The 144,179-nt window shown below is 39.8% G+C and overlaps 3 protein-coding genes across 6 annotated transcripts; 1 reads left to right on the forward strand and 2 right to left on the reverse strand.

The window, feature by feature from the left end:
* The first annotated feature begins 1,572 nt into the window (after window positions 1-1,572).
* LOC124863480 (brain protein I3-like) lies at window positions 1,573-8,431 on the forward strand. 2 transcript variants are annotated; one of them, XM_047357866.1, is made up of 3 exons: window positions 1,582-2,166; window positions 4,288-4,396; window positions 7,334-8,431. In XM_047357866.1, exons 1-3 carry the CDS (start codon window positions 2,019-2,021, stop codon window positions 7,464-7,466), a joined length of 390 nt encoding a protein of 129 aa, XP_047213822.1. In that variant the 5' UTR covers window positions 1,582-2,018; the 3' UTR covers window positions 7,467-8,431. The 2 variants fall into 2 exon arrangements, with proteins under 2 accessions (XP_047213823.1, XP_047213822.1); XM_047357867.1 differs by lacking the exon at window positions 4,288-4,396 and having other exon boundaries at window positions 1,573-2,166.
* A 1,231-nt stretch (window positions 8,432-9,662) lies between these two features.
* Window positions 9,663-60,660, reverse strand: LOC124862339 (brain-specific angiogenesis inhibitor 1-associated protein 2-like protein 1). 2 transcript variants are annotated; one of them, XM_047356197.1, is made up of 14 exons: window positions 60,304-60,660; window positions 56,943-57,018; window positions 56,604-56,690; window positions 44,151-44,212; window positions 36,028-36,099; window positions 34,080-34,214; window positions 27,922-28,074; window positions 27,133-27,288; window positions 25,686-25,809; window positions 24,885-25,101; window positions 17,775-17,837; window positions 16,683-16,890; window positions 10,575-10,621; window positions 9,663-10,492 (listed from the first exon to the last, which is right to left on the reverse strand). In XM_047356197.1, the coding sequence occupies exons 1-14, from the start codon at window positions 60,352-60,354 to the stop codon at window positions 10,420-10,422; spliced, it is 1,524 nt and encodes a 507-aa protein (XP_047212153.1). In that variant the 5' UTR covers window positions 60,355-60,660; the 3' UTR covers window positions 9,663-10,419. The 2 variants fall into 2 exon arrangements, with proteins under 2 accessions (XP_047212153.1, XP_047212154.1); XM_047356198.1 differs by lacking the exons at window positions 9,663-10,492; window positions 10,575-10,621 and adding an exon at window positions 16,341-16,445.
* Window positions 60,661-118,102: 57,442 nt separating this feature from the next.
* Window positions 118,103-138,989, reverse strand: LOC124862703 (neuronal pentraxin-2-like). Of its 2 annotated transcripts, none has more exons than XM_047356771.1 (6): window positions 138,719-138,989; window positions 137,902-138,352; window positions 131,761-132,004; window positions 128,573-128,817; window positions 122,305-122,484; window positions 118,103-120,583 (listed from the first exon to the last, which is right to left on the reverse strand). In XM_047356771.1, the coding sequence occupies exons 1-6, from the start codon at window positions 138,850-138,852 to the stop codon at window positions 120,356-120,358; spliced, it is 1,482 nt and encodes a 493-aa protein (XP_047212727.1). In that variant the 5' UTR covers window positions 138,853-138,989; the 3' UTR covers window positions 118,103-120,355. The 2 variants fall into 2 exon arrangements, with proteins under 2 accessions (XP_047212727.1, XP_047212726.1); XM_047356770.1 differs by having other exon boundaries at window positions 131,761-132,007; window positions 138,719-138,987.
* Between the last annotated feature and the right edge of the window lie 5,190 nt (window positions 138,990-144,179).

The raw sequence follows: 144,179 nt of genomic DNA on the forward strand, positions 1-144,179 counted from the left end.
AGCTCATGAAAACCCAAAATTCCTATCTCACAAAATTAGCATATTTCATCTGACCAATAAAAGAAAAGTGTTTTTAATACAAAAAACGTCAACCTTCAAATAATCATGTACAGTTATGCACTCAATACTTGGTCGGGAATCCTTTTGCAGAAATGACTGCTTCAATGCGGCGTGGCATGGAGGCAATCAGCCTGTGGCACTGCTGAGGTCTAATGGAGGCCCAGGATGCTTCGATAGCGGCCTTTAGCTCATCCAGAGTGTTGGGTCTTGAGTCTCTCAACGTTCTCTTCACAATATCCCACAGATTCTCTATGGGGTTCAAGTCAGGAGAGTTGGCAGGCCAATTGAGCACAGTGATACCATGGTCAGTAAACCATTTACCAGTGGTTTTGGCACTGTGAGCAGGTGCCAGGTCGTGCTGAAAAATGAAATCTTCATCTCCATAAAGCTTTTCAGCAGATGGAAGCATGAAGTGCTCCAAAATATCCTGATAGCTAGCTGCATTGACCCTGCCCTTGATAAAACACAGTGGACCAACACCAGCAGCTGACACGGCACCCCAGACCATCACTGACTGTGGGTACTTGACACTGGACTTCTGGCATTTAGGCATTTCCTTCTCCCCAGTCTTCCTCCAGACTCTGGCACCTTGATTTCTGAATGACATGCAGAATTTGCTTTCATCCGAAAAAAGTACTTTGGACCACTGAGCAACAGTCCAGTGCTGCTACTCTGTAGCCCAGGTCAGGCGCTTCTGCCGCTGTTTCTGGTTCAAAAGTGGCTTGACCTGGGGAATGCAGCACCTGTAGCCCATTTCCTGCACACGCCTGTGCACGGTGGCTCTGGATGTTTCTACTCCAGACTCAGTCCACTGCTTCCGCAGGTCCCCCAAGGTCTGGAATCGGCCCTTCTCCACAATCTTCCTCAGGGTCCGGTCACCTCTTCTCGTTGTGCAGCGTTTTCTGCCACACTTTTTCCTTCCTACAGACTTCCCACTGAGGTGCCTTGATACAGCACTCTGGGAACAGCCTATTTGTACAGAAATTTCTTTCTGTGTCTTACCCTCTTGCTTGAGGGTGTCAATAGTGGCCTTCTGGACAGCAGTCAGGTCGGCAGTCTTACCCATGATTGGGGTTTTGAGTGATGAACCAGGCTGGGAGTTTTAAAGGCCTCAGGAATCTTTTGCAGGTGTTTAGAGTTAACTCGTTGATTCAGATGATTAGGTTCATAGCTCGTTTAGAGACCCTTTTAATGATATGCTAATTTTGTGAGATAGGAATTTTGGGTTTTCATGAGCTGTATGCCAAAATCATCCGTATTAAGACAATAAAAGACCTGAAATATTTCAGTTAGTGTGCAATGAATCTAAAATATATGAATGTTAAATTTTCATCAGGACATTATGGAAAATAATGAACTTTATCACAATATGCTAATATTTTGAGAAGGACCTGTATTTTGAAGCCGCAACGAATATGAATATATACATAACTGGCTTACCATAAGATGTGACTACAGCGCTTTGTTTTTGTGTGCTGTCCCTTTAAGAAGCCTTTCAATGCGCAGAGGCGCAACAGCAGCCCGTCACATGATTCTTCTCCTGTGACAATCCAGACAGAAAGAAAAACCTTTCTGACTTCCAGCTGAGTTTTTAGGTGCTACGATGGTGCATGGCTACTGTTTGGACACAGAAGGACCAACTTCAAACAGGGAAATGGAATTAAGTTAACCGATACCAAAACAACTCTGATCATTCCTGCCGTAACGGAGGACATTCAGTGAAGGTTTGGGGTTGTTGCGTCGCTTGGAACAAAGTTGGCGCATGGAGAGGGACGAAGTTTCATTTTTGCGCTGCGTATCTTCTCTGTTTTTCCCGCTAATAAGCCTCAGCCAGCGTCGCGCAGCATTTCGGTTGACAGAAACCAAGTAGTCGAAACGATTATTTTTTTTTTCATTCCTATTTTGTTCACTCGAGGGACAAGATAAAAGACGAGTTAAGGACACGCTTCTTCGGTGAGATGGTGGACAGCAAGCCTCTCCTTCAAGACAGACCCCCCGCCTACAACGCCGTTCCCGGGGCTCATGAGTACGGCCCGTCGCAGCAGCACGGGTACGGGGCCATCCCCGCTGCGGCCCCGCCGCCATACCACTACCCGGATGGCCCAGGCAAGTAGCGCTGCTTGTTTCACACATTGACCGGAAAGTTAAATCACCAGGCGGGACAAGGGCTCCGACTCCCAGCTGCTTTCACAGGGAAACGTTAGGGTTTAACCCCCTTATTTAACCCTCACTCAGGGTTTAAATCCAGCCCTTAAAGATTATTTTGTTACCAGGCGCTTGAAAGTTTCGCATGCGCAGTATGTTAACAGAAATGATTGTTATGCTAATTTTTATAGAACAAATTGAAATATAGGTCAACTGTATAACAAAAACAGCTGTACTCCTAAATTATACATTTATTAACCGTTACTTGTCTTTAAAAAAAACATGTATATTTGTGGTGCAGTTGTTATTTTCAAAATTTGTCAGTTTAATGTGAGACAGGAAGCCATCACCTGACCGTGATTGTATAAGTGCTGCTTTTATACAGGAAGTCAGTCATTACAAATAAACAAAACCCAACTCCCGTTACTTTTATTCACATGACATTTCCTGTTTTTTTTTTTTGTTGCTGAGCCGCTTCCTTTTTAGCGGATTAAACCAGTCTGCGCCAACTTGGCATGAAACAGAGCAGGTGTGTGTGCAGCTGGAAGTCTGATTAAAGTGTCAAAGTTCCCAATGTTACACAATCTGAACTGCAGATGTGTACAAATGGCCAAAAACAGTGGACATGACGTTGAAATGAGCCTGATAATTATTTAGATGTCCAGCTGACACACTCCAGGGTTTGCCATGTTTTGTTTATAGTAACTTGATTAGCAGATCCCTTTTTGACGCAAAAGAGAACATGTGGTTCAGGTTCATTGATATACAGGTAGATGGTTCATGTGAATCCAACATAAAACGAGGTTATCTCCAGTTATGCATTTAGATGCAGCCCAGCAACGGTTAATGCGTTTATAGATTGGAAATGGTGTTTAAAGCATTTCATGAACAGCAAAGAAAAACAAAGAATCCAAGATGTTAGTATTTTACCTGATCAGAAATGATCAAGGGAAGTTTTTCTGGTTGCAATTTCTGGCCAAACAATTAATGTATGCCCAAGGTTTGACATGAGATTATTGGAGATTCTAAACACTTGGTGTTGAATATGTGAAGATCACAAATGCCTTCTTTATACAAAAAAATCTATGTGAATTTGAGCTCGCTATACCTTAGGCAGAGCCGGCCCAAAGCAGAAGCAAATTAAGCCACCACTCAGTGGCCCCAGACCAGCAAGGGCCCAATAGTTCTCGACTCTTCATGCAGAATAAACAGTTACAAGCAAAATTATTCATATCCCTGGCAGATTTAGATTTCATATTATTTTCATTAAAACAAAACTTTCTTTTTGTTAAGAAATTAGACAACAATTTCTCAAAAAATCAATTAAAAAACTACATTTATTTTTATAAAAAAAAAAACTGGGATATCAAAAAGGATTTATACCCTTCTCAATAATCAGTGGAAAAGTCTTCGTTAACATTACAGCAATTCTCTCTTATAATTGCTGACCAGTTTTTTGCATGTTTCCAGTGATACCTTTAATGGTTAATCTTTTGCGATGAGCTCCCAAGTATTTAAGGTCGGAAGGCCTTCCTACAATCACCCTAATCATTGGCTCCCATCACAGGTTCTTTATAGGATTCAGTAGAAATGGTTTGCTGAGCCACTTCAAATATTACTTCCAGTAAGGAGAAACATGTTGGTCAAATTCAAATATTATTTTAAGGACTTTAAATTTGCCAAAGGTATAAAAACAAAGAACTGCTACAATTTTTAGTCCATGAGCGCATCAGCCGATTGTAGCACTTATTAATGATTTAATAAGAATCAGATTAAGATAAAAGAGATATGCTGTGCTGCAAAAATGGGGCTTTCATATAATTTGATCATTTTGTTGGAATCAATACTACTACCTCTATCAAATAAATTGAGGTTTTATAGTTCTTAGAATAATAAAAAAAAAAAATCACAGTCTGCTATTTATGGTATCATAATTAAATATCAAGTTATTTGTGCTGTGTAGATATATACTTCAATCTGTTTATTGCCAAAAGTTCTCTAATTTTATCCTATTTTAATCCGTGTTGGCATAAAAATGAAAGGGCCGAATTATAACAAGCCACATTTCTGGGGATCTTCCAGGATACCCGGCGGCTCAGATGGGCCCCGCCGTTTCCCAGCAGCCCTACACATCGACTTACGCCATCATCCAACCTTCTGTAGTGGTGGTGGGAGGCTGCCCGGCTTGCAGGTGAGGACGCACAAATGGCGCAATGTCTGAAACTCGTAACCAGGAAAAGTTACCCTTCATACAGGAAAATCTGGAGTGTCATGTGCTCACTCTGAGTTCTGTGTTTATTATTGTTGCTGCTACACGTATCAGGAAGCTGACAGTATTGATAAGATGAGCGAGTGACTTTCAGTTTTGGGAGTTTCTCATTGGTTTCTCTGTGGTGAGTCAACGGCCGGTCAGTCAGCTGAGTTCACGCTTCAGACATGTGATGGGGCCAAAGGTGGCTACAGGACCCGGGTCACATGGATCGTTGTTCATGTTTTCTGGAACAAACTGAACAGGTTTTAATTTAGATTCTTTGCTGTGGGATGAAGGATAAATGATGCCTTTGATGGTTCACATCAGCATGATCAGTTAAACGTTCAGCATTTATAGGAAATTTAATCGATAACCGTCCTATCTGGCCGCCTGGGAAACCTGTGAAATCACATGCTTGGAATGAGTCAAATGACTCAATAATATGAGTAAAACTGGGGTGGAGCTTCAGTTTTCTATAAATGTACCACAGAAAAAGGCACAAATACGATACTGGTGACTTAATAATCGTGAACGCACAAGTCAATAAAACATATTAACATATTTCCAGTCATTCATCATTTTAACTGTTGAAACCAGAAAGCTGTGTAGCTGGGGTTGAGGTGGAAGGTTTTTGGCTCCCCTCACTATCCTGACGGCCATGTCTGCATAAACGACTTTTTAGATGACCCAAAAAGTCTAAATAATTCCGCTTATTGATCCCTGGAGGAGCTGCTGCATCCTTGCACACTGTTATATATATTTATATATATATATGTATATACAGAAAAAAATGTTCATTTACCCATTTTTATTTTTATTTGGGGAGTTTGGAAATGCGTCCGTTCTAACTTGCATGATGGGTAAGTTTGTGGCTGTTCCTGGCATCAGCATTGCTGATATCTTGTGCAAACACTTTTTTGCATTGCAGGAAATGGAGTGGTGCAATGATGGACCAAACATACAACACTTTCTTGGAAATAATGACACTTTGGTTTAAAACTAGTCAAAGCAGAAACTTAATCTGAGGATATAATATGGGTTTATCGGGAGGACCTTTTTTTTTTTTTTAAATCTAGTTTTTCCACTTCTGTTGGTGTGGTCCAGTCTTAAAACCCAGTTCCCACTTTATTTGTACATCACCCTGAGCACACTATCCCTCCTTGAAGCATGGTGGTGGCAGAATAATGCTGTGGAAATGCCTTTCTTCTGCTCGGAGCAGGAAGTTGATCAAAGTTGATGGAGGAAAAACTGTTGGCAACACAAACAGTTTAGATGAAAACATTTTTTTTTTAAATGGACCGGTCAAAGCTTGGATGTGAATCCAACGAAGAATCAATGGCAGATGTTCAGAGATGCAATCTGACTGAGATTGAGTTATTGTGCAAAGCAGAGTTGGCATATATTTGTCTTCAAAGTAGGACATTTTTAAAGTCAGCCTTTCACTTCCTGTATCTTCTGAAGGTTCATTCCCTCCAAAGGCCTCAGGCCACACTGGGTGTTGTGTTAAAGTCATAAGACCCAGTTAGCACTTTGTTTACGGTTAAAGCTGATTAGCAACAGCTATTTTAAGAGTTTCAACATTTTGTTTGATCGTCTGCTATCCCCCCACCCCAACAGCTGATTCAGTGGTACTTTTTTGATCAAGATTACTGGGTGTGAAGAGAACTTCTCTCCTTGATCAATAAAAACATCTTTGTAATGCTTGAGTGGTGAAGGTAGAGTTCAGGTTGGAGACGACTGAGAAACAGCAGGTGAGAATTTATTGAGGTGTTTTCAGTGTGATGTGAAACTGGAAATGAAGTGGCCATTTTAGATCTGTTGTTAGTGGGAAAGAACACCTTCTGCAATGGTGGTTTCTCAGCCTTTTTTAGCTTCCGACCCAGAAAATAACTGGAAGATACTCGTGACCCTGGCCATCAGCACAGTATACTACTAAGACAGTTAAACGGGTGGAATAGAAGCTTAAACAGCATCAACAGTCAACGTACTGTTAACTATGTAAAAAAAAAAGCTTCTATCATGTTCTAACAACACGTCACCTAAAACACAAAGCTTCATCCTTTGGGTAAGGGTAGCGTACGTCTTTCTTAAATATTTCTTTACTGAGAACTTGCTAATAATTTGGCAAGTATCAATATTCCAATGTGGTTCCAGTTAAGCATGTGTGGACAAAGATTACCGGAACAGTGGTTCTCCGGCGTCTTGAAGCTGGCGCTTTGCTTTGAGCAGCAGACATATTAATCTTCTTATCAATTAGCCGTGTTTCAGCTGCTCTCTGCACTGATCTCCTATAAACTGACAGCTGCATGGGGATATCTGAGGGCAGCAGGTCACATGACACAGACTGAAAGCAGCAGCAGCCAATACAGTCTCTCTTTCACTGTGAATATATTGTAAAGGGTGAATAGCATGGTTTTTGTTAAGCAAATAAGACTCATTAGATCAGTAAAACTAAGTTTTGAATCCAGTTCTAGATCAAAGTCTGCAGGCTGTGGAGCGGCACGTTGCTTTTTATGCTCTCAACTGTAGCCAAAAAAACAAAACAAAAATGTAAACAAGATGTTTCTTATTTTTTTGGATTTGGCAAGTTTTTAAAATGGGCAACCCAGATATTCGATCCACACATAAACTCCTTTACAAATTTGGCATTTATTTATTTTATTTTGTATTTAGGTAGAATGTTTTTTTTCTTTTACATTTCCGTAAGTATCAAATTCAACGAAATCTAATCTCATTTTGTCAATGTTTCTTGTTTTTCTATATTCTAAAAGTTGAAAGAATGGCTCTCTGGGTTTGTAACGTTTGCTGCCTCCTGTCCCAGATGAAACTTGCTTCCTTTCTAAATACCTAAATCCATCAATCTGTCCTTTTCCACAGAGTGGGTGTCCTGGAGGATGACTTCACCTGCCTCGGGATCCTGTGTGCCATCTTCTTCTTCCCTTTGGGCATCCTCTTCTGCTTTGCGCTGCGTCAGAGGAGGTGTCCCAACTGTGGCGCCACCTTCGGCTAGAGGGACCAAACAGCAGCTCCTTCACGCTCTTCTCTCATTCACACGCATACATAACGATAAATGATAAAAGATTGCAAAATGAATTATAGTCTGAGATCTATTTTTCATCTGCAGGTTTAGGATGTATTTTATCAAACGAGTGTCCATATGTTGTTAGTGCCTTCGCTACGTACCGAGTGATCAGATTCCATCAGTTTTTTGGTTTTTTTTCTTGATATTGTTCAGGTGATCTGAGCAGATGGTTTATGTTTTTTTAGTCAGAGGCCATTAAATAAATTTTTTTGTCTTAATTTTTCTTTATATTTGCTTGCAGCTGCCACCGTTTAGCGAACATTGTACTCAGCTTTTTGGTTTTAAATGTTTCAGTGTTTGACTCGGTGTGTTCCACGTTTGCATTGAGATAATGCTGTGATTTAAAGGAAATGAAAAGGATTATCTGTGGACATTACCTGCTCCGGCTGAAACAGTGGACTTATGCCTGATGAAGCATTTTGCCTGTTTTATTATTTCTTGGGGCCATATTTTGCACTGACAGTTTGTACAATGATGATTCAGCTGGATGTACACACAATCCGACATGCCCTCGACTTTTACAACCTCATCGTTTGATTTTGGATTTCCTTTGAGAGGACTGTTTATGTCAAAGCGCAGCCTCCTTTTAACCTCTGGAGGACTGAGTAAAAATTGAAATATCTTATATTGTCAGATTTTTGCCTCCATATTTCAGTCTGTGACAAATCAACTTCCTCCCAGCCAGACAATCAATTGAGAATGTCTCTGTCCCTGTTTTTGTCTTCCTTCACCGCAGGATACTGAAAAATTTGTTCATGGCAGAATAAAAGGATGGATATAATTATTTGGAGAGAGTGAAAGAATTGGAGTTAAAAACACACTAAACATGCTCTTATGATTGAGGTTCTTACTTTTTATATGAGTTACTGTAATTAAAAGGGTAATGCTACTCATGTCTGTCTCCTGATTTTTTTCCCATATGGATATTTAAAAATTCCAACGCAGGATGAGCTTGCAAAAATCATTCAAATCCCTCAAACTTTAACAATTTTTCACATTAGATAAAGAAATGTATGTTTTATTTGAATGCATTCAGATAAAAAGTGCAAAATTGTGGCATGCATATGTATTCAGACCCTTATATGTTGATGCCCTTCAAATCCAGAGCTTTCAGAAGTCACATAATCGGTAAATAGTGTACCAGTTTGTAATTTTCTCTTGGTATAAATCTGTCCCTGTGAAGGGCCCCAGAAGTTAATGAACAAACAGCAGCATGTAGGCCAAGGATAAAGTTGTGGATAAATTTAGAGCAGGGTTAGGTTATAAAATATTCTGGCCTTTCAACGTTCCACAGAGCTCTGTTCAGTCCATCATCTGAAGAGTATGGCTCAGTAGCAAAGCTCCCAAGACATGAACGTCCCACCTAAACTAACAGGCCATAGAGGAGAGCATTAATCCGAGCATAGATGGGAGAAGATGCCGACAGGACGACTCCCTGTTCTCCACTCTACAGATCCTGGCCTTTATGGAAGTGCGGCATAAAGAAAGACATAAGTCACGTGTGCCACAAGCCATGCAGGAGACACAGCAAACCGGTAAGAAGGTTATCTGGTCAGCTGAGCCAAAGAGGTACATTTTAGTGTAACATGGAAAGTTAGCACTGCACATATTAGATGAAGTATCTGAATCTTGTAAACATGGCAGTGGCAGCATCATGCTGTGGGGGTGAGTTTCTTCAACAGGTAAAAGGAAACCATAAGCATCATAATTGGAGTGATTTAAATCAAGGTATACAAATGGACCAGAAAAAAAGATCAGAATTAAATCTCATTGTAAATATCTGGCAAGACAAGAAAACATGTTCAGATGCTCTTCATCCAATCTGACCAAGCTGGAACAATGTTCCAAAGAAACACAAAAAGACATTCAGCTGTAAATGCAGCTAAAGGTAGTTCTACAATGTACTGATTCTGGGGAATTGGATACAAATACATGCCACACTCTCCTTTTTTATTTGTAAAAAAACTTTTTAAAACCTCTTCATCCTTTAGCTTCCACCTAAGTCAGTACTATGTTGGTGTGTCACATTAAATTAATTAATGGCTGTAATGTGACTAAATATAGAAAACACTCAACTTCGAGTACTTCAGAAAGCCTCTGCATGTGTGAATTAAAACACCAAACTGAAGAAATAACTCTTTATTCGTTACATAGCAAATTATTAGAAGAATGTGATGAGTGATGGAAAAGCATACATGTAGTTTTACCATCTGTGAGGGTTATCAGAGTTCCACAGCTGGAATTAAGTACAGATAAAATATACTTTACAGTATGTATGCATTATTAAGGCACAAGTGTCCACATTACAAAAAAACCCATTAATTTAGATGGCAATGGACAAAGAATCAGTTAAGTGTTTATACAAGAGGACCAAGGAAAATATCCCTGTGCTTTTTAGGACAGATTTGTTTAAATCATCTTTCTCCTCACAACAGTATGTCTGTAGTGACTTTCCACAGCGAGTTTATACATTAGGACCTAAAGGTGAAATGTAGGATTCCTCCACAGTATTGTCATATGACCACAGCATGGTTTCTAACAGTCAAACAAGCAACATCAACAGCAAAAATACATCGCATGATTCTCTTGGACCACCTTTTAATTCATCCATGTCTCAAGTGCAAGTTAGAATGTGGTAATTTAAATCTCACCACCACACACAGACAGACAAAACTATTGACATAGAAAAAATATCATAAATAGATGAACTTCTGTTTAGTTACTAAAATGGTCCCAAAATACTTGGTTTATCAAATCAGTTTGTAGCAGATTCAAATGGCCATTTTCTCCTCCGCCCTGACCCAGGGGAAGCTGTTGGACCATATGAGCAGAGGCCAAACTATGAGCAGATGAGCTCGATGACGGATGGAAATGTTGGAAATCAGATGTTGGGAGCAGAGCGATCATTAGTCACAGTTGGTCGTAGCCTGACTGTTGCAAATGGGTTCCCTCCACTGTGAAAAGCAGACAAGATGCGTGGTCAACACATGTCTAAGTGTAACCAAAAGCAAATGTTGATGAAATTTTGTAACCTACGCAAGGAAGGCAGGCGGAGGTCTCGAGGTGCCGTTAGACTGTGGAGCCTGTGGACAAAACAGACACACACCCGTCAGATCTGCATCCTAGCAGGGCCTGATGTAAAAGCTTGCGGTGAAGCACGAAACCATGGTAGATTTTTAAAATGCACACGTCAAGCCATCAATGCTGATGTCGCAGTTACACTGATCTAACGTGTACATGTTTCCAATCTGAAACAGTGTAATGGACTGCACAGGAATGGAACAATGGATGAATGGGTTTGACATCAGCATGCAAAAACAGTTTGTTACGTCACGTCACAAGGAATCACAAGGAATCTGGACCTTCCACAAATTCAAGTCTGGTACACAGTGAGCCATGCAAATGTTTCCTGTAACAAGTAAGGTTTTACTATGAATTGCAAAAGCATTTATACCTCTTAAACCCACCCACCCACTTTCTGCCAGATTACAACCACAATGTCCAGAGTAACTTAATGGGATTTTAGGCACACCAACACAGTGCATAACCATGATGTGTAAAGTAAAAGATAAATGACTTTTAAAAATGTTTGAGAAAACAAAATCTGAAAAGTGTGGAGTGCATATGCAGGAAGCCACCTTCAGCCTGACAACCCTAAATAAACTCCAGTAAGAAAGTGCTGCCTGTGTGGAATCTAATCTCAGGCTAGTCCATGAAGGCCCCAGAGGTTAGTTTGAGAACATTAGTGAAACAGCATCATGAAAAAGGCTATGGGTGGTGGAAAACTGTTTTGATGCATTCAGTGAGAATCTACGTACAATGTAAATAGTCATAAACGTAGATAAAACCATTAAATGAGAAAGGCATTCTAAAACGTTTGACCGGTAATGTACAACTGAAGCTACAATAGAGTGGTTAAGTCAGGTTTAAAAGGTATAGTTACGTGATAGAATGGCCCAGACATAAATTCACTTGAGAATCAGTGGCAAAAACTGAACATTTGGATTTAAAGATTCCCTCCATTCAATTTAACTAAGCTTGAGCTATTTTGCAAAGAAGAATGAGAAACAATTTTACTTTTAGATGTGCAAAACTGGTAAAGACATAATGCAAAACACTTACAGCTCTAACTGTGGTGAATGTGGTTCCAAAAAGGTATTGATTCAGGGATCTTGAATACAAGTGAGTGCTGAACCTTTCTGCTTTTTTTTCTTTAACCGTGCATCCTTTTCCTTCCACTTGGCAATTATGTGCTACTTTGTATTTGATTATTGCAGAACATCTAATCAAACACATTAAAGGTCGTCATTATTTTTGGCACAAAGGTGAAAAACTTTTAAGGGGTAGGAATACTTTCCATTATTGCTAAACCTCTGATGTCACATTAACTAGGGTTTCCGTGTATGACTTTATAATCCCAAACACACTCACGGACTACCTGGAACACTGGGTGAATAGGTCCCAACACGTTTTTTTGCGTCATAAGGCAACACATGGAAACTAGAGCTACTGGAAATTCTACTTTTCTTCATAATGTGCCACATACTTGTTTTATGCAATTCTGCATGAACAAGTGAGGTTAAGAGGGTGTCAAAATGTTCCCTGTAGATCAGTTAAGGCATTAGCAACACCTAACAAGAAACAACTTTTACAATTTCAGCAAGTTATTTGAATGTTTTTCCATAACATATGTATTTATCTTTATTAGCTGTTTTCAATGCAGTACTTGTGTACCCTAATGAGAAGTATCATTTTAAACTTAAAATAAACCCCTAACTGAAGCCACAAGGCTGGCACAGAAAAGTGCTAATGATTTGCCAGATTCTTAAAAACATCCGTATCATTTGTGATTCCCAATGCGAAGTTCAGAGTTGAAATTCAAATGTTCGTTTTTGAGACATTTCCTTCACCAGCCTACTTCACTGACCTCATTCAGTCCACCAGGAGCTTTGAGATCAGCTGACCAGCTGCTTCTCGCTGATTCAGCTATGCTTTTGAAGTTAAAAGGTGATCAGGCCTTTTTTGGCGGCAGGGCCAAAATAATGAAGCACATTCCATCTCCACGTGAGCTCTGCCTCAGATAACACTCTTTAATAATCAAAAAATGTATGCTCCATTTTATATGGTTACCTTACTTTGTTTTGTATTCAGTATGTGTCACATATAAAAAACATTTATTTTATTTGTGTGAAAGCACACATACTTGTACTACTTCAAATACTAATAGCTGTATTAGATAATAACAAAAAAAACAAAATAATAAAAATGGTTAATTGACTTGTCAAGAGTGATAAAATATGACTGAAACCAGGTACTGCAATCATAAGAAATTAAAGGTATTTTTGAAAAAAAATAAACAATTTACAAAAGAACCTGTCTTTAAAACATCCAATGTTCAAAATGACAAAGATTTTGAGAAAAGTCCAATTCAGTAGTCTTGACAGGACCTGGATGACTGAGCATCTATAGCCTGCCACAACATCGTTCTCTTCTGACAATATATACAGACTAAAATTAGGGCTGTATGAAACAAGTAATATGTGATAATGTCACATTTCCCGATGACAATACAACACGAGACGGATAAAAAAAAAAAAATTAACTAAACAGTGTTAATGTCTTTCTGGTCTGGGTTCATTGCAAACATAGACATCATATATAGTGTGTAGTATGTCGAGCTGGTGGAAATAAAATAGCATGTATTTTTCCATCTAAATAATATTGTTTATTGAAAAAAGCATCTGGCTACATTTGCTGTTTTGGAAATAAGACAAGTTAGTTGTTGTTTCTTAATGTAACATCTTAATGTCCTCCTAAAAGCATTTCTGCTGCATTAAACGGCAAGCCTCACAAACTATATTACTGCCATAGAGAACCTAAATGCATTGTACTAAAATGATTGGACTGCAATAAATATTAGCCTAACAGTCTTTTGCAATATATTGTGCAGCCCTAATTGATAGTATTTGAAACTGTGAGGTACTAGTGAAACCAACCATCTTCCTTTCTAAATCATTATTTAAAAATATTCCAACCTGCAGTACCTCAGAGTCCACAAGAGGGCAGCAGTGGATAGATATTCCTATGGTTGAGTTTAGAAACAATGTTTTTTTTTTGCACAGGATTTTGACTGTTCCAAACAATTTAATCTAATTATCAAATGTTTTCTCTAAATAACGTAAGACTTTAAATATTCAGCAGATAACAGACATGGGCTGGATTCCCTTTTATCTCTAAAACACAATTTGAACATCAAAAAATTGTCAGCCTCTAGTTTTATCTCTTAAGTACTTTTCTCTCTCGCTATGTATCAATTACTATGAGTTACACTAAGCACCAAAACCAGTGAGGGTGCATTTTTCTGTCATGCTGAAATAGCATTCCAGCGTTTCCCCACCCCTACACACACTTTGCTTTGGCCTATCATTCTTCTCACCTTATCTAGACAAACCATCATCTGAAAAAAATGAAAGACTGATACAGATTGTAATCACTTTAATGTCTAAAAGCAGTTGAAAACTGTGGGAAAAATAAGCCCTGCTGTTATGGCCTCTATACAAACAAAGGCAGATTTATCAGCTATCAGAGAAAAACAAATACTTTACACCTACAGATGGTGAAAACATGCACACATCCGTGATTGTTAAAAAATAACAATATGAAAGTGAAGAAACTTCATGATCGCGGCAGCTACAGGTTTTCAACCAACATAACAGCCTCCCACTTGGACACTTTGCTAAACATAAACCAGCGTTTTATAATCTAATCTCTGTTTAGAAACCCTTCCCACACCAGTCTGTTCTGTAATCAGTCTGCTTGTATGGTATGGCAGAGGTTTGTGATTGAAAAGGGATGCAAGTATGAAGATGAATGAACAAGTGAGTCAGATGTTGAAATGACTGTGAGAAAAACTGAAAGAGGAATAAGTGGCAGAGATAGAAGAAAGGTATCGGGTTCATCCAAGTGGAACTTCCAAATAACTCCCAGCTAGTGACAGAAATTATGTGGGCAGGACGTGGACCAACAAACCCACCCAACGAAACTTTAGTCCCCTCTACTGCAGATCTGTCGATAGCACTGGGTCAGGTAAGTAGTAAATAATAATCAAACAAATTTTTTTTTTACATATTATCAAGTAGAAAGGTGCATACAGTAACGTACATCGAACCCAAATTTAAAAGTGTTGGAAAATGTGTGAAAGTCCAGCAGATAGATTGAACATGCAGAGTCAGTAAGATGCTGCACAGTTCACATGGTAGACATGTAAATGACCAAATAGACTCATTTAGCCATGCCGCAAACATATTTACATTCATCAGTCTGAGGAAAACTTTAAAGCTTTGTCAGAGGGAAACCACAGCTTTGCCTGTGACTTTGCATGGAATGCAAATGAAAGGTCATTTGTAAAGAAGTGAATGTGCTGGAACTGGAAATTGTTAAGGAGATATTGTTCTAAAACTTTCCATTTTTTACTATTAAAAAAAGTTATTTGGATTATTTCATATAATTTTATATAATATATTATTGTTAATTGTATTTTGTAAAGTTGTTTTTGTAAAGTGTAAATCCTATTGTTCTTAGTTTTTGTGAGCAATTGTGAAAATACTGGGCTGAAATGGAACCAGCATGCACCAGGGTGGGCTTGTGTTTTCCTTTTTTTTGAAAAATATATTATTCTTTTGTTACCCACTCATAATGGTTAAATAGGCCACAAAAATATTAACAAAATGTTGATCCCATCATCCTAAAATCTAAAGTGACAAGCCGGGCAAGGAGAACAGTAATCGGAGAAGCGTAGAGGCTCATTGTAATTGGAGTAGCTGCAAAGATTCACAGCTCGGATGGGAGAATCTGTCAAGAGGACAACTTAGAGTCATACACTCTTCAAATCTAGCCTTTATGGAAGAGTGGGAAGACAAAAGCTATCGTTGAAAAAAAAGCTATAAGAAGTCCTGTTTGCATTAAGCCATGCAGTGAACACAGAAGACACATGACAGAAGATGCTCGGGGTCAGATCACACCAATTTTTGGCCTTCATGTTATGTGTGATGGGAATTAAACACTACACAACACCCTAAGCACATCATCACAACAGTCAACATGGTGGTGGCAGCCTTATGCTGTGAGGATGTTTTTCTTCAGCATGATTTATTAAATATTAATTTTAATGTTTTGTTCCACTTTGAAAAAAAAGCTACTTTATGCAAATCTTTTACATAAAATACCCCAAAAAACATTTAATTTGTGGTTGTAATTTGACAAAATGAAATTTATCCATTTTCTTTCTTATTTGCAAGAGAACACTGGCCTCTCCCATTCCTCTTTGTTGCTCTGCCTCCTTGTCTTCAGAAGAGGCTAATCTACAGACAGCCTGATGACTACACTAAATAAAAGTACCAGTGATTGACATTCGTTCCTCCTGGTTCTGCCAGGTAATTGTCCCTGAAAAACTGGATTCTTGCAAGTTTAATATGAGTCACAAGATTAATGCAATTTAAGGGAGGTAAGAAGTGTTTTTTTAGATTGCTCATCTTGTGCCTTAGTGTAAAAAGAAGGTGACAACTTCCTAAAGAATGACAAAAACCTATCTGGATTTACGCCTCCCGTTGCTTTAACACCTACAGTAGGAGCAGTTAAATTATCTCAGCACAGAAATAAAGTGAGAATCAAAAAACAATAAAAGGTGAAACAATAAGTATCTGCAATGATAAAATATCTATACAGTATACAGCTTGTTGAATCCCAATAATTGATTGTGTATTGACATGCTACACTGAGTATATCTGTGTGTGTTCAGGTTTCCTGGACAGACACATAAAGCTCATCTGACACCACCTACACACACACATGTACCTTCATCAGCAGTCAAGATAAGGCTGTACAGCTGAGGGTGCTGTAGCCACGATGCTGCAGATATCAAGTGAGACATAAACTTTACAAAGCCAACTGGGCCAACACAGGAGAAAGCTTTGGCAGAACACAGCGGATTAGATTGTTCTGTATACAGCGTCATTCTCAACACAGCCGTTTTTTAAACTCTTGGCTTAACTGCATGAGACTCGACATTTTAAACAGGACTTCTTTAAAAGCTGTGAAAATGTCAGAGAAATGGCCGCTGACCAAGTCTCCCGCCCGCTGACTCACCGTGTTCTGATCAGAGGATGTGGAGGACGCTGCTGAAGGTGTGGGGGAGTGCTGGTGGTTATTTGTGGTGACGCTTGCGGCGGACAAGGCGTTGCTCTTTACGTTGAAGTAGTCTGTCGGGGGGAGCACCATGGTCGCCTCGTCTGTCTCCGTGTCTTGATGGTGGAGGTTTACCACACTTCTGCTGCGGTGGGGGGCGGCAGTTTCACTACAGAGAAACAGGTGGAGGAGGAGAAGTGTGATAAGAAAAGAAAGAGAAACATTTTATTGTCAAGGGACTGAAGCTATTTGCCGACAATGATGAGAAGAATGTTTGCAGGCGTTAAATGAGTCTTTTAAACCTAAAAACCATGTACCAACTGTCAAGCATGGTGGTGGCAGGATCATGCTCAGGGTATATTTTGCTTAGGGGTACTGGTTTACTGCACAAAGCCTACAGAATAACGAGTAGAGGTATACCTCCACATTTTTCATTGTCATGTCAAATTAACAACTAAATGATTGAAACTTGGACACAATTGGAGGTTCAAACAAGGTAACAATCCCAAAAAAAAAAAAAAACTGTTTATGGAATGAATATAGCAAGCTAATGATCATCTGCAACTTGATAAGGCAGATTTATTTAAATATTACAGAGGGCATATGTAGAAATGTCAGATAGCACTGTACGTATAATTCTGACACTGCATGGATTTGACACAATTCAGGATAAATTCAAACGTCATTCATTCCTTCATTTAAATTATGGCAAATTATGGCATTTATGGCGACGATGAGTTTGCATATTAAAACTCTGACTGGAACTCTAATATTTAGCCAACCAACAACGCAAATGAACCTAATAAATTAGAACATCATGAATTAGCTGCCTCAAAGGAAACTTTCTGTCTCACATTCATTTTATCCCTTTTCCCAGAATGAAACTTTAAGACGATAGGAATCAAAAGTTGAGCAACAGGAGAGAGCCCAAAGGATTAGAAAGGTTATCACTTCAATAGGAGTAACTAGAGGAAATGCAGTCAACAATACAGCTGGCTGCAACATGAAACCCACTGGTGTGTGTGTGCTAGCTGGAATGCAGAGTCCCCTTACCTGTTGTTATTCACGAGTGGCTCGGTGAGAGCGCGGCAGTAAGATGAAGGGAACCAGCCCCTCCTGAAACACAGAAACAAGAAAGGCGACTCAGAAAATAATGTCTGTCTTCCCCATCATCTCAGTTTACACATAAAGTGTATTCAGAATAACTGCTGACGACCCACCTCCATTGTTCTATTATACAAAGGATCCAAAGATTAGAAGAAAAAGATAGAGAAGAAGTGACAAAAATTATTAGCATATTGACCCATTAACAACCGTTTGTAATGAATTAGATTTAATCTCCACAGGTTTAATGAGTCGATTCGTGAGCCTGGTTTCTATGTCTGTTTGAGAATCCATGCAACCATTTGTTCCTTCCCACACACAAACCAAAATAAACTTGACTTTATTTTTCCAACAGAAAGGCGAATGTAAAGCACAGTCAAAATGGTCAGCTCTAAGCTTGGAAATCTGCATATGGATATTCAAGAGATGTAACATAAAGGGACAAAATGCTTGACACAGGAAGCTTTTTGGTTTCTGTTTATAGAGCGCCTGCAGCCACAGCATTATCATCCAATCAGCTTGGAACAGGCAGGAAGGTAAACACAGAAGGAAAAGACAGTGCCAGAGCCACAACATTTCAAAGTTTAGCTTTCTTAATTAAACTCAGAACATGGACCTGCATATAGATTAAAAGGCCTGTTTGGCTATTGCCCCCCAAATATTGACTGATGCCCCCAACTCCAGTATTTAAACATAAAAAAAAAAGGTTACTGTAGCTTTAACAAAACTCAGAATAGACCAAGGCATTTAAATGTTATAAGCAAAGTGACCCAAAGCTAGTCAGTGTTAAGGTGTGTTTGTGATTGTGCTACCATGGTGCACATTTGTTTTTAATCAGTGTGTGAATTTACCTCTCCCTGACTTTGGATGATGGTTAATATTTAAGTTTGAGGTTTGGAGAACTGGCATTTCCTTTGTGTGTCTATGATATGATGTATTACTGAGTCAGACTCTTGAACAAATGCTTATATTTACTTAGGGTCTGGTGTTCACAAAATAAAAAAAAAAAAAAAATGTATATACCTGAAAATCAGTTTCTGTTGACACTAAACAAGTTCAATGAAACGGCATACTGTTGCAACTAATCGTGATTCCTGGACAAATACAGGTCCTTCTCAAAAAATTAGCATATTGTGATAAAGTTAATTATTTTCTATAATGTCATAATGAAAATTTAACATTCATATATTTTAGATTCATTGCACACTAACTGAAATATTTCAGGTCTTTTATTGTCTTAATACGGATGATTTTGGCATACAGCTCATGAAAACCCTAAATTCCTATCTCACAAAATTAGCATATTTCATCCGACCAATAAAAGAAAAGTGTTTTTAATACAAAAAACGTCAACCTTCAAATAATCATGTACAGTTATGCACTCAATACTTGGTCGGGAATCCTTTTGCAGAAATGACTGCTTCAATGCGGCGTGGCATGGAGGCAATCAGCCTGTGGCACTGAGGTCTTATGGAGGCCCAGGATGCTTCGATAGCGGCCTTTAGCTCATCCAGAGTGTTGGGTCTTGAGTCTCTCAACGTTCTCTTCACAATATCCCACAGATTCTCTATGGGGTTCAGGTCAGGAGAGTTGGCAGACCAATTGAGCACAGTGATACCATGGTCAGTAAACCATTTACCAGTGGTTTTGGCACTGTGAGCAGGTGCCAGGTCGTGCTGAAAAATGAAATCTTCATCTCCATAAAGCTTTTCAGCAGATGGAAGCATGAAGTGCTCCAAAATCTCCTGATAGCTAGCTGCATTGACCCTGCCCTTGATAAAACACAGTGGACCAACACCAGCAGCTGACACGGCACCCCAGACCATCACTGACTGTGGGTACTTGACACTGGACTTCTGGCATTTTGGCATTTCCTTCTTCCCAGTCTTCCTCCAGACTCTGGCACCTTGATTTCCGAATGACATGCAGAATTTGCTTTCATCCGAAAAAAGTACTTTGGACCACTGAGCAACAGTCCAGTGCTGCTTCTCTGTAGCCCAGGTCTGGGGAATGCGGCACCTGTAACCCATTTCCTGCACACGCCTGTGCACGGTGGCTCTGGATGTTTCTACTCCAGACTCAGTCCACTGCTTCCGCAGGTCCCCCAAGGTCTGGAATCGGACCTTCTCCACAATCTTCCTCAGGGTCCGGTCACCTCTTCTCATTGTGCAGCGTTTTCTGCTACACTTTTTTCTTCCCACAGACTTCCCACTGAGGTGCCTTGATACAGCACTCTGGGAACAGCCTATTCGTTCAGAAATTTCTTTCTGTGTCTTACCCTCTTGCTTGAGGGTGTCAATAGTGGCCTTCTGGACAGCAGTCAGGTCGGCAGTCTTACCCATGATTGGGGTTTTGAGTGATGAACCAGGCTGGGAGTTTTAAAGGCCTCAGGAATCTTTTGCAGGTGTTTAGAGTTAACTCGTTGATTCAGATGATTAGGTTCATAGCTCGTTTAGAGACCCTTTTAATGATATGCTAATTTTGTGAGATAGGAATTTTGGGTTTTCATGAGCTGTATGCCAAAATCATCCGTATTAAGACAATAAAAGACCTGAAATATTTCAGTTAGTGTGCAATGAATCTAAAATATATGAATGTTAAATTTTCATTATGACATTATGGAAAATAATTAACTTTATCACAATATGCTAATTTTTTGAGAAGGACCTGTAAGCACAATACTATTGCCACTGCTCAGATGATTAGACCCTGGAAAGAAATGTCTTACAGGGTTTTTGTTTAAATCATATTTTAGAGGCAGAAATGTTGAAAGCTTGAAACAAAACAACATTACATCCAGATCTACAGTTTTTAAAACAAAAATGAAAACACATTTTCGGACATTAAAAGAGCCTGATGAGCCTCACTTCTCTAAATTAGATGAGGTGATTAACATATATGGAAGATAATGTGTCTAAACCCATAGAGCATGACTGCCTTTCGTAAACAGAAAAAAATATTGTTTTCTAGATCAGAAAAAAACCTTCCTAATGCAATATATCAAATGGGGTTCGAGTGCTCATTTGAGACACAGAAAAAGGATGGAGTGAGCACTCTTACATTACCAAGAGCTTCTATACGTAGGAAAAGCATGTGAGCTTCATGAAAGTAAATAGGTTACTGCTGGGAAAACGTTTTACCCCAGAATTATGAAACGGTTGGAAAATTGGCTTCAATGGATAAACATAACGAAGATGTTGGGTGAGCTCACAAACACAGTTCATGTCACAGTGACAACCAATAGCTTCACCAGAGTCAACAGCCAGATTATTAAAGGAGCCATTTGGCGTTCCATACGTCACAAGTCATCACTCCTAAGACAACCTTTGTTTGCATTCTTGGCTGTCTTATGCTCACTGTCAGTCTTTCATGTTTTTGCTTTTTTTTAAACAAATATGTTTCTAATTTGGGTGTAGGCATCAATAACACTATTATGAGCTAAAAGTCTTGAACACAACTGAGAGGTTTAGAAAAAGATGACAAGTCCAAGACAGATTTCATAATTAGGCTAATACGGTCATGTCTATCAGCTGCAAAGTTTCTAATAAATCTAACATTTGTCAGTCTATTAACACCACTAGTATAACTGACAATTTTAGGCATCTCATGATCAGCTGGAGGGAAACATTTGTCAGTGCTGATTTATTCTGAAAGGATAAGAACAGCCAACCACCCAAAACCATCAAACTCCAGTCTCCTGTGAGACACGCTGCTCTGATAGACATGATGAGGGACAACTTCCAGGCCTTTGAGCAGCAACCAGAACAAAGTTTTCTTTGAAGACAGCGGCCGCACATTTGAGAGCAATTCTGAAGGATTTTGTTTTGTCAGGTAATTTCCCCTGATTGTAGCAGAGATCAAGTCTAATGAACGATTAAAATTCAGACGCACGTTCCTGGGATTCAGAACAAATCTTTGTCTAAAAGTCAGACATCAGAGAAATAGAGGGAGAACAGGCTTTGTTGTTGATATTCTGTGTGGGGGAAACAGGTGGTGTTCTGAACTTCTTTCTCAGCCTCACTCAAGCCTCGTGCTGTACAAGTCCTTCTCAAAAAATTTGCATATTGTGATAAAGTTCATTATTTTCTATAATGTAATGATGAAAATTTAACATTCATATATTTTAGATTCATTGCACACTAACTGAAATATTTCAGGTCTTTTATTGTCTTAATATGGATGATTGTGGCATACAGCTCATGAAAACCCAAAATTCCTATCTCACAAAATTAGCATATTTCATCCGACCAATAAAAGAAAAGTGTTTTTAATACAAAAAACGTCAACCTTCAAATAATCATGTACAGTTATGCACTCAATACTTGGTCGGGAATCCTTTTGCAGAAATGACTGCTTCAATGCGGCGTGGCATGGAGGCAATCAGCCTGTGGCACTGCTGAGGTCTTATGGAGGCCCAGGATGCTTCGATAGCGGCCTTTAGCTCATCCAGAGTGTTGGGTCTTGAGTCTCTCAACGTTCTCTTCACAATATCCCACAGATTCTCTATGGGGTTCAGGTCAGGAGAGTTGGCAGGCCAATTGAGCTCAGTGATACCATGGTCAGTAAACCATTTACCAGTGGTTTTGGCACTGTGAGCAGGTGCCAGGTCGTGCTGAAAAATGAAATCTTCATCTCCATAAAGCTTTTCAGCAGATGGAAGCATGAAGTGCTCCAAAATCTCCTGATAGCTAGCTGCATTGACCCTGCCCTTGATAAAACACAGTGGACCAACACCAGCAGCTGACAAGGCACCCCAGACCATCACTGACTGTGGGTACTTGACACTGGACTTCTGGCATTTTGGCATTTCCTTCTCCCCAGTCTTCCTCCAGACTCTGGCACCTTGATTTCCGAATGACATGCAGAATTTGCTTTCATCCGAAAAAAGTACTTTGGACCACTGAGCAACAGTCCAGTGCTGCTTCTCTGTAGCCCAGGTCAGGTGCTTCTGCCGCTGTTTCTGGTTCAAAAGTGGCTTGACCTGGGGAATGCGGCACCTGTAGCCCATTTCCTGCACACGCCTGTGCACGGTGGCTCTGGATGTTTCTACTCCAGACTCAGTCCACTGCTTCCGCAGGTCCCCCAAGGTCTGGAATCGGCCCTTCTCCACAATCTTCCTCAGGGTCCGGTCACCTCTTCTCGTTGTGCAGCGTTTTCTGCCACACTTTTTCCTTCCCACAGACTTCCCACTGAGGTGCCTTGATACAGCACTCTGGGAACAGCCTATTCGTTCAGAAATTTCTTTCTGTGTCTTACCCTCTTGCTTGAGGGTGTCAATAGTGGCCTTCTGGACAGCAGTCAGGTCGGCAGTCTTACCCATGATTGGGGTTTTGAGTGATGAACCAGGCTGGGAGTTTTAAAGGCCTCAGGAATCTTTTGCAGGTGTTTAGAGTTAACTCGTTGATTCAGATGATTAGGTTCATAGCTCGTTTAGAGACCCTTTTAATGATATGCTAATTTTGTGAGATAGGAATTTTGGGTTTTCATGAGCTGTATGCCAAAATCATCCGTATTAAGACAATAAAAGACCTGAAATATTTCAGTTAGTGTGCAATGAATCTAAAATATATGAATGTTAAATTTTCATCATTACATTATAGAAAATAATGAACTTTATCACAATATGCTAATTTTTTGAGAAGGACCTGTACATCCTACCCTCCAGCCAAGCTTCTACTTTTTCCCTTTTCTGTCAGGTTTCCAGATCAGCCACTACAGGCACATAGAATTATGTGAGGAAAGAAACTTGGTCATAATAATAATAATAAGAAGAAGAAGACAAGAGGCCAACTGAGGGCGGAGAAGATCATTACTCAAATTCAAACCCAGCTTACACATGGCACCAACGTTCATCCTGAGCAATCTGATCATGTTCAGGCAGCTCCAAGTACAGGTGGGAAAAACTCAAGACTCATTCAGGATAATTTTTTCAGACCACCTTTCATCTGCATTAATTTAGCAGCATGAATACAGTCTGGTTGGAGAAACATTGAAGGAACACTCACCCACTGGACATGGCTCCCCTCAAGCAACAGAGGTATTATTCTGGATAACTACTGGTTTAGAAAATCCTTTGTAAGCAGTTACCAGCTAGCTAAGGTAATATTTTTTTAAAACAAGAAGTCTGTCTGTCCCACGTTTGAATGTTATTGATCAGAGGATTGTGGAAGTTGTGGATAAGTTAGTCTTCATTATGTGCTGTTTATTCCGACCAGCTTTGGAGCTCACTGTAACTTTCCGCTCTGAGTCTTTTAAAAAGACAGATGTGACAAAATATAAGACCAATTGACAAAGATTTTCTTTTTATTTAAAGCAATGAATAATGTGGCCACGTGTGTATTTCACGTAAAACAGGTAACAGATCTGATTACTCGGGACAGATTTTGAAGCTTGGTGTGGCTTGATGGGCTTTCCTCAGTTTACTTATACCTGAATCAGCCGGGGTGCAGATTAGAACCAGATACGAACACGGGCCTCATAAAAGGGTGGAGGAAAAGAAGTGCCTAATCATGACACAGTTAGTGAGACATGGTTCATCGTGGCTCACGATGACACATTTATGAAGAGGCAGGTGGTCATGAGAGCAAATTAAAAGACAAGGTAAGAAGTTTCACTTCATAACATCTTTTTTCAATGAGATGATCTCTTTTTCAACACCCAGGTACAGCACATCCATCAGAAAATATTAAACAGACATGTCAATGTGGAGGGCCTAAAAAGCCATAACTATTTCCATCTATAACATAAATGACACTATTACAATTAGTGGTGAGTTTACGGTGATAACTGAACTGGAAAAAGTTAATTAATGGTCACTGATTGGTCTATTTAAAAAAAAGTTAATTTCTGTATTTTTTTTGAAGATCCGTATCCATTTTTGGTGCGAAAGCCTTAAAATCTAACCTGAAAAATGAGTGTTGGGAAGTAAAAAAAAACGTTCAGCATGTCCTTGTCAAGTCACACCCTTTCAATCATCTTTTTTAGATTTTGGATAAACTACACCAAAAACTGTTTGGAAACTCACATCTGCCAAATGGACAACATGCAGTTAAGACTCACTTTCCATTCTTTTCCATCTCGCCGTACATCCAACCATCCCTCTCGTCAGGGATGAGCAGGATAATGACGTCCCCCTCTTCAAAGCTGAGCAGGGTGCTGTTGTTGCCAGCATTGTGGGGAAAGATGGTCCGCACCCTTGGCCTCTTCGCTAAGCTGTTGAGGCCCGTGGCGACAGACACAGACCTAGCAAGACTGTTTTCCTCGCCATTTTCATGATCTGGGGGAGAAAAGGAGCAAGACAGGTTAAAAATGGCGAACATACAAGAACATGAAGAAAAACATTTGCATCACATAGCCTATGTTAGTTTTTATGGTGTTGACGTTTAGCATATTATTTTGCACTGAACACAGCGCACAGCTGTAGTAATTGTTATTAATAATTTTGCAGATATCTGATCTTAGGTAAAAGCACTTGATAAACTCAGATTCGATAAGAGCAAAAACTCAAAGAAGGATTAAAGTGTGGATTACAGTTTATCCTCTGGGGGCCGTGAATCTGCTTTAACAGTAAATTGTCCTAAAACAAATCCACAATTACATACAGGCAACTATTTTGTAAAGGTGGAAGGCTTGTAAACATGAAAAAAGAGAAAGGATAACATAATCAAAAACAACTGCAGACAAAAAAAATTGCTGTAGGGAAAATTACTACAAATCACCTTTAAGCAGCACTTATATTATACTTCCCTCTACTGAAACGTATGGGCTGTAAGCCACAACAGAAGAGAAAGGAATATTAATAATAAAAAAAACAAAAAAACCTGTATACATAAAACAAGTTCACATTAAAAGCTAAATTACCTGTGCTGTTTTTGGTAGGAGTATGAGCAGTCAAACTGTTGGTGGTGCTGTCGTGGTGGTCGAACATATTAGCCAGAGGGCTAGTGTGAGCCTTCAGAGGTGGAGCCGGGGGAGCAGCCACGCTCTGCCACAGAATAAATCAACCACATTAGCAATCTGGCATTTAAAGGTGGTAATGCCACTCTGGTAATGGCATTTAAACATAGTGGCGGAATTTACACAGCTTAAACAAAGTTACTGGCTCTAATTCTGAGGTTAATTCAAATTGTAATGGTTCTTATCTTTGTTTACAACAAGGGTCAAGGGAAAAAGTTAGGTGTTTAGGAAATCTAAAATATTCTGCAAAAGCAAATCAGAACAAGGCAAATAAAATAAATATAAAGTGTTGCACTGTATTGAAGACCAAAAGTGCCACTATTCCCTTAGGTAATTAAGTAAGTATTTATTTACAGTATGTGATAGCTTAAAATAAAATTGGAGACACAAGCATTAAATATATTAATCTCATTCTTCAATACATAATTAATTGTGCATTAATTCATTAAATGGTAAAATCATTTAATCATCAATTCATTCAGTATTTATTTCAGCAGCAGCACAGTATGGATATTTTTTTAATCTGGTATTATTGTCTATCAGAGCCAGTGAGCGGGGCTAACACTGCTATAGACAAGGTTGTTGGGCCGCAGTCGGGTTTCTGAGCTGAGAAGAGAAGCTTTTAGGTCAGACTCAGTGGCTGTTTAAATGATTTCAGACTGTAGAACTGCAAATATTGAAATAACATACTTGATTTTATTATATGACGAATTACATTTTTAATGAAAGATTTCCACATTGAGTGACATGGAAATATTAAATTCTGTAATTACTAAAGTATTGACATATTTCAGTAATTAAAGTATTTGTTTTTATATTTGTTCCCAATTTTCTTTAAATTATCCTATGTATAAATATTTAATGCCTCATTTTATTTATCAGATAATGGCACATAATGATCCAAATGGATTGCATCAATTCACACAAAGCCTAGGTTCTTAAAAAACGTTTTTTTTTTTTTGTGGAACTGCTTTGGGTACTTAGAAATGTGTATTTTCATAACAGTTCCTATTTACAGTTAAGTTTTGATTTCCAACCAGAAGCACCCAACCCTTTTTGCAGACCAACAGAACAGCAGAGGGCTTGACTAAAATGTCTCCACAATCTGATTGTTGTTTGCTGTTAGAACACTATTATTCAGTTTCATCATTCATGTCTTTATGCAACACAAAGTGGTATTTATATCACTTCATCTATCAGTATTATATACACCCACACATGCTGAAAACTCCTCACTGAGAGGTGTAATTATATTTTTTCCATCCTGCATTGATGAGATATTGTTTTACTACTTGCTCAGTACACACAAAAATTCAACACTTCGATTGTGCGTTTATTCATCCTGTCATACCACGCTGTGTCGTGATGGGGTGGGGGAAGGCAGCGGTGCGATGGTGACTGGCTTCCGCAGTTCATCAATCATGGACAAAACGCTGTCAGGCATGTTGGTCGCATCGTTGCACTGGTCCTGCCAGCTGTTCAGCTTTGTTAACAGTATGTCTCTGGCCTGTCCATCAGCCATGCAATGGAGAAAAGATCATAAAAAAAATAAATAAAAAAAATCATTAGTAATCAGTAAAACAGTAAACACATCCTAATCCCTTTGGCAACACTGCATACTGTGATTCATGGGATTGTGGGCTTTGGGGCAAACTGTTACAATGTTTGAGGAAAAAAACAAAAGCGGGGTTTGATTAAAAAGAGGCACAAACATTGTAGTGCTTTAAAATGGCCTCTATTAAAGACACAATGCTAATTTGCCTCTTTAAGTCGAAATCTCATTCATCTACACATTTTTTGTGACAACTGAAATAAACGATGGCAGATTTTTGGGACATAAACAAAAAATAAATCTTTTCACATAAACTGTGTTTATATGAAAAAAGAAGCACTACAGAATTAACATAAGTGTATAAAATGAAAAAAACAGGTTACAAATTCTACATTTGCAGATGATGTCTTAATGTATATTCTGATAAAGGAGCTCCTATAGATAGATATATACACACACACACACACACACAAGATCACATAACATCCTATCTTTATTTCAGTTGCCATTCAGTGATGCTTAGAACTTTTTGTCACACTAGTGGGTTTATTCCAAAGAAAAATAAAGACTTTAAATGGTGTATTTTACCTTGTCATGGTAAGTAGCAAAGTGATAGGTCAGCATGCAGTGTTTGTCAACAAGAAAACAGAAGCGTCTCTTCTCCTCCATCAAAGCCTCCTTACAGCCATCTGCGAGGAACAACTGCATCTCCGTCTGCCGAACTGTCATAGCTTCCAGCATCTGACAACAAGCAAACATCTATGAATTCCAGTTTCTTCAAATATGTATAAATCTGCATGCAGGGTGGTACAGATTTAACTATAGTTCAGTGCTGTTAGTAGTAGTATACCGTAGTGTCACACATCTCTACTTTAAGTCTGATAAAAGCCATAGACCAAGCAGCACTTTCAACAATGCCTCTATGTCCTCCATTGTTATGTTGCGTTTGTGTCGCATACAACTCTGGTCACGCTACTTTTAAGATTGTGGGGCTGTCCAAATTGATGTGGTACACGTGTAATTGAAAACAACCTGTGTAGAATGTACGTGGCTCGTTTCTGACCTGTTTGTGTACACTTAAATGTACAAAAAGAAAAGCTGTGTTTGTTCGTAAAGTAAGAAAAAAGTTTAAACATTTCTGCTAAACAAAAAAAAACTAATTTACTGAATACTTGGAATACTGGCTTTGTCAAAAAAAAAAAATTTATATATATATATATATATATATATATATATATATATATATATATATATACAGGTCCTTCTCAAAATATTAGCATATTGTGATAAAGTTCATTATTTTCCATAATGTCATGTTGAAAATTTAACATTCATATATTTTAGATTCATTGCACACTAACTGAAATATTTCAGGTCTTTTATTGTCTTAATACGGATGATTTTGGCATACAGCTCATGAAAACCCAAAATTCCTATCTCACAAAATTAGCATATTTCATCCGACCAATAAAAGAAAAGTGTTTTTAATACAAAAAACGTCAACCTTCAAATAATCATGTACAGTTATGCACTCAATACTTGGTCGGGAATCCTTTTGCAGAAATGACTGCTTCAATGCGGCGTGGCATGGAGGCAATCAGCCTGTGGCACTGCTGAGGTCTTATGGAGGCCCAGGATGCTTCGATAGCGGCCTTTAGCTCATCCAGAGTGTTGGGTCTTGAGTCTCTCAACGTTCTCTTCACAATATCCCACAGATTCTCTATGGGGTTCAGGTCAGGAGAGTTGGCAGGCCAATTGAGCACAGTGATACCATGGTCAGTAAACCATTTACCAGTGGTTTTGGCACTGTGAGCAGGTGCCAGGTCGTGCTGAAAAATGAAATCTTCATCTCCATAAAGCTTTTCAGCAGATGGAAGCATGAAGTGCTCCAAAATCTCCTGATAGCTAGCTGCATTGACCCTGCCCTTGATAAAACACAGTGGACCAACACCAGCAGCTGACACGGCACCCCAGACCATCACTGACTGTGGGTACTTGACACTGGACTTCTGGCATTTTGGCATTTCCTTCTCCCCAGTCTTCCTCCAGACTCTGGCACCTTGATTTCCGAATGACATGCAGAATTTGCTTTCATCCGAAAAAAGTACTTTGGACCACTGAGCAACAGTCCAGTGCTGCTTCTCTGTAGCCCAGGTCTGGGGAATGCGGCACCTGTAGCCCATTTCCTGCACACGCCTGTGCACGGTGGCTCTGGATGTTTCTACTCCAGACTCAGTCCACTGCTTCCGCAGGTCCCCCAAGGTCTGGAATCGGCCCTTCTCCACAATCTTCCTCAGGGTCCGGTCACCTCTTCTCGCTGTGGAGCGTTTTCTGCCACACTTTTTCCTTCCCACAGACTTCCCCCTGAGGTGCCTTGATACAGCACTCTGGGAACAGCCTATTTGTTCAGAAATTTCTTTCTGTGTCTTACCCTCTTGCTTGAGGGTGTCAATAGTGGCCTTCTGGACAGCAGTCAGGTCGGCAGTCTTACCCATGATTGAGGTTTTGAGTGATGAACCAGGCTGGGAGTTTTAAAGGCCTCAGGAATCTTTTGCAGGTGTTTAGAGTTAACTCGTTGATTCAGATGATTAGGTTCATAGCTCGTTTAGAGACCCTTTAAATGATATGCTAATTTTGTGAGATTAGCTAAGACTGCAAGGGAAGCTCAGCTTCCCCTAAAATGTCAAAAAATAAGTGATCAAATATATACTGTTGTGTGTTCATGTCATTGACTAAATATGCGCTACAACGCGCTCAACTATTGTTCAGAATCAGCTTCTTATCACTGGTAACAACGCGGCTTTCCTCTCACTCATTCCTGCAGCTTCACAGTGCTTTAAACAGTGAGTTCAATAGCAAAGCAAAAATGTTGGGCTTTGTCCCGCCCATTGGACGCTCAGCGTCTCTGGGGGTCTATGGGGCAGTGGGCTGGCCCGGACGCTCAGCTTCTGCATGATGATTGGATGATCTGTCTGAGGCTGAATCCTGTTTTGATTGACAGCGTAATCATATATATATATATATATATATAAAATGTATATATAATGTTGTTTTTTTCTTATTTGAAAAGGTAAGAGAAGAAAACTTGCAATAAAAAACAAGGAAACTGAAAAACACCTGGAATCCTGACTGATTAAATTAATTTATTCAACACTTAAGAACACAGTTAGGTCACAAAATGACACAGGTTGTGCATAAAAGGGTTAAACACGCAATTTCTATTAGGTACACTGTCTTATCTTGGCCCGCACATGGTCAGCAGCCACTAAAACCTTTTGATTGTTGATATATACACAAACCTAACAAGGGTGTATTACATGAAAGCAGCAAGGCTCTTTTCTTAAAAATCCTAATCTCTCTCATGCAGGGGAACAGGTATTGTTAGTTTACAGTTTCCTGTAGTGACATACTGTGCTGAAAGTAGTATTTAGAGAAAGAGAAGGAGCAGCAGGAGCATGAAGAGAGAACAGTACAAATCCCATGAACGGAGGGACAGCGTTATCTTCACTGACAGACAGGGACTGACAAAGGTCATAGTGGGGTCACTGAAAGGATCCAGTTGCAGCATGCATGTGAAAGCAAATCCAACAGTCCAATTCTGTTATATTTCACAGATTATATAGTTTTTAACAGTTTAGACACAATCAATCTTCATAGCTACTTTGGAGATCCATATCTCATCTAAACTGGCTGAAACTGGCACACCCTTAACGGCTACTAACACACGCCTGCTCCATTTCAGCAATTCTCTGCTAATTCCTTTAATGATGAGGGATGATATTTACTTGGAAAGTGAGGTGGCTCAAGACCTCTAATGTGTCAAACGCTAACAGGAATAATCAGCTGATGGAAACATGGAAGCTGGTTACAGTGCCTTGCAAAAGTATTCATACCTATAGAACTCTTTTCACCTTTTGTCATGTTACAACCAAAAACTTTAATGGTTTTATCAATTTTATGTGATAAACCAACACAAAGTACTGTATAACTGAAGTGGAAGCAAAAGAATGGCTGTGCATAAAAAAGAAAAATTAAAATATGAAAACTTTGGCATACAGTCCCTGCATAAAATTCAGTGAAATCAATTGCCTTCAGAAGTCACCTAATTACTGAATGAAGTCCATCTGTGTGTAATTTATTCTCAGTATGAACACAGATGCTGTGTGAAGGCCACAGTGGTTTGTGAAAGACCATTAGTGAACAAACAAATAATTCATATGAATGAAGATTCAGAAATGTATACATCCAGAAATGTATTAAAGAGGAAAATGGTGGCTTTTAAAAGTGACCCTAATTACAAATATAACCTAAATACACTGATTTACAGTCAAAATTCTGGACTTCTTTTTGTTTTCAGACAAGAAAAACATTCAAATATGTGAATGAGAGCAGGGCCTAGATTAACAACTGATGTTTATTTCCATCTTCTTCCTGTTTGTGTATGTTTCAAGTGATGACGATGAAGTGCAGGATTATGAAGTGTTTAACTGAAGCAGAGAAGCAATGTCAGCTTTATTGCAACCACTCGCCAAAACATGCTAAAATCTGTGGGTTTTTTTAACGCTCTCCGAGTTGTGAGGATAGCAGCACTCACTCTACCATAAGTCTCCTACTTCGTATCCAAGTAAGGGCTTCAGTCGCCACCCCTTATAAGCAGCAAAGATCTACACATCACCCGGGGTCAGGTTGTGACCCGGCTTGGCTGTCAAAGGGAAAATACTCCCCCTGGCTGTACAAGACTGATTTTAATAAGTATGTGTGTAAAAACATATTTAACAGATGAGGATGGAGAGAAGCAAATAAAAATATAAAAAATTTTAAACATGGAGAGAAACAAGTAGATAAAGGAAGAAAGATGTTGACAGGCATTTAAGTACACAGAAAAATATAAGACAATGATAATTGTTTTAAAGGAACGCTCAGTGAAATATGTGGAAATCGATTAGATTCCTCCCCTAGGATGACATTCAGCACTGATATGAATGATGTGAATAACTGCAAATAGGCCCCTCAGTTTCTGCTAAATGGATATATGATATACTTCACATATATTACGTGAGTAAATGTGGCAAGTTTTGGATAAGAAAAATACAATGCCTGAAAAGATTAACCTTTGTTTTCCCTTTCTGTGAGAAAATGTGATACCCATCTTGACTAGTTTTGATCCTTACTGCAGAAAAAAGCTAAAGCCATTATTCTGGAGAGGATTTCTTCCAGCATTTTGATGTTGTTTGTTCTTTATTCCTCTAATCCGCTGCACTCTGTCTGATTGTTCACTTTGAAGAAATTTTAATGTCTGGTGAATCATCCAGTATCGTTTTACAGCTCTGATGCACTGTCTACCTGTCTTCTTGCCCATCAGGGTGTGTTTCTGAGTCACCAAGATCCCACAAACTGGCTTTAAATTAAATAGGCGACCACAGCAACAAGGACACAAATTCACTCAGGTCCTGGTGGGGAGGTCAGGAAAGTGAAAAGTAGTAAGTCAAACGCCAGAAGAAAATACTTACTCATATTTTCTGAATGACGTTGGCTTGAAGAAAAATCGTTATTTAGTTGAAGAAAACCATTTCAGTGATGCAACTCAATAGTTACCCATTCTAAAATAATTACTTAGTAGTTTTATTTTTATTTTAAGTAACATCATTCACAGTTTCTGTGACCTAAACGACTTAAAGCCCTGTTTTTTCTAAAGATCATAAACTTAAAACAAACAAACAAAAAAAATAAAAAAAAATAAAAACAATCTTTATCCAGAAACAAACAAGAGTTTTTTGGGCACTGGATGCTACTAAGTAAAATACTCTAACAATAAAATAAATATCTAAATATATTCAGTTAAGTAGAATCCTTTAAAAAGTATTATTTTAAAAGTATTTTAGTTGAGCCCATCCCTCCGCTAGTGTGAGGTAGGGTGAACTGTGTTCAGGGAATACATGAAACCCTTTAAGAGCACAAATAAAATCCATTCACAAAAACCAGGCAAACAGGCTGCTTGACGAGATCAATGGGAAGCAGGTTATGTAGGATTTTAATGCTGCCGTGCTGTCAGGGACTCTGCTTTAAAATGAAAGTTACCGTTCTACGGAATCAGTGCGAGGGTGTGGCGATATAACCAGCAGAAATGAATTAACATGCCACACGAAATGACTACAACAAGGTAAAACACTAAATGTAACCATGGTACAACTGCAAAATCGTCCTTTTCCAAAATGGATCTTATGAGTCCCCATACGACCTACAGAATGATGCTCATAATCGGACAAAATACAAATCTGTTTTGTGTTGCATAACTAATAAATACATTTACTTTGAATAGCTAGTAATTTCAATATTGCTACTTACCAGGGGCTAACAAAAAAAAGTCAACAATTATGTTATTCTAAATTATTTTTATGCCTGCACAAATAAAAGCTTATCAGCACAAGACAAGCAGGTGAACTGATTTGCTTTTAACCTTTAGCAAAGCTAATCTTTGTATCTGTATACATAAAACATACAAAACAAAATACAGCAGAAAGTCAATAGTAAAGAACGATACTTTCATGCCAGACTGCACAGATCCGACACCATATCAACTATTGTTACTTCAGCTTTGATAATGTGCATCTCAGGTTTCAAAGTTTACGGAGTAAAGAGTGCATTTAGGTCATCTATGTATGTTGACATAAATATGAACATGACTCTGTGTGTGTGGGGTTTAAAGAAAGGGCATCTCTACATGATGTTTCAAGTGTCCGCCTCACCTCGCTTTCCTTGTTTTCGTACTTGTTGGCGTTCTTGCCTTGGCTCTTTCTCCTCAGTTTTTTCAGATCTGCCTGGGACCTCTCCAGAGAATCCTGCTTCATCTTGTGCTCCATCTGGTACCTCTTAAATGTGGCCTAAACCAGAGGAATGACTCATGTGAATGCTGGAACAAGAAGCTGGTGATATTTGTCAAAAAAAAGTTTCAAGCTGTCCCATCCCTTAAAAAGTCAATATTTTTAAATCCCTAAGCTAACAATTTTTTGATCAAAGAAGTCCCCCCCCCTGCTGCTGTGAGCCCACAGTCTCCTTTACCTGAGAAAAATGTGTCATGTTCTCGGTTTGTCCTGGTTTATGCAAGAAATATTTCTGTTTGTGCCACTCAAGAGATATTAACAAAGGTTTAAGCATAGGACTTCAAAGGTCAACCAGGCTCCTTTACATTACCTAACTCAAACAAAAAATTTATGTTAATCGTTTGTGCTATTTATATTGAAAAGCTTTTTGCCTTTTCCTTGTGACCACCATGGAAGGCTTTAACCTTTGGATGACCTTTATACTTTAAACTTTCAGAATTATGGTTAGTGCACAAACCATTGACACCATTCTTGTTTAAGTTGGGTAATTTTAAAGGGCCTGATTCAGCTGTAATGTTCTACTTATATATTTTAGTAATGTCTTCAAATTTAAGGTAGCACAAGTTTTTACTGCACAAACCAGCTACCTTGCTTCAAGCAAATATTTGCTTGAAGCAAATATTTGCAGCAAGCTACAAGAACTAGCCTGTCTGTTGGGAGAATAAATAGCTTACTGGTTTGAATAACTTTAAATAAGAGGTGTAGGCAGTCCATGATTTTCTCTATTTACATATAGTTTAGGGTAGCATCCCCCACCCCCACCTGTTGCTGCGAGCTATCAATCCGCTGTATTTCAGAGCTGAGTGAGGGGAAAATGTTAGGGTCAGCGGATTAATACCTAAGCATTGACTGTGTGTTGAGAGAAAAGTTTGAAGCAAACCACAAGAGCTAGCATGTCTGCCCAGAGAATAAACAGCCCACTGCAGCCTAGCCCTAAATAACATCAGAATGTGAAAATCCCAATGTCAGACTAGAAACAGGGCTAGGCCACTTTCCTAGAAAACTAGATCAAATATTACACAACAACTCATTTACTTTTTGGCAATTTTTGTCATTGTTGCTTTTCATAAGTATACAAAACTATTCATTGCTAATATTTTAACCTGGATTTGGCTGCTTTTAAGGTATGCCATGGTTTTAGAAATTCACAATTTCAAAACCACAAAATGCTCCCCATACTGTTGCTGTGGTTTACATCACTTTTAATGGGATGCCAGAGACACAGTGAGGTTTTCTCTAGAAAAGGTAATTTAAAGTAGGGCTTCCCAATACAAACATTCCTAACAAGCTAAAAGAGCTAGCATGCCTGTTGGGAGAGTAAACAACCTACCGCAGAGTTGCTACTGAGCAGCTATGCAAATTTAACTTTAGGAAAAAAAACTTTGTTGTTATTAACTGGCTTCAAACATGTCAGCCAACACAGACAGTATGACTTGTGTCGCCGCTGGATAAATGGAACCTCCTTTGTCCTTTGTGTTGTGCCTGAAATAACCCACTGTAAATAATTATCATCCCTACAGTCATAATTATAGTCCGAATTGCTACATGTGATAAGATTATGGTGCTCTTTTCAGTGTGAATAAAACCTTCACATTTATCAATCGTCTTTAGCTGAACCATCCTGTCCTTGATCTCCATTATCAGAAATTGGAAAAAAAAAAATTTCCATCAAACATTACGTTTTTCTCGTCTATCCTTCCTTGTGGTCAGTGAATCAATATGCAAATCATAATAATACACTCTTACATGAAAGTGTGTTTTGTTACGGCTGCAGCTGCATTATGACTTGGAGATATACACAGAAACTACTTACTGTCATGTATTTGACATCCATGTCAGTCTTCCTCTCCAGCTCGGCTATTATCTCCCTGTGGAACCTCTTAAACTTCAGGTGGAGAGGAGGAGGGACATAAACAGAAAATGATTAGAAACATGATAGGAGCAAGAAGGACTGGCTATTCAGCTTTGCTGTCAACAACAACAACAAGAGAAAATGCAATCAATGTCAGAGAGAAATGGATAATGATTATAGTGTATTGGTGAGTGTCTGCGAGGGTGAGAGCCAAGTCCAAGGTTGTGCTTATGAATGAGTCAGAAACAAAGCGTGGGAATGCCCATAGTCCTCCATTACATCCTCCCTTTCTCTGCAGCTCTCATTTATCTGCAGGTGTCAGCGCGTTCATCGAAGCCTTGTTGCGATGCAGCGACAGCTCCCAAGGAAACATTATCATATACATATCACACAGCATGGAGACACCAAGTTAAACTGAGGCTTTAACTCACAAACTACAGTTTATTAAGAAGAAAACCCACCCACAGGTTCTGCTGCTAACCAACACTGTCTCAGAGGACTGCATCGCATCTTTTCTGCCTGCTTTTCTGCATGTTTAATGAGATCCTCTCACACTGGTGCAGTTCATTTCTCAAAGAGAAAATATCAAGCAACATTATATGAAAATAACATGTTTCTCTAATGGTTTTTTCCACAGTTCTTCAACAATATAACTGTCTCCATTAAGGCACATTAGACACCGAATAAGCCAATGAGAAAAGGCCCAAAAGAGGGTGAATGAGTTTGAGTAATTTCCTAAACAGAAACATCATTGTTAAAAAGTTCCAGCAGCAGCAGCTGCACAGAATCACAAACTAAATCTCTAATCTGATTAGGGAAGATGAGACTTTCATCTCTGTGAGCTTCAATTTCTATAAAAATAGAAAAAAAGAGAAAGTTTTAACATGCCCTGTAAGGGTCGATATGTTACAGTAAGACATGAGTAATGTAACGATTACATCTTCGTTTATATGTTAACATGCCCCCCCCCACACACTTTTTTTTATTATCTGGTGATCATTTTAGGTGTGTAACAACTTGCAGGAACTCTTTTGTTAAGCATGTCCATTTTAGGTCTAATGTCTTTTACTCTTACATGTCTTTAATATTAAAGTGATGTAGTTTTCACCCTCTAAACACCTCCATGTCAAACAATGCACTCATTCAAAAGCAGTAGTAGATGCTGCAATCTATTAATAAGCTATCAAATCATTTTACATTTTTATTCCCCACAATGGGAAAGTTGTTGAATGTTGAATACAGTAAACAAAATAAATAATAAAACATCGAAAATTACTTTTCTTTAAAATGAAATGAAAATATTACAGAATTCATGAGTTTATAGTATAAAAGCAGGGTGATTAGAAATGTGGCTTTAATGGAAGTCAATGAGACACTTTTGGCCACTCAGGTGTCCTGAGGGAATACAGGTCCTTCTCAAAAGATTAGCATATTGTGATAAAGTTCATTATTTTCTATAATGTAATGATGAACATTTAATATTCATATATTTTAGATTCATTGCACACTAACTGAAATATTTTAGGTCTTTCATTGTCTTAATACGGATGATTTTGGCATACAGCTCATGAAAACCCAAAATTCCTATCTCACAAAATTAGCATATTTCATCCGACCAATAAAAGAAAAGTGTTTTTAATACAAAAAACGTCAACCTTCAAATAATCATGTACAGTTATGCACTCAATACTTGGTCGGGAATCCTTTGGCAGAAATGACTGCTTCAATGCGGCGTGGCATGGAGGCAATCAGCCTGTGGCACTGCTGAGGTCTTATGGAGGCCCAGGATGCTTCGATAGCGGCCTTTAGCTCATCCAGAGTGTTGGGTCTTGAGTCTCTCAACGTTCTCTTCACAATATCCCACAGATTCTCTATTGGGTTCAGGTCAGGAGAGTTGGCAGGCCAATTGAGCACAGTGATACCATGGTCAGTAAACCATTTACCAGTGGTTTTGGCACTGTGAGCAGGTGCCAGGTCGTGCTGAAAAATGAAATCTTCATCTCCATAAAGCTTTTCAGCAGATGGAAGCGTGAAGTGCTCCAAAATCTCCTGATATCTAGCTGCATTGACCCTGCCCTTGATAAAACACAGTGGACCAACACCAGCAGCTGACACGGCACCCCAGACCATCACTGACTGTGGGTACTTGACACTGGACTTCTGGCATTTTGGCATTTCCTTCTCCCCAGTCTTCCTCCAGACTCTGGCACCTTGATTTCCGTATGACATGCAGAATTTGCTTTCATCCGAAAAAAGTACTTTGGACCACTGAGCAACAGTCCAGTGCTGCTTCTCTGTAGCCCAGGTCAGGCGCTTCTGCTGCTGTTTCTGGTTCAAAAGTGGCTTGACCTGGGGAATGCGGCACCTGTAGCCCATTTCCTGCACACACCTGTGCACGGTGGCTCTGGATGTTTCTACTCCAGACTCAGTCCACTGCTTCCGCAGGTCCCCCAAGGTCTGGAATCGGCCCTTCTCCACAATCTTCCTCAGGGTCCGGTCACCTCTTCTCGTTGTGCAGCGTTTTCTGCCACACTTTTTCCTTCCCACAGACTTCCCACTGAGGTGCCTTGATACAGCACTCTGGGAACAGCCTATTCGTTCAGAAATGTCTTTCTGTGTCTTACCCTCTTGCTTGAGGGTGTCAATAGTGGCCTTCTGGACAGCAGTCAGGTCTGCAGTCTTACCCATGATTGGGGTTTTGAGTGATGAACCAGGCTGGGAGTTTTAAAGGCCTCAGGAATCTTTTGCAGGTGTTTAGAGTTAACTCGTTGATTCAGATGATTAGGTTCATAGCTCGTTTAGAGACCCTTTTAATGATATGCTAATTTTGTGAGATAGGAATTTTGGGTTTTCATGAGCTGTATGCCAAAATCATCCGTATTAAGACAATAAAAGACCTGAAATATTTCAGTTAGTGTGCAATGAATCTAAAATATATGAATGTTAAATTTTTATCATTACATTATGGAAAATAATGAACTTTATCACAATATGCTAATATTTTGAGAAGGACCAGTAGTGTGTGTGATGCTTATTTCCATCCTGGGTGCATGTGTGTACATGTTAAGAAAGTTCCCAGTTTAGCTTTAAATGTTTTGGGGATGTATTTTAAGATATGGCCTGAAGTTTTTTTTTTTTTTTTTTAAGAAACTAAAACAAAACAGAACAAAACAAAACATATACTGCATACAGAAAATACAAATAATTTAGTGCAAAAACAAAAACAACTACTAAAAATAAATTGGTGCCATAGGGTTGAAGCTTTTTAATGGGAGATATAATTTGGCAGCTTTAGGACAGTCAAAGGTTTTTTAACCTTTTTATTAAAAAACAGAAACATAACAGAACAAAAGCAGAACGAAAATATAATAACTTGGACTACAGTTAGGCTACAGTTTCAGGGTGCCACCCTTCTACAATCTGTGCCTCTGCCTGGCCCCCCAAGAAAATAACTTTAGACACGCCCCTGCCACAGACACACTCAAACACTACGGACGGGGGGGCTGTGCTCAGGGGGCCTGGCCTTTGCTTGCTCGAGCACAGGCTCGGGCTGTGGGCCCTTGTCTGGTGGCCTATGGTTCCCAGTGGTGTGTCGAACTGGTTGAGGTGTCCAGTGTGAAGTTTCCACAGTTGGTGGTGATTTGGGGACCCAAGTCATTTGTCGGTGTTTATTTACTGTTTTATTCATTTTAAAGTCAGTCCTGTCATCTACCGCTTCATTCTTCCTTTTGCTGATACACTTTATGAAAATTCAAGTTTTCATCAGGAGATGGCACTTGCCTACACTACCAAAACTTCCAATACCTGATTTAACGACCATGTGCTTTACTGTGCTTAACTGACCAGCAAGCGCTCCTGACCAAAACCCCACAGATAATCTTGGAAGTATTGTCAAAAAGGAAGATGGGAGACCCAACAATGCAGATGAGCTTTCAGACCCCTAACAAAGCATCCTGGGTTTCATTGACACCTCAACAGAGCCACAGGCTGATACCCTCCATGCCACGCTGCATCGATGCAGCAATTCATGCCTAAAAGAGCCCCAACCAAGCATTGAGTGCATACTGTACAATACATAGACACACCTTTCAGTAGGTTGATATTTCTGTGTTAAAAATAATTTTTTTATTAGTCTTTTGAGATACAGGATTTAGGGTTTTTATCTATAAGCCATAATTATTAAAAGACACAGAATTAAACATTTAAAAATATCTGAGTCTATGTAATGTGTTTGAATTCCTTCCTTGAAATGAATTACTGTATCAAATTAGCTTTTAAAATAACTTTTTTGTAGGTTTTTTTTTTTATATAATAAACAATCAAATTATACTGGCATTTAAAGGGTTAAAATCATGAAAGTTATTGAAGATTTTGGTTTATTTAGTTTTGAGCAAGTCTGAAGTAGTTCAAGAGATTTGTAACAACAAAAAGCAAAAAATAAATATTGAAGTATGATTCATAGCAGTTTTCGTGTGTATATTGTGCCACAAAGGTGTTTTTAAACCGTTCGTTCTAGACTGAACAGGACATTTTTTAACCATACTAAAAGTCCTCACTACGTCAGCACTTTCTCAAAGGAACATGTCAAATTGCCCTGGCTAATATTAGAATGCATAGAGTGCGACTTTAAGCTTTTGCAGCTAAGGGTGAATAAAGCTGCGCATCGCTAGATACAGGTCCTTCTCAAAGAATTAGCATATTGTGATAAAGTTCATTATTTTCCATAATGTCATGATGAAAATTTAACATTCATATATTTTAGATTCATTGCACACTAACTGAAATATTTCAGGTCTTTTATTGTCTTAATACGGATGATTTTGGCATACAGCTCATGAAAACCCAAAATTCCTATCTCACAAAATTAGCATATCATTAAAAGGGTCTCTAAATGAGCTATGAACCTAATCATCTGAATCAACGAGTTAACTCTAAACACCTGCAAAAGATTCCTGAGGCCTTTAAAACTCCCAGCCTGGTTCATCACTCAAAACCCCCATCATGGGTAAGACTGCCGACCTGACTGCTGTCCAGAAGGCCACTATTGACACCCTCAAGCAAGAGGGTAAGACACAGAAAGACATTTCTGAACGAATAGGCTGTTCCCAGAGTGCTGTATCAAGGCACCTCAGTGGGAAGTCTGTGGGAAGGAAAAAGTGTGGCAGAAAGCGCTGCACAACGAGAAGAGGTGACCGGACCCTGAGGAAGATTGTGGAGAAGGGCCGATTCCAGACCTTGGGGGACCTGCGGAAGCAGTGGACTGAGTCTGGAGTAGAAACATCCAGAGCCACCGTGCACAGGCGTGTGCAGGAAATGGGCTACAGGTGCTGCATTCCCCAGACCTGGGCTACAGAGAAGCAGCACTGGACTGTTGCTCAGTGGTCCAAAGTACTTTTTTCGGATGAAAGCAAATTCTGCATGTCATTCAGAAATCAAGGTGCCAGAGTCTGGAGGAAGACTGGGGAGAAGGAAATGCCAAAATGCCAGAAGTCCAGTGTCAAGTACCCACAGTCAGTGATGGTCTGGGGTGCCGTGTCAGCTGATGGTGTTGGTCCACTGTGTTTTATCAAGGGCAGGGTCAATGCAGCTAGCTATCAGGAGATTTTGGAGCACTTCATGCTTCCATCTGCTGAAAAGCTTTATGGAGATTTCATTTTTCAGCACGACCTGGCACCTGCTCACAGTGCCAAAACCACTGGTAAATGGTTTACTGACCATGGTATCACTGTGCTCAATTGGCCTGCCAACTCTCCTGACCTGAACCCCATAGAGAATCTGTGGGATATTGTGAAGAGAACGTTGAGAGACTCAAGACCCAACACTCTGGATGAGCTAAAGGCCGCTATCGAAGCATCCTGGGCCTCCATAAGACCTCAGCAGTGCCACAGGCTGATTGCCTCCATGCCACGCCGCATTGAAGCAGTCATTTCTGCAAAAGGATTCCCGACCAAGTATTGAGTGCATAACTGTACATGATTATTTGAAGGTTGACGTTTTTTGTATTAAAAACACTTTTCTTTTATTGGTCGGATGAAATATGCTAATGTTGTGAGATAGGAATTTTGGGTTTTCATGAGCTGTATGCCAAAATCATCCGTATTAAGACAATAAAAGACCTGAAATATTTCAGTTAGTGTGCAATGAATCTAAAATATATGAATGTTAAATTTTCATCATTACATTATGGAAAATAATGAACTTTATCACAATATGCTAATATTTTGAGAAGGACCTGTATGTCTGCTTCAATTGACCTCTTTCACAAATTGTAACTAAAGCATAGTTTAAACCTACATTAATTGAATTACTGACCTCAGAACCTTCATGTGCTCTCTCTGAAACTGCCCAGATGGGGCAGTGGTAAAGATTTGGCTTAAAATGACTGAAATACTTTATGGCTCAGTTTACACAAAAAGCTTAATTCAAAAAAGATATTTGTTATTTTTTCATTTAAAAAGGCTTTTAGCTTTTTACAGTATTATCACTTCCAGGATTTCTCTTGAAAAAGTTGTCAGCCTTCTCTTGCCTTTTTCTTTTCTGCATCTTAATTATACTAAGAGACAAAAGACAATTCAAAGCTTGACAATGTCATGAATCTGACTGACATGACAGAGAGGCTGCTTTATTTGGTTAACGTATGCTAGCACGTCCAGAGAAACAATATGTTAGCAAAAATCGACTTCTGTGTCGATCCATACCGGTGTTTCCTTAGCATGAACTGAATGTAAGACAAACATAAGACAGGTGGGACTTAAGGCAGGAAAGCCAATCAGCAGCCAGTGTCAGGTTTCAACAGGAGAGGTTGGGGGAGAGGAACGGGATGGAGGAGGAAAGAGACTGGAAGCACTGTAGGAAAAGTGTGGGTGTTAAAACACCAACATCCCCCACGGTTGCGACGCTCACACTCGCCAGCCTGTAGCTGCGCGTGGTAACAGATTCAGCTGATTCATGTGGCGATTTTCTTCCACAGAAAGTTGCTGTTAGTTTAGCAAAAACGGGCGGGATTTGACGTTAGATGCTTTTGTCAATAAAAGTCAAAGTGACAAAGTGCTAATTTGGCAACACTGTAAATGCTATATAAACTGATTGACAGCTCTGGTTGGCGTGGCCAATCAGATTCCAGGGGTAGCCAGTGCCACACCCAGCCACCCCTGTGGCTACGCCCCTGGTCTGTTGTAATGTGAAGAGTTGTGATAAATGCAGATGTGTACGTCTAAAGTGCATTCAAATTGGAGTTGTGGCTGGGGTGTACGAGTGGTGCTCCTTTGAGCTCAATAACTTGTGAATCTTTCCCAAACTCTTGAAAGGGCTTAGTTTCACACTCCTCTTGTAGCTGTGGGTATACCTGTTGGCTGAGCACCTTTTTCTTCAAGACTTTTTCTTTTCCCTAAATTTTCCATTAATATGGTTGAGTACAGCAATCCGAAGAAATTAGCAATAATATTTTGTGGCTAACCTTCCATGTGGAGGGTGTCAATGACTGTCGGCTGTCTTATTTAGTAGGCTGTAATAAAATTTCTGTATACATCTTTTTATTAGAAAGCACAGATGGTAGAGTTGTGATTAATTGTTTTGAAAGGGAATGTACGTTACTAAGTCCAATCAAGCTGCATTACAACACAAACTTACGGAAAAACACCAGGGGGTGAATCAGCCATGACACACTCAGATAAATCAGTGGGAAGCATGTGCATGTGCAGATACAAGTTTAATGAATCTCAAAGCAACAGCTACAGCTGATGTTTTGTTTCCAGGGCTTGTTTAGACTTGCCCTTGTACTCAAAGAAAAAATAAAGAACAGCTCTCATCGTCATTAAAGCACTTTATATTTCAGTTGCCCATGTGGCTACTGTACATGTAGGTGGGAAAGGAGGCGAGGTATTTTCTATTTATGGGCATGCAAGAAAGAACTACCGGTTGAATGCGTCAGAAACAGCATGTTGCTGTGGAAATATACTGAGCAACAGGTTTACAGAGCGAGTGTGTCTGACAAAATGCATCAGGCTTAGGTAACAATCACTGAGCGATCAGACAACATTTAAACTGGCAATCTGTATGAGTCTAAAAGCATCTGTGGCACTTACATTTTCCTCCATTTCGAGATGAGCCATCCTGTGCACCTCAGAGATTTCCACCAGCACTGTACCTGAGAGGTGGAAAGAAACAAGGGACAGGTTAATGTCAGAAGACTTTTTTCATGTTTGTTTTTTCCTTCAATCCTTCCTGCTCTACAAGATAAAGCTTATTTAACCTTACTGCACAACGACAACAATGTACCTGGCAAGGAGCACAGTGTGTACCGTATGAACTGTACTACAGTGTAACAAGTCAAAGTAGTTGTGAAAATCTTACATTCATGAGACCAAAGGTATAAAAGCCCATTATGTTTGACATCAAATAAAAGGCCTACAGGCACCTTACCTAGAAAAACTCCACCACTTGCTGCTTGGGTAATCAAAAACAGCTTTAATAAACGTTTGTTGCTGCAAGTGCTATAAAGCAATTACATTGGGATTATGAAGGAAATAAGATAAATATTATGATCAGACCAAGTTATTAATTTTAAATTCCAAATTAAAAAAATATGTGTCTAAGTTATGTGCATGCCGTATTATAATCTAAAGCGTTTTGCATTGGGTTGGTTATCTGATGTCCTTCAGCACTGGATCAAAATTACACGTCGAGCTCGGCAGCGATAGGCTATACCCTGAAGAAACTTCCCGAACCTATGTTTTTTTATCCAATTTACCACCTTTCCTTGGATTTGTCTCTATGCTTTTATGTAGTTTTCCAATGGAGAACAAATTAAGCTCAATGACGATTTTTATGTACTACAAACTGTGAATGAACTGACTGGCATTAAGTCAATTTAACTTTTCAAATGTTTTAAACGTCAAAATCCCTTAAAATCCCAATAAATCATCAGCGTAAAACCATTACATGTTTGGTAACTATATACTTAAACTGGTTTGTTGATACTGCTTTTTGTTGCAGAGGAACTGAACAGCTTGATTTTATCAGGTAGTTCACTCTGTGTGAGGCAGCCTTCCCAATGACTTGTGTCTGTCTTTTAACCATGCAGCCTGACTGCTTTGGTTCTGGGCAATGTAGCTCACAGATTTAAACAACTTTACTCATCGGCCTTGAGTTTAGCTGTTTTTTCCCCACAGGAACGCATCGCTTTATTGATGCAGGCAAAACAAGAAGAATAGTGAATCAATAAAGCTAAAGTAGATAATCCTTGCTAACCAGAAAACAGCAGCTTTTCCCTATTTTGGTGAAATGTAACTAAAATGTCAGATATGTGCTGGGGATCATTTCCTGTTGTCACTGAACAAGACTTATGACTATTTGTTTTATGATTTCCAAAGAGTGTTCACGCTGCTATATTCACACTCTTGGTATTCTCCACTTTATATCCATGTTACAGCCATAAACTACAATGTATTTTGGGGGAATTTTATACGACAGACCAACTCAAAGAAGTGCATAATGTTGAAAGGAAGAAGAATTATGTGGTTTTTAACATTAAAACAATACAAAAATGAGGCATACCTTTCTACTCACTCCTTTACGCTGATACTCCCCAAAACAATACAGTGTAACCAATTCACTTAAGAAGTCACCTAATTGGAAAAGGTCGACCTGTGTGCAACTGAATTTCAGTATAAATACACCTGTTCTGTTAGTTGGTTAGTTAACATTGGTGATAAACAAGGATCCTGAAAACCAAGAAACACAACAGGAAGGTCAAGGATAAAGTGGTGGAGAAGTTGAAAGCGTTGTCCATTTTATGCAGGGGACAAAGAAAACAAGTGGATGAAGGTATTCACGGCAGATAAGACCCCAATTGAACTCTCTGTCCTACTTGCAAAACTCTACATGTGGTGGAAAACTAGCACTGCACATCAGCCTAAACAGCATCCCCACAGCGAAACATGGTAGTGGCATCATCATGCTTTGGGGAGTAACAGGGAAGCTGATCACAGTTATTGGGAAGAAGGATGGATCCAAATACAGAAAAATCTTTCTGCATCTTGAATGATTAAACGGTCTAGAAAAAGCATATTCATGTATTGAAATCAGGTCAAACTAAGGTCTCGACCTAAGCATTTGTTGCATGAATTAATCTCTGTTCCCATGGGGTTTTCCTTCCAACCTGACTGAGCTGGAGCCGTTTTGCAAAGAAAAACAGACAAAAATGGGGTTGTAACATCAACACGTAAAACTTTCAGCAGCATGAACATTTTTGCAAGGCCTCCTTTGTAGCAGCCAAAAGCAAGTCTACTGGTAATCTATGCATTTAGGGGTGAGACTATGACCTCAAGGTAATTTCTAAAAACTGATTGTGCACAGGGAAAGGCATCCACTCGAGATTTTTAAAATAAATTCAAGACTGGATTATCCTGAAATAAATAAAGATGATTATAGCTTCATTTCAATGCCTAGTTTGGTTTCGAAGGTGAACACAGTCCATGGACCTTAAATCATGTTTACAACCACCTGGCAGCATATTCAATACTTGACAGCCAATAAATTTGCTGCCAGGTGGATATCTCACAAGTAGATGTACATGCATCAGTATGTAAACAGCACCCTTCCCTTGGCTGTCACACCACACCTTCCCTGCCTCACCTTGCTTTATGGTGAAACTGGCTGTCAGACTTCCAACAGTTTGGAAGGAAAAAAAAGGCTTTAAAACAGAAACAGACAGAAATGCAAAGGCTTTTAGGGCAGTAGGGGAGCAAGTAAGAAATAATGCTAAGAAGGTGTAAAGAGAGGTAGAGACGGGAAGTAGAGGGTGACACAGGAGTGGATTTTCTCTCCTGTCCCATCCCGCTCCCACAGAAAAATGTCTTGTCCCATCCCAATCCCAGGCCAGCATAACGAAAAAAATCCTGTCCCATCCCACTCCTGGTAAATTGACTCCCACTCCCGTCCCGCTCCCATTCAGAACGACTCCCAGTCCTGTGACTCTCCCATTTTTGTTTTCTTCATTTAGTCTTTTGGCAATTTCTTTGTTTGAAGGACCAGTTAGGTCCCTGTTTTTAGTTGTAGTAAAGGCCAGTTAAAGTAAAAAGAATAATAATGAAGAAATAATAAAATATCAAACAAGGAAACAGACCATGCCTATCTTAGTTGAATAAACAAAATGTACATAGTTATATTTTACTCATTTATTAAGTGATAATTTCCTTTGAACAATGACATCACTTTTATGTTTCAAGTTGCTGGAACGAAAGAAAAATGCACCTAGTAAGAGAACTGTACTCAGTGAACAGAAAGGCAAAAAGGCATTACCTTCACAATTTAGAAACTGTACCTCAATGGTTCACAGCCCTGGTCCTCAGGGACCCCTTCCCTGCAGGTTTTAGATGTTTGTCTGCTCCAGAACACCTGATTCAAATTCTGACATGACCTCCTATACAGGCATCAAGAATGGAGGGTCAAACTGGACAAAATTAATACAATAAAATCATCATTAAATAAATAAATGTTGTGAATGTCTCATAAGTGAAGTAAATGTAACATGAAAGAAATGTAACATTAAATGTCCCATTAAATTAAAGGTACCATTTATTTATTTAATACATCATTAGAAACAATAAATGTACCATTATATCATGAAATGGATTATTATTCAATTAAATGTGCCACTGAATAATTAAGTATAATTTTAAAGACGACATGACGTAATTAGTGGTACACTTAATATTTAATGATGTATTAAATAAATTGTACATTTAATGGTACATTCAATTTTTTTCTATTTCACAACATATTTATTTAATATCTTCCCTTGATGAAGCCTTTCAACGAGGTCCGCGAGGGGACATGGGGGAATTTTTTCTCTTTTGTGTCCCCACGCAATAGTCTTTGCGTTATCTCGCAATACTTTGTGGGATAGTTTCCAAACCAGATAACTTCAAAAATGAAACAAACACTACACCCGTTTTGAGATTTATTGAGTTTTATTTTGAAATCAGCCTTAAATAAAATTATCTTCAAATCAGACTAAAAGACAGTTTTTATCCACAAGCTGTCAAACAAACTACTGAACAATAAAACTGCACGAAACCACATCTATGACACTTTGTTTGCTCATTACTGCTGCATGATGTGTACTTTTTTTTGTACGCAGTGTTTTTGTTTTTATCGTGATTTGAACGGTTCTTCTTATCCTAAGCAATTAATCGCATTGTTTACTGCGTGTTAACCTGCATATGACAAATAAACCAATGACATATCAGTGCTGTTTGTTTTATGAGCAGTTTGTCATCTGTGCTGCTGCTCCAAAAGGCCGAACGCTAAAGTATTGCGTGGGGACGCAAAAAAAAATTCCCCATGTCCCCTCACGGGCTCCGTACCTTTCCCTTCTACTGTGGCAAAGGCTCTTAAATCTTTAGAAAACATGCAGCAATTTTGCTGGTCAGATGAGACTTGACACATGTTGGTACTTTTGGTTTGATGAATGAAGAGATGCAGGACTGATTTAATCCAGAATCTGCCTTACAAGTGTCCCTTAATCACTGGTGAACTTGATTACAACTAAACACGTTTTACAAGCAGCAGACTGCGTGTTAACACCGCTACATTCAACTCTCCTGAAGTTCGGTAATATTTACGACTTTCCTGTCAGCTCTATGAGTTTAATAGATAAGTCCTTATTTCTGACTTTACGTTACAAATCCAATTTTACCACGTCCAGTTCTCCACCTGCGTTTGTTCCCTCCATTCCGAACGCAGGTGGAAAACATCGATCAGAAGCACTGTTGGCTTCTGGGTCATGTAGTTCGTTTGATTCGCATTATAGTATAGGCTTCTTGAAAAAAAAACTACACAATGATCCAAGTTTTTTTTTCTTAAAGTTTATAACAAAGTCTCAGTTTTACATTTCCAAAGACAATTGATCCTAGTTTATTTTCCCTCCTATTGGTTAGCTCCCGCTCCCGTTTGCTCCCGTTCATTTTTTATCCTGTACCGTCCCAATCACGTGATCTTTACTGATGCTGTCTCCCGTCCCGCAGGATTCCCATGGGAATCCCGTGACCCGTGGGACTCCCGAAAAAATGTCAGCCTCTAACGGGAAGATAAATGGAGCAACAAGAGTGTTAAAGCATTGTATGTGGTGCAAATGAAAATTGTTAAGGAATGAGACTAGAGACAAATGTTGGCAAAAAATAAGAAAGGTCAATACTGCATGAGAGCAGAGCTCGATGGAATAAAAGTAAAACCAGGAATAAAATAACTGCGGAGGCCTGGATGTCTAATACACCAGGGCCCGTATTCACAAAGATTCTCAGAGTCCTTTCAGAGAGCTCCTATCTTAGCCTTCAAGGAGTCTTAGCTTAGGAGTGATTCAACTAGCTGCTGAGAGTGACTCTGAGCAATGTGACGCTGTCTTCTAAGAGCCGTGATTGGTTGTTAGAAAAAAACAAAAACAACGGATCCTAGTAATAATTGCAGAGAAATTAACTGATCATAGAATTTTGACTGGATTAAGAAATGCGTAAATCATGATGATGAAACTTAGCAAAATGAAACCAATTGTCACACAGCATCAAAATGTCAGAACGTGGCTTATTTACATGCTCGTCATTATTTTGATTTGCTTGTTGTTATGTTTACTTGCCATGTTGGTAATTTTCCTACTTCAGATCAGTCTGTTGTTCCCGTTGCTTTCACACACCAGCCTGGACTGTGAGTAGGGCTGGTACCTGCTGCGATCAGAAGCTAGAGAGGAGATTGCAGCACACAAGCGAACTTCTCCGCTGACAGGTGGGACTTGTAGATGACCATTTAGGCGTAGGCTACTGACATCATCATGTACAATACAGCAAACACTTCACCTCATTTATATCTTACTTCCATGTATATAGTGTTTAGATTATTGTACTTTATCTTGTCTAGTCGGTATTTATGTATTTTCAAGTTTTTCCAAATTTTTAAAAAGCATTTTACAGTCTGAATATATTTAAATAATTCTGTACTGTGTTCGTAATTTTATTCACTTTTTCTTCATGGTTATTCATTATTGTTTTTTATTTATTTATCCTTTCTAATATTACCTTACTAGAGGTGCATCTTTCATGCCGCCGAAACAGTTTAATTCCCCCTAGGGGGATGATAAGATGACCATATTTCTATATTAATAATTGTATGATTGTTAAAGAAGTTTATGTGTTCATTTACTTGACTATTAAGGGCTGGATCCCTGCATAGAGTCAGTCGCGTTTTAGTAATTCAATGTTGATTCACTGTTTATTGTACAGAGAATATCTCTCCTTTCTCTCCACCATCTTCCCTTCTTAGGCTTACTAAAAGTCCCCCTCACAACTTTTAACATTTGTTCACCTTAGGACTTATCTTATGGTGCTTTGTGAAAAACGTTTATCTTACCGAGGTAAAAAAAAAAAAAAAAATCTTAGACTTCAAGAAATTCTAAGATTTTTCTGAGAATGACGTCACTAGGATCTACTTTTAGTTTTAGGATTCTTTGTGAATACCGGCCCAGGTCTTAATATTCCCTTACAGGAAGAAAATGTCAGCAGGTGTGGTTCTGAGTTAAATACCGGACAAACAGGTTTATTTGCACAGCACATAAGTCTGTTGTTTAAGTGATGTGTGGTGCATCCAAGTAATGATGTTTTAAATTACTCACTGCATAGAAAAATGGCTTCGTTTCTGTAACACCACTGCGATTAACAGTCTCATTCCAGCAGGTCCCACTCATTTGTTCACTGTCGTCACGATCGGCATCAAATGTTGCCGGGAAACAGGTGTGCTCAAATCAGAGAGTTTGTGAGGGCAAAAAGTGTGTCATGATGACAAGACGCCCAAATGCAACCCACCACCATTAGCTAACAACAAATAAGAAAACCCACACATCTCAGACAGGCTGCCTGCAGGCTTGTTTGCCCAGGCTGTAAAAATGGGGCTGGACTCTTTAGAGCAGTAGGATACAAAGGCTGATTGCTAAAAAAATGTAGCTTCTCATGAATGACCTCTTTATTCTACAGAAATAACTGTGCTATTTAAAAACAACGCTAAAGTTTGTTAAAAAGCAAGGAAATAATTGTTCTTATAAATACCCACAAAAATGTTTACAAGATAATTGTAAATGTAGCATTTTTAACTACAAATAAGTAATGCATGACTTTCTGTTTCCATGGGGAAAAATGCAACATAGGCCGAGTTCAAGGGAACATGCCGTTCAAGTGAGGCCGAAGTATCCTGATTTAGGAAGGTGTCTAAAGAACATTCCTACTCTTCAAAACTTGCCCAAATCTGCAGTCTGTGCAACACTTAAAATGTTTAAAACAACCAAAACTGCAATGAAGCATAGGATAATAATCTGTGATGCTGTGGGCCTGTCGCTTCCCAAGAGCCTCTTGTTAAGAAGGACACCATAAACTCTTTGAAACAGCAGAAGAACATCAATAAATAAATAAAGACCCAATTGGGCTCTGCTGGGAAACTAAAATCGCATTGTCATTTGGTCTTCAAAAAGAATAATAATCAGCAAAATATGGAAGAATCAATGCAGAAATAGTTAATCTGCAACCTTTACTGATCGACCCTCCTCTATTTCCATCTCAGTCACCACACCTAAATCATACAAATAAATAAATCAGGCTTCCAGAACTCTGGCTAATCTAAAGCGGGGGTCTCTAGTCCTCAAGAGCCACTGAACTGTAACTTTGTCTACATTTGTCAATGTGAGATTATGCAAATCTCTCAAGACAAAAAAAAAGGAATCTGTTCCAAGGCTTTAGACTGATCTCCATCAGGGGAACCTATAAATATTGGTCATGCAGATTACTATAGAATATATCACTCAGTAAAATCTAAATAATATTGTCTGAAGGTAAAAAGAGCAGCAATCAAGTATTCTTGGATAAAAATGAGCTCCCTCCTTTTTTCGAGCTGATTTTGATGACATTTGATCAGTAGCCTACATAAAAAGAAACGGTTCTTCCACTGTTTTTGACTGATGACAAACTAATCCTTGCATCGGTGACAGTCACTTGGCACACCATGCAAACCATGCTAGGATTATGTAAAAACGTACCAGATACCATTTAAACACCAGCTAATGTGTGTTTTTATTGATCTTATAACAACCTTATTGTCACAACTAAATAAAACCAAAAAAATTATGTTTTTATGTTAAAATGAAGTGTGATGCTATAAGCTAAAGGGGTGAACTGAAAATTTATGAAAAACCCAGGGAAACAGAAAGCCCTGCCAAGTTTAATTGAAGAAATATACACAAACACTAAAATAGTTCAACTTTTACAAGAAACCTGTCAGAAACTCCAAAGATAAGCAGATGTAATGGTTAAACCTGCTGTGTAACATGGTCTAATTACATATAATATTTATTTAGAAAACACTATGTGAAGAAGGGGAAAATTTCTCTGTTCTGATTAATAAAGTGTTCATTTACTGTTAGACCTGCAAGAGGAGGAAGAATATGTTTGCAGCTGAGCAGTAGAGTGGGTGAGGTTGTCAGCTTTGCACAGATAACATGAATGCAGCATTTGACCACAAACTTAAACTTAACTTCAGTAAGGAGGACATATCCCGCAAAATTCACCTTTTTAGCCCTTAAATACATTTTCTTGTGTACTTGTAATGCAGAAAATTTTAATGTATTCTCTCCAGGTGCTGCGTAGATATCTTTATATTCTGTTATGGTCATATTTTTCAATCTGTTCAGTTTTTTCTATACTCTATTACGTTTTTTGAAATATTACGTCACAGTATTTGCCGTGAAACTACTAAATAAGGTCATGAACTTCCGGCTAACCAGTTTCGAGCATCTGGCATTTTTACTTTTCGCTGCAATTTTGAAGTTCAAGCTCCAGAATGCTGGAGCTGCAAGTGGATAGGTCTAAATGTTCAGTTGTTGGGTGTATTAACCACTCAATTCATTACACCGTCCCCCAGCATCAGAACCTCTTCAAAGTGCCTGATATTTTATTATTCATGAAAATGTTCCTAAATCAGTGGGCAAATTCCTCTGTCTGTATGAAGCAAGGACGAGCGCCTTTAGCAACCTCCGCCAGTATAAAAAGGATTTGCTGAAAGACTTCATCTGATTAAGGAGTCAGTTCCTTAAGCTGCAAATAACGCTAAAATGACAAACTTGTGTTTGATATGATGTCCTAGCCATTGTTTTGATAGCTGTAGCTTTGTGCCTTCTGCTCATGTTAGTGCTGTGTGCTGCTTTTAGCTCCTGTACTGAGTGTTTTGAATTGTATTACTACATAAACAGTTTAGTATTGTTTATGCCGTTTTTGTCTTGTTTCTGTGCGGCAAGATAATTGTCTCTCTGTTATTAAACTTAAAAATTGGCCGAACGGGTTGGAGTGGACCTGGACGGGGGCGGGGTGTGATGTGCCTCAGTAGCATTTAAAGAGACGGCACCAAAACGAGTTGCTCAAACACCTCAGAAGAGGGGTAAATGCAGAGCCTGTAGAGCTACGATAACAAGGAATTCAGACCAAAGCATTGCAGTCCCACTTTAAATAGACCACAACTTAATTTAAGTGTGAAAACGAAGGATTTAAAAGCATGATATGTCCCCTTTAAACTGTGATTTTATAACAAGTGCAAAACATATTAAAAAACTGAATCTTTTCATAATGGTCCAGTGTTTTAGTTTGAAGCTTGAATGAGGTTTTTAGGTCAAATTGGAGGGAGGTAGTTAGCCTTCAAAGAGCACAAAGTGTTTGGATGATTTAAATCCTGTCCAATTCATTTTTAATAGGAAAAGTAATTATTAGAAAAAGGTAAACAAGTATACGCGCTATAAAGACCAGAAGTCATAGCGCACACATCTGCTGAATGCTGTAAATCCTGAATAGTGAAAACGGAGTTAATGACCAACTGTGACTGAATCTCAATTAAATTCTACTTGAGCCACAAACAACTTTCTGCTGCCCTGTGAGAGATCAGATATGACTGTAAATGTTGGTGTGGAAGGAACTGGGGATAAAGGGATGATAAAGAAGAAGGTAGCAGGACAAGGTGCAGAGGTCCTTCAGTTTCTTTCAAGAGTATCTGGTTTCTGGCAATGTGTCAGTGGAGCTCAGGTTTCTACAGGGCAGCTGCTCTACAGCCATGAGCAAGTTCCTAATGACAATGTAGACACTCTCTTATTTACATATATTACTGGCCTTTGAGTCTGAAGACGTCATATCACAAAGCACCTGGTTTTACAGTCAGCAATCATTAGATGACATAAAACTCTGCATTTATTCACCACCTTTCTAAATTATCCAAAATAATGACACAGACAGTAGTGATCCGTCATGACAGTACAGTACAGCTCTCTTTATCTGTGTCACAGATTAGAGGTCCTGGAGTTATCCACATGTAAAAGGTGACTTTCACCCTTAAAAATGTATTTAGTAAGTCGACCATCTGTTGATGCACACAAGATTTTTTCTATCTAAAGCATAATCGTTAAATTGCATATCAGACCATCTGACAACTTAACTAAACATGGTTTTTAAATGTATTTATGAATAATAAGCAGTTTATGTCCCTTCAGTCAGAAGCATCAAGCTGTATGTGGCATTGAAGGGCATTCATCTCAGCCCCAATTACAATATTTTTCAGTGGATATCAACACAAACGTCTGAATGAATGCATGCATAAAATGTAGGTGTAAATCTGTTCAAACGGATCTGCCTCCAGAGTTTGACTGAATCTATTTGTGGCAGTAGCTACAGCTGAGGAACAAGGCACACATATGCGTTGCACTTTGTGAGAAATGACTAACTGAAGGAAACAGCACGGCGGGAAGCCTCCACCATCTTGGACCGCAGCTGTTCAAGGATCCTTGTTCAACATTAAGCCCATGATGACACATTAGTCGGATCTCAACCTGCTAGAGGCAACAATTGCTGGGATATTATGGACTATTTGTGTAGAAATGCAGCAGTGGACCCCAATAGATATATCAATACACATGGAGTCTTCAATAAACATCCAAATATACAACCACATAATCCATCTTTAAACCAGTTATTGAATTGTTAATGACACCATTCAACCATTTTTGACATCAATGATCATCAGCTGTTTTTGAATTTATGTTAACCTCCCTTTTTTTTTTTTTTTTGCAAAATGAATCGATAGTGAAATCTTCTATTCTGTCCAAAACAGCCAATAATACATGCAAAAGACAACAAGATATAAACAAAAACAATAAATTATAATCACACTATAACATAAACCTACCACAAATTAAAACTGTCCAGAAAAAAGCAGTCTGTAAACCAAGTTAAAACATTTTAGAGTTTTTAAAAATTGTTTTTAGTGGTGCCAGCAAACGGACGCCAGCGCAACAACAGGTGGCTTTTCCCAATGTGCTGCAGAATTTAATTAGCAGTTTAGCTCCCAATCCCCAGCGGGAGAAGAGAGGCATACAGTGGCTAAATGAAAGAGTGCCACTTGTGACAGTGAGGCGAGTCCTCGTCATCTCTGGACTGCATGCTGGACAGGAGCAAGGTGAGGCTTGGGGATTTGGACAGGAACAACCAGAAGACTAAACTCTGCGCCTGTTTACACATAAAGCTTATTGTAAGTATAGCTTCAAAAAACAGAAGAAAAAATACAAAAAAGGAGCAAGTAGCAAACCTCCCCCCCCCCAAAAAAAAACAAAAAAACTTTTAAACTAAAATTGGCTGTTTATTAGCTGATCGAAAGACCATCACCCTAAAAGGTTAAAATCCACCAATGAATCTGGCTTTTAAGTTTTCCGTCAGGCATTCATGCCGTCATGGCTGCCTGTAGATAAAAGCAAAATCCAGGTTATCCAACAGGTTGTCTGTGAAGACACAGGAAGATCCTGAACCAAAATTAAGGCACCTACTGATGCTGACTGCAAAGGTCACATCTCTTCCTACCCCACAATTGGGAAGTTTCCAAGGGAGCACCAAACATGTACACTGAAAGTTGGAAGAAAGCTGCATTCTCTGATAAGAAAAAAAACAAAACCTTAACTGTTATTCTGGTTTCCTACCTTACAGAGTTTTCAGCACAGTGGATGAGTCTCCTCCAAGATCTTGGGAGCTTTTTTCTTTAATAAAATAATCAAGCCTGATTTGTGCAGGATTGTGAGGCAGGATTGTGAGGCGGGCATCCCTCGACTGAAAATGTTTGGGGATGGATAGCGAGGGAGATTTAGAAAAAAACTGACATCAAATCCAGACCGTATATGTAGTCAACGCAGCCCCCTTCACAAAATGAAGCACAGTTGCAACCAACCTACTGGAAACATTTCCATCAAACATGTCCGAAACGTTTTTTTTTTTTATTAAGAAATTGCCAAAAATGGTGGTGCTACTTAGTACGGAGTCCTTTTTATGACACTTTGTCTGCTTTACCTTTTAGAGGTGCCAAAAAAAAAAAAAAAACACTAACCAGTAACTCCACATGAGCGAGTGCCATCTTCACAGTCTACACATTTTCCCTGTTAATCCCAGGAGAAAGTCAGAGAACAGAGCAACATAGAAACTTACCCAATTCTTTGGAGGCAGGAGACCCAGTAGCATTCTCTCCAATCTTAGACAGTGCATCAAAATACAACTTTCCTGCCATGGACATAGCTGGAAAAATGATAAAATGTTTGTGAGAGGTGTCCGTAACGGTTGAGAACCAGAAAATGTGAAGATGTATTATATTTTATTAAATTTGTGTCCACCTGTCAAAACTCTGCTTATCAGTGCACCGAAAAAGCAAAACAAACCAAATAATACATCATGTAAAGCACTTCGCATTGTCTTGTTGCTGAAATGTGCTGTACAAATAAACTTGCCTTGTCTTACAGTAAACAAATAAAAATAAGAAACCCGGCTCACCGTTAACGGACTTCTCATAACTCTTCCCCAGGTTCACCAGGTTCCTAAGTCCTGGGTTGAACTGTTCCATCACATTCTGCAAGAACACAGTGGCCATAAGAAAGACGTTTCATGAAACATGAATAACGGGATTAAAATGTTAAGCAGCCAATACAAAAGTGGGTTTTTCAAATAAGGACGGATAGACAAATTGTCGGATAGATGGACGTACAGATTTATGGATGGATGGCCGGACAGATTTAAAGATGAACATATTGATCTATAGATTGTACGGCTCCACCAATACTGTATACTGAATCACAATCATCATTGCAATATCATTGTGTGCAATCCTGCAATCACATAGGACTGCTTGGATGCAATATTTGATAAGATAATATATTTGAGATGCAAATTTATTGTGCCAATAATATCTGTGGCCTGTTGAAAGGAGTTTCTTTTCCGTCAATGCAAACCTGTATATTTAATTAGGGGTTGAGATCCTTTAGCTCACAGCATGGTGAGGACATTGTGATGAAGAAAAATAAAGGAAAGAGCCAAACATTGTGAGTTAATTGTAATCTGTATCATCATGGCAATATTCAGCAACAGTATTGCAATTAGATGTTTTCTTGACATTGTGCAGCTCTAATGGATGCATTAATTTATGGATGAATGGATGTAGTGATGGAGTTTGCATGTTCTTCCTGTGCATGTGTGGGTTCTCTCCGGGTACTCCGGCTTCCTCCCACAGTCCAGAAACATGACTGTTAGGTTAGTTGGTTTCTCTAAATTGCCCTTAGGCGCGAACAAGTGTGTGCGTTGTTATTTGTCCTGTGTGTGCCTGTGTTGCCCTGTCATGGACTGGCGACCTGTCCAGGGTGTACCCCGCCTCCCGTCCATATAATGCTGGAGATAGGCACCAGCTTTCCCACGACCCAATATGGAAGAAGCGGTAGAAACTGACTGACTGCATTGATGCACAACTAGTAAACAGTGGTCCATACCACCCAAGTATTTTGTCTTAAAATAGTCATTAGTGATTCAATTCAGTTAGTTAGTTTTTCTCTAAAGCACCAAATAACAAATGTCATCTCAAGGCACATCTATCCATCCTAACAGATTATCTGAAAAGTGCTAATAACTGAGTTATGAGTTATTACATCTCGATTAAAGACAGGGATGCAACAAGTCAAAAATGGTAAATGAAACCAAAAACAAAGAACCTAAAGACATTATTTCCACAGTGCATAAAAGGGGAAAAACACTAGGAGCAATTTTTATTTCTAGCATTCCTTCACAAACCTCAATGAGATGAAAAAATGTAAGAATAAATTTGTAGTATCCTACCAGAGTCGTGCCTATTAAATAAAATCTTAGATTAGGTGTAAATCCATGTCTACAAATGATCGAACCGCAGTGAAGCGCACCAAGTCACCCACCCAATCAATATTTTATGAGTCATGTAATGATTACCCAAGTCAGATTCTCGCCTTTAAGTCAGAAAGTAACATTTAAGCTAAAGATGTCTCTCAGAATATGATAAATGTTGCAAATTATACAATCAAAATAATTTGTGCTATGAAATTTTATATCTAATAATCCAACTACAAAGACAGAAGCTGTTATTCTGTCAGACTTTCACATTATGAAATGTGCAAACCTTATCTGCAAAGCCACATAGTTTCCATAATGGTTATAAGCATTTTATTACCATTAACTTTAAGCAAGAGGTGATGGCTGCTGAGGAGCTTGCTGTATAATCTTACCAAACAAAACACACAGGCGCCTAAATTATTAAACCTGCAGTCTTTTTCCTGAATTTCACCACTTCAATGAGCTGCGGGGGCTGCCCTAACAATACGCCAGGTAAATAAAAGCTGTTCAAAAAAACTAAAGGCTTGTAAGAAAAGCCTTCAGTCTCCTTTTTTCCCCCCACTCTAGCTCTTTATAGACCTTTAATGTGCTACCTGTGGAGAGTAGCATCCAGAGTGTAAGACGTGGCAACTGTTGATGTTTTTTTTTTTTTTTTCTTTTCAGTCTCAACCATCTTTAAAGAAAACATATTTAAGAGGTATTTTACAGGGAAAACCTCAATCTCAATGGTGTGCAACCATTGAGATTGCTTATTGTCAGTATCTATTTTTTTCTGTTACTTCCAGAACATCTTAAACCCCAGTCAACATGTGTATGTGGCTCCTATATGGATTGCACTCACAATGTCATATGGGACCCAGTTGGGTTGGCAAAATGCATTGCATATTGGCAAAAGCAGTTGGGTACCATATGGAGCTCTTTTCTGGGTCCAACACTGCAGTCAGTCAAGTTTCACATTGATGGTATTAAGGAAATAATTTTAAATTAGGCAACACATCTAGGGTCCGGTCCGTATGGGGCCCATTTGAACTGAAACTGTTCTGCATCAAACCTACAAGTGGATCCCAAATAATTTAAATATGATTAAAAAGTTTTTTTTCCTCAGTAAATCAATTCCAAAAGCGAAACTGATGTGATATAAATCTGTTACACACAGTTAATTTTGATGATGACAGTTGTAGCCTATGTCCTGGTTACCTCCATGTGTAACGCCTCTTGAAGCACTAGCACAATCCCACTGCTTTTGCAACTTTTTCTACCAGATTTTTTCCTTCCACTAAGCTTTCCATTGATATAATTGAATACAGTCTATTGAACAGCCACCCTCTTCGGCTGTTTTGTGTTGTTTTTTTTTGTGTTAGTTACTGTATTTTTTTATTGGTTTTGTGTAATATTTTTATTTTCTAAAGATAGCTATTTGTGTGTCCGCTGATAGCTATAATACCCAAAATAAATTAAATACATCCCTACAAGCAATTTATTTAGAGCCTAAACAAACCACTATTCTAATCATATGCTGCCTGAGATAAGGCTGAAACTTTAAAAGACAGCGCTTTCATAATGGAACAATACAAACGGGGTGGGGCCATTTTCCTCAAAACCAGTGATTCACCTCTCCAAAAACCAGATTTCTAAACTCAGGCAAAACCTGCTGGAAAACCGCTTTGAAGCGTTTACATGCAGTAAGATTAAAAAAGGCAGAGCTAAACAGGCCACTTAGGTAGCCAGCTATATTTAATTGAATATTTAATTAGTCCTTATAATAGTTTATCTTCATCCATACAAGTTGCCATGTTGCCAGTGAAAACTAAAAACTATTCCCATTTATGTCAAGTTTATTAAACGTCGCTTTTAAAATAAGAAGGAATCAGCTTTTAATTAGTTAACACCTCTCCAGCTTTGCTCTGCCGCATGAACGTGTAGGTATGGAGGAATTTTCTCCCCCGTCGTGGTCGCACCTGTTGTCTTCCCAGCTTCCCATCTAAACCAGTAGCCATATACCCACCTTGTATGTATTTTCGGCGAGCTTGTTCGCTTCCTCCACCTTCTTCGACATCTTTATTCTCCTCTCGACGCCCGAATAAATGGAAAAAGAGAGATTTTCCTCGAACTTGTTTCTCAGACACAACACCAACGCGAGCCCCCACCCCCCCACAAAAAAAAAGAGGAAAGAATGACTCCCAGGAGAAGAAGTGACCAAAACCTACGGACGTATAGATTCCTTCATAGCCAGCAGGAAACGCCAAACTCACACATGTTGACAGAAATAAGACAAAATCCGGCTTCAATGGGAGAAAGTGTAATTTTCTGTCGCTGCCACTGCTGCACGGCACTAAAAGCCTGAACTGTCAAACTTGTTGTAGGTGGCTAGTTCACAGAAGGGGAGGAGACCTGTGGAGGGAGGTATTATTAGCCTATTTTAACCCTTAACTGTTTTTGTAACTCTTATGAAACTTCATAATGATTATTTACTCGCACACTCATCTGTTTAACTAAACTGGGAAACGATTCTTAGTGTGACAATAAACCTAAATCTCAAATTAAATTTTTGTCGTATTTGTATTTATTATTTTAACAAATCCTTGTAGGGACACATACTCTCCATATAATCTAAGAGTGAGACGCGCTTTCCCCAATGTAGATATGTTTGTTTGATTTTCGCACTTTTAATTGATCCAGTTACTCAAAACAACTCTGTGTGTTCATCTGTTTAAGCAAGATTTATATATTTAATGTTATCAGCTTTAACTTTATAACAAAACATGTTTTTTCTTTCAAAACATCGATGTATTTAGTCTTTGAATGTACCTGTAGCTGTATGGCAGGCAGCACAGATGGAAAAAATAGACAAACTGTGGGGCACGGTCGCCCCCTGGAGGCGCATTGTTCATACACGGACATACTTTCCGGATATATAGTGCCTTGCAAAAGTATTCATACGTCAAACGTTATACAATTTTATGAAACTACAACTTCCAACTTTTGTATACTTTAATAGGGTTTCTGGAGACAGACTATCACAGAGTAGTGCATAATTTTGAAGAGAAAATAAAGTGTTATAGTTTTTAACATTTTATTGCAAATTCAAATCTGAAAAGTGTGCCATGCACTGCCTGTCCAAAAAAAACGAAAGTCACCACTTGGATTTAACAACGCAATTAGGTAAATAGTCTCCCATTGGATAATTACAGCACGGATTATTATATTTCAGCTGGCCACAAGTTATTAAACCCCAAAGTATACAGTAAGCCATAGAAAAATTGTTAATCTGTTTCAGATTGGTAAAATTATTAACATGCATTATGCTGAAACTGCTAAAATGGGTTAAGAACTGGTTAATGAAGTAAATAAAAACTGTAAGGTTTGTGGGGAACCATAATCTTTGTGGACAAATTGTGGTCGGATAAATATCTTGTATGACTGAAATCTTGAATGACCTACAATGTATCGTGAAATCATATAAAAACAATAGCAGAACTCAATTTTCAGAACTCAATTTCTGTTTGCCCATACAAATAGGAATTTAAGGGATTGGGACTAAATGTGTGTAGCTCTAAGAAATCCAGTGAGGCTAATTTGAAAAAAGGCTTCAGTTTGCTAGGAAGCATAAAGACTGGACTCTAGAGCAATGGTAGAAGGTCATGTGCTCAGAGTTCAGATTTACCCTGTTCCACAGAGATGGGTGCATCACGGTAAGAAGAGACGTGCATGAAGGGATGTTCCAATTATGCTTAGTGGCTACAGATCAGGCCTGTGTGTGCAGTGCTATGATCTGGGGTTGCTGCAGTTAGTCAGGTCTTGTTTGACAATAGGTGCCCAAATCCTGAGGTCAGCCAACTTCCTGATTATATTGAATGACCAGTTTATTCCATCAGTGAAGTTTTGCTTTCCTGATGGCTGAGGCATATTCCTAGACTACAATGGTAGGATTCATCAGGTTCAAACTGTGAAAGAGTGGTTCAAGGAGCACGAAACATCACTTTCAAAAGTGGGTTTGCCACCAAACAGTTCAGAGCTTAGCCCCACTGAAAATCTTGGGTTGTACTGGAGAAGAGTTTGCCCAACATTCCATCTCTCCCATCATCTATAAGATCTTGGCTTAAAAAATATGCAACTCTGGATTGAGACCATCGTGTTTCACAGTCCAGATGGATTTAGCAAAAGGAGGTTTTTCAACACACATAGGCAAAATAATTTCAGTTTACTCTTCTTTCGGGAATACTGTACCCTCTATTTCGCCTTGAGGCAAATTGCAAATGGGACCTGTAATGACTTCCTATTAACAATGGCTTTCCTCTTTCCACTCTTCCATAACGGGCAGATTTGTGATGTGCATGTATAACAGTACAGTCAACAGATTCCCTTATCTGAGCTTTGAATTTCTGCAGCTCCTCCACAGTTACCATCGGGGTCTTGGCAACTCCTCAGTTCCTCAGTCAGTTAAGATGGATGACTATGTCTCAGTAGTTTTGCATTTGTGCTTGATCTTCATTTTTTGGTGGTGGATTAAAAATTCCTCTTGGGATATTGTTTTATATCCAAACCCTGCTTTAAAGTCTCCACAAGTTAATCTCTGACTCGTTTAGCAAGTTCTATGGTCCTCACAATGATGTTTATTGACGAATATTCCCTAACATGTATGAGGTTTTCACAGAACAGCTGGATTTATACTAAGATCAAACCACACATAAGTCGGGTCTATATAATAATTAGGTAACTTCTAAGGAGTTTTTTAGGGGTATCAGAATAAACATGCTAAAAACAAATTCCTGCAACGTCCTTTAGTTTTGCTTGCTTTTATCCTCTCCCTCAGTTTTCTCTTTTGGCTTGCTCTTCAGATAAGTCTGCTCTCAGTGCTTCACAAGATTGACACTTCTCAGAACTTTGACACATTAATGTGAATAAATCAGAGGTGCTTTGACATGGTTAAGCTCTCAACTGCTTATTTAATTAATTAGTTTTTCCCAAGATATAAATTCAAAGCGTTTTTTTTTTTTTTGCATTTGCAGTTGATGATCAATATATCATGATCTACCACTAGGTGTCCCTCACATCCAAGCTGAGAAAGGTTTCATAATCTGACGCATTTTACCAACTCTTGACATGTTTTTTGTTTTTTATAAGCATATAGTATTGGTTTCCATTATTCAATTAAACTTAGTATTTTGACACAGCAGCATCATTAATTCCAGTAAGTCCCCTGTTAGACCATTCGAAATTCACACAGGCTGCATTCAAGCAGCCAACAAATCAAACACCAAGCATTTGTAAATATCATGTGTTGCAACAGTGAGAGCAAATATGCCAAGGCCTTATTTTGTAAATGTCATTTGAGTTCAAGACTTTGGAAAGCTCTCTGTTGCCATCGGGGGCTTGCCAAAGGAGCTGAATGCAGAATGAGACTGTACCCCCAGGCTCTGAATGTCTAGTGCTGCTCTCCCAGGTTTCAAAATGCTGCTAAGTGGCACACACAGTGTAATTAGTATCTAAAGCTCCAATGTGAGTGTTAGGCCTAAGTATTCTTTCCTCTCTTGTTGGTATCCTCTGCATCATGTCTCTCCTGATGGCCTCCCAGTGGGTAGGTGTAAATCAATACAAAAGGCATGTAAAGCTAAGTAAAGCAACATGAGGGTCATTAATAACCAGTTAAATTTCTCAAGGACAAAGAAAAGATTTTTACTTACAGGTATAAGCTATATTGTCATTTAACCTGATTTGGTCCATCTGTATAATAGATGCCAGGGATGTATAACTCATTGAATTTATTGCCTCATGTAATAAGAGTTGTAGTTATTCTAATTCAATTTGTAATTTATAAGTATGGTGTCTTGAACAGCACTCATCACTCCTTAGACCTTTCCACATAGTCTTGTTACTTCCACAAATGTGTGTATTGTATAATATTTGGGTTTTATGTAACAGACAAACACCAATGAAAATCTGAAAAGTGTGGATTTATATTTAGTCCCCCCTTACCTTGGCACCTGGAGAGAACCCACACATGCATGGGGAGAACATGCAAACGTAATGCAGAAAGACCCCGGGCCAGGAGTCGAACACAGGACCTTCTCACTGCAAGGCAACAGTGCTACCAACAGTGCAACCCTGCAGCCGGCTTCCTCCCACAGTCCAGAAACATGATTGTTAGGTTAATTGGTAACTCTAAATTGCCCTTAGGTGCGTGAATGAGTGTGTGCATGGATGTTTGTGTGTTGCGCTGCGATGGACTGGTGACCTGTCCAGGGGAAGTGAGATTGCTAAATCTACTTCTGAAAGTTTTCTGTAGGTTTTGGAGGATAACTTTGGGTGTTAAAGTTTAAATAAGCTAGTTATCACCAGCAGAAGTTCTATGTTAATTCATTTAATCTTAAATTTGAACTGGATAATAGATTTTAGTTGGTGATATCCAAAGAATTTGAAAACGTATCAATGCATTAAGAATCTTTTAAAACATTAAAGGGTCCTTGAAATAATTTATTCCTTTACTGTTCCATGTTGAAAAGTTAGCCTTTTTATTTTGCAGTATGTCTGGATTGTTCTAAATTTGTCTGCATGGGAGAATTGAAGAGCTATTCATTTTGAGATATTGCCACCAGACTGTCAGAGATATACAGATATTGATGTGTTTAAAACAGCTGTGCTGCTTAATTAAAGGGTTGATAAATGGATCTGAGAAACATGTAGCCTTACAAAGTGTTTGTTTAATTTCTATACATAGACTGTCTGATGGATTTTTCCAAATCCATTTTAAGATATATTGTATGATATGTGCCAATATTTATAAAAACTTGAGAGTTCCAAACCTCCAATACTTCTAGCTTTTTATAACCTTTTTAAATGTTTGCATGGAGGTTTAGATGTTCATTACATTTTTGACTTGATAGAATCTAAGCTTTTTTTAAGCATTATCTGTATGTGTGTCCACTTAAGTAGAACTTTTCAAGTACCAAGTTGAAAGTCAAAAGTTCATGTAGGAATGTTGGAAGCTTCTCCCCAATCCCATCCATATTATCCAACATGGCTCCTATTTGTTTAAAACTCTGTAACAAAGGTTGCACAGTTATAACGTTCCTCCAGAGTTTGACTTCATAAAATGCAAAGAAGTACACTTTTACTGCCAGAAGTAGTTAGCTTGTCACTGCACACAGCTTTTGGCATATCCTACAGGTTTTGTTTCCTGTGGCTGGAGCAGGGTAATGATGAGTCTGGTGTCATTCCCAGGTCCACTTTGGAACATCAGAGGTAAAAAACTAGCTAATATGAATTGTTCTTGGGCTGTTGTTGTTCGTTTCAGTTTATACTGGCTGTTCTTGGAATATGATCGTCTGCGCCTTGTTTTTGTAGTCTCTGTTTAAAACAAACATCAGGGTGCTTAAACAATGCATGTGTGCTATAATTTTTATTTCTGAGTGGTGGATTGAACATTGCTGTTGGGATATTGTTTTATGTCCTAACCCTGCTTTAAACTTCTCCACAACTTTATCTCTGACCTGTTCAGTAACTTCTGTGTTCTTTACAATTATGTTTATTGACTAATGTTCCCCAACAAATGTACGAGGTCTTTACAGAACAGCTGCATTTATCTAAATGTAACATTTCTTCCCTTGCAAATGGTGGATAACAATCTCTTTTGAGTACTACTAAAAGCTATATAAGTTCTACCAGCCGTAACACCGGTTGAGCTCAATTTCAGATTCAAAGATTTTGGCCATTTGTACCAATCATAGAGCATGTTAAACTGTCAAGCAGTATGAATACATTTATATTAGAAGCATTACCTGGTCAGCTAAAAGAAAAAGACAATTGCGCTGAAAAATGAGTCACTATTGAGAAATTATGTTCCCATAAAATTTTCCAGACTTGTTCTATAAGCTTTTACTTGTACTGGTCCATGAGCTGTACTCTCTGCTGATGTTTCCCATCATTTATAGTCATTATTTCACGAATGCATTCAATAAAGAGCCTGCTTATGCTCTGCCAGCAAGGTCACCTCCTTTTCACACATGCCATATTTTTTGCAGCTGCTCTCTCAGAGAAGTGGTGCACACACAATGGGAATGGCTAAAAAAATGCTTTTCGCCCTTGAAGATGGTAATGAGTTTACCTTTTACAATACTGCAAATGTAATCACCTTTGCCTTTGTGTATTTATTTCAGCCATCATTCTCAGAAACTCTTTATGTCTTGAGTTATTGACGTCAGTTGTGCCGTTCTTTCAATAGTTCAAGGACAGAATGAAATTGTGCAAGGCAAATACACAAAACACATCATTATACTCATCTGTTTCAACCGACACCAAAGCTTGATGTGCAAAATAACTTATATTTTCAAAGAGTTGCAATGTTGGAGCTCATTATTTTTTCTGTGTGAAATCATAAATGGAGCCTATTTCAGCTGGGACAGTGTGATGACCCAGGGCTAAAACTGTTCTTGTCTACATCAGTATTTGTACACAATGCGTTTACCACTCATGTACAGAACTCGAAATTGAATAGAAACAATAAAAATGATGGAGATGGTAAACACAGATTGGCAGAAAAAAAAACAATATACAACATCATTGAGGAAAAAGATGCTATTGCATGAACAGTCTTCCTTCACCTGCATTGTTCAGGGGGCATACTCCTGGGAAAAAAGTTTGGGCCACAGCATGAAATCATTCAACATCAATCTAAAATCAAAATGAAACTGTAAAACACCAACTACTAAAAGAACGTAGTTTCAAAGGACAACACAGACTTAATGTCCATACCCTGATTCCTCTGTGACAGAGGCATGTGTCTGAACTGACAAGAAGTAAGGTGTGAATTTTTATGCTCACAAGGTGAAACTGCTGCTTCTCAAAAGCGCTGAGTCATCTGCCCAGGTATCCTTCGGTTTTATACTTAGATACTGCAGGAAATGATCGGATGCATGCTGCAGGGATTAAATTAGTAACTGGGGGGTTTTTGTTACATGGTTTACTTTCTGAGCTTCAGGGTGGTTACATAGTTAGCACTATTCTCCTGCAGCAAAAATATTCTTGGTTCAAATCTCAGATTGGACTGGGGGTGGTTCATTTCTGCATAATCTCTACAAATTATTGTCCTGTGTCCTTTTTATGGTTTCTTCTCTAAAGCACACCACACAACTTTTCTAAAGAGATTTGAACCTGGGAACTTGGAAGAAGGTTACTTTTGTGTCTGCTGCACCATTTCTGTGTAGAACTGGCCGTATGTGTTTCAGGTTGTTATCCATATTACCCAAAGACAGAGAATTTAAAGTTTTCAGGTTGTGTCTCAGGCTGCAGTGCTTCCCCCTTCAGAAGAAGGGTGACCTGAGGGTGTGGTCCATCTATAAGGGGATCACACTCCTCAGCTTCCCTGGTAAGGCCTATGCCAGGGTATTGGAAAGGAGAGTCCGGCTGATAGTCGTACCTCGGCTTCAGGAGGAGCAGTGTGGTTTTCGTCCCGGCCGTGGAACACTGGACCAGCTCTATACCCTCTACAGGGTACTCAAGGGTTCATGGGAGTTTGCCCAACCGGTCCACATGTGTTTTGTGGACCTGGAGAAAGCATTCGACTGTGTCCCTCTCTGTGACCCCGACTCTGTGCTCTGTGAGGAGCTCAGCCATCCAGAAGGGGCTCGGAGTAGAGCCGCTGCTCCTCCATATTGAGAGGAGTTGAGGTGGCTCAGGTATTTATACCGGATGCCTCACTCAGGAGTTGTTTCAGGCACGTCCCACCGGGAGGAGGTACAGGGGACAGCCCAGGACATGCTGACCTTGGAACGCCTTGGGCTCCCCCCGGAGGAGCTGGAGGTGGTGTCTGGGGAGAGGGATGTCTGGGAAAATTTGTTATTCCACTACAATTTGTGTACAAAGGTTTTACTCCATACGGCAGCAAATTCCTAATTTATATACAAACAACGCTAACATAACTGTTAACCCAAACGTTTCATATTGACCCATCATTATGACTGTTTTATATTATTTTGTTTAGTTTAAGAATCAGGTTTTGAGTTTTGCTGTGATTTGTTGTGATTGTTTTGTTTTTGAAAATGTACGTGAGCTGTTTTTCATACAGTGAATGCATATACTATTTAAGTTTTACCTTTCTTTTTATTAACTAACATTGTTTTTGCTAGATAGGTATATGATGTATGTGACGGCATTTTAAACTCCAACTCCACAGTGATAAGCAAACTGCAGGGGGTCCTGATTTTATTGTTTGCTTGCTCACGTGTGCCAACAGGAGTCTCTAGTTTTTTTTAAGGAGATGCTAGTTTTTAAGATCTTTGTCGTGTTATATTCATTCCACAGGCAAACAGAAAGTGTGATCAACTTAAAAAAGTAACAAATAAACTTTAATGGGTGTGGTTTTGATCCCGCGACAGCCTGCGTCGAGGACTGAGGCCTCCGTACATGGGTCGCGCGCTTAACCCCCTACACCACCATTGCCACACTGAAAGCTATTTTAAGGCACTTTCAAAACAATTTGACAGGAAAGAATCATAACAGATCAAATATATGATTTAAAAGGTCTGGGACCCAGAGGGTAACAAAGCAGCAACTTCCTGCTCTGGATAATATTGTGATCAGCAGTGTGTGAAAATGTAATAACAGTCAAAATGTCAAGAGCCAAACATCGTACCAAATCAGCTGTGCTAGTTGAAACTAAGGTCCCCTGTCAGGGTGCTTTCGGCTTCCTTGGCACCACAAAATATTTACTCAACAGCAGCAATGATGTTTTGTAATAGTTTTTACCTTTGTTTAAGACAATCCAAAATATACACACTAGGTTTATTAAGGTTAATGTTTTAACTGGATTAAAGCTGATTCTACATTCTGTATCCAGACTGTGCATGTGTCAGTAAATGTCACAGAGGATATGTCACATTTAGTAATGATTAATACCAAACAATGTGTCAATAAACAGGCCACGTAGCCTTAATTACTGCCAGTGACAGATTTATCATCCTCTGTCAAATCTGTCAAAACCTCTATTGAGTTTTAAAAATGTCACAGATCACAAATGAACTTCTTTCTACCAGCTGAGATAGAAGAAGAGATGTATCAGAGATTGATGCACTCTTCCCAACTGCCTGCAGCCTCAAGGTGGGATATAATTCAAAGTTACAAACAGTTGTCATTTAGAAACTCTGTGCCTTGTAACAGCAGGAATTACCTGACACCGGATTCCATAATCACTGTTTTTATGCTGAGCCCCTTGTGGAATTTCGTTTTGATCACACCAAACATCTCAAAGCCGCGAAAGCTTGTAATGCAGCGTCGAGACATATCGCCTACGATTTTTGTCTGAATGAGACGAGACCTGTCATTTTTAGCTACAAAGCGCTGCACAAGGGGGACTTTGGCTCAGTCTGTTTGAAAGCTCCTCACACTGACACATGCACACGCGTGTGCTAATTGCTGTCTCTATCATATTGATGCCTTCTCTAAATTCTCCAGGTTTGTATCTGGGTTAATTACACCTTCCTAATCCCTCTGAATCTACAGCTCATTCGTAACGTGTCATTACGACACAAAAGAGAAGCTTTGCACTGCTTGTGTTTTATTACCAACACACTGGTGAATAGATGTATAACGTTCTTCCCAGTGATAGAAGTTATCCACTCTTGAACGCTACATATTTATTGTTAAAAACAGATCCTGATCATTTATTGCAGCTTAGGGAAATTCAAAAAGGTAGAGTTATGTCTCATAGTGTCTAATTTAATGTTTAACCACATCAGCCTCTAGAGAATAAAGCCTGGTCAGGAATTTTGTTTACGAAGTAAACGATGTCTTAAGGTTGTGCATGACTGAGCATTTTCCCAAGGCCTATTAAACACGGTATGTAACTCCAGCTTCAACATGCACATATTTACACAAATCTCACTCACTGCTGCTTTTACTCAGTGCAGAGAAAACAAAGCAGCACCCTTCAGCCCATTCAGCTGCATACCATGTGGCAATAATCCAAAAATCATATGAGAGTGTATATGGGATGCCACATGTCATGTGATGGGTTATAGAATAAATTTGATTTCATAGAAGAAACAAAAACTAAGGGAAAATAAGAACCGACTTTCAAATGTAAGGCACCATTTAGTTCCGTTTGGCATAAAAACAGAAAGTGAGGAAGCAGCTAACTTAATCCTGGTCGGCAGTAAAACTACCCCCTAAAGGCATCAATGTTAGAGCCATCGCAACATACTTATTTATTTAGCTAGTTTAGCAAGGTGAGTGTCTTTTAAATATCTTGTCTGAAATGGTTTTCCCATCTAATAATCATTTAAAAGATCTTAGAAATTATTACCATTCATTGCTGCCATTCTATTTCTGTTCTGTATGTTTTTCTGGATGAAGCTATAGGAACAGCTATTGCCGCCATTAACTATGCATACTCTGCTTCTTTTTATCCCATTGAAACCACCTCTTTTTGAACGTGTCTGTGTTTATCTGTGTCTTTTTCAATTCAATTCAATTCAATTCAATTCAATTTAATTCAATTCAATTCAATTCAGTTTATATACAGTACAGACCAAAAGTTTGGACACACCTTCTCATTCAAAGAGTTTTCTTTATTTTCATGACTATGAATATTGTAGCTTCACACTGAAGGCATCAAAACTATGAATTAACACATGTGGAATTATATACTGAACAAAAAAAGTGTGAAACAACTGAAAATATGTCTTATATTCTAGGTTCTTCAAATTAGCCACCTTTTGCTCTGATTACTGCTCCGCACACTCTTGGCATTCTGTTGATGAGCTTCAAGAGGTAGTCACCTGAAATGGTTTTCCAACAGTCTTGAAGGATTTCCCAGAGATGCTTAGCACTTGTTGGCCCTTTTGCCTTCACTCTGCGGTCCAGCTCACCACAAACCATCTCAATTGGCTTCAGGTCCGGTGAATGTGGAGGCCAGGTCATCTGGCGCAGCACCCCATCACTCTCCTTCTTGGTCAAATAACCCTTACACAGCCTGGAGGTGTGTTTGGGGTCATTGTCCTGTTGAAAAATAAATGATGGTCCAACTAAACGCAAACCAGATGGAATAGCATGCTGCTGCAAGATGCTGTGGTAGCCATGCTGGTTCAGTATGCCTTCAATTTTGAATAAATCCCCAACAGTGTCACCAGCAAAGCACTCCCACACCATCACACCTCCTCCTCCATGCTTCACGGTGGGAACCAGGCATATAGAGTCCATCCGTTCACCTCTTCTGCGCCGCACAAAGACACGGTGGTTGGAACCAAAGATCTCAAACTTGGACTCATCAGACCAAAGCACATATTTCCACTGGTCTAATGTCCATTCCTTGTGTTCTTTAGCCCAAACAAGTCTCTTCTGCTTGTTGCCTGTCCTCAGCAGTGGTTTCCTAGCAGCTATTTTACCATGAAGGCCTGATTCACACAGTCTCCTCTTAACAGTTGTTCTAGAGATGTGTCTGCTGCTAGAACTCTGTGTGGCATTGACCTGTTCTCTAATCTGAGCTGCTGTTAACCTGCGATTTCTGAGGCTGGTGACTCGGATGAACTTATCGTCCGCAGCAGAGGTGACTCTTGGTCTTCCTTTCCTGGGGCGGTCCTCATGTGAGCCAGTTTCTTTGTAGCGCTTGATGGGTTTTGCGACTGCACTTGGGGACACTTTCAGAGTTTTCCCAATTGTTCGGACTGACTAACCTTCATTTCTTAAAGTAATGATGGCCACTTGTTTTTCTTTACTTAGCTGCTTTTTTCTTGCCATAATACAAATTCTAACAGTCTATTCAGTAGGACTATCAGTTGTGTACTGTATCCACCTCATGCATAACACAACTGATGGTCCCAACCCCATTTATAAGGCTTGAAATCCCACTTATTAAACCTGACAGGGCACACCTGTGAAGTGAAAACCATTTCAGGTGACTACCTCTTGAAGCTCATCAACAGAATGCCAAGAGTGTGCGGAGCAGTAATCAAAGCAAAAGGTGGCTACTTTGAAAAACCTAGAATATAAGACATACTTTCAGTTGTTTCACACTTTTTTGTTCAGTATATGATTCCACATGTGTTAATTCATAGTTTTGATGCCTTCAGTTTGAAGCTACAATATTCATAGTCATGAAAATAAAGACAACTCTTTGAATGAGAAGGTGTGTCCAAACTTTTGGTGTGTACTGTATGTAGCGCCAATTCACAACACATGTTGTCTCAAGGCACTTCACAAAAGACAGGTACATACATTCCAATTAATCCTAACCATTGAACAGTGCAGTCAGATTCAGTTATTTATTCAAATTGGATAAAAAGTTTTTCTATCTAAGGAAACCCAGCAGATTCCATTGAGTCAGAGATTTGTAGCATTCACTCCTCCTGGATGAGCATGTAGAGACAGTGGACAGTCTCTGGCGTTGACTTTGCAGCAATCCCTCATACTGAGCATGCATGTAGCAACAGTGGAGAGGAAAAACTCCTTTTTAACAAGAAGAAACCTCCAGCAGAACCAAGCTCAGTGTGAGCGGCCATCTGCCACGACCGACTGGGGGTTTGAGAGAACAGAGCAGAGACACAAAGAGAACAAAGAAGCACTGATCCAGGAGTCCTTTCTATGGGAAGGTAAAGTAAATGTTAGCGTATGTAGCTCCTTTAGTTGTTTCACCTAGAAAGAAAGAACAGATAAACTTTGAGCCAGTTTTCAAGGATAGAGTTTGAAAGAGAACACATATAATTAGTTACAGTAAAAGCTCAGTCAATTGCTATATCTAGGAGAGAGAAAGGGTTAAACACTGAAAGACAGGGCCAAGTGGATCATCTGTAGAAGGTGAGTATTAAGTTATTGCCAGCAGAAGCTTGGACAATGCCCCTCTCCAGAAAGGTGTCACAGGTAGACACAGAGTCAGGCCAGGTGTAGCTTCTAGGAAGATAAATTTCAGTTATTGCTGTTATTTTAGTTAAAAACTGAAATAACAGCAAATAATGCAAAATTGGAGAGTAGTGTGAGAATGCAGCGAAGAGGGTGAAAGTGGTCATTATGTCCGCCAGCAGCCTAAGCCTATAGCAGCATAACTACAGAGTTAGTTTCAGTTTCAGTTTATTTATTTATTTATATAGCGCTTATTTACAACAATGTCGTCTCAGGGCACCCCACAAAGGGTCCGGAACGGCGCGGGGCTGCCGGGGAGGCCAGACCAAACCACCGAGTGCCAGAGACCGGCCACCCCAGAACAGACCACGTGTAGGGGCACTAAGTAAAATAATAAACTGATAAAGTTTGTCCATCTAGAACCTACTGATGGCCATTGTTATACTAAAAACTACAAGGATCGGGTTATCTCTGTCAGACTGATTATAACCATTGGAAAAGAGAAGGGGTCATACAGGTAGCAGAAATGGAGGGTGTTTGCACCTCAACCATAACTGAGCCGGTTTAGGCTAAACCTGACTCCCCCTTTCTCCATCAAACTGGGAGGGAGGAAGGCGGAGGTCAAAAATAAGGAAGATAGCTCAGGATAACCTAAGCCACTCTAACTCTAAGCTTTATCAAAAAGGAAAGTTTTAAGCCTAGCCTTAAAAGTAGACAGGATGTCTGCCTCACGGACTAAAACTGGGAGCTGGTTCCACAGGAGAGGAGCCTGATAACTAAAGGATCTGCCTCCCATTCTACTTCTATAGACTCTAGGAACCACCAGTAAACCTGCAGTCTGAGAACTAAGTGCCCTGTTAGGAACATATGGAACAATCAGAACTCTGATGTATGATGGAGCTAGATCATTAAGGGCTTTATATGTGAGGAGGAGAATTTTAAATTATTTTCTGGATTTAACAGGGAGCCAATGAAGGGAAGCTAAAATAGGAGAAACATGAACTATCTTTTTCATTTTCATCAGAACTCTTGCTGCAGCATTTTGAATCAGCTGAAGGCTTTTAACTGCATTTTGTGGACATCCTGATAGTAAAGAATTACAATAGTCCAGCCTTGAAGTAACAAATGCATGGACTAGTTTTTCAGCGTCATTCCTGAATAGGATATTTCTAATTTTTGCAAATTATCCGAAGGTGAAAGAAGGAAATCCTAAAAACCTGTTTAATATGGGATTTTAATGACATGTCCTGGTCAAAAATAACACCAAGGTTTTTTACTTTATTACCGGAGGTCAATTTAATGCCATCCAGGTTAAGTGATTGACTAAGCAGTTTCTTTTTTAAAGACTCTGGTCCAAAGACAACAACTTCTGTCTTGTCTGAATTTAGAAGCAAAAAATCTAAAATCATCCAAGTTTTTATGTCTTCAAGACATGCTTGTAGTCTATCTAACTGGTTGGGCTCATCAGGATTTATGGATTAGTAAAGCTGAGTATCACCAGCGTAACAGTGATAATTTATCCTATGCTGCCTGATAATTTGACCTATTGGAAGCATATACAGGGGTTGGACAATGAAACTGAAACACCTGTCATTTTAGTGTGGGAGGTTTCATGGCTAAATTGGACCAGCCTGGTAGCCAGTCTTCATTGATTGCACATTGCACCAGTAAGAGCAGAGTGTGAAGGTTCAATTAGCAGGGTAAGAGCACAGTTTTGCTCAAAATGTTGAAATGCGCACAACATTATGGGTGACATACCACAGTTCAAAAGAGGACAAATTGTTGGTGCATGTCTTGCTGGTGCATCTGTGACCAAGACAGCAAGTCTTTGTGATGTATCAAGAGCCACAGTATCCAAGGTAATGTCAGCATACCACAAAGAAGGACGAACCACATCCAACAGGATTAACTGTGGACGCAAGAGGAAGCTGGTCAATATACACGGCCGGGCTGCTATAGCCAAACCTTTGGTCACTCATGCCAATACCAAACGTCGGTTTCAATGGTGCAAGGAGCGCAAATCTTGGGCTGTGGACAATGTGAAACGTGTATTGTTCTCTGATGAGTCCACCTTTACTGTTTTCCCCACATCTGGGAGAGTTACGGTGTGGAGAAGCCCCAAAGAAGCGTACCACCCAGACTGTTGCATGCCCAGAGTGAAGCATGGGGCTGGATCAGTGATGGTTTGGGCTGCCATATCATGGCATTCCCTTGAACCAATACTTGTTCTAGATGGGTGCGTCACTGCCAAGGACTACCGAACCATTCTTGAGGACCATGTGCATCCAATGGTTCAAACATTGTATCCTGAAGGCGGTGCCATGTATCAGGATGACCATGCACCAATACACACAGTAAGACTGGTGAAACATTGGTTTGATGAACATGAAAGTGAAGTTGAACATCTCCCATGGCCTGCACAGTCACCAGATCTAAATATTATTGAGCCACTTTGGGGTGTTTTGGATGAGCGAGTCAGGAAACGTTTTCCTCCACCAGTATCACGTAGTGACCTGGCCACTATCCTGCAAGAAGAATGGCTTAAAATCCCTCTGACCACTGTGCAGGACTTGTATATGTCATTCCCAAGACGAATTGATGCTGTATTGGCCACAAAAGGAGGCCCTACATCATACTAATAAATTATTGTGGTCTAAAACCAGGTGTTTCAGTTTCATTATCCAACCCCTGTATATAGTAAAGAGAATTGGCCCAAGTTCTGAACCCTGTGGTACTCCACAATTAACCCTGGAGTTTAAAGATGATTTTTAAACCAGCCTAGCGCTGTTCCCCTGATCCCTACAGCATATTCCAGAGAATATTGTGATCGACTGTATCAAATGCAGCACTGAGATCTAAGAGGACAAGTACAGACACAAGTCCTTTATCTGAGGCCATAAGAATATCATTAGTGACTTTCAGCAGAGCTGTTTCAGTGCTATGATGAGCTCTGAAGCCTGACTGAAACTCTTCAAACAGGTCATTGCTGTGTAAATGCTCACACTTTTGATTATCAACTATTTTCTCAAGAATTTTGGATAAGAATGGAAGATTGGATATAGGTCTGTAATTTTTCAAGTCATCTTGATCAAGCAAAGGTTTCTTAAGTAAAGGTTTAATTACAGCTACCTTAAAAGCCTGTGGTACATATCCATTTACTAAGGATAGGTTAATCATACCTAAAATGGGTTGGCAATCAGAGGGAACACTTCCTTAAATAACTTGGTTGGGATTGGGTCTAACATACAAGTTGAAGGTTTAGATGAAGCTAATATTTCTGATAACTCAGGAAGCTCCACAGGATCAAAACAGTCCAAACACAAATCAGGTTCTGCAGTTATTTCCAATGTTGTCTCACTTGCTGAGGATGAAGTAATTATCTTCGGGAGTATGCCAAAAATTTGATTTTTAATAGAATCAATTTTATTTAAGAAGAATCCCAAAAAGTCATGACTGCTAAGAGCTAAGGGAGTGGATGGCTCAACAGAGCTATGACTCTGTGTACGTTTAGCAACTGTACTAAAGAGAAACCTAGGATTAGTCTTGTTCTCTTCTATTAATGATGAGAAATAAGCTGTTCTGGCCTGGCGAAATGTCTTTTTATACAACAGTAGGCTATTTTTCCAGATTACGTAGGAATCCTCTAGGTGTGTAGAGCACCATTTTCTCTCCAATTTTCTAACATTGTTCTTTAAAGTACGCAGCTCTAAATTAAACCAAGGAGCCTGCCTCCTGTGAATAATTACCTTCTTTTTCAAGGGGGCTGCATTGTTTAATGCACCACGCAATGATGAAGTAACACTATGAACAAGAGAATCAATTTGTGAAGGGGCAGAAAAAGTATTATTGCCCTCCACTGTGCTTTTCTGTGATAATGAGGAAATTAAAAGTGGAACAGATTCTTTAAATGTTGTTACTGCATTGTCTGATAATGATCTACTATAATGAAATTTTCTTTCAGGTGTGGAATACTCGGTTAAATTAAACTCAAAAGTTATTAAAAAATGGTCAGACAGGACAGGGTTATGAGAAAATATTGGTATGTCTTTACACTCAATGCGATATGTCAGCACAAGGTCCAGAGAATGAAGACAAAAGTGGGTAGGTTTGTTAATGTTTTGAGCAAAGCCAATTGAGTCTAAGATAGCATTAAACTCTATATTTAGGCTATCACTTTCAGTGTCAACATGAATGTTAAAATCCCCCACTATAATAACCTTATCTATATTTAACACTAAATCAGATAAAAGGTCTGAAAACTGATCTAAAAATTGAGAGTAAGGACCTAGTGGACGGTACAAAACAACAAACAGAAGTGGTTTTAGTGCTTTGCAATTTGGTGGAAAACTAAGGATTAAATATTCAAAAGAGTTGTAGCTATTGATTGGTCTGGGACTAATCAATAAATCGGACTGAAAGATGGTTGCTACTCCTCCTCCTCGCCCAGTATTTCGAGGAATGTGAAAATTTAAATAATTAGTAGGAGCTGACTCATTTATAGTAACATAATCCTCTTGCTGCAGCCATGTTTCTGTGAGGCAAAATAAATCAATCTGATTGTCACAAATCAGGTCACTAACTAGCAAAGTCTTTGAAGAGAGAGATCTTATGTTCAGTAGGGCACATTTAATTGTTTTATTTTTCTTTTTAGTCTGAGTTGTGTTTATTTTTATGAGATTTTCCTGATTTCCTCCTTTTAGATTATTTTTTAATCTATTAAATTTTGGCCGTGGCGAGACACTGTCTTAATAGGGTAATGGGTGGGTAGCAGTACAGAAGCTGCAGAGAGGAGTATTAAACTACGACCCTGCTTCCTGGTCTGAACCCTGGGTTGTCAGAGTTTTGGAGAACTGATAAATTCGACCAGATTCCTAGAAAGAAGAGCAACTCCATCCAAAGTGGGATGGATGCCGTCTCTCTTTCCTGGACAAGGCCACTGATACATACTCCTTGTTTCTTTTTCCTGTAGAAAGTATTAGTGATTCAGAACTTTTAGCTATGTCTCTTTTCTGGATAAAGCTACTGAATAATTTATTGTTGCAAGTAGCTATGCCTACTCTGTGCTCTGTGTATGTTCTTTCTTTGCCCTGTTCTCTCAACCCCTGGCATGTTGTTGCAGACAACCATTCGGGAACGTTTTTCTACTGGTTCCTTCTTGATAAAGAGGAATGGTTCCTGTCCACTGTCTCCACTTGCTTGTTTAGGATTAGAAAACTTTGCAAAGTCTCCAATCAGCTGATGGAAGACATTTTAATAGCTGGCATTTTTTTTTATGATCAATTGAATCTGACTGCATTGTATTGTAATTTGGAACTGCATTTATGTAACTGGATCTGAATCTGACTGTATGATTGGATTGGACTGAAAAGCGCTGGACCGATTTGAGCTTAATCTGTGCAAAATTGGATTTTAGATAATTATGAATTGGATTTTTTTGTCTTGTAAACGCCATGAGATGGCATGTCTTGTGAATTGGCACGATATACAGTCATATTCAAAAAATTAGAATAAGCGTTCCAGTGAATGTCATTTGTCAAATTAAAAGTACCTTTTGAAAATAGCAGGTGTTGGTAAAATATTTTTAACCAAGTCCACATTTCTGTTTTAGAAATGTTTATTGGTCTGGTGTAATATTGTGATCTTAAATGTTTTCATTAGCTGTAAGTGGGATATCATCAGAATAAACAAAAATAACAGATTGAAATCATCAGTCTGTGTGTAATTATGCTATACAAGGGGCTTCACTTAGTAAACTGACTTACTTTTCAATAATGTTCTAATTTATTGAATGACTCTGTAAATAGAATGAAAGTATTTAAATGTAACTGTAAAATTATTTGATCTCAGTAAGGTAATAGGAACTTGCAATGATACATTTTCATGATTTTATGATTTATATAAGTTAATTTAACATTAATTGAATTACAATTAGTTGAATTATTGTTGTTTTTACACCACAGATCATGCATCTGTGCAACCCAAAAACATACTAATTAACTGATAAAATATTTCACTTGGTGATAAGTCTTTACAGCATCATTCGTGTCTCTAATAATCCAAAATTCAAATTGATCCTTTTACTACAGAATAATTTTCTTCACTCACCTCATGTCATAACCACATAAGACTGTTCATAAAATAATTTTTTCACAGGTGCCATTCATTAATAAAACATATGTCCATATTTATAACTTAGTAAAATACACCCACTGCTAAAAATTGCTGTTAGTAAGAAAAAAAGATTGCTGTTGATGTCATACCCCTGGGACAAACTGCTTGTACATACTTAACGTTCTCAATTATGCAAAATGCTAGAACTTTAGATGTAGGCAACCTTGAAACTCTTGTGGGACATCAGCATATTCATTCAGGTTCTACAGGTTCTTGCTGAAATCAGTCACGGCTGCTGTAACTGCGGTGAAAGATGGGTTCTTTGGCGCAGACCAACCTTTTGCCAAGTGCTTGCCACCCCCTAAGCATCTGCCTGTTGTGCATATCAATGGCATTTTACTGTTCTGCTCACAGAATATAAAGAGGCTGATTATTTGTTAAATTACTGATTTATTTAGAGTTCTCATTCAGAAAAATATTTTGCAAAAAGAGCGAGTACAACTACCCCACATACTGTGCCTTGCAAAAGTATTAATACCCTTGAAAATGTTCCTATATTTTCACATAACCACAAATGTAATTTTATTTTATTTGGCTTCTATGTGATGATCCAACCAAAATATCAGTACGTTTGTAATAATAATGTACAGTATAACTACAGTATAGCCTCATGGACTTTACATTTAATTAGGTTTTTAAACGTTTAAATTGTTTTTAAACATTGAGGATGTCCATTCACTAGTCTCTTAATCAAGTGTCCATTTTTCCACATTGAACATTCGAGGTTGGACTTCACAGAGAACACACAGGGAATGCGATGGATCTAGTCAACAAAACTGACTCACTTATATTGAAACATATCGATTCTGTTCACAAAACTCTCCAACGCACTGGTGTCATTTCTGATGCTAACGGTGAATCTGCTGATCCCACTGGTTCCCTCAGTGCCAGGAGCTCATACGTCTAACTCAAGCTATTGTTTTTTCCTCTGACTACTCCCTGAATCATGCTCAGCCATGTTTCCCATCTGTCTTAGCAACTAGAAGCCCCTGCACTGTCTTTTGTTCCAAGTAAAGCAATAAATTTTGAGTTTGGTGCAGAGTTAGGAGGGGCTTACGTTTAGCCGGTGGGGGCAGGAAGATCACATTCAAAAATAGTAAGCAAATAACCAGGTTCTATATTTAGAACCTGCATGGATTTATGCTCATGAAAAAAAAGAGGTTTAATGTTTTTTTGTCCTGAAATCCCTTTCCTGATGAAAGCCACATGATCTGCTAATGTCAGTGGAGAGCAGGGCTTTAATCGCACCAGAGAGAGTGCACGCATGCGCGCGCGCACACTCTGTCAGCTAGTTGCGAGCAGGATGGGTTTATCTCTTGGGTAAGGAAATGTTGGCTGCTGGTGATTCTGTTAGCAGCGGTGGAATGATCTAGATAATGCACTTATCCTCGGCCCTCCTGGGGGAAGGCAAGCCACCAACAAGAGATTAGATTCCACAAAGATAAAAAGATCATAAAGAGTCACATGTCTAGTTTATTACTGGGCGACTGTGGGAATTTATCTCTTGAATCAACATCACATCATAAAGCGGTGACTAACTGCGTTTAAGATTTAAGAAAATGATCATTGGTTTCTGAATGTCTTAAAAAATATGATGACATTTACTTTCACACCTGCAAGCCTTGGATTACATTGTGTTCCCACCATTACAGCAGAAGATGATGATTACTGTAGAAGACTTATTGTATTGTCTTAAAGGACTTGGTGGATTTTGTGCACAGCTTCAAGTAAAGCTCAGTACATTATGTGTGAGACATCATGCTCTCTATTGTCCCACGATTTAGACAAAAGGATCCCACATGGGTTACTTTGCAAAATTGTGTCCGACAGTAAACCTGATTATAAGCTCACATACTAAAGTGAGTCAGCTTTGCAGTATGGATTCTACATCTGTCAGTCACTTACTGAGACATTGTTGCAGTGGTTGACTGGAACAGAAAATCTTTCACCTGAGACTAGACGGCCAATTCAGACTTTTCTTTTTAAATCTCTAGAAAAGCTCTGGCATTAAGTAAATGATAAATGGATGTTTCACAACTATTGCAATGTTGAAATACCTTTTATATGTATTTATTGAAATCACAACATTCCTATCTGTCATATCTCAATTTGGTGGTGGACCAGAGGTGCAGGACGAGCAGAGACAGCTGGTGAGATGAAGGTGAGCCACTTACATGAAACAATAGGGCAGGTAATCAGGGAAAACAGACACGGGTGTGGATCAGGCGTACGGGAAGACAGAGGGGCAGGTGAACCTTATTAGGAAGGGACGAGAACACGAGGAGCCAGACAAGACAAACTGTAAACAAACCCAAGGAAACCAGAACACAGAGTCACAAGAGTCACAACAGAAAAAAAAAAAGAGTCCAAGAAACAGGGTGAGGCAACAGGGTCCAAGAAACAAAACCTGACCCAACAGGGGGAAAACCAAAGTCCACAAAATAAAACAAAAACTGCCACAGGGGCAGACCATGAGTCCAAGTGACGAAGTCCAGAGAGCCGGTAACAAAGGAGCAGGTGGCCAGGTGGCCAGGCAGCCAGGTGGCCAGGCGGCCGGCGATGAAGCCAGGAGAACTCATGAGGACACATGTCGGGAGGCCAGCTGCGAGGATGCCGGCTGTTGGGAGGCCGGCAGCAAAAATGCAGGCAGTCGGGAGGCCGGCAGCGAAGATGTCAGCAAGGAAGCAGCAGGTGATCCGGAGGTCTGTGGTGTGGCCAGAGGAAACCAAGAAGCGGCTCGTCTGGAGGTCTGCAATGTGGCCAGAGGAAACCAAGAAGCGGCTCGTCTGGAGGTCTGCGGCGTGGCCAGGAGGAGCCATGAAGTGGCGAAGATGGGGGCCCGAAACTTGGTTGGAACCTTGGAGGCTTGGGCCCAGGCAGGACCCTCAGTGACTTGGGCCTGGCGTCCAGCTTGGACCCAGGCAGGAAACCTGAAGACTTGGACAGGGCCCCTGGAGACTTGGACCTGACGTCCGGCTTGGACCCGGGCAGGAACCGCAGAGACTTGGATTGGGCCCCTGAAAACTTGGGCCCCCTAGGCAGGAGTCTGGGCGACCCGCGTCGACTGCGTCGGCGATCTGGTGGTCTGCCGCGGTGTGTCGAGGACCCTCGGAGCTCCAGGCAGTCAGGTGATTGACTGCACAGGGGTTTGGAGTCAGGCTTGGAGTCAGTAGGCACCCTGGAGTCAAGCTCGGAGTCAGTAGGCACCCTGGAGTCAGGCTCGGAGTCAGTTGTGGCACCAGTTGGTCTGGAGTCAGTTTTGGCGCCAGCTGGTCTGGAGTCAGGCAGGCCGGTAGGGGCAGGAAGATTAGGCGTGGTTTTAGCTTCGATGAAGCTAAACAAACAGACTAAATAAGACTAACGACACCGCGTGGAACAAAGACGAACTTAAATACAGACGAAGGTGGACATGAAACAATAGGGCAGGTAATCAGGGAAAACAGACACAGGTGTGAAACAGGCGTGCGGGAAGTCAGAGGGGCAGATGAACCTTATTAGGGAAGGGCGAGAACATGAGGAGCCAGCCAAGACAAACTGTAAACAAACCCAAGGAAACCAGAACACAGATCTGAGAATAAAACTAATAGAACAGAACCTAGAACAACTAACAAATAAGGTACCAGAAACAAGGACTGAAGAAATAAGTCACACTAGTAACAGAAAACACCTGACTAAACGTAAACCAATACCAAATCAAAAACACACACTGTGACACTCTTAGATTTCCCATATTTAAATTATTTTAAAAATATTCTCTGTAAGAATAATATGCTCCCATTTTTATATGTGCAGCTGCAAATTTAATCAGGTAGAAATGTGAAATTAAGGGCAGGGGGTTAATGATGATGTAACTCACTCACTAAAGCTGAATTACAATTTAATTTCTAAAGAAAAAGGCATTTATTTTTTATTTGGGTTTTGAGTTAATGGTCTCATTTTTATGTTCAAATAAATCTATATTTTCAAGTCAAAATGTAACTTTCCCTTTTAGTTAAGTACTGCAAAACCTTTGAATGCACCAAAGGTTGCAGAGGAAGATCATTCCTGCACACAAAACAACTGTAGTTTCTGCATTTCTTTATAGGTTGAGCTGCATCTAAGTAGCTGGCAACCTGTCCAGGGTGTACCCTGCCTCTCGCGCATAGACTGCTGGAGATAGGCACCAGCTCCCCTGCGACCCACTATGGAATAAGCGGTAGAAAATGACTGACTGACTGACTGACTGGATCTAATTAGATCACAGCTAGCATTATTTACTGGGCAAATCTTAAAGGACACAATGCAAACCATCCTCCAAAGAGGAATACTGATGGTTTTCCCAGACTGGGAAGAGGAAGTCTCAAGTTGTGCATGAACAAGTATTCAGTGTATGCATTCAGACTCAAGACAAGACATTGCATCAAAAATAATTCAGTCAGTTTTTGGGATAAAAAAAGGCACAGACATCAAGTGAATGCGGGTTCCTTTACATATTAGCATGGAGGGACATGAGTTGACTGGCAAATATGCTGAAGGTGCAGCAATAAAAAGTGATCGATTCGAATGTGAAAATGAGCAAAAATTAGGTTAAGAGTTTAGTTAAACATGTTAAGAAGAAATGGCAAGAACAATGGGATAAAAAAGTCAAGGCAAGATCTTACAATATTCAAAAGAAAGTTTGTGAATTTAGAAAATGTAGCGTAAAGAAGGAACAGGAAGTTATATCAAGGATGAGATTTGGTCATACAGGATTAAATAGCATGCTTAAAACAATGAACAAACATGCTACAGGATATTGTGATTATTGCCTGCACCAAAGACGTGGAGGCCGACTGAGCAGAGTAGAAGACTTCCCAGACACTCTGTGGAACTCCAGAGGCGTGGAGCCTGGCGAACCCTCAGAGGCTGAAGCAGAGCCTGGCAAACCCTCAGAGGCTGAAGCAGAGCCTGGCGAACCCTCAGCTCTGGGTTCAAAAGCCAGAACGAGGACAAAATGTTCCTTAAACTCCTGCAGACTAGGAACAGGAGCTGAGGCGTCGACGGGATCCTCCGTGACATGAGCAAGAGCTGAGGCGTCGGCGAGACCCTCAGTGACGTGAGCAGGAGCTGAGGCGTCGGCGAGACCCTCAGTGACGTGAGCAGAGGCTGAGGCGTCGCCGAGACCCTCAGTGGCGTGAGCAGAGGCGTCGCCGGGGCCCCCGATGACTTGAGCTGGGGCGTCCCTCTTACGATGTCTTCTGCGCCGTGTGGAGGGGGTTGAGGCTGACTTAGGGTCAGGCTGTGGTGTGTCTGGCCTGGAATCAGGCTGAGGCTGTGGCGTGTCTGGCCTGGAGTCAGGCTGAGGCTGAGGCGTGTCTGGCCTGGAGTCAGGCTGAGGCGAGTCTGGCCTGGAGTCAGGCTGAGGCATGTCTGGCCTGGAGTCAAGCTGAGTCGTGTCTGGCCTGGAGTCAGGCTGAGTCGTGTCTGGCCTGGAGTCAGGCTGAGGCGTGTCTGGCCTGGAGTCAGGCTGAGGCTGAGGCTGTGGCGTGTCTGGCCTGGAGTCAAGCTGAGTCGTGTCTGGCCTGGAGTCAGGCTGAGTCGTGTCTGGCCTGGAGCCAGGCTGAGGCTGTGGCGTGTCTGGCCCTGGAGTCCTGGTGTGGGCTGCTCTGCAGCAGCTTCCTGGAGACTTGACGTGGGCTGCTCTGCAGCAGCTTCCTGGAGACTTGACGTGGGCTGCTCTGCAGCAGCTTCCTGGAGACTTGACGTGGATGATGGAGGATGGCAGTAAAACAGCCTTACTGCCGCTTCATACTCCATCTCGATCTGCTTTATCCTCTCCATCAGCTCAGGAGAGGAATACAGGAGACCAGTCGTCCTGAGGATCTTTATTTGGCTTGCAGTGAACCTCAAGCGCTGCTCTAGCTCGTCAGGTGTTGCCCCAGAACACCGGGCTGGAGCGAGCGCAGATGGCATGGGCGGAGGTGCAGCGAGCCTGGGAGACAGTGCTATGGCAGACGAAGATGCGGGCTTACTTGCTGCAGCCCTCACGTCAGCTGGCAGGGAAACCACCTCCTTGCCAGGCGACCGCCTGGGAATCCCTGAATGACGGAGATTCTTGTGGCGGGAGGAAGATGACAGCTTTGTTGCCGGTACGGAAGCAGGTGGGGAACGTCGGAGCTGAGGCGGAGGGACAGAACAGCCCTCCCGAACTCTCTGGCGCTGGGCCGCCACACGCTCCATCTGTTCCAGCAGCAGAGGAGACGGCAGTACCTCGGCAGAAGTCTCATCGCCTCCTTCATCTGCTGCTTAACCCAGCGATCCCTGGCGCTCTCCTGCCTACTGTCCGCGAGGTCCATGCTTGGCGGAAACATACTGTCACGGTTCTGTCACGGTTTACTTGATATTGGACCTCAGAATGCAGACGAGCAGGCAGCGTGATGGTAAGTGAAAAGGTTTAATAACAAAAACTCACTCACAGCAGGAGGCAGGAACAAAACAGGAAAATAAACAGAAACATGATTCAAAACTTGAACAGTGAAAAACATAAAGAAAAACCCCAAAACCAAAACCCAAACAGCCCTACATCATGATACAAATCCAATGAATACAAATAAATAATCTGTTATTCCAAGGGATTTTTTGTCCATTTTAAACTTTTTCTCTAAAGTATTGTGCATGATGGTGTTTGTGTGTTATTGCTGGCCCATATTGCTTGTGGCCTCCCAGTCAGGAAATCTAGGAGTGAGTCACACATTGAAGTTTAGCCATAGTCGGTCCAGGTTTTTGGGGATCAGCTATTTGGGGGTGACTGTACTAAACACCGAGCTAATACTGAGCTAAAGTCAATGAATAGGATTCTGCCATAAGAGTCCTTTGTATCCAGATGAGTGAGTGCTGCATAGAAGGCAGTGGAAATGGCATCACCAGTTGAGCAGTTAGACCGATATCCAAACCGGAAGCGGTCCTGTACTGATGTGGTGCATGGCCAGCAGTTCAAATGTGGGTGAGTGCAACTAGACACCAGTCATTGAAGTAGAAGGGTGATGGTTTCTTCGGAACAAGGAGCATGGTAGTGAGTTTGAACAAGGGGCACAACACCTGTGGGCTTGAGGTGGGAATGACTGTTTTTTATATTTGCAGAAGAAGCTGTTGAGGTCGTCAGCCAGTTGGGGGCTCATTACAGTGTAGGTGGATGGACTCCTGAAGCTAATGATGTCATTCAAGCTCCAATATGCTTTTTCTAAAGTGGTGTAACAGTGGTCCAGTGTATTTGTTTATCTCATGGGACACTTTACATTCTGCAGTAGTTCATTAGAGAGGGTTGTGCTGTTAAAATCCCCAAGAACAATGACGAGAGAGTCTGGGTGTTTTTCTCCATGTCTGTTATCAGGTCAGTGACCTGTTTTTCAGCCTCTCATGTGAAGCCTTGTGATGGGATGTAAACACTGGCCAAAACAAAAAAGATATCCCTCACTGAATTAAAACTTTGGCAGTTTATAAATAGTGAGGCCTACATGTCTTCTATAGTATTGTGACTTCAATCCACCAACCTTCATTTACCTAAAAGCAGATTCCCCCCCTTCTCTTTTTCCCCTAGAGATTAATGCTTCAGCCAGCTTGAAACAGCTCGAAGCCTGGCATTAAAAATGTGCTGTCTGGAATGTGCTCACCAAGCCAGAATTTCGGTGAAGCAGAAATTCACAAATTTTCAAGAGCCTTGTGCTGAGAAAGAACAGCTGTTCTGTTTTGTTTGCCACTGGGCAGATGGACAGACGTGACTGGAGCACATAGTCCCACTGGCAGAGTTTGACAAGCGAACCTTCTCGTCTGCGTCTCCTGTAAATTCACAGAGAGCTGCCTGGCTTCCAACCTTTACTGCTGTGTTTCAATCATCTGATCCCAGCCTTACTAAAAATCTTCCTTTTGGCTAGCGTGTGCCACCTTTAAGCATTTCAGAGACGTCTTCTGCTCTTAACCCCAGCATAGAATAAGCTCGATCCTATCCGTCCCTCATCGTCGACCTACATTTCAAACATGGGTTCCCGATTTTTCTATCAATATAACAAATCCTTCTCTGCCAAAGCGGTATCCACCCTCGATCAATCAGGAGTCTGTCCAGACCGGTCTATTCTCGCTACTGAAATTTTATCATGAAGCAAGCCACCTACAGATTCCTGCAGCTCAGTTGGCCATCCATGCGCTCTTTGTTCTTCTCTTCCTTTCTTCCAGCACTCCTGCCCGGCCAAACTCAAACTGCTGGCTTCTGGCTCCAGTCCCCTTGCGAACTGGAATGGTATCTCCTCCTTTTACGGCGACGTCGTTCTCTCGGCTGACTCGTTTCAGTTTTTATGGTCTCTGGTCCCGGTCGAAAAGATGGTCTCTCAATCGGATGGTTCACAATCCTTCATCGACAGAGCCTTGCATGTGAGAACATCATTAGAGCTAAAAAATAAACAGAATGTAAATACCTTTAGTAACTCTAACAATATGATGCTTTTAACCTCTTTTTTTTGCCTTATTATTTACCATAAAAGAATTGTTTACCTTAAATTATTACAACACCCTTTTATCGTTGACAATCTTTCCCTTGAGTGCTTTTACCCTGTTTTATCACGTATATTTTTAAACTTGTAACCATCGCCTTCAATATTACCATTAAACAATATAAATGCAGTATGTAATATTTCAATCGTCTGTGACTTTACTTAGCTTATAATATTGAAAGTAGTAAACTTTCGTATTGTGCTTAAGCGTGACAAACGTACCAAAGAATATTAGCACCCTCTACGGAAAAAAAAAAACAGCAACCTGTTTGCTCCATAGATAATCTAAATATTCATTTACACATTTGAACATTTATACCAACCTTGTTCCCTTATCAACCAGGCGCTAAGGAACCATTTACTATTTCGATGTACATCTTAACTATATCTTTTCCCATCATAATCGCGGAGCACACTTTCTCTCTGCATACCGGGACGGCGCTGCTCTTTTCAGTTTGCGACATCAATGTACAGCACCTTCCTGGACTAAGTGTTTTCAAAATATAAGCATTAACTGCATTACTGCTGCAGCAGAATAACAAACTCTTACGAAACAATTTTTGAACAGTCTATATTGGTAAGGTCATCTCACCTCCTTTTCATCCTGTAAATCATAACTTCATCATTCCTGCCTGTCATGTTACGGGAGAGACTAAAATACACCCTTTAATCAAACTTTTTGACAGGTGACCTTTGACCTTAAGGGGGGTCATGGGTGATGGGGGCGGGGAGGTCATGGGGTCAACAGGGGTGTGTCCGAGAGGCGTAACCGTGGATGCTGATTGGTTGTCGTCATTTGGGGCGATACCTTAAATGAACCAATTATAATACAGGGGTGTGTTTAAGGGTGTTACGGGGAAGGCCTTAAATGAACCGATTAAAACACAGGGGTGTGTTTGTTATAAATAGAACAAGACAAATATGGTATTATCAGAAACTGTATGGCATCAGCACCAATTAAAAATAGAGGGGTGTGTTTGTAAGCCTCGTTAAACCTTGAATAACCCAATGAAAACAATGGGGCGTGCTTTAGTGTTTACTTTAAATACAGGGATAAAACTCTGCACTTTACATGCAGCATTCGTTGGAAAAGAACACCCCCGTTCAGCAATGGCTACAGTTAAGAGAGTTAATCGTCAAGCGGAGGAGAAACGCAATGTATGCCAAGATGATGAACAAGCAACTGCATCATCTATATCATCTACTTCCTCATCTGAGATACCTATCGGAACTCCCGTCATAACATACTCTACCGATGATGAGGATCCAACATCAACTTCAACAACCACGGTTGAAAATCAGACCTCGGGTCGGCCAAGAGGTACGTCAGTTCTGTGCGAAACCCCAGTGACCGTCTACCAGCATTCATCCCGTGAATTGAATGCTCCTAAGAAATCAACATACTACATCTGCAGGGTACAAAGACCCCTGTTCGACACTCTGCAGGAAGAATAGTCTTTGTAGCCATATGGCCTGGTTGGTAGCTGGGGTTACATTTTCATATATGAAATAGGAGAGCTTTGCCTGTATCAATTGGATCAAGACGAGGTATTTAATGGATCATAGGCTCTGTGTACTCTCACCCACAGCGACTGGGCTGTTTTAAGGCTTGCAATCCCGCACCTTAATGATAGCCCTGAAGCAGTCTCAATGCAGGAGAGGGAGGAAGAAGAAGAAGAGGAAAATGAACTGTCTCCTCAATCTCCAAAACGGGCGAGAATGTTTCATATACCATCCGATGTTGAAATCGCTGAGAGAGAACCTCTCTTTAGCACAGTGTGGGGGTCAAATACCACAGAAAATGGTCGCTGGTCTTTTCGGGCAAGCAGACGCAGGAACAACTGGATGAACCCCTCAGATCTGTTTGTGTTGGAGGCTTTCAATCAGGACTGTGGCATATTCTACACAATGCTAGCTCTGCCGTTTGAAGCTTGGGCAGAGAAGATGAGTGAAACTGGACAGCGTCTTTTCGACCTTTTCCACAACTCACGCAGTTGGATCGATGTCCTGTCAGTGAAAAAAAACGCTGACGTTTCCTGTTTTACGTCTAAAACAAACCCTCTTCTGAGGACCCGCCCCCTTCCTATGATATATATACGGGGGGATAACAGCAAGCTCACAGATACTAAGAATCGAATCCTGAGAATGAGTGGACCGACACCATACAGGGATCTCTACAACCACCGAGCAGAGATCCCCTTCTCTCCTGGGCACGATGAAAGCTTCAACATTGGACCATATCATCCGCCTTCCCCGGACCTCTTCTCACCATCCACCTCAACGTCCTCATTCTCAGAGACCCACTTCAGTCTTGCATCACCTACAGGATACAACATGAAAATGTATCAACCACTTTGTCCAGACCTCTACTCACCATCGCCGCTATTCATAGCCGAGTCTGTAGACGCGAATGTCCTGCCTGAAGACATGAAGGTGGTCGTGGAGGATGAGGTAGCTACCAGCTACTCACCCTCTACTGAAGTCCCTACACAAACCCTGGAACTGATGGAGGACCCTCAGCCTTCAGCGGAGGATGAGAGTAACCAGGGGGACGAAATTGACAGTTGGTTCTCAACTACCCTCATCAATACGGTGAAAACAGCGATACTTCATTTATTCAACATAACCTCTTTGAACTATCTCAGAGAAACCTGCTATGGATGTATAACGAACCACCCGAGCCAGCGTCAACACCAATGCCTGGAGGTATTGGGGAAGGATTATTACCAAGTCAACTTTCAACGCATCGTACAACGACTCATAACCCCCAAACCCGTTCCTGCTATTCAGAATCTTCTGGTACTTCGACGCATACAAGCGGATGACTTCAGAGTGAAGACGATTGCAGAGACGGTTTTATATGAACGGAAATCGGTACAAGGCATCCACAGTGCAATAGCGCACGTTTATGATCGCATGGTCGAAGAGAAACACCTCAAACAACTTAACTCTGCTTCAGAGTGCTATGGACTGACAAACTGATCTCACATGTTTGATGACTTGTTGTATCATTTTTAGTATTCCAGTACTTTAATTAATTTGCATTATATGATTTTTTCTTCTTTTTTTTTTCTTTTTACTATTAAATACATTTAAAGTGGGAACATATTAACCTTTCCCGAAAGTGTTGTTTAAAAGCTAGTAGTCTTTGAATTCATCTGCATTATCTGATTCTTCTTCTTTTTTTTCTTCTTTTTACTATTAAATAAAAAAATTAAAAAAGGGATAAATCTACCCTCCGGTGTTTTTTCTTCTCATTATTTAACAAGTAATCGTCAGAGTGAGCATAATGCAGAGATGGCAGGAAGACGGCTGATGAAGAAAGTATATTATAGCCCTTCAAATCCGGGAAGTTTTGGGGGTGTAGATAGGCTGAGGAGGGTTATGCAAGATGAAACGGGAAAAAAGGTTGCGGTTGAAAAAGTTAAAGATTTTTTATCAGGAGAAGATACATATACTCTACATAAATCTGCAAGAATAAAGTTCCCGAGAAACAGAGTTTTTGTCACCAGATCGTTGAGGCAGTTCCAGGCTGATCTCTGTGACATGCAAGCTTTGGCCAAGGAAAATTATGGTTATAATTATTTATTAACCGTCATTGACATCTTTTCAAAAAGGGCATATGTACGAGTTTTGAAGAGGAAAACAGCCGCTGAGGTGGTAAAGGCATTTGAATCAGTTTTTAAAGAAAGTCAGATCCCCAAAAAACTTCAGACTGATGCCGGTAAAGAATTTTTTAACAAGAAATTTAAGGTTTTAATTGAGAAACACGGTATTGAACATTTCGCGACAGCGAGTGGAGCAAAAGCTTCAATGGTCGAGAGATTTAACCGCACATTAAAAACAAGGATGTGGAGATATTTTACAGCTAACAACACCCGGCGGTACGTCGATGTCCTGCAAAACCTAGCTAGAAGCTACAACCATTCCTACCACTCCAGCATTAAAATGAGCCCTATTGAAGTGACCTCAGAAAATGCCTTTCAAGTGTTTCAGAATCTGTATGATGTCAATCCAACAGATATTGCAAGGACTCAGTGACAACATTTAAACAAGGGGATCTTGTCAGAATATCCAAGGTCCGTGGAGTGTTTGACAAAAAATACGAACAGAGTTTTACGGATGAAGTGTTTACAGTGTATGAGCGGATACCCCGATCTCCTCCTGTATACAAACTCAAAGATTTGGATGGAGAACCTATCGAGGGTTCCTTTTACGCTGAGGAGCTTCAAAAAGTAAAAATATTTAACGACAAGATATATCAAGTGGAAAAAATATTAAAATGACGTACGGTCAAGGGAGTCAAACAGGTTTTTGTAACCTGGAAAAACTGGCCTGAGAAATTCAACAGTTGGATCAGGTTTGATGAACTTCGAAACGTATAAAAAGGTTTGCACTAAACTTCACAGTTGACACAGCATCATGAACCGTCAGGTAGAGGATGATGGCTTTTACGTTACTCTTCCCTCTAACGCTAGCATGGAAGTGTTTAAAAATAATACCAGTTCAAGTTTCCGTGTAAATTTAGCTCAACATATTGATTTAGAAGGCCAATGGATGGTTGCATTAGCAGAGATTTCATACCCTCATACATGGCATAATTTACCGGATTATGATGCCTACTTTGAATGGAGGAAGGTTGGTGATGTGGAGATCAATACGCAAAGGATCAGAAGTGGCTACTATAACAGCGTTATTCAACTCGAGACAGAAATGGAAATGTTTTTCAAAAAAATTAACTCGGGTATCAACATTAAATTCGGCAAAGTTCAAAAGAGATTTGCATTTCAAGCAAACAGTCCGTATGAAATACGCTTCTTCAACACTCTAGCTTATATGATGGGCGTGAAACCAGGGGAATGGATTCATGTATCTGAACCAAAACTGGCTCCTTTTCCAGCGGATATAAAGGCTGGTTTCTATCACCTATACTGCTACAGCGACGTGGTCAGCCCACAAATAGTAGGCGACACTTATGCACCTTTACTGCGGACCGTCAAAGTACAAGGCGACTTCAGTGATATGGTTACTCTGGCGTTTAACCCCGCCTACTACCTTCCAGTTTCCAGAAGACATATTGAAAATATCAATATAGAAATTAAATCGGACCAAAACGTTCCTGTAAATTTTGTCTATGGAAAGACCGTCATAAGACTACACTTCAGACCGGTGATATCACAACGTAGCCTGAGATAAATTTTATTTGTATAAACTATTCCAGAGATATATATAACCTCTAAGACTGATTGGTTATCATTCATATTACCCTGGTCCTTCAACACTGCATCAAGCAGGCAAGAGAGAGAACATGGCACAGCTAAGTCTGAGACGTGATCCAAATCGCTTTGTAAATTACTATGTAAGTCAATCAGGCGGTAATCTGCCAGGGTTTTATGGGGCCCCGGTCATGTACGGACGCGGAATTGGATCATTATTTTCAAAATTATTCCGCTTCGTATCCCCTCTGGTTAAAAAAGGATTTGCTATTGCAAAACCCCATCTTCAAACGGCTGCATCAAATATCGCTTCGGATGTCAAAGGTAGAGCCGTGAGTAAAATGAGTGGTTCTACACACACCGAAGGTCAAGAAGGTTCAGGAATTATGGTTTTATCCAAAAGACCCAGAACAAGACCCCCTGGTGATCGTTTAAGGACGGTTAAAAAACAACGACAAACACAAAAAAGGAGATCAGTCGCAGCTGACAAACGAAGAGGAAGGAAGTCATCCGCAAGTTTTGATATATTTAAATAATGGCTCTTTTACATAACAAATCATCAGAGTGCGCGCTGGCAGAGCTGGACTTATTTTCTGCCCCGATGATGCAGCTATCGATCGAAAATAAAATTTACACCGAGATCCAGCCTTTATCAGCAATCACTGATGGAGGCCCGATCAAGTTTTTCATTCCGGGAGACGGAGAAAAGTATCTGGATCTCAACGATACGCTGTTGCATCTCAGAGTGAAAATTACTAACGAGGATGGAACAAACCTGCCGGATGAGGCACCTGTAGGGCTCATCAACTACCCGTTAAACACCATCTTCAGTCAGTGTGATGTCACTCTCGGAGATCGATTGATTTCACAATCCAGCGCCACCCATCCATATAGAGCCATGATTGAGACATTGTTAAACTTTTCTGAGGATTCTTTAAAAAGCCAGTTTAGCTCTGGTCTTTTTTATAAAACACTGCAGGTGCTCTGAACTCTATTGTTATAACTAACGGCCCTAACCAGGGTCTTAACAGCAGAGCAGGCTTAATGGCAAATTCCAGGGAGGTACATCTCCTAGGGCCCCTGCATGCAGACATATTTTTCTGTCAGCTCTGTTGACCTCAAAATTAAACTTACAAAAGCCAACGATGCCTTTTGTCTCATGACTGCAAGAGACTCCACTTACAAACTTAGGATATTAGGAGCCTCTCTTTTCATCAAAAAGTTTCTGTCTCTCCAGCCGTTCGATTGGGGCACGCTTCAGCTTTAATGAAAGCAAATGCTCTCTATCCACTTTCACGTGTGAATGTAAAAACATATTCCATCCCTGAAAATTCAAGGGTGTGCACCCAAGAGAATCTTTTCTTAGGCATCTTCCCCAAGTATGTGGTGATTGCGTTACTGGATCATGACGCTTTTACAGGAACACGCAATCTCAATCCGTTTGACTTTAATCATTTTGATATGGAATATTTAGCTTTGTGTAAGGATGGCAGACAAATTCCAGCTAAGGCCTTCCAGCCCAATTTTAACCAAGGTCATTCAGTGAGAGAGTATTACAACTTGTTTACGGCTACAGGACGACATCTAAAAGATCTTCCACTGAGTATAACACGTCAGGAATTTAATCAAGGATACTCTCTATTCACATTTAATCTTAACCCGGGCGAGGACACAGATGCTCTATCTCCAGTTTCCAGTGGGAATTTAAGATTGGAAATGCGCTTCAGAAACCCGTTGCCTCATACCACCACGCTGATCATCTACGCTTGTTATGACTCTATTTTAGAGATTGATTCAAAGAGGCGTGTGCTGGTGGATTATTATTAATCTAATCAGGCATGAATAATCATGAAATTGAGAACCTGCTGCATCATCTGCTGGGAGATTTGTTTTGTGGTGTGTGGCCGTGCGACCAGCTGCCGCTGCTAGCTGACAAATTCCCAGGGCCGGCCTACTTTATTGTGAACACACATCCTTCACACATGCCTGGAGAACACTGGCTAGCTCTGACATTGGATGAGAATGGTCAATCCAGCTTTTTTGACTCTTATGGATTTTCTCCGGATTTCGAGTTCTACCCGTCAAGCATCGTAACATTTTTAGAAGACAGATCCTCAAAAATATTGTATCATAATAATCAGCTTCAAAACACTCTGTCCACTGTGTGCGGTCACCATTGCATTTTTTATCTATGTCATAGAGCGTGCGGATTATCACTGCAGCAAGTGTTGTCAAAATACACCGGAGATGTGATTAAGAATGATTTAATGGTATCTAACTTTGTGAAACAATATCAAAAATGTGTCATTAATAAAAGTTGTACATTTTATACTCATGGAACATGCTCTTTGGAGATGTTTCTGGATTGTTATAGAATTTAAATTGTCTTTTTGTTTTCATTGTTTTTCTTATGATTTAATATTTGTGTAATGACATCATATGTTAGACTTGAAAAATATAATCAATAAATATTTTATTGAATAAAAGAAATAGGCTACATGTTTCATTTTCTTATAATGGTTTATGGTGAAAATGTAATCCATCGGGTGGTAGTGTCGTCTTACGAAGAGACTTTTTTGACTTCCCATCAGCATTTTTATCTTCCAGCTCGGATCTCGACCAGTGGGGAGAAAGAGTTATCTGCCTTCTTCTTCTTGTTCTTCTCTGCTTAACGCTGGGGGTGTACCCTCGCCCTCTGTTTTGAACTGTCTATATTCATCACAAGCATAAGGTTTAATGACTGAAGATATGGGGATGTTTACCTCTGACAAGGTGTGTAGAAAGTCAGACCGTCCTCGGGGTAGCGGTGCTCCAGATTTTTTAAACGGTAGCATGAGATTTTTCAACAAATCAATCATGTGGGACCCTTTTATAACATTCCCTTTAAATACAAATTCACCTCGCGAAGTCCAACTCTCACTTCTTTTGGATAATTTCTTCAAAATGTACTCAGTATTTTTACGGTTATGCTTTGGTAGGCTTTTCAGTACTTCCGTAACAACCTGATCCTTAGGGGCCTAGTCCTGCCCCGGGCCTTGTTTTTCTTGGGACCGCTCATGCTCAGGAACCTCTGTGTCACGCTGCAGCGTCAAACTCACCCGCTGTTCTTCTTTCACACCTTGCTTGAGTAGAGTCAGATACCTCTGCAAAAGCGTATCGTATTTCTTGATTTTTTCATAAGAAGTCGAACCCGGCTCGTTTATTATCGCTCTCATTTCAGCATCCAAATTCTCCTCCGCCGTCTGTCTGATGGATGTTTCTGACTGGGTCAGACGCTTGAATTGATGAGGTGAAATGAGAAGCATCTTCTGCGATGTTCTGAGAGACATTATCTCCTGATTATACCACCCACTAGATCACCGATCAAGGGAGCAAGAGCCGTTAAGATGTGGAGAATAAAACCACCTCCTTGACTCTTGAGTGCCAACTGCTTACGCTTGAGACCGGTGTTTTTATCACCCAACAATCTGATGATTTTTCTTTGTTTCTTCAATTGTCGGTGTTGAGAGGGCGATAGTTTAATGTTACCTTTTAAAATATTCAGAGCAATCTCACACAGAGCCTGAAGATAGTCGGGTGAGCAGTGTGCGAGAATATCCTTGCGTTTCTGTGGACAGGCCTGGTACAATGCTCTGAATAATGGTACATTCCTTTTTATACGTGCAGACATGATGACTTACTTTGTTCTGGGCACGTACACAGCAGGCCACTGGTGAGGAAGTATCCCCGTTCTCAGTCTGAAATGTTCTGGGCAGGTAGGCGTAAAATCGATGATTAAATATCCATGAGCTTCTCTCGTCGCATCTTCAAAACTCTCCAAGAAGAGACCCTTTTGAGATGGAAACATTTGGCGGGCCAGTATATTCAGCTGCAGTTTATCCCTCGGGTTTTTAAACACCATATAACTAGCGTTCAGGCTGATGGTGCGACTGTACTTTCCCTGATGAAATACATTCTGAGTCAACATCATGACGCTCATATTACGATGGTGACAAAACTGGGTAAAGACTTTCATCACGTTTTCATCATCTGAGGCTTGAGCGATAACATCGTCTAGAATAATCAGATGATTCTGATCAGGAGGAAACAGGTTTTCATCTGCAAAAGAATGAGGCAATCCTTCCACAAAGGTAATATTTTTATTCATCTTCTGCAATTCAACATACATGGGTTGAAAAGATGTGTAAATCCATACAATATTTTCTGGTGCAACATCCATGACATGATTACAATTTTGTAAAATACTTTTTACAAAGAAAGTTTTCCCGCAGCCGCTAGATCTAAATCTAGCATCAAAATCAATCTCCTGTAAATCCATGGAACTTTTTTTTTATTTTTATTATTATTTATTTATTTTTTCTTCTTCTTCTTAAGCTCTAATAACCAAAAGGCAGAGTTGTCCCTTCAGAAAAAAGACGTCTCTTATCATAGACCAATCGAAACTTTTTAAGAAATGTCACGTTTGTCAAACGGAATCTCTTTTTATCCCTCCTGATCGTGTGCTGAGGAATTTCAATGACACCCTCACTTGACCTCTGTAAGTAGCCCTCGACCAGCCCTTTGATGCTGTCCAAATTGACCCTCTCACTGCATTCATGCGTCTGAGTGATACCTTTAGCACCTATCACTACTTTTTTACGGTTTTTAGTTTGGTATGCATAACTCTTGGGTCCTGTTGATGCAAACTCCGAAATGCTGTCACCATCTAACTCGTCAGTAAGATCACCCAGATAATTTCCAAGCTCCAAAGGAGTTTCACCACTTTTTGTCACATAAATGAAACTGTCCGTGTCAATATAAATCAATCTGTTCTGCAATTGCTCCATGCTGCTGAGAAGTTTTAAATGTGCATAAGCGGTGGTGAATGCTGCTATAAACACATTGTTTGCCTTGTTTGGAGGAGAGATGACACGTTTGCTGTAGTTCCACTGCACTACACACATTTCAGGGTTTAAAAAATGAAAGTAGTTAACTCTATATTTACTCGAGAACATGAAGCTGAAAAATTCATCAGGGTTAGTGATGGCTGTGGTCTGAGACAGATCACTTATTTGCGCAAATTTCCCCCAAAAACTGTTTAAACACAGTTTTGCCACCTGCCTTTTGGCAGGGTTCACCTCGATTTTCTCAGTGTCTAATTGGATACCCTTTTGGAGTTTGTAGTCTCTTACATACTTTGACTTGTTCTCCTGATCCACTGCTTCAGACGGGTAGCCTGAAGCCTCCTGCTTACCTTTCAGGAAGGTGTTGATATACCCTTTGAAGATTGTGTCACTGCTCTTTTCAAAATGCCACACCTCTGTGATTTTAGCAAGGCGATAACCACACTGCAACGCTTTACTAAACTCTACACTCACCCACACACCTGTCAGAGCTCTGTCCTCATCATTATGCATGTAGGGACCTGTTTGATTATTTATTTCAGTGCATGTGCGGCAGAGAGTGAACACAAGTTTACCTTGGGAAGTTCTGTAAGATAAAATGGGGAAAAAGAGACCTCGTGGTGGGTAGACCACAGCTTTGATTATACCGAAGTAGCTGCTGGGGTCATCAAAATCTTTGTAAATGATGGTGGGGTGTCCGAGGGGAAAAACGCAGTTGGCGTTTACATAAGGGTACAGAGATGTGTAATCCACATAATGTACAGTTTCACCCGGCCCCGCTGTGTACCTCAGTCTCATTGCGCAGGTGCGTCCACCATACAGAGCATCCCGGGGTGATAACGGTTCGGGTGCATTAACTTTCTCAAGAAAGCTGATCACCCCCGGGTGGGTTTTTTTCATTTCAGTCCGCTCATGCTCCCAGATGACCTCGAGACGAAGGCCGTACACAGTTTGGAGCACCTTGCTTCTCTCGACTGCCGCGGCGTAAAACTGTTCAAATGCGACCCCTCTCAACGGACACTTGTCATGAGGCATGTAACACTTTTTACAGCCGTGGAAAAAACAGCCCTAAAATTCAAAGTCAACTTTGACACCGTTAATCTCTGCATACCCATCCACTGAATATGGGCCGATTTTCTTTTCACCCCTATTTAAAGCATGCTCGATAAATATGGCTCTGCTGTCTGCAATCCAGCCGAGCCATTGAATGGACGCGCTGGAGAACGTTTTACTGCTACGTCTGTAGTCCAGAGGTGAGGGAATGGCTAAGGTTTGAGGAGGAAGGAAATTGGTTACAAAAACCTTCATGCAGGCTGATGCTATTGTGATACTTTTAAACGGATCCACACTTGTCTCCTTAAAGAACTCGTCTCTGAATTTTAAGCATCCTTGAAAAAGAATTTCAACGTCATTTTTACAATAACGAATAGCTTCTTTCTTAAAGTCAAAGACCTCTTTGCTCGCTTCTCTGTACCAGCTGTTAAACACCTGTTGTTCTTGAAGACTCATGCGTTCTACAGCGTAGCAGGATGGAGGAGGAAAAGGCCCCACATACTGGAGACGTTGTTCAGAGGAAAATAGGTGGGGAAAAAAACCCTTGCTTTGATCGGTAAAGCCTAACGCTTTCGGCATGGCACTAAGCTTCATGCACATGAAAGACAGGCTATCAATGTATTTTAACCTGTAATCAGGGTCGGTTAAACAGAGAAGTTTACTTCCTACCATGACGAGATGAGGTTTAATGCCTAACTGCAGCATAGCTGTGAGAATCAGGTAACCATCATACCCCCGCGCATTGTGCACTATTAAGGTGAAGCCTCTGTACATTGGCCTCCTGAAATGCAGGAGAAATTTTTGGGTGCAATTCAGTCCATAAGCGTACCATTCATCACCTTTCAACGTTTTAGCACAGACCAGAAAGGGGGTATGCACGCCGCTCTCATTGACGAAGCATTCGAAATCATAAAAAATCAGTTTATCATCAAGCTGATTAATTGCACTGCAAGGCTGAATGTAACACTTACGATCATCGCATGTAATGTCTAGGCCGGGAGGTACATTTTCACCGCAAATACAACATTTTACATTACACATGTGTGGTTTATTTGGTTTACTGATTGGAATAACAAATATCCTTTTGCATACTTTACACAGTTTTACCAACTCACAGTCACTCATAGGTCTGTCAGCATTATTTCTGTTGCGCAGTTCCCTGTGTCTGCTGAAACATGAAGAATTACGACAGATTCTTTGACAGCCTGCACAGGTTACAGGATTGCAAATTTCTTGCGTACATTTATATGTTTGACACACTGGACAATAACCTTCACAATGGTGTGTGTTTGTATTCTCATATCCGCTGTAACAGTACCCACAGATATATCTGGAACCTATAAAACCTTTGAGATTTTTTATTCCATAGTAATGACCTTGAAATAACAGCATAAACAGAGGGTTTGAACGATCAGGGAAACTGGTCTCAAATTTACACAGAGCAGTAGAGCCTCTGGTTCTGTGAAACACTAAACTTTTTCTCTTCAGAATGTTTTCAAATTTACCAATATCACTAAAAGTAACTACTGTCTGCTCATCGAGGCCAGCTTGGTCCTGCCATTTCCTCTCCAGTTCTAAAGCACAGTCATCCGTAAGTTCAGGATCAGAGACGTGTGCGAGGCAGATTGCAAAGCATAACTGATTACCGGTATTATCTACAACATACAGGTGACGCATTTTCTTATTAATCAGTTCACAATCTAATGTTCCTGTAGCCTTACATTTCGACCCTCCCGCTGGGTCATTAACTACCTGAAGAACAAATTCCAGGTTATTATCTACAGGTATATTTGCATTTGATTGTACTAAATCATCCAGGAAGTTCTCAAAAGCAGGCAGGATCATATTTCCATCATCGGTAACAGTAAACGTGACGTGACGATTGAGATTTTCACCCACTAATTCCAGCTGCACAATGTCGTTACGTCTGGTTAAAGATCTTGCGGCATCAGCTAATTCAATGAGAATACGCATGATGTTTGTATAGAATGCTGCTAGATCTTGAACGTTCCCCGGACAGGGCGACGGGATGGTAAAAGGTCTCCTTATTTCATGGTTATTAAAACGTTCACGTTCAACAACCGCTGGAGGATCTTGCCCTATTTGATCAGAACTGACTGCTACCTCCTGATTGAAATTACCCCCATGCTGATCAGCATTGTGTGATGTTGAAGGATTTTGATGACTGTCAGGTGGAGACGTTGTATTTAAAGTTTCATGAATCTGGTCTAATAAGTTTAAATTTTGGTCAGGTGGTGGTGACGGCCTGTTTAATTCTTCAATAGCCTGATCGATTAAGTTTAAAAAGTCACCGTGCTGATCTTCATTGTGGTTGTTAACAAGAGATGCTTCATCCTGTAAAACATGTGCAGTTATAGGGATTTCGTTAAGCTCAGTTACTAAATGTTTTATTTCATCCAGGACAAGTCTGATTTGGTTATCCATTTATATGAGCATAAGAAAAATCAGACAACCCAACAGAAAACCCCCCCAAAAAAAACCAAAAACACAGTGATCAGTTCAGTTTAAAATCACCTTGATGTCATCAAACTGCTTCTGTAACAGAATTTGACATGCAGCCAGAAGCGTTAACGAAGAGGCCTTATTCCGACGGTCCCGTGCTGCTGCTTGAGAGGCCTTCTTGCTGCGACATTCCTGTCCGGATCGGATCTGTCCTACCATTAACGTTACCTCTGTAAAAGAGAATGAACAACAAAACAAATATATATATTGAAATAAACAAATTAAAGCTGAAAAAAAAGGGGGAATTCAAATTAATTCACTAGGTAAGAATTAAATGTACCGCTCATTAAGGCTCTCACAAGCGTTGCTCTGGTATGCAGAGCAGAGAGTCGCTGTCTTTTGGCTGGTGTTAAATATTCTGTAAAATCAAAATAAAATAGTTACACAGCACAGCGCTCATAAATAAATGATAATAATAGTTTTAAAATAAACGAGTTTTTTTAAGGGAGGAAGTGAATTCCTATAACTTTATTACATGTAGGTTTATAAACGAATTTTGAAATACTTATAACTTACGGGTCGGTGCGATAAAACCTCCAGATTTTGCTTCTTGTTGCACTGGACTGATGCGCTTGTGTGAAACGCTGCCTTGATCTTTGAAAAGCGACCTTCTGGTGGGCGGCTTCAGTGTCGCATCTTTGGGTGCATCTGTAAACAGATTTATATGATATTTTATTGAACTATGCTTAAAATACACAGATATATATATTGTTGTTTTTATTTATTTTCACCCACCTTGCTGCTCGACAGCTGATGGCAGTATTCCAAGTTCGGCTTTAGTTTGCTTGATCAAAGCTGCTTCTTCTGTGTCTTCCAGAGCGTTCTCTGTCGAATCTGTAAACAGTTTTCATCTGAGGATTAATACTCATTCACTCTCAAAGAAAACAAATAGTTTTTCAGGGCTTACTTTGTGGCCCGGGAGCACTTCGTAACTTATCCGGTGTGTTTTCAGGGGAAATGATGATAATTTGCGGAGGCGTATTTAACGATTCAGATTTTAATTCTTTGTTAGAAGAAAGTTCAGATGTTGTCGGGTTTTCTTTTTTGGAGATAATCCGCCTTCTCAACTTTGATTGTCGGGGGGAAGGTCGATTCCAGCCGCTGATCCCTCCAACTTGATCATTCGGGTTTACCTCTCTCATCAAATCTATAAATTTGTTCAATGTTAGCTGATTTATTCGTTAACTATAAAATATTGTTGCATTTAACATTACTTACCATATTCTGATTGTGTCAATATAAACAATATTAGAGAACATTCACATGCATTTAATGACTTCTTAAAGATGAATACCCACTTCTAAAGATGGCATTGTACTTCTGAGAATCATTAGAAGCAGATGCAGCAATTTCTTCGTTTCCTGAAATATGTACCGACATTTTTTTTTCTTGTCAGTACTGGTATTTTCAATGTAACAAGTTTAAACTAGAGTTCTACTAGTATTTTTCAGTGTAACAAGTTTAAACCTTTTTTAGCTGTAGCAGACTTGACACTTGACGATGTAGACAGCTCTGATGTCTCTGCTCTGGGACTACTGTGAAACTAAACCTATTTTTATTGCCAACACACTGAAATGCAAAAAAGAGGTCCAATTACCATATTGGCTATTCATTACACTGTTTCTTGTGGACATAACTCAGTGAGCTCTGACATGGGAAAGCTGTGTCTATAAACTTTACCAAAATCAAAAAACAAGAATTTCCTTTTAGAAGCACGTATTAGCAATGAGAAACCAGCAAACTTTGATATACATCAGGCCCTGGGGGTCTCACCTGTTCATGAACCTAGGTATTGACTCTTTTGGAGTGGGGGGTTCAGAGAGTTCTAATTACTTTATTGCCCTGTGTCACACACTTGGTCAGGAAATTGAATCAGAAGGCCGAGGGTGATGTTGACTGGGAGTTAAGTTACAGAATAATATTTGCTCTAAGATGAAAAAACAAATGTTTTAGAAAAGCTACAGGTAACTAAAATGATCATTCCTTTTCCAAAAATGGAGTCTCTCATGATTCAAAACAAACACATCATCACTAGAGTCAATTTATAACTTGGAAACAGTATACTGAGGGTTCGTAAAGTTTTTCTGTTAATTTCATATTTGTCTTACCTCTTTCTCCTGCTTTCCAGTCAGTCTGTTGACGCAGAAGTGGAAGGTTTACTCATTCTACCAACATAGGGCAGCACAATCTTTATTTACTTTTAGGTCTTTTCTATTTTGAACTGATTTAGACTGGCTCATATATTCAACAAATAGGTCCTGCTGTAAAGCAAAATGAACTTACAATTCTGTCAGGTTACACAGTTCATTTATTAGGATTTCATGTGATAGGTCAACATTAAGTTGAGTATACCTTTAAAAATATAAAAGGATGCATGTCTTTTTTAGATGTATTAACGCCTGAAAAACATACAGATTAGTAATAACACCCTTCAACACACCCCTGTGTTTTAATTGGTTCATTTAAGGCCTTCCCCGTAACACCCTTAAACACACCCCTGTATTATAATTGGTTAATTTAAGGTATTGCCCCTAATGACGACAACCAATCAGCATCCACGGTTACGCCCCTCGGACACACCCCGGTTGACCCCATGACCTCCCCGCCCCCATCACCCATGACCCCCCTTAAGGTCAAAGGTCACCTGTCAAAACGTTTGATTAAAGGGTGTATTTTAGTTTCTTACGGGTTATTCAAATTCAGTCGCTGATGCTCTGTCTCGTTTTAAATTTTCAGGTCTTCCGCCGTCTCTGTCCATCAGCCTACTTTCACTCTACTCCAATTATTCCTCTCTCTCCGTCCTCCGTCGCAATCAGCCAAACATTGCTGTATCTCAGGTCTAGCTCTTTCCACTTTCAAACCCCATTCCTTCGCCTGGCAAACCTTTGCAAATTTTGCCTTGGTAATAACAGACCATTGTACCCGGTTCACATTCAAACAGTCCTAGCTTTCATTACTCATTGTTTTGAACACCATCGTTTCAAGCTCCCCTACAGCCGCAGCCTATTAGCAGGCATCACATTTTCTCAAAAGATCATCTTTCTGATGTTATCTGTTATGTCTTCCACGTTTCTTCTCATCACTTTATTCTCTCTAGATCAATCTCCCTCTATACCTTGTCAGGCATGCCTCATCCCTCTCTACGCCTTGTCAGGCACAGTCCAGCCCTCACACCTTGCCAGGCTCACTAATTTTCTTTGTTATCCTTTCAGGCACAGATCATCCCTTCTCTACGCCCTGCCAGTGAGACCAATTTCATTCATACCAACTCCTATACTGTTTCAGTTTCAGCCTCGGCACTGGCCTCTGCCCTTTTGGGGGGCTCACACTCTAGATCATTCCTTACATACGACCTGGCAGGCTCATTTCATCCCTCTTTCCAAGCCTCAGCAGGCTCAATCCATCCATCTCTATGCTTTAACGGGTATAATTCATTTTTCTAGACTTCTTAAAAGCCTTGGCAGGCACCGGTCGTCCCTCTCCATGCCTTAGCAGGCTCAATCTATCTCACTCTTCATCTTAGCAGGCACCATACGCTCTCTACGTCTTGGCAGGCACAGTCCATCCCACCATGGCATTCACAACTCATCCCTCTCTACGCCTTGGCAGGCACAACTAATCATTCTCAATTCCTTAGCAGGTACAACTCAACCTCATTACACAATGGCAGGATCAATTCATCATCCTCTATGCTTTTGCAGGCTATTCCATCCATCCTATGCCTTGTTAAACTCTGTCAATCTCCTTTCACTCCCCAGGTTCAAATCATTCCTTCTCATGCCTTGTCAGGCTCTCAACATCTTTCCATTCAGTCAGTTTGATCCCCCCCTCTTATTATTCTGATCTCATCACATCTATCTTTCACTTATCAATCTCACATCTTTCCTGCTAACCAACATTCCATTTATATTCAGCCTCGGCCCTGTCCTCGGCCCATTTTTGGGGGGAAGACTTCTCTAATTTAACCCTAAGATGTTTATTCAAGTTCATGTCATTATCAGCATCCATGTCTTCCACCGGGGTCCGAGCACCAAAAGAAAACAAACATCAGCTAATAAACTCCTCTAATTGCCATCTCTGTGTTTCTCTCATTTGTGAGTCCTGGTTGAAATGGAGTTTTGACGAAAATTCAACTTGGAAGACTAACCTCCACTTCCGGCTCCGTCTAACTACTCCACCACGTTCTCTGCTCCAACCAGTCAGCTCCTGATCCAAATTCCTCTTCAGCCAATCATCCCTCCAGGCTTCGCATTAAAAGACCTTCATACGCAGAATCTCCTGCTCTTCAGCTGAGCTTCGACCCTCCTCCACCCCATCTACACCATCAGGCTTCAAGCTCCTTCCGACTCCCTTATCTCCTCAGGCCTCCACTCCACCACCAGTATCAGTATCTTAGAAAATAATACTGTTAGAAACTTAGGAGTACTATTTGTCGGGAGTTTAAATTTAATAAAGAAATCGACTCTGTGTTTAAAAATCAAGCTTTTATCATCTGGTCAAAGTAAATCCTTTTTCAAATCACCCCGACTTGGAGAAGGCCATTCAGGCTTTCAGGCTTTTTTTTTAGCTTTAGAATTTTGTAATGGACAATATTCTCTATATCAGTGTCTCCTAGTCTTCCCTTAAATGTCTTCATTTTGTCCAAAGTTCAAAGGGAATTCTACTAAACATGAAGGAAGAAAAGGTGTGTAAAATTCTGAGTTAAAGAAACTTATAAAAAACATTTTTGAAGACAATGGTCTTATTATTATAGCATTCAGCAAACAGAAATAATTCTAACTGACCTAAAATGGGAAATGTTTAGTCTGTCTTACAGGAGGAGAAAAAGGTTATGTTTCTTTTTATTCAGTGCATGTCTGGTTTCAGCTCTGCATATTTTGGTGTGTTTGCTTATTGTTAGAGAGAAAACAGCTCAATATCTTTAAAACCTTTTACTGGTGCCTAATTTCCTTATGCCTGCTCTGTAGGCAGCAATAAAGTAGTCTTAGAAGAAAATTAACACAAAAGCGATAATATGAAGGAGGGGTGTACACATTAATCAGCACATAAGGGAAGAAAGCAGCTGCACATGAAGACTGCAATCTATCATCTCCAAAGGTCAAAGAGTCTGTTGATGCTTATTGGAGATGTCAGTTCGTCTTTATTTTGTTATGAAAAGCAAATGCAATTTTTTTTTGTAAAAAAAACCCCCAGCAAACTAAATCTGGCAGATCATCATTCTCAAATAGGCATACAGAGAGCAAGACTCACAGCTAGAACGGTAAGTGTTTAACCTGTGCATGACGTGTAAATATAATCTAATCTTGCATTTATTCCCTACCTGAGGATGATCCCTACAGTGAAAAGTTTAATTTACAGCTACATTTTTTTTTCCAGAAACCTTGGTAAGGAGAAATGTGAAAGCCCTGCTTTAAAATGTTCTCTTTTTGTCTGCTAAAACATCAGATCAAAAATTTCTTTTAAGGTGTCTTTAAAACCCTACTCTCTACCAACTCATGTGGACTGCAAGTTAGGTAATTATTTCTGTCTGCAGAGCTTTACAGCGACCATTTTCTCACTATTTTTGAAGAAACTCTGCGCTACCCTGCATTAGAAAAAGCACACTGTTTCAAGAATCCCCAGTTTTTCTGTTTTAACCAAATAATAAACCAACCTGTTGCTTCCATCTGCAGTTTCTTTAGGTCAGTTTCAAATTGTCCTGTTCCAACAGGGTTTTTATTTGGTCTCTAGCAGGCCACCTTGCAACCACAACTGCTGGTGTCGGTACCATTGGATTTTGGAAACTGACAACAATGGTTTTTTTTACAGTTCACGGTCCATGGCACGTTTCTGATTATGACCAAGACATCAAGACATAGGATCTTCTTAAATTTGCTTTACTCATATCTTCTTTGGTTCATTGTGTTAGACTTTCCATTGTAACCTTTGGAAGAGAAAGTAGGAAGCTTGCAAGATGGAGAACATTATCCCTAACTAACATTATCATAACTAACTATGAAGCACGAGGGTGGCAGCATCATGTTTTGGGACATTCTGCTGCAGGAGGAACTAGTGCACTTAAAATGTTGATGGAATCATATGGAAAGGACTGTATGTGAAAATATGGATGCAATATCTCAAGACATTAGCCAGAAACTTAAAGCTTGGGTCTTAATGGGTCTCGGTCTTATACAAAATATGTGGGCAGAGCTGGGAATTTGTTTGTTGGGAAGACAACTTACAAACCTGACTCAGTTAAACCAGTTCTGTCAGGGTGAATGGGCCAAAGTACCACCAAACTATGATGACAGGCTTAAGGACATGTCTTAAGGAAATGTTTGATCCAAATCAAAACCTTTAAAACCAATTCTACCACTAAACACTAAAGAAAATGTAAAAACTTTTGAATTTAAAGAAAGTTAAAAAAACATTTTTTTCTTTCAAATATAAATAATTTTGCGAATCCCAACTGACCCTAACAGTATAACTGATTTAATATCAGACAGTAATTAAATCTGGTTAAGTGACTTGTTATATGGTGTATGTAAATATCTTGCTCCAGCTTATATTTTCTTTTTCTTTTTCATTAACTGAGATCTTAACAGCTGCAACAAACAATGCCATTGATCAACTGATGCTCTGATTATAAAAGTAATTAAGGTTTGGCAACATAGCGCTTTCAACAGCCAAACACACAGAGTACTTTTGTGCCCAACAAATCCAGAGATGGGGACAGCATTTATTAAGATTTGGAGAATATTTTTATACATGAAATGATACAAGCTGAAGGGAGTTTCTGGGTTGTAACAGTATGTGACATCGTAGAACACTGCAATTCCCAAAAGGCACTGAGAGCCCCGCTTTCTGCACAAGCTTTAATTACAAAATCAAAGTTCTCCTCTACTCTCATTATAAAAAAAAAAACTAAAAAAACTTGCTTTTCTCATAGTCTTTCCAGTGCTGGCTCTTGGGGTTCCATCAGGGACGCTGCATGTGAAAAACAGGGCGCTCGTAGCATGCAGAAACTTAAATTCTGTTCCTGACTCCAAATTCCTCCACTCCTTGCAGAAATTTGCATGTACACAATGACAATCAAATACACTCAAAGTGATTTGATTTTAATTGTGTGTTTTCACACTGTCAAACAACCTAGGGCAATCTTGCAGAAACCAGACAATCCAAAGCAGCGAGTAAAGAACATATTGATGTGAAGAAGAGCTATAATGAGGAACAGGTCAAATAATTACTCACTGTCACTCCATCTGGTCAAATGCAATAACTAAATGGACAAGCTGGCAGCAGTGCTAAAGTGGTAATTTGTTTCTGGTGATGTACTGTTATCATTACATCTGCAGCAGCTGTGGAGATCATTTCCTTAGAAACCCTGCAGGATTTTACTGGGCTAGAAATCTCCCTTTCAAACGCCACCATGGTGGGAGAAAAACTCAATAACTACAACAAATCCCATTCCTCAGACTGAGTACACAAACAAAGCTCACAGCCACAAGCCTGAATAAATGGACATTCATACAAGCACACGTGTTGTTTATTCTGTTGAGTTATTCTGCTGTCAGAGAGACAGATTATATCTGTAAAGCTTTTTTATATATTCAACAATAACTTGTCTCTGTAACATTTTTTCTTTTTACCATTTATTTATATCTTTTATCACCAAAATCAAGGAGTCTGCCTGTTACAGGCATATTTCTGTGACATAACCTGTTCTACTCTTATCAACAGTCATGGATGAGAACATTGTTTATCTTTTTTCAAAGACATCTATAATTCTTCTGACGTGATACAGCTAAAAAAAAAACAACATCTCGCATTAACTTGTCAACAATAACGGGAGATATTTGAAGAGTAATAATTATGAGCTGAAAAGTGGAGCGGTGCTTAGCAACACAGCACCAAGGTTGCAAGTTTAAATCTTTGAGCGGGATCTGTGGAGTTCTTTTCGCGCATGTGTGGATTTTTCATGGTGCCCTTGTTGTCTCTTACAGTCCAAAAACATATGTTGGGTTAGCTGGCTGGGTTAAATAGCTCTGAGGTATGACTACAGTTCTGCAATTGAATTTAAGATGCTGGAAATACAAAATGAAACACCTGTTTGAAGACAGAATGTCAGCAAGGAAAGTCAAACGTCTCAAACCGGGGCAAAGTTAAAAAAACTTAAAACAAAATATTCTTGTACTGCACATTTAAAAACAAGTTAAAGTAAACTTCCACTGAATCAACAGCGGTATTACAGTTACTAGATAATGTTAAATATTGAAACATTTCTCTGAAACTGTGCCTAACCTACTAGTGTTTCATACAGCACCTGTTTATGGCTGATAACTTATCAATTCCTCTCTGTACTGACAGAGGTTCTGAGTTTGTGTAAACTTATTTTATGTTTCTGAATATGAGTACTAAATTCAATACCTTACCCCTAAAGATGACTGAATTTGTTTTTGAAGCACATTCTGATTTATTTAAAAGTTTTAACATTGTTTGGTTGTAACAGTATGCCTTATCTTGATTTTACAATATGTAAAGATATCTCTTGTGTCTTATTATGTGAACTCACTTAAAAATCAAGTCTAGTCAAGTTTTTCTTTGTATAAGGCTTTTCAGCAACAAGGCACTCAAGGCGCTGTACATAAGGAAAAACATTACAATGATACAGAAAATCAAACAATAGAGGTAATTAAAAAAAAGAGAGAATAGAATGATGGATAAGAACTTGGGAAAGGAAAATTGGACTGAAAACCCAACCAAGTGTTGGGACCCACAGCCATGTAAACAACATTAAAACTCCGGTACAAACTTTTCTGGAACTTTCAAAATAAATTGCATTTAACTGACTTCCAGCAACTGAGGAAACGGGGGTAGCAGCGGACTTCCCATGATGCCACTGGCTGTATAAAAGCACCCCCTTTTCAATGGTCTGATTTCTTTCCACTACTCCTCTGCGGGACCAGGATAGGGGAGGCCCAGCGTGCTAATGTCTCCTTGCTGGCAAACAGACATGAACTCTTCAACTGGATCCAAGGGTGTCATAAGATCATGCGATCATATGCACAAGATAAGTAGAAATAAATCACTGTCTGCGTATCCGGTGATTTTCATTCATGAACGGGGTAATCAAGGTACAAGCATTGCTTGACTGTTCTCTCTGAGATCTACAGAAGCAAACTGTTTCCAGAGAGTTCCCAGCACGACGCCGAGTGCAGCAGTTTCCCAAGGAAGGACAACGGAGACCGCATTACGGCAGTTAACGTGCTGTGTGGTCAGCGGCAGTGTTGCCAGGTGTACAATAATTATCGTATTTGTAGGATAATTTTGCTCTCTGTACGATGTACGATCAATATTCCTAAAAAAGGCCAAATGTACGATAATTTGACCATTCCGTGAATGTGTGGTTGTAATCAGTCGTCATCAGCCTATCGCCAAAGTCTGTCGGAGTTTTTTTGTGAACCCTGAAGGCATCTGCGTCCAGATTCGGAAACAAATGCTGGAAATTCCAGCCAATCGTGCTTTTCTAAATGTGACCTACGTGTGACGTGATGCGTTGGCCTCAGAACAACGGCCATGATTGGCTGAATAGTCCACTGCGCCCGTCCATGATTGAGGAAAAAAAAAAAAGAAAAGAAGAAGAAGCAGAGCCCGGCACTGTGGGGCTACAGATGTTGATAAATCCATTCTGTACTGACGGCACAAAGCTGCGAGTGCCTGTTAGACGCTATTCAACACATCAACAGACTTGTTATTTTGGTTATGACGAATGTACGATAATTTCCCTCAAAATACGATAATTTTATGTCTCTAGTACGATAATCCTACATTTTTCACCTGTTAACACTGGTCAGCGGACAGAACGGGCTGCCAAGCCACTGCTCCGGAGGTTAGCTGGCAGCTAACCGCTTCGTTCACGGAGCTCTCTTCAAACTTCGTCGTCACCCAGACAACTCCTCAGCATGGTTCAAACGAGGTTAGGTTTGGGCAGAACAATAATAGAAAGGTTTAGATTGAAATGATCTAAACGTTTTTAATTTGATGAAGTTTGGTTCTGTTTGTGTTGAACTCAGCTATCTTGGTGCTAGCAAATATCTGCAGCACACATGTTCAGTTTTGTGTTCTTTGTTTGTGTGTTTTTAAAGTTAAGACAAACTTTATTTAAAGGGTGATTTTAAACAGAAGGTTGATCATAACGTGCCATCCGCGCTTATGCATTTTAACCCTTTTATTAACCCTGGTATTTTAAAGGTATGTGTTTGATTCTGGTGCTAAGCTATCAGCTTCTTTTGTTAGCTCAACTGCTAACAAGAACACGTGCTTGCTACTAAAGAGTATTTAACAGAAAGGTTGTTAGTTTTCAAGCTAGTGAATAATAGTCCCTGAACATCATTTTACTAAATTTGATAACTAAGTAAACACCATTAAGCCCCATTTCTCCAGAAAGATTTGGCTCTTTTCCAAAATGCTCCCTTAATAATATTTATTTAAATATTATTTTAATAAATAAAGGCAGTTAATTAGACACCGTTGAGAATTAGTCATCCAGAAGGTTGGTTTTATTCAGCAGATAATTTTTTAAAACATTATTTTATGAAAATAATATTTTATCTGATCTTGCATTGTGAATGGTTGTCTAAATGTTTGCTTATTATTGCCTAAGTTGGTTCCAAGACTAACTTAACTTCACTTCCAGATTCTTCAAGATAATCCTTGGTCCTCAAACATAAATAACATTATATGGTAATGTTGCATCACTCTTTTGGTCATGCTTTTCAATCATCTTTTTAAACAACTTGTTTATATTGTACATAGCCCATTAGTCTTTGTTATTCTTTAATTCTGCTTGGTAGTTTAGTTGGATTGTTTTAGCATAGTAAAGAGTTTGTTGTGGGAAATACGTTTGACTTTGAGTTGACTTATTTTTGTTAATAAATTCTTGTATTCTAAGAAATTGTGTGAATTCATTCCATGTGTGTGTAGAGTTTTGCTGTTCAATAATGTCAGAGCTCGTCTCACACCTTTCTATTTTGTCCTAATACCATTAACAGACCAAAAAATTATTTGATAAAATATAAAAATATTTATATTAAATAAATAATATTCTTAGATCAATAATCCTAACACAACAATGTTTAGATAACACATTCAAAAGCCACTCTAAACAAATATGTTTTTAATCTTGTTTTAAAGAAACTTAAGGATTCGGCACTTTTACAGTTTTCTGGGAGTTTATTCCAGATTAGTGGAACATAAGAACTAAAAGCTGCTTCTCCATATTTGGTTCTGGTTCTGCGTATGCAGAGTAGATTTGAGCCAGAAGAACTGAGAGGTTTGGCTGGTTGATACACTGACAACAAGTCTGTCATGTATTTTGGTGCTAAGCCATTCAGTGACTTATAGACTAACAGAAGTATTTTAAACTCTATTCTCTGAGCTACAGGGAGCCAGTATAGGGACTTTAGAACCGGGATGATGTGCTCCACTTTCTTAGTTCTAGTGAGGACGCGGGCAGCAGCGTTCTGGATCAACTGCAGCTGTCTGATCAACGTTTTAGGCAGACCTGTGAAGACACCGTTGCAGTAATCAATTCTACTAAAGATGAACGCATGAATTGGTTTTTTAAGGTCCTGCTGAGACATTAGTCCTTTAATCCTGGAGATGTTCTTTAGGTGATAGAAGGCCGACCTTGTTACTGTCTTTATGTGTCTCTGAAGGTTCAGGTCTAAGTCCATCACTACACCCAGGTTTCGAGCCTGACTGGTGGTTTCTAGCTGTATTAACTGAAGCTGTGTGCTAACTTTTAAATGCTCTTCCTTTGGTCCAAAGATTATTACTTCAGTTTTGTTTTGATTCAGCTGAAGAAAAGTTTCGCACATCCATGCATTGATTTCTTCTAAGCATTTACCCAGCGCTTGAATGGGTTCATGGTCACCTGGTGACATCGTAACGTATAGCTGTGTGTCGTCTGCATAATTATGATAACTTATGTTGTTGTTTATTAAAATCTGAGTTAGGGGGAGCATGTAGATATTAAATAGGATGGTCCCTAAGATGGATCCTTGGGGAACGCCACATGTGATTTTTGTGGTCTCTGATGTAAAGTTACCTACTGACACAAAAAAGTCCCTGTCCTTCAAGTAGGATTTAAACCAGTTGAGTGCTGTACCAGAAAGGCCGACCCAGTTTTCCAGGCACTCTAATAAAATGGAGTGATCAACAGTGTCGAATGCTGCACTAAGGTCCAATAATACCAGCACTGTGGTTCTTCCACAGTCTGCATGTATACGGATGTCATTGAACACCTTGACAAGAGCAGTCTCTGTACTGTGGTGAGCAGGAAGCCTGACTGGAAGACATTGAAGCGGTTGGTCGTTGTTAGGAAGTTATTTAACTGCTGAAACACAGCTTTTTCAATAATCTTACTGATGAAGGAGAGGTTTGATATAGGCCTGTAGTTCTGTAGTAGCAGCTTGTCCAAGTTGCTCTTTTTCAATAGAGGTTTGATAATTGCTGTTTTCAGGGCCTGGGGGAAAACACCTGGCAAAAGGGACGCGTTTATTACTTGTGTTAAATCAGATGTTATTACAGACAAAGCTTTCTTAAAGTTGTGGGTAAAACATCGAGACAGCAGGAAGAAGAGCTTAGTTGCTGTACGATTTTTTTCTAAGTTTTTGTAGTTTATTTGGTGAAATTGGGAAATTTTGTCAAAATCAGTTCTAGTTGGAGACAGCATTGGTACTGGAGTTGATGTGGATGTGCTGACAGCCCCTCTGATCTTTTGGGTTTTTTCAGTGAAGAATTTAGCAAATTCATTGCAGGCCCTGGTAGAGTGGAGTTCAGATGCTACAGTTACAGGAGGGTTTGTTAACCTGTTAACCGTGGCAAATAATGCACAAACATTGTTAAAGTTTTTGCTGATGATCTCAGAAAAGAAAGATTCTCTTGCATTTTTCAGTTTTAGGTTATATCTGTATAGTCTCTCTTTATAGATGTTATAGTGAACCTGGAGTCCAGTCTTTCGCCACCTGCGTTCAGCTTTTCGACACTCCTTTTTTTCACTTCTGACTGGTGGAGCACTTCTCCACGGAGACATTTTCTTCCCAGAAACTACTTTCACTTTAATTGGAGCAATTGAATCAATGATGTCCGAGATTTTAGAATGAAAGTTATCTACCAGCTCATCCACAGTGTTACAGGGCAAAGTGGAGGTAGAAGAGTAGATCTGGTTAAAGGTTTCAGCAGCACTGTCCTTAAAGATGCATTTTCTTATCATGTCTCCTTGGCAAACTGAGTAATTGTAGATGATGCTTTCAAAAATAACAGAAAAGTGGTCAGATGGGGCAACAAAAAAAAGCACATATAGTTCTGGCTGTTTTACTCCACATCTTTACCATAGTTTTGGCAAAGTCATTAAACATCAGAGCATGATCCTGCCACCACCATGCTTCACTGTGGGTTTGGTGTTCATATGGTGATGTGAACTGTTGTTTTTAGGTCGGACATATCTTTTGGAATTGTTTCAACAGACTATAAGACCTTGTTATGGTCAACCTTACAGATAAATGGAGAGTGCAGAGGATTATGTTACAAAAAGAACACATCTAGAAATTTCTGCAACTCCCACAGTGTTGCTGTCAGATCTGTGGGCTCCTTGGCCAGTTTCTGTTTTGCCTGTTCATTAATTTGTTTTTCTGGTGAATCGTACAGAATATGTTACAATAAATGTGGAGACAATGTTTTTTTGACCAATCATAATTATGTTTTTTAAATGATAAAAACCTGGGATTTTTATAGTGTTGTGTGTTGTACACCTTTGAGAACCACTGTATGTATAAAACTAGTGAAGCCTTCCTTTAAAAAAGCTGACAAAGGACCTAAGTACGTTATTCATTTGTACCACTTTTATTATTCCCACAGACTATAGAGATAAGATTTGATGAACACAAAAGTTGTTAATAATTCTGCTGCTGTTGTTTCTGTTTTCATGATTTGTGCTTTACACAAACTAGTTTATCTATCATTTATTTAAACATGTTGATTTGTTCATTATTAATTTGTACCTAACATTTCAGTACATTAGTGTCTGCATGGCTGAACCAGCAATAAAAGAAAAACTGGAGACAAAAAATAAAAAATAAATCTATGGAGTGAATATTAACAGACGTTCCTTGTTGTATTTTGTCTTTGGGGAATCTCAGATTATTGTTCTGAGAAAAAAATTGAACCTTTGGTGCGTCCTCACCAACACACTGGTAAAGGCATGAATACACAGCATCATGAAGAGGGGAGAAGGCTCGCAGTGTCCTATATCACAGCTGCTTTCATAATCCGCACGGGCAGATTTTTGTTTTTCATTTCCAGTTGGACTTCAGCCAGTCCAGAGGATTTCTCCTCTGCTGACATTTCATTGTCCAGATGAGAGGACATAAACTCTAATGAGGTTTATTGCTAGTCTTACAAATTATATTGCTACTGACTGGAGAAACTGTTGCTTCTTGATTAAAATTAAATAATGTGAACAGTGTGAAAAGTGAGCTTTGCTTAAGATACAGTTTTTTGTAGAGTAATGACACACCTATATGCAATAAACATCAGTCAGAGCTACCTCAGTTTGGAGGATCATGGTGAGTTTCTAATACGGGAATCAAGCTAACAAAGTACTAGCAAGAGAGTGAATCTGAAGTGGTTTAAGTGGATACTATAATAGAGAGACATTTTCTATTAATGTTTTTTCTCAATCGCACACCATTTGTATTACTCTCTCTCTGTGTAACCAGAATATAAAGAGGAAAAAGTATTACTTTGCCTCATTTTTTGTACATGTTGGCCCTGTGATGGACTGGTCCCCAAACTCATAATCATTGAACGCTGGAGACTGGCACCAGCTTGCTTCCCGTGTCCCTTTAGGAACAAGAAGACATAGACCAGTGATCTTTAATTTCAGTCCTCATTGGTTGGGGTCTTTTCATTTTTAGATGTGTTTCTGCTTCAAAACACTTAAGTCAAACAATTAAGTCACTACCTGGAGTCTGTAGAAATTGATTGCATGGTGAGAAGGAAATTCAGTCATTTGATCAGGTGTGTTACACCAGGGCCGCATCCAAATGTTTTAGGATACGGGGCCTCAAGTACTAGAGTTTGAGAACTCTAGTATAGACAATGATTTTTAATTTAATAATAAATGACTGACTGAAATGGGAAATCTAGCTGTTGTTTTTCCTGTAACTTACAGTTGCAACTAAAATAATTAAACCTGTGCTGCAGACTAGAATTATTGGCAAGATATCCAATTTAGCTGGTGAAGCCATAAACAAGTCCAACAAGAACAATTTTAATAGCTTAACAGAACTGATATCACAAGTGGTTTCTCTAGTTTAAACACAAAATAGCTCTTTTATTGGCTACTGCAGTCTTAAAATTATGCATTCATCTTCAGCACTTAGCAGAGCACATTCTAGCTGTTATGACCTGCTACAACTTTGATTCATAGCCAGACACCAGCTTCTGGCTGCGTTCCAGAAGAATATTTGCCCACTCCACCCACGTTTCCTCACAGACAGGACATTTTTCCCAGGTTTTCCTGATATCTCATTTAGATTTTCATAAAGTGCCAGCAGAATTAAAGCAGTCCCAGAGAATCACTTAGCCCCCGTCTTGCTGCAGTTGTTTTGTTAGCTCAGTCTACGGATTTTTTCCACCTCCCTCCTCTAAAATCGTCTGAACGTTTGATGTCTTTGATATAATTTTTTTGTGTTTGTGCAAGGCAATAATGTCTTCAGTCACTTTACCTTACCATGGCTTCTACCAAGCAATGAAACCTTACATCAACAAAGATATTTGAGATGTTGCTTTTCAAGCACACCAGATGCAACTAATGTTGCCCTTTATCGGTTATACAGAATCCTGCTCAGCGACTCAAATAATTTGAGACTGCTGTAGTCTTTAGAAGGAAGATATTGTTGAATTAAGTTCAGAGTTTAGTTGAATTTAGATAAAATCCTCCTGACAGTTTTATTTACCTGCTTTTGCTGTTTTTGTGTTATTTGTTTATTGTAAAATCCTTAACTATTTTATTTTGACCAACAGACCTAATTTGAAGTAGGGGTTGAGTAATTTCAGGTGCATTATCATAAAATGCAAAGAAAGTGTTAAGTAGGCAGATTTTAACTTGCAAATGACCCTTGGTGCAGGAAATTCTGTTAATTATTCTCTGAACATTATTCTCTGGTCTCCAGCCTGTGTAATAACCTTACGCCTGGATGATTCACTAGTATTAAATACCTATCTATTTTGTCAGGCATTTGCCTAGAGTTTTGTACTAGAAATACATAGATATAAAAAATTACCTATATTCATCAGCTCAATCATGTTCTTATTTATTTCTTTTTTTACAGCTTTTAAGTATGTTTAGTTTTTACACATATTTTTTATGCCCTGTAATTTTTATGATGCTACATTTCTAGGTTTCTCTGTGTTGGACTGGCGAGGGTGTACCCCGCCTCTTGCCCAATGACCGCTGGAGATAGGCACCAGCTCCCCCATTTCCCTGCAAGGGAAATCTTCTATAGACAACAGATGCTTCAAGTTTTAAAACTGGTAAATTATTCTGTCACATTATATAGTTGGTGTATCAAATTTCACTACTCTTGAACTTGCTGATTCTTTTATTGGGTGTAAAAATACATCAGTTTTCATGACAGACAGTTGCAGAACTTAATGTGGTCAAGGTTTGCTGAAGACAAACACATTTTGAGTATTTCTGTGCTGTCATAAAAGTGTGCTACAAAAGCTGACAGAAAGTCTGAGTGTCCACTCGCACAAAAAGCACATATGGTTCTCACAAAAGGCCATTCACCAGTCAAACAGAGCATTTGTAGCTTTCTTGCTTTTTTCTAAGAAATTATGTGCAGAGAGAACAAGAAAATACACTTTCAACAGGAAAAAAATTTCTTAGTTTTACAATAAAACATTGCTAATAGAAACATTCAAGCATAGTGGTCACATGTTGAATCCTAATATCTTCATTCATTTACTTTTTCAACATTTGGTGTTGTCCAGTGAGCTACTGCATCATTACTTTTTTTTTGCTTTTAAATCAGGTAAAAGCTTTAATATTAATATTTAATCACATACTCTGCTACAAGGGAAAAAACTTAGATTTTTATCCAGAGATGCACTTAATGATTGGCCAGAGATCGGAATTGAACCAGTTTTCTTTTCTTTAACTCTGGTGTTCAGCATTTCAAATACTGAAAATCAGATTTTCTTGTGTATTTAAATAAAACATGCCCTGTACTATTAAATGAAAGCATCAAAACTAAGTACCAAGTATTTTGCTCTATAAAACATAATTCAACAGTCTGTGGTTCAACACACCTTTTTTAATTTAAATTAAAAAACAAATCATATTAAGTCTAGTCATATATTTTTTGATGCACAAATACCTCATGCAGGAATTGCTTCATTTTAAAAAATTTTTCACAACTATTACCTTGATCAAAAACACCTGCAGGGTATTATTTTTATCACTTCTCTGTGTTAAAGTGGGGAGTGGTGAGTCAGACCTAATAAAAACTACAAATTGAAAAGCTTGGCTGGTGCAACTCTAGTTTTATCGTGATGTTAGTTGTGGTTCATTGGGGAACAGATTGAAACAAGGGTCCCTAAAACTGCCCATTTCAACATTAACAACAAACTGAGCCGAAAAACCATTCGTTTTATTCCTTATTAATGGCAAAATACATCAATACACTCCATACCATTTAAAAATATATATGAATGGATCAAAACCTCTATACCTGTCCAGACATTTAGGACCAAGCTCCATGTAATAATAACATTCATAATGTCTATAGAGTGTTTCTTCTGTCCGACTCAGACTCTACATTTCAGTGTTTTATCCTTAATGGCACACTTACAGAAACACCAGGAGACCAGGGCCACTCAGAGGCACATTCATTCATAAACATGGATAATTACAACCAATACGAGGAGTTAGGGATTGTCCTTGAGGGTCAGACCAAGTCCCTGTCCTCGCTGAGTGGTCAGCTGGCGTCGCAGCTGTCCAACGTTGCTGTTAACCCAGGCTGAGCCAGCCAGTTCGGAATGTTGTTTGGGAGCATGGCAGCTGCTCAAAGGGCAATGAGGTATTAAGCATAGATTTGCAGAATCAAAATGTCCTCCCTCTCTCCCTCATAAGCTTCTGGTCTGTTTTACAAGCAAGACAAGCCATAAACACAGGAACGTACACACACACACGGTCTTACGTAATGTTGGCAGCACGCTGCATCAACCTGTTTTGATGCAGCATACTTACTGTGCATGTTGACAGAAAGCATGCACTGCTCAGACACATGCATATTATTTTGGACAATAGTGGGGTTTAAAGTCATAAACATCTACCTCATTTTAGGTATTTACTTCGTCGTCTCATTGCTCTTCAAACAGCCAAAAAGCTCAGAGCATGTGGTGCTCCACAACAGTTTTCTGCAGCATATCAAAGCGTGTTTGAGCTCACATTCAACAAGGAAAGCGGTGCAGTGTTGTCAAAATAAGGAATAGAACCACTCTGAAATGTTCTCAAAGAGCCGTCAAAAGACAAGTAAGCTTGTGAATGAAAAATAAAAAAACAAGACAACAGCATATCTTTGCAGCAGACAAATTAAACAGCATTCAGTGTCTGCCTCTGCCTCGGCAGGGAGAACCAATGTGAAGTCTCCTGGAATGTCTTCAGGGTTGAAACTTGACAGACACGTGATCTTTTAAACCCAATAAACACCAAGCCTTAGAGACCATGGTGGATAGTCCAATGCTACCCTTGTCATTAGGGTTTGACAAAAAATCTAAACATTAAACTTTCAGATCTCTGTGGCCATACAGGACTCCTTAAATTGTGTTCCTTAGGAATCAAAAGCACGGTCTTCACATATTTCAAGAGCAGCTTTACTTGCACCACCAAACACTTCTACATTGGCATCAATCCAAGGAACCACGTTCCCAGGCATGTAGGCCGAACAGTTTGCCAAACCCATGATGTCCACAGGTCGTAGTACTCTGTCCCACATGTTGAACTGGCTCAGCTCACCAACAAAGGCTTGGGTTGCATCAAACCGCCCTCCCACGATGTCCTGTTGGAAGGCAAAACAATGTCTACTTTACATATTTTGTTAAAGAAATTAAATATTTTTCCAAATTGTAATCCAGTGACATTACTTAATTATTTGTCATTCTTTTCAAAGCATCCTGAGCACCACAACAACCCCTCCTGGCTCCCAAATAATTCTGCTTTGCCTGTATTAGGATGGATGATATTACATCAGGCACAGGGATTAGCCAGTTATTGGTCAACACTCTGGTAGACTAGCAACTTTTTAGAGATTTCAACATAGGTTCTGAAGCAGCCTTACAAGATCTGACATGGTTTGTGAAGCTAAATCTAATGGTGGCAATAACAGGGATGATCTTCAGAACCTTAACTGGTATGAATCTTTCCATCTGACTGATTTCTATGCATATTTTTCAAAAACTAATGACATATTCTGCTTTTTTTTTACCTTAAACAGTAATGTGATTTGCCAGCACTGACCCACTATGGTTTTATAATAACTTTGCTTAAAATGTTCACTGAAGATCTTTGCAAATGAAATCTATACATTGAAGTGTGACCTGGTTCTCTTTACAAACCTGTTTCATCTGTTTTATTGTCACAGTGTTCTCATAGGGGGGCTGCACGGTGGTGCAGTTGGTAGCACTGTTGGTAGTGCTGTTGCAGCAAGAAGGTCCTGGGTTCGACTCCCGGCCAGGGGTCTTTCTGCATGGAGTTTGCAAGTTCTACCTGTGCATGTGTGGGTTGTCTCCGGGTCCTCTGGCTTCCTCCCACAGTTCAAAAACATGACCGTTAAGTTAATTGGTCTCTCTAATTTGCCTTTAGGTATGAGTGGGTGTGTATATGGTTGCTTGTCCTGTGTGTCTCTTTATTCTTTTAACTTCAGCTTTTATTGTTTTAATATTTTCAAATGTTTTTAAGAAGTCCATTATAATTTTTCTTCTACATATTATTATTACCTCCAACTCCATGGGTTTGATCTTCATCTTTCTTACATGGCCACTCTGCTCTCCCAAACTGTCCATGTTAACAGCCAGTAGCACACCCAAAATCCTCATTTAAATAGGGCGGTCTGCAACACGTTTGCATCTGTTATCATTTGCGCAAGCAATCTTAGTAGATCACCCACAACATGTCCACTAATTGAATATGCAGTAGTTGTTTTTGCATACACAATTTAGTGCCTCTTTTTTGGGATCTTAGTAAATCAGGTCCTTAATGTGTGACAAACTATATTTCAATTGAGTTGGATTGGTTTGACTGAAAAGTCTGCCTGGTAGCTTTAAAATGTCTTAGTGTTGAGCATCCTCTAATCTAGTGCAATCTGCAGCAATCTCAATTGTGTTTATGCCTAAAAAGACCCCATCCCCCCATCAGGCTCTGAACTGGTGCTTCATGAGTTTACAGATCTCAGTATACTTCCTTCACGTGTTCGCTTGGATGTCCTTAAGGACATGCATGAAGCTTTCATGAGTTAATCAGTGGCGGCTTGCCGTGACACTTCCCTTGGGTTTTCTGAGCAGGCTATAAGTAGATAAATGATGTTATACGAAGAAGGCCACAGTAGCGTGAGAAGAGCCTCAGTACGTCCTCCCCTGTGCTCTCTGCTCTGTGCCTCTGACACTCAGGTTGGGGGAGAACACAAAGATGATCCTACTGATACAAAAACACACACACACACACACACACACACACACACACACACACACACACGTTCTTCATTGACTAAGTCATCAGGCTCACCTGTTCCTGTCCCAGGATGATCACCCCTCCAGGTTTAATTGGGTGCCAGGGGGCTAGGTTGTCTCCAGTGCCGAGCCGCTCGCCATCCTGATAAGCCTCCCAAAAGCCGTCTCTGGTCGTCCAGGTGATGCAGATGTGGTGCCAGCGACCATCGCTCACAGACAGAGGGAGCTGGGCCACCTTGGTGGAAGTTGAGAGCAGAGGAAAGATGACATAATTCACAGGCACAGGTCAAAAGAGAGAAGGTTATTTGAGGGGACAAGCAGGATGGGTCAGGAAAGTCATGAGTTAAAACGTGGTTTGTTAGAAACAAGGACAGCAATTAGAAGGGTTACAGCTTCAAAGAGACAGCTGCCTACAGAGACTTCTCTGAGCAAGAGAGATATTTAAAATTTAGATTACCTAGGTGACATCAAGGGATAGAACATCCTTCAAAGCAATCAGATCGCTAACAGCAAAACTCTGTGCTCTTATGGGTTTCTGCTTTGTTCATAGTTCAAAGAAAAACAACCAGTTATTTTACCAACCAATGACATCATTGTCCTTTGAGGATTCAGTGCTAAGCATGAGATCATGAGTGTGTACTGTAACTCATTAGCCTTTTTATTATGAGCCTAAAGGATATGGGCTGATTCACACTCGCACACCTCGCAGCAGATGTAGCTCTGGACGCAAAAAGACCTGAGAATATGGAAGTGATTGAAAATAAAATTCAAGTCACTTGCAAATACAAAGCCAACTGACCTCATTAGAGACACCAGATGATGTGCTTTCATTAGTGGAACTACAGGGAATACTCAAAGTGTTGCTATAAAGTGTCCATGGTTCAAGCCAACCAAAGCTGTTGGATATAAATCTGGGAAAGAAACTATAGTCAAATATTCCTCATTATAGAAACATGATCGCAATGAGGCATTCTACTCAAAGGACATAGTATGACTCACTCTTGTTTAGTTAAATTACAGCAAATTATTGCATATTGAAAATATAAAAGATGCAATTTTTAAGTATTTATATAATAATAATAATGTTTTTATTTATAGAATTAATTTTAATGAAAGCTTTTCAAAGCAGAAAACACTAACAATTACACCTTTGCCTCAGGCTAACATTGAGAAATTGCTCTAAAAAATGAAAATGTTGGCACCTACATTTTAATGCTTTTTGTACCAGAGAAGCTGTAATAATTTCTCTGTTATGTTCTGTAGGACTTTGAATTTTGTCTGACTTCTGTGTTCTGGTTCTTATGTTTTGAAGTGTTTCTATGTTCTGTTATTTAGCTCTCTGTGTTTCTTTTGTGCTAAACAGACTTGCCTGTTTCTTCTTCCACTAATTACCCTCATCAGTATTTATTCTCCTGGTTTAGTCTCTTTCATTCATCTTTTCTTTCATTATTTATGTCATTTTGTCCCTTTTTTCCCTCCAAACACCTCAGGGGTCACATCACGGTGATTCTGAAAATCATTTGGTAACCCCCCCCACTTGGTGTCTCACAAACTCCCCCTGGGGGGATCCCGACCCCTTTATGGGAACCCCTGATCTAAATGACTGTTTTCACTGGAAACTGCAGGAAAAATAACTTTAGAATGTTATCTGCTGCATCCATATAAAAAAGACAGTTGGAAATATATGCAATTTTGGAAAAGTTTTGGACTTCCCGAAAACAGAAAGCTCATTTCAAAAGTTATGATTCATAACTTTCTTGTTTTGGTCTAATTTTAAAATTAAATCTGTCAGAGATAATAGCGAATGGACAATGCAAACGTTAAATTTTTTTTATTTCTTTAGAAGTTTGTTAATACGTAGCTCACCAGCCAATGCTTACGTAGTTAAATAACCTTAACACATTTTCGATTGGAATTACTTATTTGAATCCTAGATATCTTTGATCCAAAACATCAAATTAGATGTAAAAGTGCACCTAAATGGTGTCAAATAATATAAACAAAATAATTAACGAAATTGCACATTAGAAAAGAAAGACGTTTGAGGGCCTACATCATAACAAAGAACTCAGGGTAATTCTAAACAGAAACCAATGAAAGACATACATTTTGTTAGATGGAGAAAAAAATGGCAGCTATGAGCTTGAGATTGCAACATTGCAACTTGGGCCAGCATCTACGGCTGACTGACAGTTTTACAGTAAACCAAAGAAAATGTTGCACTGTCTCCATCATCCTGTCAGTATGGCAGCGCTGACTGATGCAAAATGTTTGTGGTTTGAAATCACGACTCTCTAAAACCAGAGCATATCCTTGAAGCCAGAAAACAACTGATGCCTACAGACACACATACAGACATGGACACTATTCGGCCCCCTAGTAAAGATGTGAAAAGTGGCTTTTAAATAAATACATCTTTTATTGCAGTAACAATAAACGTGTAGATTGCTGGGACTCTAATTGGAATATTGTGTTTTAGTCAGATGAGACTCAAACTCAGTTTCTGGGCAACAAATAAGAGGTTTAGACCTCTTGGAAGACCAGCTCATGTCCACTGTGATTTATGGTGAAGCATGTTTGATGCTGTGGATCTTATATTCTTCTAAAGTCCCTGGGAACTTTTTTTGGGTTTATGGTATCATTGAATCTTTAAAATACCAGGCGTTTTAAATATAAAATCTGGTCCACCACAAAACCACAAATCTGTCATCATTGGGTATTTTGGCAGAATAATGATCCAAAAACACATGGCAAAATCAACACAGAAATTGTTCACCAGCCACAAAACACCAAATCCTGGGAAAACCTGTGCTGAGCTGAAGAGAAGAGGGCACCAACAACTTTGGATATTTTAGAGACATCGTGCTTTTGTTAAAAACAATTATTCATTAGCATCATAGTTTTCTCCTTTGAATAAATGTACTAAAATTTTAAGCAGGATTTTTCTAATGCTATAATCTTGCTATAATTGACAATAAACATTTTTCCTTAAATCTTTTCTGCTTTGTAAAACAAAGGATTGTAGCATCAGACTATACATGAAAATATGCCACGATACATCTGTGTTCATTCTGTGCAGGACTAGTGGAATACCATGAGCATATTTAACAATATGCTAGAGGCGACATTTGCAAACATCCACAATATCCTTGCGCAAGGAGAAGCAAAAACTGGATGAAGAAGCTGATGTGTAACAAGTGCATACTAACATGTAAAAATATAACAAGACCATGTTGCACTTTTAAATACTGTTGAGCCAGCCTTCTGCTTCCTCTTTTTAATATTGAGCCAAAAAAACATGCAGGGTGCATAAACAATGCACCCTGTTGGACCATGTTACCACTGTGAGTAAATTCAACACATGGATGTGCTGCTGCACATATGATCCTCATATGTAACAAACATATTCTAGTTTCTTTTATTTCCACTAGACTTTTCTGTTTTCCTTTTGATTTTTCACCATTTTCCCACGGGAACCTTCAATACACAGCAGCATCTTATCTGTATTTTACATTTTTTTGTCTCCATCAACCTCCAAAGCACTGCAGCTCTCAGTTTCTTAGCACTTTCTACTTTCTTCCAATCACACGCTTATCCCTTCCACCATCTCTCTCTGATCCAGCTGACGTGAACGCATGTATAATGCATAGTGAGGAGAAAACTGTGGGGAGACCTGCCTGTGCCAATAATACCAAGTGTAAATAAGAGCGTAGGGTAGGAACACCACCAGTTTGGGATAATTTTAACCAAGTAGCTGAGCAGCTGAGTCTGGGGTTTTCAACTGGGGCATCATGAATAAAACTGAATTAATTGGTGCAGTTTATATTACTGTAACAATGCAAGTACTTCACTGCAAATGCCAGAAATTATGCATGTCCTTTGTTCAACCATCTTGAGTGCAGTGGTAATTGAAATTGCACTGACTGTAAGCTTGGGGTAGGTGATAAAATCTGAATATAAGGCCATCAAATGAGCACACACAGCAGCCCTAATTCTCTAATGAATACAGTTATCTGTGGTTTGGAATGTGGGTCAGCCAAATTAAATGTTTATATAGTACAAAATCTAATATTCAGAGTTAATGGTCAGTGATTCTCTACACGGTGGCGCAGTTGGTAGCACTGTTGCCTTGCAGCAAGAAGGTCCTGGGTTCAATTCCCATCCGGGGGTTTTTCTGCATGGAATTTGCATGTTCTCCCCGTGCATGTGTGGGTTCTCACTGGGTGCTCCGGCTTCCTCCCACAGTCCAAAGACATGCCTGTTAGGTTAATTGGTAACTCTAAATTTCCCTTAGGTGTATGAATGAGTGTGTGCATGGTTGTGTGTTGCCCTGCGATGGATTGGCGACCTGTCCAGGTTGTACCCTGCCTCTCACCCATAGACTGCTGGAGATAGGCACCAGCTCCCCCGTGACCCACTATGGAATAAGCGGTAGAAAATGACTGACTGAATGATTCTCTTCCCAACATGAACTCACATTAACCACCTGCTTGTTTCACATCACAAAGGCTCAAATGAGAGCAATAATTTATTCTTCATTAGTGTCATAACTGAACCAACTGTGTTGGCAGGCAAATGACACTAGATTTTTTATCTTTCTTTTTACCAGAAAATCAGCCAAATCAAAGCAAAGGCAGAACTCCTCCCCCTTTGCAAATTTATTAGAAAGTTAGAAACTAAGAGATTCCTTTCCTCCATGCCACAAGGAAACACCAAGAAGCTCAGCGTTGCATCTTGAACACTAATCTTATAAATATACTCATTAAATAACTTCTCTTCCTCTTGCTTTGGTTTAATATAAACTACTTTGAAAGTGAGTACTATGTAATTCATCATAAAAAGTTATTTTCAGCATATTTCGAATCTATTTGGGTTAGAGGTAGATTGTAAAAGAATATTTGTATCCCTGCTAAACCTTTAAGGATATTCTTAGTTAAACTGCTCAAAATTGAGATTATTCATAATGAGGAACATTTTTGTTCAGTGAAGTTAATGTTATCCGTGTCACAGACTGAACTAGAGATGTTTGCTCATGCTTTTACCTTCTCTGGTTTAGACTATTGTAATAGGCTTTTTTATTTGTTTTAACAATTTCTTGGCAGAAGAGCACCCATAACTCCTGCTCTTGCTCCTTGTTCTCTATAGGATTAATTTCAAAATGTTGGTTTTAACCTTCAGGGAAATCCATGACCAGGCCCATAAATACAATCTGGACCTTTTGGAACCTCTATCTTTGTCTAGGACTCTGAGGTCTTCAAATCAAATGTAGTTGATGGTACCACAAACCTGTTTTTCGGGCTCCTGAACGCTCTCCCACGTACCCTACACTGTTCAGACTCCACAGACTCTTTAAGAAACAGCTGAAGACATTTTTATTCAGAAATGTGTTTACTTAATGTGTTTCTGTTTTACTTGCTTTGCCCTTGTGAAGCAATTTGTGATGCATATGTCTGTGAAAGGTGCGATAGAAATAACAATTGCATACTTATTTTCTTACTTATTTAACATTTATGATTTAATTTGCATCAACCCATGGCAGATACCCCCATAAAATAAACTACAAACTAACTGAACATCTGTTTCCTAGTGGTTAATGTGTAATTTCAGGACAAACTTTAAATATTCCACAAATGGTCCTTTGGGCTGAATACTGAGCCCCACCACTGACACTGTTCTATAATCACTGATTGAAAGAGTGAAGACAAACAAACAGAGGTGCCCACTGATGCATTACAGAAACAGAGGATGTAAATTTAAGCCCAAAATTATTATTATCAAAGTAGTGTTTCAGTTCTACTCAACATGTTTCATGTGACTGGAAGTAATATTAACATTTTGGAGTCTCAACTTGAAACTGATTTGTAGAGGGAGTTAAAAATTAGGTAGGAGGTGGCAAGGAGACATTCCGGTCGTAAAGACCTGGAGTTCATCACCAAAGATTAATTGTCAAAACACTGATGGAAAGCAACTAATGGATGCATTTAATTGCTGTAATGCAAATAAAGATTACAATGATTTTGAGAAGGGTAAAAATAACATGTAATAAAAAAAAATTTAATAAAAAAAATGTAAATAAAACTGAAAAATTATTTATTTATTCATTTATTACAATAATTAGTTTTTTTTTTTTTATTGATACTACTTTAACATTGTTTAATTGTCTTTTGAAAGATACCTGTCTAATTTTCTGACAGAAACAAACGTCCTGGTTGAACAAAAGTAGTTTTAAATCTAAATCTGCCAGGGGTATGAACAATCCTGGGTTTTACTGAATATAGTGAAAGTGGAGAAGATAAAAATCAAGTTTCTATTTATAGACCTACCTTGTCATTGACCAGTAACTCGATAGGGTTGTTGCCCCATTCAATGAGGACTATCTCATTGGCCTGGCCGGGCACGCCATAAGAGAAAGGGGTTCCTATGCCTGGACTGGCGCTTGACTTAAGCCACATGCAAACAGTGAAGGCGTACATCTCTGGGAGGCTCTTCTTGATGCGTCCGTATAGATAGTTGGTACGAAGAGGGAGGGACACCTTGAAGTCCTCTGGAGACTTAAAGGCATTATTACCTGTGGACAGATGAGAATTATACAATTGACCATAAACATTCTCTGCCTAATGCTAAAGACTGTAAAACATGACTGCAATCATCCAGTGAGGTTCTTTTAATAAAAATATGTTTTTCTCTTTGTGGCCATGTCCACTTTTGTTTGTTCGGTGTCCTTCTGATGTTGATGTTAATGTTAACAATAATCAATGTGAGGTAGGTATTTAGTTGTTTTGATGTTACCTGGGATTCTTGTGTGACCTCAACCAGTTGAAGTTAGTTACAAAACCAGTGAACTTCATTAATTTATTTACTGAGGTCTCCACATAGGCACATTTTGATGGATCATGTTGTATTATATATTTTGAACAATATGGTATTTAAGCAGCTGAAAACTACTACTAGACTAAAATAAACTAAAACTAAAAGACTAAAGCCACAGTATACACAGAATAATTTGGATAGTAATTATTTAGCAAGTAAAAAAGCTGCAAACACTGAGAATCAGCAAATTCATCATGGTAATGTGCTTAGGTTAGAGTAGTCTAACTTCAGATTTCTGAACAATACAGTGAGACATAAACTAATCCTTCATCAAGTTGTTTTTCCCATGATTCCTCTCTGTATTGAACTGAGCATGTACAGCAAATTGCTTTTGCTATTTTCCCAACGCACGTTTCATCTTTAAGAACTATGTTATAAACCCACCACTTCGAAGACACAGATCAGTGCAAGTCTTTCAAAATACTGCATCAATCACACAGTGTATTTACATCCAAAGTGCTCTTCAACTTAAGGTCATGAACTGACCTTCATGATTTTCTTTGTTCACAGCATTGTATGAATAATGTGGCCATGTTTTTGAGAAATAAGAGCGATTATCTGGATCACCACATGCAGGAAATTATTACCACAATTCTTTAGTGAATCATTAGTTTGGTTCACTGATATTAAGAAAAATTGTTTTGATTTGAGAGCAGAACTTAATTAACTTTTTTAAATAACACCACATGAACTAAGAAAAAACCTATATAAATCAGTGATAAAAAGCAATGGAGATGGGAAACGCTAGAGCTACTGGGTAATGGTAAATAAATAAAAATTATTAATCACTATCTTATTTTTATTCCCTTAATCAAGATGTAATCTCAGTTATTTATATGTTTCTTCTTATTGATTTAGATTTTATTTTGCAAACAGTGACATAAAACATAAATTGCCATATCATCTGAGGTTGCATTGACATTTTTTTGAGATATATGTTTATTTTATATTATTTCCTGTTAGCTAAATTTAGAGATGGTTGATCCAATGAAAGTCATGAGTGTCCATCTGCAATGATGCTGACACTGTATTGGCATTTTAAAAGATTCAAGTTACTCCATAACACAGCATTAATAACCTATTAAATTTGATCTTTCAAGGGTACAAGCTCTTTCAATTACTCAGTAAAATAACTAGAATGCAGTTTGTAATTATAGCCTCAAAGATCAATGAACCCAAAGGCAATTGCGCTTTTTTAAATTTAGCAAGAGTACAAGTTGTATAAATCATTCCACACTGCAAAAAACAAACAAAAAATAAAACAAAATAAAACATTAAAAGCATACTATGACCTATTATTATTATAACCTATAATCAAGTCTGCCCTCACAACAAAGTAAAAGAAAAAAAAAAAATCAAAAATGTCATGTGTGTATAAACTGTGCCCATAATTCCCACCATGTAGCTTCTTTTAAAATACTGTTCTCCAGCAAGGTCAATTTCAGATGGAAAGTACATACACTGTCTAAGGCACATTTTAGAGCAAGTCCAGGTGGGAGAGGAAATTGAGTTACAAAGCCATTGCAGCAAAAGACATTATCTTTCTATCTGACAAAACAACCAAACAAATCCCAGCCCCAAAACTAGTAGGAACTGTCTGACACTGACGTGTAGGAAACTGAACTAAATAAGACTCAAAAATTGGTTCTTCTATCAGAAGCTTTTGCATCAAGATATGATATTGTACATGTGTTGCTTTATTGCAACTAAGACATTAACATCAGCTATGAAAAACTAACCTTCCTTCAGCCTCTGACTGATTCTGCTAAACCTTGACGAACCAACAGGAAAGTCCAGTGAGAGGTGAAATAGACTTCTTAAGCATTCCTTTTCTTTAGGTGGAGATATTTTCTCTTATTTTGGCGTATACCATCAAAGAGCAACCCTGGAGGGTGGACGCTTCTTGAATATTTTTTACACTAATTAAGAACATCAGCACTGCTTTCCAGGCCTTATTTTATTTTTATTTTTTTACAGTGTCCTGTTCAGGCAACTCATTCAAACAGAATGGTGGGTCTAGTTATACCAGTGGCAGATTTGTTCTACAAAAGGGGAAAAAACAGCCCCCCGTTGCACATTTACTTTATTAAAATGTGACAGGATCAAGCAACAGATTGAACAGGCCACAGCAAGTAAGAATAATAATAAATGAAAACATCTACAGCATCCACAGATATACCAGCAGCAATTTATATCATTTTAACAAATAAAAGATGTAAGGGTATAGTATGTAACTGTGTGATTGTGCCTGCTTCCATATATATAGGTTTAGAAATATCCTTTATTGTCCCACAGTGGGTAAATACAGGTTATGTGTGAGTGTGTACATATTTCTGCATGTAAGTGTACGGAGAAGTGGTGGACAAATTTGACCAATACTGCAAACGAGGGATGAGGAACGCCACCACCAAGGTCCAATCCTATGGTTGTATAACAACACATCGATGCAAGCCCTATTTTTAAGAGAAGCAGAATAGCTTTCTGAACAAACTGAATGTGTCGTGAAATCTTTACATCATTGAAACCTTATTCTGATATTGACTAATTGCTCCTAAATTAAGGAGGCCAAATTAATAATAAAAAACAAACTTTGGCATTACAATTGCACAATATTTCACAGCTCCAAATGCGTCACGCTTACTTTTCTCAAGCTCTGTGATCCTCTCCATGAGGGAGTTAAGAGCGCTCTCGGTGCGTTGGCGGTGGGCCGCAGTTTCATTGTAGAGTTGGCTCTTCTCCTCCTCCAGCTCAGCCACTTTCTGAAGGAGCTGGGTTTCCAGCGCCCCCAGACGCTGGCGCAGGAGCTCACGGAGCTCCTGTGGCAGGGGAGTCAGGGCCGAGGCTCCTCCAGCTGATGAGTTTGTGCTGGGGAGGCGCAGGCTTTGCTGCTGGGAGGCACACCACAGACAGAGATTAGAGACAGACATTAAATCCTGTTAGCCGTCAGTGCAGTAGATTGCTGATCGGATAGCTCTGGTATCTTTTTGGCAGCATTGTCTTTGATGCATCAATCTCTATATGAAGACAGCGTGTCCCTGTGGCAGAGTTGGATGGGCGACCCGCCAAACTCCCGTGGCTGTGTGCAGGGTATTAAAGGTAGACGTCACCCCGGGTTGACACTGATGACAGATGGTTTAGTTTCAGTTTGGGCCTGGAATGCCCTGGAAGGTCAATTTAAAATACCACCCTGTTTTCAGACTGCAACACATACCATTCTGATTAGTTTTTCACAGAAAATGGAGCCATCTAAATGTCTGAATATAATGGCTTCTTGTGGAAAAAGTTTTTTTTGTCCTGAATGCAGCTGTTGATGTATGTATAATGCCTTGCAAAAAAAAATTCATATCCCTTGAAATTTTTTTTATTTTGTCACATTGCAACCAGAAATATATTTTACTGTGACTTTATGTGACAGATCAACAAACAAAAGTGTATAATTACAGTGGAATAAAATGGTAGATGTTTCCAACGTTTTTTTTTTTTTACAAATTAACATCAGAGAAGTTTGGCATTCATTTGTACTAAGACCCTTTTGCACAGTTAAGATTTTGGCAGCACTGGGCCCCTAATATTCCCTCCCCACCGTGAAACATGGTGTTGGCTGTATCACACTGTGGGGATGCTTCTCTCTAGCAAGGACAAGGAAACCTGCTAGAGGTGATGAGAAATGGGATGGAACTAAATACAGAGCAATCCTGAAAGAGAACCCAGACTGAAGACTGCGATGAAGGTTCACCTTCCACTACGAGGATGACTCTAAGCATCCAATCAGGGCTACAATGGAATAGTCTACTGTAGATCAAAGCAAATGCATGTTTTAGAATAGCCTAGTCAAAGTCTAGACATAAATCCAGTTGGAAATTATGATAATTTGAGATAAGACTTAAACATCTGATGTTTAAAGACACTCTGCAGCTACTCTGACTTATCTTGAGCCACTTTTTGTCTAAAAAATGTCTATTTCCAGATGTGCAAAGCTTTTATAGACAGCCTAAGAAACTCACAGATGTAATTGTAGACAAAGGTAGTTCTAAAAAATATTGACTGGTGGGGGCTAAACATAAATGCTTGCCACATAGTTCAATTATTTAGTAGTAATACATTTGGAAGAGCACTGCTTCCCCCTCCTGAGGCGTCGGACGGTTTGCCAGAATCGCTTCGAGGCCAACCGGTAGTCCTTCTCCATGGCCTCACCGAACTCTTCCCAGGCCCGAGTTTTTGCCTCTGCCACAGCCCGGGCCGCAGCACGCTTGGCCTCACGGTACCCGTCAGCCGCCTCAGGAGTCCCACAAGCCAACCACAGCCGATAGGACTCCTTCTTCAGCTTAACAGCATCCCTTACTGCCGGTGTCCACCACCGGGTTCTGGGATTGCCGCCACGACAGGCACCGCAGACCTTACGGCCGCAGCTATGGGCAGCAGCATCGACAATAGATGCAGAGAACATGGTCCACTCTGAGTCTATGTCTCCAACATCCCCCGGGATCTGGTCGAAGCTCTCCCGGAGGTGGGAGTTGAATACATCCCTGGCTGAGGGCTCCGCCAGGCGTTCCCAGCAGACCCTCACTATGCACTGGGAACAGGTCCGACTTAGTGCCGGCAATGCGGACCAAACTCCTGCTCCGCTCGTACAGGGACCGGATGGCCCCTAATAAAGGGCCCCCGATTCCATACTCCTGGAGCACCCCCCACAGGGCATCACGAGGGACACAGTCGAATGCCTTCTCCAGGTCCACAAAACACATGTGAACCGGTTGGGCAAACTCCCATGAACCCTCGAGCACCCTGTAGAGGGTATAGAGCTGGTCCAGTGTTCCACGGCTGGGACGAAAACCACACTGTTCCTCCTGAAGCCGAGGTTCGACTATCGGTCGGACTCTCCTCTCCAATACCCTGGCGTAGGCCTTACCAGGGAGGCTGAGGAGTGTGATCCCCCTGTAGTTGGAACACACCCTCCGGTCCCCCTTCTTATAAAGGGGGACCACCACCCCAGTCTGCCAGTCCAGAGGCACTGTCCCCGACCGCCACGCAATGTTGAAGAGGCGTGTCAACCATGACAGCCCTACAACATCCAGAGACTTGAGGTACTCAGGGCGGATCTCATCCACCCCCGAAGCCTTGCCACCGCGGAGCTTTTTAACCACCTCGGTGACTTCAGCCTGGGTGATGAAAGAGTCCAACCCCGAGTCCCCAGCCTCTGTTTCCACCACGGAATGCGTGATGGCAGGATTGAGGAGATCCTCGAAGTACTCCTTCCACCGCCCGATAATGTCCTCAGTCGAGGTCAGCAGTCTCCCGCCCCCACTATAAACAGTGTTGGCAGAGCACTGCTTCCCCCTCCTGAGGCGTCGGACGGTTTGCCAGAATCGCTTCGAGGCCAACCGGTAGTCCTTCTCCATGGCCTCACCTGTGCATGTTGGACTCCGGCAGGGCTGCCCTTTGTCGCCGGTCCTGTTCATAACTTTTATGGACAGGATTTCTAGACGCAGCCAAGGGCCGGAGGGGGTCTGGTTTGGGGACCAGTGGATTTCGTCTCTTCTTTTTGCGGATGACGTGGTCCTGCTGGCCCCCTCTAGCCAAGACCTACAGCATGCGCTGTGGCGGTTCGCAGCCGAGTGTGAAGCGGCTGGGATGAGGATCAGCTCCTCCAAGTCCGAGGCCATGGTACTCGACCGGAAAAGGGTGGCTTGTCCTCTTCAGGTTGGAGGGGAGTTCCTGCCTCAAGTGGAGGAGTTTAAGTATCTCGGGGTCTTGTTCACGAGTGAGGGAAGAATGGAGCGGGAGATCGACAGACGGATCGGTGCAGCTGCCACAGTAATGGGGGCGCTGTGCCGGTCCGTTGTGGTGAAGAGAGAGCTGAGCCGAAAAGCAAAGCTCTCAATTTACTGGTCGGTCTACGTTCCTACCCTCACCTATGGCCATGAACTTTGGGTCATGACCGAAAGAACGAGATCACGGATACAAGCGGCTGAAATGAGCTTCCTCTGTAGGGTGGCCGGGCACTCCCTTAGAGATAGGGTGAGGAGCTCGGCCATCCGGGAGGGGCTCGGAGTAGAGCCGCTGCTCCTCCACATCGAGAGGAGCCAGTTGAGGTGGCTCGGGCATCTATACCGGATGCCTCCTGGACGCCTTCCTCGGGAGGTGTTCCAGGCACGTCCCACCGGGAGGAGGCCCAGGGGACGGCCCAGGACACGCTGGAGGGACTATGTCTCTCGGCTGGCCTGGGAACGCCTTGGGCTCCCCCTGGAGGGACTGGAGGAGGTGTCTGGAGAGAGGGATGTCTGGGCGTCTCTGCTGAGTCTGCTGCCCCCGCGACCCGGTCCTGGATAAGCGGAAGACGACGAACGAACGAACGAACATTTGGAAGATTGTGTAGAATAATCTCCCACTTTCAATGATTCATTGAAGTTTGTGGCCCTGATGTGACAAGATCTAAAAAGTTTTAGGGGTTTGAATAATTTAGCAAGTCATTGTCAGTTTGACAAATGAGAAACCTCCTGCTCCTTGTAGGCACATGCAACCAGCACATGATGGGTAATGATGATTAGGTTCAGCCAATCCAGACAGTTCATAATAAACATGTTTAAAATTCAGCAAAATATGCACACCCTGTTGTAGCATATCATTGGTTTGAGCAGGGTATTAATTAGACTTTTAATAAATGAGAGAGGAAGAGACGGGTTAAGGCAACAGACAGATGGATCAGCGATGCAGAATATTGTGCATGATGATACATTCAGAACCCATGCAAGCCTTCTGCTTGTGTTTAAATACTACTCCAGGTCATCTCATTAGTGGCAGAGCGTGATTTGCGGGCCTTCCGGATAAATTAATAAAGCGCAATACAAGTGAACAAAGTGCTGGTAGCACTGAAAAAGTCTCAGGTGTACAGCGACTAAAGCGATAAATGTTTAAATTGATTTGAAAATTTCATCGCTGTAGACCAGCTGAAAACTAGGGGAATTAATGTAATCATCTGCTATGAATAATTAGTCACATGACTGCAAATAAAAGAATTTGTGAATCCCACATAAGCAAAGCTCATTCATTATTCAAGAATGCATTGCAAACCCCTGCTCCGTGTGCAATATTTCACCTTTGACAATATATTTTTTTCCATTTGAATAATTTCTCACTGATTAATTTTTTTGCAGTCAATGTCAATGATGTTACATGCATAAAACCTGATCTTTTGACCTCCTATTTTCTCTAAGAAGTCCCAGGCACCAGAGTAAGCTATAACTGGTCATTGAAGGACATGACTGGTTACATAAAGCAAAATAAGAAGGTATTTAGGACCTCCAGACCAACAGGGGGCCATGAAGAGCATCATATTTGTCACACAACTCAAGTTCAAATATCAAGTATTTTATGTGTTAGTGGTATATAAGCAGTCATCATTTTTATTTTAATAGTCAAATTCCTATGGCTGATATTCATTGTAGTAGGACCGTAAAAATGTTTATTATGAAAAAATTGTTGAAATGCTTAGCATTTTAGTTGAAGACTAGCTGTTTCACACCGAGTAAACTTTTCAGTTGAAAGGTTAATTTATTTCAGTAATTTAATTCAAAAGGTGAAACTGACATAGATCATTTACACACAAAGATATACATTTGAAAGTTTATTTCTGTAAATTTTGATTAATTGCAGCACACAGCTAATGAAAATGTTCTTTCATTAAAAGTAATACATTAATTCATGCTATGGAGGGGATCAGCCTGTGAGTCTGTTGAGGTGTCCAGGTGGCTTTGGGTTAGGTTCTGGTGCCATCTCAACAATACCCAATAGATTCTCCATGGGTTTAGGTTAGATGAGTTTACAATCAAACACAATGATACCCTTGTCATTAAAGCAGGTATTTTGTGAGCAATTCCCAAGTCCTACTGCAAAATGAAATCAGCATGTCCATAATGTTTGCTAGCAGGGGGAAGGTTGAAAGTTCTTTAAACACTTTGGTAGATGGCTGTGCTGACTTAGGACTTAATCAAACACAGTGGACCAACACCAACAGATGACGTGGCTCTCCAAATGATCACTAACTTTGTAAACGTTACGCTTGAGTTCAAGCAAATTTGACTCTGTGCCTCTGAATTCTTACTCTGGACTCAGATACATGGTTTCCAAATGACATGTTAACTTACTTTAATCTGAAAAGAGGACTTTGAACCACAGAGCAACGATTGAGTTATTTTTCTCCTCAGCCCAGGCAAGACACTTGATGTTATCTCTGGTTCAGGAGTGGTTCAACATGCCCTGAATATGTCGGTGTGTGGTTACTCTTGAATCAATGAATCCAGTCACAGTAACCATGATCCAAATTTATCCTTTCAGTGGGACTTACTCTACAACCATCTCAAGGATTTTCTACAATATTTTTTCCATTCACTAAACGTTCCATTAGTATGTCTAGATACTGCACTCTGGTATCCAGATTGGCAAGCAGCTTCTTTGCCAATTATCTTTTGTGCCTTACCTCTTTGTTAAGGGTGCTGACGTCTGTCTGATGGACAAATGTCAAGTCAGCAGTCTTTCATATGTTCATGTAGGCCACAATATGACCATGACGTGACATTTCTTTATAATAAAGTCCTTTAAAAAAATATACAATATCCAATTTTTTTGGAAAACCGATTGTTTGGGTTATCATTAGCTGTAAGCCATAATCATCAAAATTACAGCTCAAAATATACCACTCTGTAATGATTCAGTATAAAATATGAGTTTCACTTTGTGGCATAAAATGGTGGATTTTTGCTGTTGCATGTTTGTGCCATCTTACCTCTAAATTCTCCAGCCGACCCTTCAGGGTCTGCATGGTTTTGCCCAGTTGGTCTATAGTCTCAGTGGGGTCCCGGGGCAGGTCTCCCATTGTGTTCTTGCCGTACTCCTTGCGTCTGGAGCCCTGACCCCGGGACTTTCCCTGCGCCATATCATCGGCTGCCGCCTCGCAGCGCGCCAGCTTCGAGTTGAGCTCTTTTATGGTTCCCTGTTGGCTCACGATTGTCTCCATCTGCTGCAGAATAGTTTCCCGAAGCTGGATGATGGTGTTGCGTAGCTCGTCCTCCACGGGGCTGCTACTCTGAACGCGGTTCCCTGTGGGGCCATACCCGCAGCCGGGCTCTGCGCCCGGGGGGATGGCATTACACACAAATCGGCTACTTGTTACATCTTGGCTTCTCACCGTGCGTCCGCTGACCAGGTATAAAAGTCCCAAAACTGAAGCCAGCATCCTGGATACAATGGGAATCATTAATCCCTTTATAAACAACAAAGCAAAATGTTTCACTTAAAATCGACTGTAATGATGTAATAAACTTTTCACAACAATTTTATGATTTTGATTAAAATAATTAGCACATCCAAAGTGAGAGGGGAAATACAAACTAAGTTTATGAAGCGATTTGGAGAAAAAATCCGCAGTGAAAACCCATAGTATTACTCGTCTATCAACCACATGGTTGGTCCGCTTTGAAATATACAGACAAAACAAATCTTTCAGCATTTAAAACTCGGATAATTCAGATTTTGATAAGTCTACTCCAAAGGAAAAAAATAGTTGAAGCCTGTTGATTTTTTATATCCAATAAAATCCTCACAGGGTCGCAGATAACTCAGCTGTGCCCATCTTTCCTCTCCGGTCCGCTGGATTGTCAGTGAGCGGTGCTGAAGAGACAGCGACGGCGCTCAGCAGATTATTATAGGGGAGGTGCGCACTGGCGCTTCCGTTCATCACTTCGTGCGCTCCGGTTATTCAGCCTCAGTCTGCGTCATCGTCCGAATCCCAGCGGATCCAAATCATGGATGCTTTCAGTACATTTCACTGACTATATGCGAACTCTTTAGATATGTGCTGAAGATGACAGATGTCAAAGAAAAAAAGGACTTCATTCGTCCCCCCCCCCCCAATTTACGCCCCGGTAACAGCCTGACTAAAAAATGTTTTCTTTATTTCTTTGGTCGCCTTAAAGTATGTAATTTAAATCCTACCACTTGAACCTATGCACATATTAGGTTATGAAACAACCATGGCATTGAAAACCTCAGAAAGCCATGTTAAATAATGATCCAATCATCAGAAAGGTATGGCCCAGCTGTAACCCTAATGCTAAACTGACTGGTTGGGCAAAGAGACAATACCAGCCAAGGAGCCATAGTGGACAAAGTGATGGCAGCATCATGCTATGGGGTGTCGCTTTCAGCATAGATTAGGAAGCTGGTCAGAGTTGGTGGCAAGATGGATGGAGTTAAATACAAGGCAATTGCCTTTTATTTTAGCATTATTGCTGAAATAAATGGGATGGTTTAGAACATAGCATATTCATGAGTTGGAATAGTCTAGTCAAAGTAAATAAACCTTAAAATATTTTTGAGAATCTGTGGCAAGATGTGCCATATTTAGCTTCACAGATTATCTCCCTTCATTCTGCCTGATCTTCAGCTATTTTGCAAAGAAGAATAGGCTAGTGCTTTTATAAAAAAGTATGTCTAGTATGTCTCAACCAGCTTTATAAATGCTGGATGAGAACATACCCTAAAAGACTTGCAGTTGTAATTGCAGCAAAAAGAGGTTCTACAAAGTGTATACTCTTGCAGCTGAATGCAAATGGCCAATTTAGTTGTAAAAGGTAGTAAAACTATGCATCCTTTTCTTTCCACATAACAATAATGCACTTCTTTGTGTTGGCCTTTCACATAGAAACCCAAGAAGAAGAATGCTGCTGGAAAGATCAGAGCATTATTTAAATTAAAGTCATTATTTAGTCTGGTGACTCACTGAGTTAAACCGAAATCAATTTGTTTTTTGCCAATATATAAGTATTAAGATTGAAAGAGAGAGAGTTATGTGCTTTTTTGCAATAATAACCATCCAAAATGGTTGTCTTTATCAAAAGTCTCAATTTCTAATGTATGTTGGTGTCAATTTTGGGCTAAGGTTGATCTGCTTTTTCAAATAACAATGTTACCTCTGCTCTGAGAGCATATCACATTGCTGAAAGTAAGTTATATGATAACTTTCACTGAAAATAACATTTTCCTAAATAAACATCAGCAAATGTTTAATGTCAGTGTTGTTTAATTGAGGTTCTGTTTTTGTGCTGAGAACGTAATATCTTTAATATGAAACTAGTTTTGAGAGAACCCTTTAGTGTCTTTTTTCATATGACTGGGAAGGTATTCTGTCTGAACAGGTGAAAATGGTGACATGCTCAGTTTGCTCAATCTGTCAGCTGCAGACAATGTAGACCTCATGTATCCATCCATCTTTTACATTTATGTGCAGACATGTCAAACTCTGAAAACCATGGTCTCAATTCCTTTTGAAGCTGGGATCCTTTCTCCACATAACCAGGAGAAAACCCTCTGCTCTGCCAATGCATGAAATGTACACGATGATCAGAAGGCATCCTAACAACACATTTCATAAATCTGCAAGCAAATATTTGACAGTGACAGATGAAGCCATTAGCCTCTTTCACAATAAGACACATCACAGCGGCTTTTGATTTGAACTCACGTCATGTTTTCTAAAACAGAGACAAGACAGCAGCTGTCTGTCAGAAATCTTGCAAGAACTGTGGAATGTGGAAAACTTCAAAGTGAGACGCTCTCCTCATTCAGAGAATGAACCGAGCACGGCACAACTGTCATCCAAGAGGAGACATATTTTCTCTCCCAAAACTGCCTCATCAATCTTTATTTCCTCAATATATTGCCTTAAAACCTGGAGCCTTGGGACTGCAACAGCCCATAATGTGTTGTGCAAAATTACCACGCTGCCCATCAAGGCCCATCATATCAAAATCTCCTCACAGAGCTTTAACAGCTAAATGTCAGCTGGTATTAATACACAATCGGCGTACAATGGTGCACACAGAACCGGACCTGACAGGGAATGGCCGGTGAAGTCACCACGAAGGAAAGCAACCTCGGATATGGCATGTCTCGTGGGAATAGAGGCAGACTCTCTTACCTCACCCTCACCCCCTTTTCCACTTGGCCCTTAAATCCAGCATCCTCGGTGAAGAAGTAACTGGCAGAAGTGAAGAAGCAGACGTGTGAAGACTGAGCAGAGATGACAACTTTTACTTCAAAGTTGATGGGATAAAGTTATTTCCTTTCATGTTGCAACTGGTGAGCGTGGGGAGAAGGAACTTTACTTTCTTAAGCGCTTTGGGGAGGGTTAAGATGTCAGTGGAGATTGAACTCTTATCCTACATTGAGTTTCAACCATCCAAATTAATATGTGTCAAAACTGTGTTGGTTTGCTTGCAGCTTTACACGAGGTGAGCAGGATTTCTGTTCTTTTACAGATTGTGGCATTGATTCCCACAATGTCCATAAGGATAAAACTGAAGTAATATAGTGGAACTCGACAGATATAAAACTCTATATATTTTAAAATCTTGTTGATTTTAACTGTGGCTATTTTATTGATCTGCAATAAAATGAAATAAGACAATATTCAGTTAAATCTGATGCTTAAAGTTGTCATTTTCATTTCCAAGCTACAGCAAAAGAATATAACCTTGAGCAAAAAAAAAAAAAAAAGAAAATGAGAGCCTGTCTGCATCCATGGTTTCAGATAATACAGTATCTAAATTCAGGAGTCTAAGGCGAGAAACAGATGAGCAAAAAATTTAAACCTAAATAAAATGTCCAGATGATCCAGATAGTCCAAAACAAAAACCTTCCCCAGAGAAAACATGAAGCAAAAATCAATAATCATAATGGGAACAGGAGACATAAAACTGACAAGGTTCCTGAAAAACACTACTCCATGTAAAACTAAAAAGCATGTTTTTTTAATGGGAGCAATGAAAGATAGAAATTGGTTCTTAGAGAGATAAGAGAAAAACAAACAAAGAGGGCAATATACAGAAAGCAAAAAAGCCAAAAACAGATATGTAGTAAAAAAGAAAATACAGAAAGGACAATTACAGAAAAAGCCAGAAATGTTGACACAAAAAAAACAAATAAAACTGAAACTGCATTGACGGCTCCCAGTCAAACTATGCATTGCTTTTGCTGCATTATTTCCTGTATTTTCTAAAACATTTTTTACGAAGATAGTCGTTGTGTAAATATTGATATTTGTGGTAATACCAGTAACTGTGAAAGTGTTGAGCACAGTATAGCCAAGCCATTTTCAGAGAAAAGGCTAACATCAACAGATAAACACATTTATGTAGCATTGAGTCTGCAGCCAGTTAGCTACTGAAAACAAAAATAAGGTCACCAGCCTACACCGCAGCCGGCTGACGTTAATTTAAACAGCTGTACCCAAAGATTTGAAAAGATCTGTGCTGAAACTACTTGCGTAAGTGCCGAGGAGAAGAGCTACAAGTTAGTCTTTCATTAAACTCCAATTTTACGCTTACACTCTGTTTCACTGCTGTTTAGGCATTTTAAAATCAATAGTTTAATAATTTGATTTAAAAAAGGTATTAGTTGAGAAGTATACATTTTAAATTATTTTTTGCACGTGTTGATGTAAAATGGAACCCAGACACAGGCAGGAAAAAGGCAGAATCATAATGAACAGACTTTTCTAAAAACAGGAACTTGCACAGAGAAAGAAAAACTGGTGAAAAGTACAATAAGAGCAAGGAACAGCCTGCGAGGCAGGAGGACATTAACAGGAGAGCCAAGGCGTACACGTTTTCGGAAGACAAAAATAAATTTGTTGTCTTATCTCTGCTGTTTTTAGGGATGCAAGACAAATAATTCTGTTCTTGCCGTCCTGGTTTAAGAGTTCATGCAGCTTTTTCTAGACACATCATCTGGGCAGAACCTTTTTCCTTTGTGATGTCCCACAACTATTGTGGCCTACTGTGGGACTACTGTGGTCCCTATGATAACTTCCCAGTAGTTGTGCACTTGAGTTTCCTGTGAAGTCCTTTCTGAGGTGTCCTGAAAAGAAACTTTGTGTTTCTTGCCACCTAAAAGGATAATTCTTTTTGGTCTTGCTGAGTATGTAAAGCCCTTCAGACAATGACAAAGAACAAGCCAGGTGATAAATACTGGGATAAGTGATTGACAGAAGAAGGAACAGGTGACTCTAATTAACACAATGAGAAACAGCTGTGGGGTTGTATGAATTGGGTATCCCTGTTGTTAACTTTTGGATCACCGAGGAAGAAGTGATGATGAGGTGGTGTGGGAGGAACATTCCTCCTCAATTGTGAGAAAAATATTTGCTTGCGATACAAAGTTGACCTTTCAGGGCAATCAGAGATTGTTATGTCAATGATCATGGACAACATAAATGTGCAATAAATTCAAATGTAAAATAATAAAGAATCACACAAAGTTCACTAAATTTCTTCAGTTCTGTTGATTTAATGACTTTTTTTAAAAAATTTTCTAGGCAATAATTTTATCTTTGTGCCAAAACAACTCTCTTATGTTAATATTAGTCACACAGTAAAAGTGGACACCTGCTGCTCTCACTGGTGGATCTGAACACAGGGGCATGCCCCAACTGATGCACCGCTGGAAATGGTTCGCAAACTTTTCCCTGCCAGATCCACAGACAAATGGAGTGTACCTACTGAAGGAAGAGGGTTAAAAACAAGTCCACAAGAGAAAAACACAGAGATCAGAAAACAAAAGCAAAAATTAAACAAATAAATCAAATTTCTGCAAAACATGAACTATAAACTAAACAGAAGGTAAACACAGGGATAGAAAAGGCAATAACTAGAAGAAGATAAAAAGCAGAAATCTAATAAAATAAAAGCCAAATGTCATAAAACTCAAAACCACTGTCTATGATTTGTGACATTATGATTAAACTTTCCCCACATTACCAGCTTGTGTTGAACACAGAAAACACTTGTTCTGCTGAAATAAATTAATGTTGCATTACGTTTCCTCATCTCTTGAAAAAAACAAATCCTGCATTTGTGGCTATTTATTCTCTTTTATTAAATTAATTATTTGCAATAAACCACTTTAATTTTCATATGTGCTGAACCTTCCTGAAGAACTCTTGGGAGTCAATCTGGGAGTCAGTCTGGTCTGTCTAAACCCAGAGCTCTCCATCACTCAGGTATC

This window comes from Girardinichthys multiradiatus, chromosome X (assembly GCF_021462225.1).
Source record: "Girardinichthys multiradiatus isolate DD_20200921_A chromosome X, DD_fGirMul_XY1, whole genome shotgun sequence".
NCBI classification, from domain to species: domain Eukaryota; kingdom Metazoa; phylum Chordata; class Actinopteri; order Cyprinodontiformes; family Goodeidae; genus Girardinichthys; species Girardinichthys multiradiatus.

Bases quoted from the DNA above. Each gene is read 5' to 3' on its own strand.
- LOC124863480 (XM_047357866.1), top strand. From the start codon at position 2,019: ATGGTGGACAGCAAGCCTCTCCTTCAAGACAGACCCCCCGCCTACAAC. The intron at 2,167-4,287 runs GCAAGTAGCGCT...GGGATCTTCCAG, and splicing joins CCACTACCCGGATGGCCCAG to GATACCCGGCGGCTCAGATG. The intron at 4,397-7,333 runs GTGAGGACGCAC...CCTTTTCCACAG, and splicing joins GGAGGCTGCCCGGCTTGCAG to AGTGGGTGTCCTGGAGGATG.
- LOC124862339 (XM_047356197.1), bottom strand. From the start codon at position 60,354: ATGTCGAAGAAGGTGGAGGAAGCGAACAAGCTCGCCGAAAATACATAC. The intron at 57,019-60,303 runs GTGGGTATATGG...GTGTTCTTGCAG, and splicing joins TCGCCGAAAATACATACAAG to AATGTGATGGAACAGTTCAA. The intron at 44,213-56,603 runs GTAAGTTTCTAT...TCCACCTCTCAG, and splicing joins TCCTGCCTCCAAAGAATTGG to GTACAGTGCTGGTGGAAATC.
- LOC124862703 (XM_047356770.1), bottom strand. From the start codon at position 138,852: ATGAACGGAAGCGCCAGTGCGCACCTCCCCTATAATAATCTGCTGAGC. The intron at 122,485-128,572 runs GTAGGTCTATAA...ACTTCCACCAAG, and splicing joins AGTTACTGGTCAATGACAAG to GTGGCCCAGCTCCCTCTGTC. The intron at 120,584-122,304 runs GTGAGCCTGATG...GCCTTCCAACAG, and splicing joins TCATCCTGGGACAGGAACAG to GACATCGTGGGAGGGCGGTT.